This window comes from Taudactylus pleione, unplaced genomic scaffold (genome assembly GCF_031769625.1).
Source record: "Taudactylus pleione unplaced genomic scaffold, aTauple2 ptg000148l, whole genome shotgun sequence".
In the NCBI taxonomy this organism is placed as follows: Eukaryota; Metazoa; Chordata; class Amphibia; order Anura; family Myobatrachidae; genus Taudactylus; species Taudactylus pleione.
The window spans coordinates 2,772,055-2,909,180 of NW_028284550.1; the positions used below are offsets into that span (position 1 = coordinate 2,772,055).

At 46.6% G+C, this 137,126-nt stretch overlaps 1 protein-coding gene across 1 annotated transcript; it reads left to right on the plus strand.

Annotated features, from left to right (window-relative positions):
- Positions 1–43,631: 43,631 nt before the first annotated feature.
- LOC148522295 (CD48 antigen-like) lies at positions 43,632–112,162 on the plus strand. Its single transcript, XM_088474204.1, has 6 exons — positions 43,632–43,791; positions 81,024–81,347; positions 91,871–92,149; positions 94,233–94,349; positions 97,204–97,286; positions 111,590–112,162. The coding sequence occupies exons 1-6, from the start codon at positions 43,728–43,730 to the stop codon at positions 111,683–111,685; spliced, it is 963 nt and encodes a 320-aa protein (XP_088330330.1). The 5' UTR covers positions 43,632–43,727; the 3' UTR covers positions 111,686–112,162.
- The last annotated feature ends 24,964 nt before the right edge of the window (positions 112,163–137,126 follow it).

Sequence of the window (137,126 nt, forward strand, 5' to 3'; positions counted from 1 at the left end):
GTATCCAATTAGTAGCACTGCAATCCAATTAGCTGATGTGTCCCAAAATAATCTACGTCCCTATCACGGGTCCTGTGTGTTTTGGGGAGAAATATCCTATTATTTCGACAGACATAATAGGATAGGGTGAAAAAAAATAATTGTAGAAAAACGGGGATAATCGGTGAACAATGTTCGGGGCTAATTGGATACCCCCCTTAGGTGCGCTAACTGGCATTCTCTGACTTAAGTGTCTTTAGTCAGACTTATCAGCGGGCTGAATTGAATCGCTCCTATGGAGAGAGATACAATGGGGAAAGTAACCAATCAGCATGTAACTGTCATTAATCTAGCGCAGCCATTGAAATAACAGTTTGTAGCTGATTGGTTGCTTTCGCTAACTTCTCCACTTTTTTTTCTCTCTCCAAGGCTTGATACATCTCCCCATATTATATAGATGGAGACCTCAAATGTTTTTCCTCCAAGCACAACTGGAAATATTTTGATATAGTTATCTATAGAAAAGGCTGCTAGCTGTAATGGTAACAGAGAGCCCCTGTCAGTTATATATGATTTGTGTTTATCAAACATATAAAATATATATAAAAGATCTATATAGAAGAGAAATGGAGATAGAATCACAGCCAAAAGCACTATGGGCTGCGAGAGCTCATCAGGCTATAACATGGGGAAGGAGAACACAGGGAATCTGCAGAGCTCCACTACGTATAGATACCAGATCATCGATAGTGGTGCCCGATGTTAAGAAACTGTTGCTGGTGCCGATCCGATTAGTGAGGTCTGCACCTGTGCAGCACTCAGCCATCAATGGTGAACCATCAGCGATTCCTAATGATAGTTTAAAACTATCAACCATCAATGCTACAACCTTCGATGACCATTACTAGCTGAATGTAGATTTACTGTGAAGTCACCTAATATATTACCCATAATCCCCCTCTCATATTAGAAAACAATCTGAGCGTTTCCTGATCAGTAACTGAGTAACAGCATGGGAGATGCCCCCAGTAACACAGTACTCTGACCTAACACCTCCATCATCATTCCTCCCACTTCCTAATACAGCTGCTAAAGACTGAGAAATGTCTCTTACATCTCATTTACTGAGCTAACATTATACTTACCCTCATTTCCAATGAGCTGGGCCAACTCCCTCCGGCTCATGGCAGCTGGTGATGATGGTCAAAGTCAGGTAAGAGGTAGAAGCTCCAATAATAGCACAGATGGGATAGTGCGCTCGGCTCCGGTCAGTGGTAACTTGCTGGTAGTATACAATAGTGTACAAACCAGTTGTCGCTTTTGAGGCCTTTCTCTAGTGCCAGCAACTGTCAACTGAAGAAATGCCAGTGATATGGCCGTGCGCTGGGGCTTTATACCCGGCTCATGCAGTGGGCACCTGATCATGGAGAATGCTGTGTACATATGAATGTGGCATGCGGGCGGCAGTTGGTGATGGCCGTGCGGCACATCAGCTCTCTGCCCTATACCCCACATCATCATCTTCCCACTGATATTACACAGTGACACATGTGGGGAATCAGTGGGAAATGACAGGATAGTGCTGAGGAGTCATCACACCCCAGAACAGGGTAGCTTAGGGAATCTACTGTCACCATATTAGTTATATTGCTTGGCCCAGTGACCTTAGCTGTCATTGCTGCTGCCATCTCTGCTCCTCCTTTGGTGATCTCTGTGGTGGCATACCTCCCAACATGACCCCCTCCAGGAGGGACACATTGCTCTGGTCCTGGACTTCCCTGGCAAGAGATGAGGCTGCAGCGCAGTTCAAAATTCAAATAGGGGAGTCACACCAACTGTCATTTCACACTCTGCCAAACATCACTGGCCGGGACTCACTGGCAGTTGGTGTGACTCCCCTATTTGAATTTTGGACTGTGCTGCTGCAGCCCCACCTCTGGAGCCGCCACCAATCATAAATTACCAGGGAAGTCCAGGACCAGAGCATTGTGTCCCTCCCGGAGAGGGTCATGTTGGGAGGTATGTGGTGGCAGCTGGCTCTGTTTATAGCCATGAGCCTGATGTTATAGATGTATAAAGCACCCAGCACACATTTATTCCAAGCTGGAGGACTACCACAAGCATAGCCGCACTAAGGGCCTCATTCAGAGCCGGACGCTATTTGCGGTCGTTCGTTCAGAAAATAGGGGTGGCTATTCAAATGAACCGTTCGCTCTTTGCGGTCTGTTCACGCCTCTATGTCTGAACGAGCGAACAAAACTTGCAGTCGTTTTTTGAATAACTACGCCCCCTGGCTGCTCGCATCCTACGTCATGTCCGCTATTTATTAGATTAATCGAGTACATCGACCAGCGTATGAACTGCTCGCTATTCTTGTGGTTGTTTTTTCCTACCACAATCTTGCGAGCAGTTCTGGCAATAAAATAACCCAGTCACGTGGTCAATGACGCTGCTGTATTAATTATGCACACCCATAAAACGCCCGTTTTGACCTTTAAGCACGCTTGCGTTCGGATCTCCACTCCCCGTTTTCAAGCACCTTCCCCTGTTACCACCCACATACGCCTCCTCCTGTCACTCAAAATAGCAGGCATTCGCTATTTAGCGAACAAACGATTTTCGGCCGCACTGACTGGTTCGCGCATGCGTATTACGATCCGTACGCATGCGCAGTTGGGCAAACATCGCTCAGAACGAACGAGCGGCCGCTTACGAGCGGCTCTGATTCAGCACAGAATAGCAAAGTCGCACACAAGCAGCTTTGCAATTCCGTCCTCGCAAATATGTAAGTGCAGCAGGAGGTGCCTCACACCCCCTGCTGCATTTGCGATCCCAGCGCTGTGACTGAGATGGTTGGCGCTGGCCAGCTGAGTAAGGCTGAGCTTATGCAGGCTGGCCAACTTGTAAGGCCAGGAAACTGCATCTGTGGACACAGATCCCGGAAAACGCCCCCGTTTCTGGGAACCCCAGCCGTTCCCGACACCGTACTACCCAGTAATTGTCTCTGCTTGTCAATCAGGCAGAGGCATAGCAGGGGCTGCATGCGATCACGCAGGAACCCTCTGATAGAGGCAGTAGATAACTATACACAGAACTACAAAGATGGGAGACAGATAGGTACAAAATGCCAAGGCCTGGCATACATGCAAAGCCATGCCCCCAATATGACCATGGTCTGGTTTCATGTTTCAGTGTTCTTCAGGGCCTCCACAACACCCACCCAGGGGGGCAGAGATACAGCAGCAGGACCAGAGCTGTCATTAACTTGATGCAGCACAGTGCGTCCTGCTCTGCACACTGTCACATCGGACGGGCTGGTACATGCGCATGTAAGTGAGGCAGATCTCCGGGATCTTTACTACACACATGGTAAGTGCCTATTACCCAGCGCTTATACTATGTAATTACTTATTTACCTACACACATGGTAAGTGCCTATTACCCAGCGCTTATACTATGTAATTCCTTATTTACCTACACACATGGTAAGTGCCTATTACCCAGGGCTTATACTATGTAATTACTTATTTACCTACACACATGGTAAGTGCCTATTACCCAGCGCTTATACTATGTAATTACTTATTTACCTACACACATGGTAAGTGCCTATTACCCAGCGCTTATATTATGTAATTACTTATTTACCTACACACATGGTAAGTGCCTATTACCCAGCGCTTATACTATGTAATTACTTATTTACCTACACACATGGTAAGTGCCTATTACCCAGCGCTTATACTATGTAATTACTTATTTACCTACACACATGGTAAGTGCCTATTACCCAGCGCTTATACTATGTAATTACTTATTTACCTACACACATGGTAAGTGCCTATTACCCAGCGCTTATACTATGTAATTCCTTATTTACCTACACACATGGTAAGTGCCTATTACCCAGGGCTTATACTATGTAATTACTTATTTACCTACACACATGGTAAGTGCCTATTACCCAGCGCTTATACTATGTAATTACTTATTTACCTACACACATGGTAAGTGCCTATTACCCAGCGCTTATATTATGTAATTACTTATTTACCTACACACATGGTAAGTGCCTATTACCCAGCGCTTATACTATGTAATTACTTATTTACCTACACACATGGTAAGTGCCTATTACTCAGCGCTTATACTATGTAATTACTTATTTACCTACACACATGGTAAGTGCCTATTACCCAGCGCTTATACTATGTAATTACTTATTTACCTACACACATGGTAAGTGCCTATTACCCAGCGCTTAGAATATGTAATTACTTATTTACCTACACACATGGTAAGTGCCTATTACCCAGCGCTTATACTATGTAATTACTTATTTACCTACACACATGGTAAGTGCCTATTACCCAGCGCTTATATTATGTAATTACTTATTTACCTACACACATGGTAAGTGCCTATTACCCAGCTCTTATACTATGTAATTACTTATTTACCTACACACATGGTAAGTGCCTATTACCCAGCGCATATAATATGTAATTACTTATTTACTTACACACATGGTAAGTGTCCATTACCCAGCGCTTATACTATGTAATTACTTATTTACCTACACACATGGTAAGTGCCTATTACCCAGCGCTTAGAATATGTAATTACTTATTTACCTACACACATGGTAAGTGCCTATTACCCAGCGCTTAGAATATGTAATTACTTATTTACCTACACACATGGTAAGTGCCTATTACCCAGCGCTTAGAATATGTAATTACTTATTTACCTACACACATGGTAAGTGCCTATTACCCAGGGCTTATACTATGTAATTACTTATTTACCTACACACATGGTAAGTGCCTATTACCCAGCGCTTATACTATGTAATTACTTATTTACCTACACACATGGTAAGTGCCTATTACCCAGCGCTTATATTATGTAATTACTTATTTACCTACACACATGGTAAGTGCCTATTACCCAGCGCTTATACTATGTAATTACTTATTTACCTACACACATGGTAAGTGCCTATTACCCAGCGCTTATACTATGTAATTACTTATTTACCTACACACATGGTAAGTGCCTATTACCCAGCGCTTATACTATGTAATTACTTATTTACCTACACACATGGTAAGTGCCTATTACCCAGCGCTTATACTATGTAATTCCTTATTTACCTACACACATGGTAAGTGCCTATTACCCAGGGCTTATACTATGTAATTACTTATTTACCTACACACATGGTAAGTGCCTATTACCCAGCGCTTATACTATGTAATTACCTATTTACCTACACACATGGTAAGTGCCTATTACCCAGCGCTTATATTATGTAATTACTTATTTACCTACACACATGGTAAGTGCCTATTACCCAGCGCTTATACTATGTAATTACTTATTTACCTACACACATGGTAAGTGCCTATTACCCAGCGCTTATACTATGTAATTACTTATTTACCTACACACATGGTAAGTGCCTATTACCCAGCGCTTATACTATGTAATTACTTATTTACCTACACACATGGTAAGTGCCTATTACCCAGCGCTTAGAATATGTAATTACTTATTTACCTACACACATGGTAAGTGCCTATTACCCAGCGCTTATACTATGTAATTACTTATTTACCTACACACATGGTAAGTGCCTATTACCCAGCGCTTATATTATGTAATTACTTATTTACCTACACACATGGTAAGTGCCTATTACCCAGCTCTTATACTATGTAATTACTTATTTACCTACACACATGGTAAGTGCCTATTACCCAGCGCATATAATATGTAATTACTTATTTACTTACACACATGGTAAGTGTCCATTACCCAGCGCTTATACTATGTAATTACTTATTTACCTACACACATGGTAAGTGCCTATTACCCAGCGCTTAGAATATGTAATTACTTATTTACCTACACACATGGTAAGTGCCTATTACCCAGCGCTTAGAATATGTAATTACTTATTTACCTACACACATGGTAAGTGCCTATTACCCAGCGCTTAGAATATGTAATTACTTATTTACCTACACACATGGTAAGTGCCTATTACCCAGCGCTTATACTATGTAATTACTTATTTACCTACACACATGGTAAGTGCCTATTACCCAGCGCTTATACTATGTAATTACTTATTTACCTACACACATGGTAAGTGCCTATTACCCAGCGCTTATACTATGTAATTACTTATTTACCTACACACATGGTAAGTGCCTATTACCCAGCGCTTATACTATGTAATTACTTATTTACCTACACACATGGTAAGTGCCTATTACCCAGCGCTTATACTATGTAATTAATTATTTACCTACACACATGGTAAGTGCCTATTACCCAGCGCTTATAATATGTCATCACTTATTTACCTACACACATGGTAAGTGCCTATTACCCAGCGCTTATACTATGTAATTACTTATTTACCTACACACATGGTAAGTGCCTATTACCCAGCGCTTATACTATGTAATTACTTATTTACCTACACACATGGTAAGTGCCTATTACCCAGCGCTTAGAATATGTAATTACTTATTTACCTACACACATGGTAAGTGCCTATTACCCAGCGCTTATACTATGTCATTACTTATTTACCTACACACATGGTAAGTGCCTATTACCCAGCGCTTATACAATGTCATTACTTATTTACCTACACACATGGTAAGTGCCTATTACCCAGCGCTTATACTATGTAATTACTTATTTACTTACACACATGGTAAGTGCCTATTACCCAGCACTTATACTATGTCATTACTTATTTACCTACACACATGGTAAGTGCCTATTACCCAGCGCTTATACTATGTCATTACTTATTTACTTACACACATGGTAAGTGCCTATTACCCAGCGCTTATACTATGTCATTACTTATTTACCTACACACATGGTAAGTGCCTATTACCCAGCGCTTATACTATGTAATTACTTATTTACTTACACACATGGTAAGTGCCTATTATCCAGCGCTTATACTATGTCATTACTTATTTACGTACACACATGGTAAGTGCCTATTACCCAGCGCTTATACTATGTCATTACTTATTTACCTACACACATGGTAAGTGCCTATTACCCAGCGCTTATACTATGTCATTACTTATTTACTTACACACATGGTAAGTGCCTATTACACAGCGCTTATACTATGCAATTACTTATTTACCTACACACATGGTAAGTGCCTATTACCCAGCGCTTATACTATGTAATTACTTATTTACTTACACACATGGTAAGTGCCTACTACCCAGCACTTATACTATGTAATTACTTATTTACCTACACACATGGTAAGTGCCTATTACCCAGCACTTATACTATGTAATTACTTATTTACCTACACACATGGTAAGTGCCTATTACCCTGCGATTATACTATGTAATTATGTATTTACCTACACACATAGTAAGTGCCTATTAACCAGCGCTAATATGTAATTACTCGCTCCGGGTCTCGTACCAAAGGGGGCATGCTGTCGATGTTGAGTGATAGCATGCCCCCTTTGGTGGGCAGGCCGGGGGAGTGGCTGCCCAAACGGAGGCGTTCCCAGTGGGAGAGATTTCGGCTCTGTGAGAGCCAAAATCTCTCTGGGGCTTGCGGCAACGAGACCCTACCACAAGGGTCTTGTCGCAAGCCCGATGGTCAAGATGGTCATGACCATCGCGACCATCTTCCTACCCGCTCGCTATAGCGTCCGGCTCTGAATCAGGGCCAGAGATCCATCTGTTCTCTCCCAGATCTCTTGCACCAGGTGTAGGGTTGGTGAAAATGTGCCCGGATAATGGTGGTGACTGTTGGAATAGGGTATACAGATAAGGGCGGTGCGATCACATAGATGTGTATAACACGGCATATGGGCACATATATGTACAGTATTAGTACCATGCACATAGTGTCAGTGTAATTGTGGCCGTCTGGAGTGCAAATCTGAATAGGCCCCAACATGTTACCAACCTTACCTGTGTATATGATGCTGGTGATTAATCCCAACCTCTGTAACACATCTTATCCCTGCAGCTATAATCACCTGTACCTACCTCCATATAAGACCTGTGAGCAGATGAAGGCAAAGCTGCTTTATTCTCTACGGGAGACGGAAGGTTTTGGATTTGAATGAAGAGCATGGAAACACCTGGACCCTCCTGTAACATCTAGGGCCCTTGTAACACCTGGGACTCCCTAAAACACCAGGGGCCTCCTGTAACAACAACTTTCCAAGGCAATAACCCCAATAAAGCCTTAAATTAATAATTAACAAAGCAGCGTCATGGACCACGTCACTTGGTTGTCTTTTAGCCTGAACTGCTCGCAGTGATAGCCGTAGGAAAGTCCTACCACAAGCACTGCGAGCAGTTCAGACGCCTTTCGATGTACTCGATTAATCAAATAAATAGCGGAGATGACGTGTGATGCGATCGACCAAGGGGCGTCTTTACAAAAAAGCGAGCGCATGTTTCGGACGCTCACTCAGACATAGAGGCGTCAACAGACCGCAAAGAGCGAGTGCTCAATTTAAATAGCCAGCCCCTTTTTCAGAACGAGCGTCCGCAAATAGCGTCCGGCTCTGAATCAGGCCCTAAGCACGGACATCTCACCGTCTCACACTGACATTACACTTACTGTTTCCTGCATCCATTAGACTTTACGTACTAAGCAAACTCCTACACAGAAAGGGAACAGCGACCTCGGTTTGTGCATTGTCATGTTGAAAGGGTTTTCCCCAAACTGTTGCCCCAAACTTGGATGCCCACAATTCTCAAGAATAACATTGTATGTTGTAGGATTAAGATTTCCCATCACTGGAACTAAGGAGCCCAGGCCAAATCATGAAACACAGCCCTAGCCTATCATTACTCCACACACAGGGGCGTATCTATAATGGGTGCAGTGTGTGCGGCGCACACGGGCAACCGGGTCCAGGGGGGCCCCGCACCGCACACCCTGCACCCATATTAGTTTAAACTTACCTGTCCGTGGTCCCTAGCAGGTGTCAGTGCTGCTCAGAAGATGGGAAAATGGCAGCCGCGGCTATTTTTCTGGCGTTCCGCACATGCGCAGTAGACTCCGGGCACACTCTAGTGCCCGGAGTCTACTAATGCTCCAGTGGCTGGCCAGCTGCGTCAATCGGCTGCCGGCCACCGTGGAGAGAGGAGGGGGCCCTGTACGGGGAGTGCACACGGGCCCCCTCGTCTCTTAAGAAGCCCCTGACTCCACAGATCTGTTACACTCAGCAGTACGCACTATAGCAGGAAACATTCTCCAAACCTACATTTGTCAGTCAGACAGTGAAGCGCTGTATGTCACTCAGGAGAAGGTGACTTCGCTGCTCCAGAGCCGCGTGGCGGTGTGCTTTACGTCACTCCAGCTGATGATGTGTGTGGCTACTCAGCCATGGAAACCTGATCCATGTCACAGAACAGCTCTTGTGCTGACCCTGCTCCCAGGGGCGATTTGGAACTTTCTATTGAGTAGGAAAGAGGTAACAACCTGCCCTGTGTCAGCTAGCAAATATAATTATTACAATACTCTAATAGTGCCTCATAATTATCAAAATGATTGCGCTCCTTCGCTTCATAGTAACAGCACTAGCAGGGCATACATCGTATAGACATCCTATGCCATTCACTGAGCTCCTGAGTATGACACATAGGGATTGCATGGCTGTACGCACCAGTTAGCAATGAGAGTGGCTGACGTGGCCAAACACACTACTTAGAATAGGCGTTTACATACTTATGACCATATAGTGCAGCTATACAGTACTAGGGGCCGGTTTGTGTTGTGTTCCAACCCCATTTTCCAACAGGCCAAATATTGAAAGGAGCTTACCTTTAGGCCAATCACCAGGTGATACCGGGCCAATTGCCTGCTATCACTGTGACATCATAGCGGCTATGGCCAGTAATAAATGACCTATTCTCAAATGAATTTAAAAGCTTAAAGAGGTTGTGTACAGTTGGGTTATCCCTATCTTTAGTAATCCCCCATGCCACCATGTAGCCCTTTGGTAATAATAACACTGATATGCCAGCATTGCCTAAGTTTGACATCTGGTTGTAGAGAACTGATGGACTGAGCTCATCTAGGGGTTCAGGAAGTGTCCTCCACTACACATCTCTAGTCAAGGTGACTGTTCCACCCCGTCCTTTCCATGTGCTCAGGGCTGAGGACAGGACCATTTCTGCATGCAATAGCCACTGCCCAATCGACAAAAACGGTCCATCCAGTGGGTGTGTTATGGGAGTGTTGCGGGTGTATCGATGCAAGCGGCATACCGTCTGACCCAAATGCAACAGCACTTTAATGCGTACACTGTGGGCCTGATCCAGAGATGGATGCAGAGAAACCAGCGGGCACAAGTGTCCGATGTTTTCCCTCTGCGCCTGCGTCCGGGTCACGCTGCGCATGCCCCCCCTTCCCCAATCCATACAATTTTGTTGGGCATTTCTGCTTGGTAACTGAAAGAGGCGGGTGCATGATACCATTTGCAGCATGCTGCAGGCCTGTCGGTGTCAGAGACTGTACCGACACAAGCAGCCGTGGTCAGTTGGACATTCTGCGCCTGCCATAGTCAGGTGCAATGTCTGATGGGCCGGCCGATGGTGTGCCAATGACACATCTTTGTACACACTTCGGCAGAACTGCGTCCATCGGCGACAGTATTACTATAAAGACACAGTAGCTGCCGCATAAAAGAGAAACCGAATGATTACATAAGAAAAGAGGTGTTTTAAACCTCTAGGATGGGGGCCGGCATGTATGCAAATTACTTGTTGGAGTTAGCCTATGGCAATCAGGGGCGGGTTTGTAACAGGAATATTATATTAAGGGATGGAAGTGTGGGCCAAAGCCTCTTTGTTCCAGATTCCCCACCCTCCCTCCCCTATAAATTTTGGTATGTTTGTGGGTTTGTTTATTGTGTGGCGGGAAAGAACGGCAGGTCACCAGTCCGGGTGCAATTATGATTTAAGGGCGCTCCCTTCTGTTGACTGGTAGTTGGCTGTACCAACCTAACGGGGGGCAGTATCACCACCTAAACGGGTGGGAAGTCAAGATAGAGGCTGAGCGTTACCTTTTGTTGTTGATATGATTTACATGGTTATGTGTATGCACTCTGGGCGATCTACGCCTGCTATGCCTTTTGTTGTTTGTGTGTGGGCATAGCAGATCTGGCTGATTTCTGGCCGTCCTTTCTTTGCCACCATACATCCTTAAATAAATAATAAATTATTATTGCTCCAATAAATCGCCATCAAGTTATCTGCCAAATCCACGTCTCAGTGTCTTTATTTTATGTTAGTATGATAAGTGGTTTGCACACATGACAACACCTCATCCGATAGAAGGTTTAGATGCTGCCGCTAGTGCACCCACCTGTATCCGCCTCTGAGTCTTCCCCTCTGTGTAACGCATTTGCGCGCTGTGGTTTTTTTTTTAACACATGCGCAGTTGCAAATAATCAACTAGATGAACATCGGCATTGCGTGGACTGCGTGTGACTCAGAGTAACGCCCCTGACGGCACAGGCAACTGGAGGCACTGGAGCTGGTTCTCTGCTGCCTGGACACATACTGCAGTAAGGAATCTGCTCGCTGTTATATAGGGTGTTACCAGATGCTACTCACTATAGGAAACCAGTAACAGGACAATGAATGAATCTTGGTATGTTATTTATCTCAGTAATGTCAACTGTATAATGTATGTGCCTGACAACCATTGATGCTCACATTAGCTAATAATAACTATACACAGTACAATGGTTTGGTAACGGAGTCCCCAGCCTTTGTCTCTAACTAACAAACTGTCGCAGGTTCTTCTCACTCAGGTAGCACATAGTATTTACTGTATCTCCTGACAGTAATTTTGAGAAGCCTGTTAATAAGTTTTATAACCATTAAAATCAGTCTACATTTGACTACAGGTTAAATACAAATCTGAACAATCCTCCTGGCACCAGCCTAAATCAATAAGTTTATAGTTTAACACATCTGTCATTTCATATTGTAAGCCGCCATGGTACTGGTAATGTATAACAGACTTTTCCTGTTACCTGCCATGTGCTCGGGGCTTACAAGTCAGATGTAACTGTCAATATTTTTCCTCTCGGCAAAACATTTTATAAATTAAAAAAATGTATTTAATATCCCGGACATTGGGGCTAATATACTTTGGCTTGCCATATAACCCTATATATATATATATATATATATATATATATATATATATGAATTATATATGAATTACACAGATTCTATGGGACAATTGGGCGCAAAGTTTTGGCAACAAACATTCCATGGACCTCGCGTAAAATTTTGCGTAAAAAAAATGGTTGCAGGGTTTTTGCGGGCAAATTCCCATGGGAGGAAGGGGTGCAGGGTTGGAGTAGTGTAGTGTAGGCAGTGTGTGTGGGGTGGGGGTGCAGGGTTGGAGTAGTGTAGTGTAGGCAGTGTGTGTGGGGTGGGGGTGCAGGGTTGGAGTAGTGTAGTGTAGGCAGTGTGTGTGGGGTGGGGGTGCAGGGTTGGAGTAGTGTAGTGTAGGCAGTGTGTGTGGGGTGGGGGTGCAGGGTTAAGGCCAGTGTAGGGTAGGTTGTGTGTGCAGGCTGCAGGTAGAGCTGGGGCAGAGGAGGCTTCTTATACTTTTTTTTTTTTCTAAATACTTTCCTATGTTCACCCTGTCGATGCTGCTGCTGACTGGAAGCGTCTCCCCTCTAAACAGTTAACTGAAAAAGCACTTACAAGTACCAGCGGTGCACAGAGGGGAGACTCTTCCCGGCAGTCGCAGCATGCAGCTGCGGGCAGAACACACAGCCGGAGGACAGAGCGACGGAGGGAGCTGGACCTGCTCATGCTGTAAGCAGGTAAAGTATGTCCATTTCCTGCACAAGCTGCCGTGTAGATAACCATGCTTGACCACAGGTGACTTAATTAGTACCTCAGTCAATTTGATTTAACACCTTTGCTCAACCATTGATAACTCTAAAGCCTGAGCTGTTGGGTGCCTTGATGACCACCTTTGGGAACCTCTTGGTTAAGCTGTTTCATGTGTGGAGTAGCCGCTACCAGCACCTTCACCCATGCAGCTCTCACCATCAGTACTCCCAGGGCTCAGAGTACTGTTAAGAGTCCCACATCTGCTAATACTCTGATAATTGGTTCCAGACCCAGTGTCCTTATCCTGGTCATGCTGCTAATTATTTGCACTACTAAGTCATAATTTAACTTTGCTGGCACTGTGCCGCCGACATACTCCTGCCAATCCCCTGCATGTCGGCACAGTGACTGTTGGCTGAATGCATACCTTGCCCCATTCATTAAACAAAGTACATCACAATGGTGGCTTACCACTAAAGACACTTTAATAAACAGGATCTTCTATAAAACACTTTTTTTTCCATTATTACTATTTCTCTCCTTACTCCCCCAAAACTACCACGAAACAGTGGTTCCCAGATTGACGTGAGAGTCTGAGCATTACAATGTACATTTTCCTATAATAAATATGAGAAATTGTGGCTTCCTATTGGTCTGGCAGTAACATCAGATGACGTCATCTAGCTACAGTAGTTCTTCCCTGGAGACCTTAGGAGGCCTCATTTATAGACCGGGAAGCCAATGGTGGCCTCTCTATCAGGGGATCAGTCCCATTTACAGTAAACATGCCTATTGTCTCAGCGCTTCTCCACCTGGAGCCAAATACATGTAATGCTCTTGGGACCTATTGTGTATGTCTGTGTATTAAAGACGTTCTGTCACCTAATACTACTGAGAGGGTTTTTACACTGTAAAAGTTAAATTAAACACTGTTGAAACGCATAAAGGATTTATTTTATAAAAGGTAAAATAATATTTGTGTGAATAAATTGAATGTAAGACAGATGAAAGAACTGTAGCGGCTTCACCTTAATTCCCAGAAGAAGGTGTCTTACTGTATATTATTTGGCTTTCTTCCAAAATGTCTATGAGGAACAGACTATAAATACTCCCCTGGTTTTCAATGTACCTATTGATTATAATAGATCATTTGGTGAGAGGGGTTGTCTTTCACCTGAATTACCCACATCCTGGTGGAATCAGCTCCCTCCAAGGGAGCCTGGAGTAAAACCTGTGCATTAGCAGTGGAGGTGTGGATTTCCAGGGTTTCACATTTACACAGACCCAGCTGAAATAATCACTGGAGCACAGGAAGGGTTTAAAACTCTCACACACCTGATGCTTGTTGCCCTGATGCTGAGTAGCAGCCAGGAAGTAGGGACACAGGCCCTGATTCAGAGCCGGACGCTCTGACAGAGCGCTCGCCCTGAATCAGGGCCGTCCTTCTTAATTTTTAGAACGGCCTCCTGGCCGCTCTTATAGCTGTGGGTGACCACCCACAGCTATAGCGAGTGGCCAGGAAGATGGTCGCGATGGTCAAGACCATCGGGCTTGCGACGAGACCCTTGTGGTAGGGTCTTGTTGCCGCAAGCCCTGGAGTGCTTTCGGCTCTATCAGAGCCGAAAGGACTCCCACTGACATCACTTGTGATGTCAGTGGGGCCGACCCCAGACGGTAGGCGTTCCCATGGGAATGCCTCCGTCTGGGCAGGCACGCCCACCAAAGGGGTCGTGCTGTCACTAACCATCGACAGCACGCCCCCTTTGGTACAAGACCCGGAGCGACGGCTTGCCCGTCACTATCCGGGTCTCACGCATGCGCACAATGGAGACGGCTCCATCGTGCGCATGCACACTGGGACAACATCGACCCACTTGCGAGCGCTCAGCGCTCGCGAGCGGGTCTGAATCAGACCCACAGTGTTGTAGTGCCAGGGTCCAAGGGCTAAGCCAGGCGAGCATGGCCAAACTGTGGCTGCAAGTCACTGCTGACTGATTAGCACAAGGAGTGCTGAGACTTTTATATTTGTTTGTTTATTTTTATGTTATGTGCCTGTATGTGTGCAGGCCTATACTCACGTATGCTAAGGTGCAGTGTTTGCTGCTATTAAAAAGCCACCGCTTTACCAAAAATGCCGGCCTGTCTGGAATCCTCATTTCAAGTACACAATAAGTATATTTATTTTATAAGCTAAAGCTATCATGTACTGCACAGGAGCTTTACGGCGTGAAGAAAAGTACAAGACAGATAAAATGTAGTTAGAGATATCTGTATTTGGATTCTAAGTAAGATTGCTCTATGATGAATTAATCTACATAATTGGTTCCAGACCCAGTGTCCTCACCCTGGTCATGCCGCTAATTATTTGCACTACTATGTCATGGTTTAACTTTGCTGGCACAGTGCTGCCGACATACTCCTGCCAATCTCCTGCATGTCAGCACAATGACTGTTGGCTGAATGCATACCTTGCCCCATTCATTAAACAAAGTCAGTAGCAATGGTGGCTTACCGCTAAAGATACTTTAATAAACAGGATCTTCTATAAAAACACTTTTTTTCCGCTATTACTATTTCTATCCTTACTCACCCAAAACTACCACAGAACAGTGGTTCACTGGGGTGACAAATCACATTTCACCATTCAGCAGCCGTCTGAATGTATACTGCTATGGGTAAAGTTTGGTGGTGGAGCAGTAATGGTCTGGGTCTGCAGAAAAAATATGGCCAGGCACTCTTTCCAGTAGGCACCATATAATCAATATGTAATACAAGCAGACTAAATGCGCTGGAAGAGGACTTGTACCGGATCTTATAATTAGGCACTAGAAGGACTTACACTTAGTTGTCTGCTCCCCAGATTAGGTGCTGCTCCTCTCGTCTGTGGGTAGTCATCTATAAGTAAAGCAGAGATACATGTTAAAATTGTCTCAAAGATGTGGATACAAATCCATCAATATCTATAAAATAATGACAAAAGTTCGAACGCCCTATAAAGCAGACCAGGAGCCTAATGTCAGCCTGTCGAAATGCAAATAAATGCAAGTAGATTTCTGTCCTTTAATAGGGGCTGATGTGGGTAAGATATAAATAAAATTGCAGATATTGCACAAGTCACAACTCAAGTAGTAAAAGTTTCCTTCATATAGTGCGTTCCCGCACATAAAACCAATAATGTAGAAATTGCAGGGTAATCCAGATTATATCCAGCAAGCACAATGTGTATTACCAGCCTTGAAATTTGCTCCGTCCCAGTAATTAGCTAGGAGTCCTGCCTTTTACTTTGATGGTAGATGGAAAAAGGTATCGGTATGATATTCCGGCTGCTGCATGGCCGGGAGCTCGAATCCCAGCAGTGGCAGCCCGACAAACTAGCAGAGCCCGGCAGCGGAAGCCCGACAGCGCTGGAAATCCCGATCGTCCTAAGGTAAGTATCTACTAATGTAACCTAACCCCCCTAACCCTCCTTAGGGGTGCCTAACCCTATCCTCCCCCCTGTGCCTAACCCTAATCCCCCCTCTAAGTGCCTAACCCTAACCCCTCCTTTCCCGCTGCCTAAACCTATGTCCCCCGGGGGGGTGCCTAACCCTAACCCTCCCTCCCCCTAGCCTGACCCTAACCCTCCCGGGGGGGTGCCTAACCCTAAGTCCCCCCCGGTGCCCTAAACCTAACCCTCCCCCCCGCGGCTGTCCGCTCATGGCACCCGGCATCCCTTCGATCGGGATGCCGGGCGCCTGTCTCCTGGTGTCGGGGAAATGACAGGCGTCTAGATATAGACGCCCAGCATTTCACCCTCACCGGCTTCCCAATTGTATACCATGGAAAAAGCGGCGGAGTGGATGATAAGGATGCTGGTCCAGAACCTCCCGAATGCCTCCAGTGAATCGTGTCAATATCGGGGCGCTAAACGTGTTTCGTCGTGGTGGTCCCCCATGCTTCTGCATAGATGGTATAATCAAATAGACTGAGGTACTAATTAAGTCACCTGTGCTTAAGTATGTACATCCTGAAAACCTGGACTGTTAAGGTGCCTTGAGGGCCGAGTTTGGAAACCAGACGGTGTTTGGGAACACAGATGGTGTTAGCAGCAAAGGCCAAACTCTAGAATGCTTCGCACTCCGGAGCTTGGTAAATCTGACAGCTTCGTATCCCCCATGGGGGTTGTGGCTGCTGTTGGAAATGGAGCTATCTGCTGCAATCACTCCATAGCACATCTGGGAGATACTTAATATTTGCGGGCACTCCTGAAAGCGGCTGTTTTCAGGGTATATGCTGCACATATTTACTGATAATTAGGCCCCTACGGTATTGTATTGGGGCTGTATAGATGTGACTCCCGGCAGCCTTGTTCCTATTTATCAAGCGGTGAAAAGCAATGTGTACAGGCAAAGTGTAAAAGCTGGGTTACGTGTATGAGCAGACGCTGGTGCACCAGCGCATTTCGCCTTATCCAAGAGAAGAGCCCAGCAGGGGAGGAAGATATCGCTGAAGATTGATGAAATCCTGCAGAATGCGAGTTTTGTATCTGGCAGCGATACTAAAAGAAAGATACCGCTGGTTGCAGAGGAGCTTGATACATACAGCCCCCAGACGGCAAGCTCCACAGGTAGTGTAAATCATTAGACATTCTCTATAAAGTGGTGCATGCTATGCTGGTCCTCTATGATTAAAGATTATTATTATTATTATTATTATTAATAATAATAATAATAATATAACAGCATGTTATTTAGCACAGGGAAGCGTTTATTATGACAAGCTGATAAGTTAACGAGCACTATACTGTACTGTACTTCCCAATCTAAAGTCCTCTTTTCCTCCCTGTACTACGTCCATTTTTATACCCAGAGTGGTTTATATCATGTAATAATTATACAAAGAGTAATATAAATCCCCATCTGACATTGATAAGTTATTGGGCCTCTGCAGAATGCAGAACTAGCTGACTTACGGTCACACTGTGCTGCTATAGAGATAGATTGTAGTCAGAGCCAGGCTAACATAAGGATAATGGAGTCGCAGCCAGAAAACAACACGCATTTTTATTGAAGAGCCAGTTACCAAGGGCCCATGGTGCTGGAGGTGGGGTGGGAAGTGTGTGACTATTAGTCCCTGCAGGGCTACGGTACTGCGCGGCCATATTGTAGCCTTCAAAAGACGATGTTACCAAACGGTAGGCAAGTAGTGAAAGCTTGTCTGAGCTTGATACATTTGTCCATTTAGCAGCTCTCATAGACTTCAATGGGGACTGATGTGGCTATTAAAAATAGAAGGAGCGCAGCATATATAGGAGCTATCTGCTGAAGTGCCCTCTTACTAGGGGGTAACTTAATGTAGAAATTGGAGGATTTTCCGCAGAAAAGGGTACAATAAATATGCCACTAAGCCTCAGCTGTTCAGAACGGAATATAACAACAGCTACCTGCTAAGTATACTTGAGAAGCTACGCTGGAAGTACAGTAGGTGGCGCTGTCTCATACATTGTTACAGTGTACGGTCTTGTTTTAAAATACAAAGTTTTATTAATTTTCCATGTTACGTTAGGATGTTTCACATATATACTACACACATTGGGCCTGATTCAGCGGTGTGTACATTTTTGTGGATTCGCAGTGGCGGTAATATGCAAATGCTAGTATCAGCCTTTGCCTTGTATACTTGTGCGCCGGAGAGTGCAAGCCCGGAAACGCCCACTTTCAATGGACAGTGCAAATCTGCCGGTGGACTCAAACACTGCATCGGCGCTCCATGGCGATCACCACCGAAACTTACGATGCCCTATGGATGTAGTGTCTCCTTCTGAACTTATTCTACTCATGGCCTCTGTTGGATACGCCCGTGAAACTCCCATAACACGGCCATGAGACAACCTGTTTTGGCATTCACTTCATGCCGCCTCCCAGGAACGCCCTGGACTTTCCAACGCCAGCTCAAATGGGAGCAGTTCCGTACGCAACAGCCTGATCCAGAGACGGGCGCTAATGCTGCCGCCAGCGCTGCAAATGTGTACACAGCGGATGAGCGAAAATATGCAAATGGCGCAGACGCCGGAATTTGTATTGAGACTCCCGCCGGCGGCTTTGCAAATCCAAGCAACTGCATACAAAGAACGTAGATCAGTCGATTATCAGAATTCTATGGTCGTACAAAATGGGCGCCTAAACAGACACCTGAGACATTTTTACTGCGTATGGGATTGCAGATGCAGGCTGAGTCACGTCCCCCAAAAATGGTTGAGGCGGGTTTTTTTTTGCCACTCCCCGTTACCACCCCAAACGGTCCCTGATTGTCAATCACACTGCAATTAAAAAGTCACTGCGAGCGACAACGATAATGTACCTTGACGCTTGCGCAGTTTACCGATAATCACTGAACTGCTGAAATCTCAGCATTGTGAACATCTCTGTATCAGGTCCAATAACCATTTTGCTTTTAGAAACCCCCTATTTACATTTCCCCAAAAGGAAAGAAGGAACCGCATATTGCTGACAGCATCACACACGGTACAGTGCGGGAGCACCACCCCCTGTCTCATCTACAATACATCAATAACACAATTGAAGGCACAAGGCCACGGGCCAGGACCTTCAACAAAACAAAGGCTGGACTGACACAGGGGCAAGCTGGAAAATGAGGACCGACCACAAGATAGAGATGGTAAACAGAATAAAAGCTGAAATTTTTCTACAGCACAGGTTCTCAAACTCAGGGCCTCATTCAGACCCGGTCGCAAGCGCTGAGCGCTCACAACCAGGTCAATGGTGGCCCAGAGCACATGCACACGACGGAGCCGGCTCCGTCGTGCGCATGCACGAGACCCGGATAGCGACGGACAAACCGTCGCTCCGGGTCTCGTACCAAAGGGCGCGTGCTGTCGATGTTGAGTGACAGCATGCCCCCTTTGGTGGGCGGGCCGGGGGGGTGGCTGCCCAAACGGAGGCGGTCTCATGTGAACGCCTCCGTTTGGGGCCGGCCCCACTGACATCACGAGTGATGTCAGTGGGAGAGATTTCGGCTCTGTTAGAGCCGAAATCTCTCTGGGGCTTGCGGCCACGAGACCCTACCACAGGGGTCTCGATGCAAGCCTGATGGTCGCGATGGTCTTGACCATCGCGACCATCTTCCTGGCCGCTCGCTATAGCTGTGGGTGGTCACCCACAGCTATGCAAGCGGCCAGGAGGCAGTTCTAAAAAAAAAAGACCAGCCCTGATTCAGAGCGAGCGCTCTGTCAGTGTCCGGCTCTGAATCAGGGCCTCAGTCCTCAGGACCTCAAACAGTACATGTTTTCCAGGTCTCCTCACAGAATCACAAGTGAGATAATTAGCTCCACCTGTGGATGTCCTAAAATGTGTCAGTGAGTAATGACTACACCTGTGCACCTGCTGGGTGACCTGGAAAACATGACCTGTGTGTGGTCCTGAGGACTAAGTTGAGAACCACTGTCCTACAGCACCTGCTTGAATAGCCCCACAGCTAAGGGGCAGGCACTGAAGCAGTGGTCCTGGATCCATGTCCCAGAGAATAATGTTTGTGTATAAGATATAGTAAAAAACACCTTACTATGCACAGGTATACAGTACAGACCATAGGGATTAAGGCTGACTGTATGAATGGAGCAGCTCTAATGAAAAGCATGAATTAAGCACAAATGACATACAGAAATGAGTATAGGAGAATGCAACTTTCAGTGTATTTCTACCATCTATTGGGCTAAAAAATGTCCCTTTGCAGAGTCAGTTGAGGTATATTGCCATCTAGTGGTCAGACACCAAAACTGTTTTTGTGCTAAGCTTTCTTTCTGCTGTCTGCTGTGGTCCCTCCATGGTACATGATACTTAATATTTAATGGGTATTTTCGTGGGATATCCTGCAAATATAATTTTATAAACTGGCCCCTAAATGCTGTGCTGTTTATGTATTTATCCATAATGGACAAGTAGATACATCTAATAAGAACCAATGAACGTGTAATTAAATGTAAGTTGTGTCAATTGTTAATACCAATTCATTTTGCTAACATAGAGAGCCTGACTGTGAGTCTGATGCATCTCTTTGCACGGTCACAAATGGCAAATTTGTGCATTCGCAGAAGTGAATCTACGCATTTTTGTGTATGATCCTCCTATCATGGTTAAACAGAACTTGGCCAGATTTCTGAGCGACAACTGGGCGGTGACAATGCGGTCGAATGATACCACCCTGTCTTGTGGGAGGATCAGAGGAATGCCAGTGCAGAGTGTTGCGGCAGTCGTCATAAAATCTATGGGTGGCGCTGGTCTCCGCTTGCACATGCATGAACGCCCGGGGGTGTCACCTTACAGTCTGTGTCCCCGCTGGCCACCAGCGGCATCCCTGAGTCCTGTGGGCACTCCTCAGGAACCATGCAGTTCCTGCTGTTCTGCATCATGGGCGCCGCCATCTTGAACAGTATCACCTGATCTGATCAAAACAGTCTCCAGCAACTCCGGTCACATGATTCATCCAGCGGGATGCAATCGGGAAGCCGGCTGACATTTTACCGACAGCCGGCTTCCCGACTGTCATATCCCGGCGAGGGTGAAATGACTGGCGTCTAGATGTAGACGCCGCTCATTTCCCCGATGCCGGGAGACCGGCGCCCGGCATCCCAATCGAAGGGATCCCGGGCGCCGCGAGCGGACAGCCGCGGGTGGGAGGGGTAGGTTTAGGGCTCCCGGGGGGGACTTAGGGTTAGGCACCCCCCCGGGAGGTTAGGGTTAGGCTAGGGGGAGGGAGGGTTAGGCACCCCCGGGGGGAGGTTAGGGTTAGGCACCCCCCCGGGGGACTTAGGTTTAGGCAGCGGGGAAGGGGGGGTTAGGTTTAGGCACTTAGAGGGGGGATTAGGGATTCAGTTAAGTGCTATTCAGAAAATCTGTTTTATTATTGCTTCTCAGCCTTCTGTTCAGTACTATCCAGAAAACCTGTTCCAGCATTGGTCCTCAGCATTCCGTTCAGTGCTATCCAGAACATCTGTTCCAGTACTAGCCAGAAAACCTTTTCCAGTATTGATTCACAACATGGGGTCTGATTTTTTTTTATTTTTTATTTGTGTGTATGTGGAGGGATTGTCAGCTTTTATTAATTGGGAGGGGTACATTTGGGCATCCGATCTGGGGGTCTGATTTTATTAATTGGGGGATGGCATTTGGGCATCTGATCTGGGGTGATTTTATTAATTGGGGGGGCGGCATTTGGCTTCCGATCTGAGGTCTGATTTTATTAATTGGGGAATGGGGGCTCTGAGGTATGATTTTATAAACGAGGGGGGGTCGGGGTCAGTGGGTGTCCGATCTCTGGGGTCTGATCCCATTAATAGGCGGGAGAGGGCAGTGAGTGTCTGATCATAGGGGCCCCAGGGTATTGCTTTGCCCAGGGCCTACAATGTAGGTAAGACGGCCCTTGTTGCTCAGTATAAGAGGCATTTGTTCACCTTAGCAAGCAATGGAGCCAGCTGCCTCCTCTGATGCGGCAATGAGCACGTAGTGTCACAGACATGGCCCCCATCATCACGATGACTGTTTTTTACTTGTTGGGTATGATATATACCAAGGGAAATTAGGCTGACAGAAAAATAAATGCATCCCTCTGCCTATACGAAAATTGCCCCATGCTGAAAGCAAAAGGAGTCTTCATAAACATCTGCGAGACTTGGGTTATAAAACAGAAATTGTTGGATCCATATTTTTTGCTGGTGCACTAGAGGTACCAGGAAACTCTGTTAAGTTCAACCTATTTAGGTATGCTGGCATAGTACTACTGTACTTGGCCTATGCTGCACATAGTGGGGACACCTCCCAAACCCCCCACAAATTGGGAAGAACGTCCTGATCGCAGGCCAGCCTTTCATAAATGGTACTATCAACCAAAGGCGTTATGGCTGGGAGATGTGCTGAAGCACACAGACTAATGCAACCGTGCAGAGAGAGAGGCCCACCCAGATTTACAGCGCCTACTTCCGAGGTGGGCGCTAATTCCATCGTGGCTGTGTCTTTGTATGCAGCGGTAGTGAGAATTCATGCACATGCCGCAGCTGCAGGGATATGTACAGAGACCGGCTGCGTCTGTAATCTGCTGCTTATGTACAGAGGTAACATCGGTCTCACCATAGACCTCAGTAACCCTATGGTGGCTCAGAATGTACGTCAGAAGCAAGAGCCAATGAAACTGCATACAAAGACGTAGTCGCTAGCTGTAACACGCCCACAAAATGCTTGCAACATGCATACATCCTTCTAGCAGCCCCCCATTACCTCCCATAGCTGGGCACGGAATGTCAATCACTCTGCGTCCAAATACTCACTACGGCTGCCGCCGGTAAGCCATCACCGCAAAATTGGGTGGTGCTCCCTGCTGCCCAGAAAAGTGGGCAAGTCTCCCGGCCAGCTTCCCCTGGCAACCTCCCCCCTCCCCCTTCCACCGCACTCACCACATCCCGCAGCATTGTGTAGCAGGGCCGCGATGACGCGATTGTGTGGCCACGCCCCCGCTCCACTACCCAATGCTGCATCATGTCCCCATCACACCCCCTTATGCCATGCCACCCCCCCGCTGTGTTGGCCTGGCTACCAGAATATGAGCATGTACTATGTGGCCCACAGACCAAAACAGCCACACACAAAGCAAGAGCAGTGTGAGAGGGATGTGGTCAGGAAACCGACATTCTAAATGCCGACCGCCGACTCTCTAATCCCGGCAAGGTACTAATGACAGGCGTCGAAATCCTGACACCTGTCTTTAGACCTACGCCAGGAGCCTGAAGCTCGGCATACCGAACGAAGGTCAGCAGTGCGCCGTTCGCGGACAGCCGCTAGGGGGGGAGGGTTAGGGGCTCCCAGGGAGGATTTAGGGTTAGGCATCCCCCCCGGGAGGGTTAGGTTTAGGCTAGGGGAAGGGGGGGTTAGGATTAGGAAACCCTGGGGGGAGGTTAGGGTTAGGCACCCCCCTCCCGGGAGACTTAGGTTTAGGCTGCGGGGATGGGGGGGGGTTAGGTCTAGGCAGATAGAGGGGGGTTAGGGTTAGGCACTTGGGGAGAGGTTAGGGTTAGGCACCCACCCGGGAGGGTTAGGTTTAGGCTAGGGGAAGGGGAGGTTAGGGTTAGGCACTTGTGGGGATTTAGGGTTAGGCACCCCCCCGAAGACATAGGTTTAGGCAGCGGGGAAGAGGGGTTAGGTTTAGGCACTTAGAGGGGGGATTAGGGTTAGGCACTTGGGGGGAGGTTAGGGTTAGGCACCCCTAAGGGAGGGTTAGGTTTAGGCTAGGGGAAGGGGAGGTTAGGGTTAGGCACTTGGGGGGATTTAGGGTTAGGCAACCCCCGGGAGGGTTAGGCTTAGGTTGCGGGGAAGGGGAGGCTAGCTTTAGGCACTTAGAGGGAGGTTAGGGTTAGGCATTTGGGGGGATGTTAGGGTTATCCACCCCTAAGGGAGGGTTAGGGTATGGAAAAAGGTTAGCGATACTTACCCAAATTCACGATCAGGATCTTCACCCCTGCCGGGCTTCCGCTGTCGGGATTTAAACCGCCGGCCATGTGGTCGGCGGTATTCCCTACTACACCCGTGTGAGAGCCATGGACAGAATGGTGAGCACATTTATTGCCGGCAGTCTAGTGCAGCCATGCAGAGATGGGTACGGTACATTGAAGTAGACTTATTAATAGAGTGAGACACTGATAGACAGTCTGCAACACAAGAGGGGAAATGTATCAAGCCTTGGGGAGAAATAATATAGTGTAAAAGCAGACAATCCGCTTGTAACTGTCATTTATCTAGCACAGCCTATGAAATGACAGAAGCTGATTGGTTGCTATGGGCAACTTCTCCATTTTATCTCTCTCGATTAAGTTTTGATACATCTCCCCAAAAGCAGAGGCTCAGATGGTCTGGGCTGTATTATCAGTGCCAGCTGGCAGTCTGTCTTCACTGTGTAGAGGTAAAAGCATGAACTATCTGTGGTGGGTATATACAAACACTGTCTGTGTGGTGGGTATATACAAACACTGTCTGTGTGGTGGGAATATACAAACACTGTCTCTGGGTGTTGTAACATATGTGGTCAGGAGCCTGACAGACAGAGCTCATTTCTTTAAAACTAGGACATCCTGTGGAAATCCGGTCAGTGAGGCACCCCCCACAGCCCTATGCTAAACAAAAGTCTCATGTTATCGTGGTTATAATGGTGTTTTTTAAACTTCAATTTAATAATAAGCTGATTAATAGTAAAGATAGTTCTTAAACACTAGGAAGAGTTTTAGATCCAAAATGTCATACGCAGAATTTTTGACAGGGGACTATGGTAGGGCTTAGGGGAGGTGGCAGCCAGGCGGGTTGTGTAGGGGCCTGGTGCTAAGACCAAGAGGTCTATTTACTAAGCAGTGTTAGGAGACAGTGTGAAAAGTGATAAGAAAGTGATAAGGTGCCAGCCAATCAGCTCCCAACTGTCATCTCACAGGCTGTGTTTGAAAAATTACAGTTGGGAGCTGATTGGCTGGCACCTTATCACTTCCTTATCACTTTTCACTCTGTCTCCTAACACTGCTTAGTAACTAGACCCCTAAGTTTTTGTGGTCCCCATGCTATACAAAGCCTTGATTCCCAGCTTAGGAGTGGGGGGAAGGGACACAAAGAGGCGATTCAGTGGGCGTCAGTAGTGGATTCCAGGATGTTCAGTAAGAGTAGGTATGATAAACACAGGCAAGTCTCTATCACTGCTCATATCTATTTAACAAAGGGTCAGCACTGGAGAAATCAGAGATTTCTCAGACATTACCTTAGTTAACACCAACCCCATACACCTCTATGGGGACATCAAACTATCAGGGAAACTTAGGCGCCATCTTGTGGCTATCTAGAGAAGTGCTGCTCTTACTGTACAATGCATTTACGGCTCACAGGGTTGAGACCAGACTAAAGGTGCCCACACACATACCGATGTGCTCACGATACGATTTTATGGCCAATTACCTCATGAACTTTCACGGGAGCTCCCTTGCCGTCGTGATCACGATTTTGGAAAAAAGACACCCAATCTGTCTTACGATCTCACGATCTATCGGATCGTACGCATCGTGAGATTGGCCATAACAACTCATGAGTTGAAAAACAAAATAAAACAGGCTCTTGACTATTGGTGGGAAATTTAAATAGCCATAACAATGGGAGGGGCTATCTAGGGAGTATAAAAAGCAGGCACCCTTTAAACTCTGTGTACATTCTGCTCTGCTACTAGATGAGGCTAGGTGTATTCCTGCTGAATCCTGTACATTGCTACTGTGCTCTTTGTATTTGGCTTGCCTTATACAAAGTTTATTCTACCTGCAAGTGTGTGCTACCTACCTGCATTCTATCCTGTTCCTGAATTCTGTACTGATGCGTCCCTATCAGTATAGAGTGTTGGTCGCTGAAGCTGGGGTCCGGGAGATTAGGAAGAGGGCCCAGCGAAGAAGGACGAGAGCATGCTGGACCAAGGGATACCCGCTCTCACATGTCCCTGCTGATGGAGATCAAGGAGAACAACCTGGAGGACTATCGGAACTACCTGCGCATGGAAGACGCCAGCTTCCAAGAATTGCTGCATCTGGTGACCCCCCACATCAAGAGACAGGACACAAGGTGGCGGAGGGCAATCCCTGCTGAAGACAGACTGGGGGCTACCCTAAGGTACCTGGCTACAGGAAGGTCACTGGAAGACCTGAAGTTTGGGACACTCATCTCACCTCAGTCCTTGGGCGTCATCATTCCGGAGACCTGCAAAGCCATCGTAAAAGTGCTACAGTACCATTATTGCAAGGTAAGTTAAAAAAAAAACACGACACTTTGTTTTCTTGTGTAAAACAAAGAAAAAAATATCCTTCATTTAGTACAATGTGCACTGACCTGCAGGCAACTGAAAGTGTGCACTAAACTGTGTGCAAAATACTTTTTTTATTACAACTTTACAAAAGAACATTATCACCAAATTTTATGAATCCCAATAGGTAGCCGGCTGTATGTGATAGGGTGGGTCAGACGCCAGTTTGAACAGGCCAATACACATATGGCACAAGTACACATTGTGGCCCCGGCTTCCAGCAATGTGTACTTGTGCCATGTGCGTAGTGACCTTGTCCAAATGGCGTCATCACCACCCTATCCCATGCAGCAAGCACCTATTAGAATACATAAAATTTGGTGACATTAAAAGCAAGACAAAAAAACAACCAAATTAAATATCACCAAATTTTATGAATCCCAATAGGTAGCCAGCTGTATGTGATAGGGTGGGTCAGATGCCAGTTTGAACAGGCCAATACACACATGGCACAAGTACACATTGTGAATGTGCACTTGTGTCATGTGCGTAGTGACCTTGTCCAAATGGCGTCATCACCACCCTATCCCATGCAGCAAGCACTTATTAGAATTCATGAAATTTGGTGATATTAAAATCAAGAAAAAATTTACATCTGTGTATATTGGGGCGACCCATCTGCTGCATCCAGCAGAGCATTATACAAGGTGGCGCTGGTGCTTGGTGGGGGAGTAATATCCAACTGGGCAGAGGGGGGGGGGGGGGCGGACATACCTATTTGGGGCAGAGGAAAATAGCATTGGATCTGCAATGTATGTAGAATTTGAGATATTTTTGCTCATACAGCAGCTCAAGAGGTCGTAGTTTAACCTTAAAAAATTTCTTTGGATATCTGCATCCAGATTTCTCAATGTGCTGTTCACATGAGCTGTGAAATCATCTATTGCATCTGGGGGTTTCTGCAGCAGCCGTTCTGCGTTTTGTAAAAAATGATCCTCACGCTCTGTAAGATTCTCCTTTCTCCCTTGTTTTTTTTTCTTTTTTTGGGGTTGTTGAGAAGGTGAGGGTCCAGGTGGAAGTGGAGTTTCCACTTGTGTGCTATTCTCCGGATCACTGTCACCACCGAGCAGACTGAGGTCCGATGTTGATGTTAAATCAGGGTCTTGGGTGGGAGTCTATATAGGGAAAAAAGATATAAAAAATATTATAGTCATGTTTTAACATCTTTTTTACTATTTTTACAGTTTCCTAACACCGTGGAGGAGTGGACCAGCATCGCGGAAGATTTTGAACAACGTTGGAATTTCCCTAACTGCGGAGGAGCCATCGATGGGAAACACATCCGCATCAACCCACCTGCCAACACCGGATCATATTACTACAACTACAAAGGATTCTTCAGCATCGTTCTCATGGCAGTGGTGAATGCCAACTACGAATTTCTGTTTGTGGATGTCGGCAAGAATGGGCGTACTTCGGATGGTGGGTCCTTCAAAAAGACGGCTTTCTACCAGAGACTCGCCAACAAAACCCTCAACCTGCCCTCACTGGACGAGACAAAGCACGGCCTAAATTACGTTTTCGTTGCAGACGAGGCTTTTGCATTACGTGAACATGTGATGAAGCCATTTGCACACAGGGGCCTGACCAGAGAGAAAAGGATATACAACTACCGTCTATCCCGGGCGCAGCGCATTGTGGAAAATGCGTTTGGAATAATGAGCAACCGCTTTCGCATTTTCCACACCACCATCAATCTATATGTAGAGAAGATAGACTGGGTCGTGATGGCGTGCTGTGTAAAGCACAACTTTCTGCGAAGAAAATCTACTCAACGAGGACCAGTCCCAGCTAGACCAGAAGATGTAGGACCCCTGGAGGACATTGAACATTTGACATCTGTGTCTGCACCACCAACTACAACAACATCCGCCGCACGTGCCAAAGAAGTGAGGGAGGAGTACATGACCTATTTCAATGGACCAGGTGCTGTACCATGGCAGGAGGACTGTCTGTGAACTACTGACTAAATTGGACATTTGGGATTTAACAACAAAAACATTAAGGATTTTGGTTTAAACTGTGTCACTACTTACCAAGACTTCTGCAACCTCCTTATTCTCCTCACGCTCAGACATCAGGATGATTGATTCCCTTTGAGGCTCTTGTTCACTGATGAATGAAATCATTTGGTAGTACCACAGCGCAGGAGTATATATTTTATCTGTAGCCGCTCCTGATTTTTTGGAGTCATCCACCTTCTTTTTTTCTTTGATGTACACTGTCCTGAGATTTTGAATCTTTTGCCGTACAGTTTTCAGGTCTGCATCAGATATGTATTTTTTCGTATACACCAACAGTTCCTCGAGTGCGGCCAACTTCTGCGACTTATTGTGATACTTCCGAGAACTGATCTTCCACAGACACTCTTTCGAGTGCAGGATTTCAATGAATCCTGTAACTAATTCACGTTCAGAATCCATGGACATTATCTATGAATAAGAAAAAAACGGACATTTAAATATTTGTGTATATAGTTTTGTTAAATGTAATGTTGTTATAGTTCACATTTTTAATGTTTTAATATTTTCTTTTTTACAGGTTTTTAAAGGTTTGTTATGGTATTCTAATCACGTTTTCTTTTACAGGAATGTTATGTGTTTATTGCTTGGTAATATAATGTTTTTCTTTGTTTGACAGTATGGGTTTTCCACCTTTGGGCCTGTTGTTGTGGTAGAACCACAGATCCCAGGATGCCCTAAAAACAGTTTCAAAGGTGGGTGGTAGGTCATCCTGGGATCTGTAGTTCCACAACAGCTGGAGACCGAAAGGTAGAAGACCCCCAGCCTTAAATAATGTGTGTTTTTAAATGTAATGTACGGCGGGTGGTGGCTGGGTCATGCATTTATTACCTGGGGGCACACATTGGTGGGCAGTGGGAGCTTAATGCATAACCCAGCCACCGCCCGCCTCAATACAGCGGGCGGTGGCTGGGTCATACATTTATTACCTGAGAGCACACATTGGTGGGCAGTGGGGAGTACATATTGGTGGTCAGTGTGGTTGTATTTCAATTGTACCAATACTCACCAAAACTTGTCCAAAACAAGAATCCAGTGTGCAGGCTCCTCAATGTGCGACTGTCTTGCTTCATACACGATGCTGCACAAGATGGCGATGGGGCGTGTCCAGGCTTCTGTCAGTCAAATTCCACATTGTGTGATGAATCGTACGATTCATCGTGAGGAAAAAAACCCTCACGATCTGTCTCCATCGTGTTCATGGTTGGCTAATCTGCCCTACAGCACTGCAGATCAGAAGATGCGATATAAGACGAGCGGGGACATGCATCGGCATCGTGCTCGTGAGTATAAACTCACGATTTGTACTTTTTTTTACCCGATTCGTCGTCACGATTCGTCGAAATCGGCTAAATCGTGTAAAATGTCGCTATATGTGTGGGCACCTTAACACCTGAGATGATAGGGTCAATTAGGAAGATATAATCAAGAATGTCATAAATCAGGGACAGTACTGGTCATTAGTGGGAATTCAGTTTAACACAATGTGCTGCCTGCCATCGCTGCAAAATCCAGCTGCGCACATTTCAGCCATATACACCTGGGCTGACATCGCATGTTTTCTCTCACACCTCTATTGAGTGCAAGGAAAAACTTGCGATGCGGGTGTGATATGGCGTTTAATAACGGCACAACGCTTCCATCGTGCTGAATTGAATTCACCAATTGTGAGAATGAAATATAGAAAAAAGTCCCTGTCCTTTATCAAGTGCCCCTAATCTGCAGGCAGCAATGCAGGACCTGTACTGATTAAAATCACCTACGGGCAGATGGGAGTGGGACTAGATCCCCTTCGTCCACTCTTAGGTCATTTTAGTCAGTACAGGTCCTGCATTGTTGTCTACAGATTAGAGGCACTGTTATGGTAAGCCCTTGATAAACTTATATAATGTGTTAGTATTAGCAATTATAGGGACCCACCTAATGGGGTTCGCCGTGATTTGATAGATGGACACGCATACTTGGCCAAACATGCGCTAAAAATCTCATATACTACATATTAATTGTAGAATTTAGCATAATTATTTTGACTATCAGTATTCTTCGGGGTCATTCCAATTCCATGAGAAGGATGCGAGTTACCATTGCAACGGCATTAAAACACCAGTAAAGGCACCGCGCCTTGCACCATTCGCAGCCCTATGGTGCTGCGAGCATTTTAAGGTGAATCCAGGCTGCCGTCATCCACGGCCGTTGTCGCGATGACTTGCACCCGCGAGTACATCGTGTACAATAGGATTGACCCCTTAATGCTGAAGTTGGGTATACACTATGAGATCCATTAAATGATCTATCACCCCCGAAGCGTATCGTAACGATAGATCATACTGATCACATAGTGTTTATGCCCGATCCGCGCGCTCCCGTGGTTGCATGCGATGTCGGCCGTTGCGATGAATCTGTGTAAAAAATCCCAGGTGCGACCCAGCATTGTGATGTGAAAGAAGTATCAGGGATCACTAAGCCAAGAGCAAAATATTTTATTAACATTCAAGGCACAAACGTGTAAAATCCAGCAGACAAATCTGTTTGCTAAACACTACGGTTATCTATATAACCTGAAAGATGATAGACAAACTTCAGATCTCTGAAGACACAACCTACATGCTTCTTGAGGTGCGTACCCACTTGCCGACAGAGAAACGACAATACAATTACAACATTGTAATCGTACAGTCATTCCTCATCCTGTGCTGTGCATACTGTATGTCGTTCACTGCAGGCACCCTCCCTCGTCCCCGAACATGCACAACCTGTCGTTATCGGTAGATTGACCGGCATGTTCAGGAGATGATTGTTGTCAGAAACGACCAGCGGGAGCGCACATGGCTGGTCGCTTCTGACATTATCCTGCACAATTTAGGCACGATTAATGAGCGATTGAACAATTACAATGTCGTAATCGTTCAATCGCTCATTTATATCGGCAAGTGGATACGCACCTTTAGAGATTTAAAGCTCCCATCTCTTGGTCGAGAGTGTCTGGATGCACTTAATGCTCCATGGTCCTTGTTTCAACATATTCAGTGTTTTTGAAAACAAGAAACGTGAAACACATTAGATGCTGATTGAGCTCAATAACAGAACGTGGAACTGTACTTTACTGTTCTGGCTGCAACTTAGAAGTGGAGATGTTGCCCATAGAAACCATTCAGATTCTATCTATTATCTTCTAGAAGCTGCTAGATAAATGTTAAGTACAGTAGAATCTGATTGGTTGCTATGGGCAACATCTTCACTTCTAAAAACCTGCACTTCAGTAATTATACTCCTTAGAATCTAAATTTGAAGACTTTTAACCTAACTTGAAGCTATGGTATGGGCAACTGCTGTATTTAATATTGTTTTACATCTGTCTTATATACAGTATGCTACTTATTGTAATAACTCATGTTAGTGCAATATTTATTTTATATTGCTAAAAATGATAAGGTAATACCAGATCTGCCGCACTTGGGCATTAAACATCATTTGTGGGACTTTTATTTAATAAGACTTTTGGATATATAGAATGTATTTATATATTTAAATGCTTTTGGCATGTGATGTACATTTAGGTATTTCTGACATTATTACAATAACACATATTCATTGAAGTTACCACTCCTCCTTCCAGAGGCGTATTAATAGAGGAGGGGACCCATGTGCAGTCTCCATTCGGGGTCCCATCCTCTCTCTCCAGCGGCCGGCAGTGCACTTAGCGGAGCGCTGCATCAGTAGACTCTGGGCACAAATCAGAGTCTGCCGCGCCATTTTCCCGGTGATTTTCCTACTGTGCATGCGCAAAATGCTGGGAAAATGGTCGTGGCCGCCATATTCCAGGCAATTTTTACAGCGCTGATAGTGCCGATGTGGGACTCTGGAGAGGTAAGTATTAAAAATATGGGTGCAGGGCCGTGTGCCCCGCACACCCTGTACCTATTATAGATACGCCCCTGCCTCCTCCTAATCTCCAGCATCTGCAGTATCCTTCTCTGTTCCCCTCACTTTGGGCTCTATTTACTACTATCCGCATTGCTAATGCAGATTGTAGTGTGATATTACCGACTGAATTCGCATTGTGAATTCAGGCAATATCACAGGGATTTACTAAAAATCCGTTGCAAGGACAGAGCTTGTCCCTACGAATCCCCTCTACAGCCTTATCACGGTAATTTTGCAAAAAAAATACAGTGTCAAGTGCCTGCGCATGCGCCGACTGGCCGCCGCTGATACCCCCCGCCACTAAGCCCCGCCCCTGCTAAGCCCCACCCCCCACGATCACGACCCCCATCCTTAATTACACTTACCTGCAGTGATCGGGGCTCCGGTGATGTCCTCCATGGCTCTGGTCAGCTGACATCCCATGCTGCACTGGGATCCGGTCACCCGATCCCCGGGCCCCAGTGCAGCATGGGAGACCAGCTGACCGGAGGGAGGACATCACCCGGAGCCCCGATCACCGGTCCCTGGACTCAGGTAAGTTTTTTTTTTTTTTTTTACTTTTTCTTTTTTTTTACAGTGAATCAGCGTGTGGTCTGTTTAGACCACACAGCTGCTCACTGGGGCCGACTCCCAGCTCTGCTCTGCCCGTTAGAGCAGAGAAGGAATCTGGTAACCGGGGGATACCCTGGATTACACCACCTCCAGTTGGCGTTATTATCACAGGGCTTTCCCCGGTATTTTTTCACATTTTATTTTTAGTAACTTTGGCCAGATCACATTTCCCATTACAATTATGGGAAATGCGATCTGCTTACTAAAAATAAGTGATAATTAGGGATTGGAGTAGAATTTTACGAATTCTACTCCAATTGCCCTTTAGCAACTGTAGGTGATACTAAAATAATGTGAAAAGGGTGTGAAAACACAAAACCCCCCTTTTCACTTTATTTTAGTAAAAATAATGTTAATAAATAGAGCCCTTTGTCTCCAGGCCCCTTTAAGTTCTCGCAAGCAAGGCCCTCTCCGCCGCGGCCATTTTCTTGTTGTTTGCGCATGCGCAGTACAGGGAAAATCGCCACCGCAGCCATTTTCCCGGTGACTTGCGCATGTGCTATAGACTTCGGGCACACTCTAGTGCCCATAGTCTATAAGTGCGGCGCTGGCCGCGCACAGCTCAGTGCGCTGCCGGCCGCTGGAGGTAGAGGAAGGGGCCCATGTCGGAGACTGCACACAGGCCCCATCCTCTGTAGAAACGCCCCTGCATACTAGGTTTAATTTGTTATAATAATTCAACCAACCTACCAGTCTGTTTTAAGAATAAATTGGAGCACCAGGAGGAAACCCATGCAAGCATAGGGAGAGCATACGAACTACATACAGATAGGGCCTCGGTTTGAACAGAACTCAAGACCTCAGTGCTGTGAGGCAGTAAGCTATTGTCGGTCAGAATCCCAACAGTGCTAACATACCAGCACTTGGTGGTCGGTATGTTAACCCTCCCCCTCTCTCTACCCTAACCCTCCCTGGTGCCTATCCCTAACCTCCCCCCTAGTGCCTAAACCTAACCTTCCCTTCCCTGCACCCTAAACCTAACCCTCCCCCTAATGCCTAACCCTAACCCTCCCCCTAGTGCCTAACCCCTAAACCTAACCTCCCCCCCCCCCACCCCACTACTTACCTTTGGCATCCTGGCCAGTGGCAAACGCAGAATTTCTAGAGGGGGGTTTCCAAATGTTTTATTTTAGACTTAGTGTGGCCTGTCCATGAAGGGGGTATTGGCCCTGATTCAGACCCACTCGCGAGCGGCTGTCCGCTCACAAGTGGGTCGATGTTCTGCACTGAGCATGCGCACGACGGAGGGAGCTCCGTCGTGCGCATGCGCCAGACGCGACGAGCGAAGGACTTTCCTTCGCTCGTTGTGTCTGATCAAAGGGGGCGTGCTGTCGATGTTGATTGACAGCACGCCCCCTTTGGTGGGCGTGCCGGGGGCGTGCCTCCCTGACGGGGGCGTTCCTAAGGGAACGCCTACTGTCAGAAGCCGGCCCACTGACATCACTAGTGATGTCAGTGGGAGTGATTTTGGCTCTGATAGAGCCAAAATCACTCCGGGCCTTGCGGTTGAAAACCTCAACCGCAGGCTCCGGCTCGCAGTTTCGATGGTCGCGATGGTCAAGACCATCGCGGCCATCAAACTGCACGCTCGTATAGGCTGTGGGTGGTGACCCACAGCTATACGAGCGTCCTGGAGGACGCTCCATAGTTATGGAGGACGGCCCTCATTCAGAGCGTGCGCTCTGCTCAGAGCATACGGCTCTGAATGAGGGCCATAATTAGCACTTATCCAGCTTTAATATGTTACATACAAAGTATATTGTGTTGCATAATTCCAGAATATACAGGAACAGTGATCACAATAAGCCTTTAGATGTAGCAGTAGGTCCATCCTGCCTGAGCTGAATGTTGTTTTTCAGATGTGGGCACCATTCCAGAGCATTGGAGCAAGTTCTGGAGCCTGGGGGAGCAGCAGAAGAACCTAGCACTGCCCTGGACATATATGTACATATTTGTCTCCTTATGTGCTGTATAGTGTATTATTATACAGTATTAATAATTAACCCTATTGATGGTTTATAGCAGTGCACCCCTAACAGTGCATGTTTTCCACATCTCCTAGTTGGTGCACAGGTGTATTTATTACTGGCTGACACATTTTAAAATATCCACAGGTGTTGCTAATCATTTCATTTGTGATACTGAGAAGAACATGCAGCACTAGTAACATTGTATTATATTACTATTTCTATTGTGGTCATGGTGTGTGCTGGGAAGGGGGGTTTCCAGGCAGATGGAAACCCCCCCTGCGTTTGCCTATGCTGGTGCAGGGATTCTGACGGGCGTCAGTATTCTGGTGTCGGTAAGGTAAGTGTTTGCATCCAGACCGCCGGGATGCCGAAAGCATTAGCTCTGTGACTTTTCGATCATAGCACAGATGAAACTACTTGTTATATGACAACCAACACTTATGAAGCCATCATCAGTTTGCAAGGCCTTTAACAAGAAATGTGAAAATTAACTTGTCCCCTTTACCTGTGAGTGTGTGTTTCTAGTACAAGACATTTTAGGAAGTCAGGTGGAGATTTCCTGGGACAACCCTTGGACCTTCCCAGACACTACACCTATAAGCGTATGAATGACTCGGGGTGACATACTGTGCACCAAACTTAAATCAGGAAAAGGTGAGATGACCTTCATCAGGAGTTTTACCACCCTTTGGGGGAGATGTATGAACTGCCGAATCTGCCGGTATCAACAAATGTTATGTGCGCTGATACTGCTTCTCCCTCATGTATTGTTGGGGAGCTGGGCAGTATGTGACAGGGCCGCTATGTGCCCGTCATTATCGGCGCTGCTATCTGGGCAATGTATGAACGGTCTTGCCAGAGGGGGTGAGTTTTCACTCCCATGCTCCGGCCGATGAGAGGTTACTACATCTCATCTTTAGTGCTTCCTGCTTCGCCTCGGTAAAGAGGCAAAGCAGGAGGCATTATAGCAGCACAATATAATACATCTCCCCTTTTGTCCCTGCAGATGTAATTAGGAATCCAGAGGCGCTGTATGTCAGTTTTTAGTTTAGATCATCCAACCCCCTTAGTCCAGGAGAATTTAACATGCGACCCCTCCAGCTGTTGTGGAACTACACATCCCAGCATGCCTTGCCAGTTTTGTTATTAGGGCATGTTAACTTAAAACTGTTGCAGGGCATGCTGGAATGTGTAGTTCCACAACAGCTGCAGGGCCGCATGTTTAATACCCCAGCGCCTAGTCTGAGGGGATTATTTGCTTTAAATTCCCCACATACCTCCGGCGGCATACATGTATCTCTCACACGCTGTTCCAGAAATAACTATAATAACTGTAACAGCTGGTGGGGGGATGTGAAATGCCCACATGCTGCCAGAAAATAATGGAGGCCTCATGCGTCCCCTGGAGGTGAGGATCACATGACCAGTGACTGTCTATAGTAACGTGTATAATGTGATAGAAAAGTCACCGGACATTGGGTCTGATTTAGAGATGGACGCTTAATGCCCAGCAGCTGCTGTGCGAGACGATGTAAAAGCCGCAGGAGGTGTCTGTAGTTGAAAGACGCTCACTGCATGCTCTAGCAGCTGCATAACCATATGAGTGACCCTCCGGTTACTTGGTGTGGCTGGCGATCTCATGCTATGGGGCCAGTTAAGCTGTATCCAAAGGCGCAGCCACTGGCCTCAGCACGCTCCCAGAAAATGTGGTTGTCATGCCCAAGATTTTTGGGACACTAGCCGTCACCGCCCTTTCCCCCACCCTCAAATGGTGCATGCTGCAGCGGGTTGGGTATGAAATCCCGGCTGTCGGGATGCTGCTGGTCAGAATACCGACAGCTGCATCCTGACAGCCAGAATCCCGACGCCCATAGGAAAAGGTAAGTGTTTTCCTAACCCCTACCCTAACCCACCCTCCCTGGTGTCTAAACCTAACCTTCCCCTAGTGCCTAAACCTAACCTCTCCCTCCCTGGTGCCTAACCCTAACCTTCCCCCTAGTGCCTAACCCTAACCTCTCCCTCCCCACACCCTAATCCTCCCTCCCTGGTGCCTAACCCTAACCTTCCCCCTAGTGCCTAGACCTAACCTCTCCCTCCCCACACCCTAATCCTCCCTGCTCGGTGCCTAACCCTAACCTTCCCCCTAGTGCCTAGACCTAACCTCTCCCTCCCCACATCCTAACCCTCCCTCCTCGGTGCCTAACCCTAACCCTCCCCCTAATGCAGGGCCGGCTCTTGGGGTGTTCGACCAGTGCAATCGAACAGGGGCGCCACCCCATAGAGGGCGCACCCCTCCCCAATGTCCCAATTTCAGCGGGACAGCACTGTCCCGCTGTTCCACCCGTGGCCTGAAGCGGCCCACGGGTGGTCTGGTCAGGAGGACGGGCACAGCTGTGCGGCGGGGCCGGACTCCAGAGTCTGAATGGATGCTGCGCGCATGCGCGCGTCATCCATTTAGTGTCGGGAGAAGGCTGGAGGAAGCCCAGCTAGTGACTAAGTGCCAGGCTCCCCCCAGCCTGACGTTACACGGGAGGTGTGCCATGCCACGCCAATAACGTCATTTAGGGGGCATGGCCTATGGTAATTAGGTCACACCCCATTTTCGGACGCGCACTACTAACAGGGGCGACCATCACCCGGGCGGCACAGGGAGCGGCTACCCCTGGAGCCAGCCCTGCCCTAATGCCTAACCCTTACCTCCCCCTAACACCCCGATACTTACCTTCGGGATGCCGGCGATCGGGATACTGGTGCCGGGATCCCGACTACATCCCGCTGCAGCTTGTCGTCGCAGAGATCTGCACAGTACAGATCCTGCGCATGCACAGATCAATAAACATTGGAGATGTACGTAAACTATCGGGTTTGTGTACAACTCTGAATCAGGCCCAATGTCTATTGATGTATATTATATTTGGAAAATGACTCCAGAATTTCCCTTTTTGTGTGGAACAAGTTGTTGCTCTGGGGGATGTAATCCAACAACAGAGGATTCGATGTTCCCATCTGCTGATTTAATGGGGTCACATAATTCCAGTTATTCCCGCTCATCAACACAATAAAACAATTCATAGTGAATAGCTATAGCCTGAAGATATTTCTGCTAATAATTAATGTACAGTCATGGCCAAAAGTTTTGAGAATGACACAACTGGATTGGTTTTCACAAAGTTTACTGCTTCTCTGTTTTTAGACCTTTTTGTCAGATGTTACTATGGTATACTGAAGTAACATTACAAGCATTTCATAAGTGTCAAAGGCTTTTATTGACAATTACATTAAGTTTATGCAAAGAGACAATATTTGCTGTGTTGACCCTTCTTTTTCAAGACCTCTGCAATTCGCCCTGGCATGCTGTCAATCAAATTCTGGGCCACATACTGACTGATGGCCGCCCATTCTTGCCTAACCAATGCTTGGAGTTTGTCAGAATTTGTGGGTTTTTGTTTGTCCATCCGCCTCTTGAGGATTGTCCACAAATTCTCAAAGGGATTAAGGTCTGGGGAATTTTCTGGCCATGGACCCAAAATGTTTTGTTCCTCGAGCCACTTGGGTATCACTTTTGCCTTATGGCAAGGTGCTCCATCATGCTGGAAAAGGCATTGTTCATCACAAAACTGTTCTTGGATGGTTGGGAGACATTGGTCTTGGAGGATGTGCTGGTACCATTCTTTATTCATGGCTGTGTTCATAGGCAAAATTGTGAGTGAGCCCATTGCCTTGACTGAGAAGCAACCCCACACATGAATGGTCTCAGGATGCTTTACTGTTGGCATGACACAGGATGAAGACTTTTAGAGGATGGCCTAATGTCAAGAAGGGCAGCAAAGAAGCCACTTCTCTCCAGGAAAAATATCAGGGACAGACTGATATTCTGCAAAAGGTACAGGGATTGGACTGCTGAGGACTGGGGTAAAGTTATTTTCTCTGATGAATCCCAGATTGTTTAGGGGCATCTGGAAAAACGCTTGTCCTGAGAAGGAAAGGTGAGCGCTACCATCAGTCCTGTGTCATGCCAACAGTAAAGCATCCTGAGGCAATTCATATGTGGGGTTGCTTCTCAGCCATATACGAGTGTGCCATAAAAATAATGTTGGAGTGTGTCCATGTACGGTAAGGGAAACTCGTGACTGACACTTCAAATAATGAGTGCATTATGATACAGATTAGGAAACCAATGTGACTATTATATATAGAATGTGATTGCGGTGATGTCCCGAGTCCCTGTCGGCATCTACCGTCGTGGTCCCTATCGGTGTATACCGTCGCCGAAGTGGTCATGATCGCGCTTTCGGTTTGGCGTGTATCGGGTTTCCCACCATCCAACGGGTTTGATGCGGTAATGCACTTTGCCAAGGTGAAGTGTGAGCGTGGCCACTTCCGGCAGACGGAAGATGCCGACAGGGACTCAGGACATCACCGCATCGCTGCAAGGAGGAAGAGGTGACCGCTGCCAGGAGACAAAGGTAGGATTAGGGTCAGCTAGTTAGAACCTGTCAGTGACTCCAAAACATCGAGCAAGTGACACCGCCCTCAAAGCCCGCTACATCTACAACCCCCACGGCCCGGCTCCACACAAAATCCCGCTAAAAAGCTATAAACATATAATGGTGAATACCACTATATCATGTCCTGATAATCTGCCATAGATGAGGTGGACAATGCGGAGCCGCCTGCCTGAACGCTTTCCATTGGCACCACGACAACACATCCGCTATTTTGTTATCCATGCCCAGGGCGTGCTTGGCCTTAAAGTTAATATTGTGCCGGAGACAGCCTAGGACCAGCTGCATGGTCAGGTTGATCACTTTTGGGGAAGCTGCGCTCTGCCTGTTGACTGCCTGCACAACTCTGAGATTGTCACACCAGAATGTGATCTCCCTGTTTGCTAGCCTGCCACCCCACAACTCCACCGCTATGATTGGGAACAACTCCAGCAACAGCATGTTCTTTGTCAGCCCACTGTTGCGCCGGCTCGCTGGCCATGGGGAAACACACCATTCTCCCTCCCAACAATGTCCCAAAACCTATGGACCCTGCTGCGTCCATGTACAACTGAAGCTTTTTGCTAGATATTGGTGGTGCTGGCCAGATGCGAATACCATTGAAAAGCTGCAGGAATTGACCCCACATTCCGAGGTCCTCTCTTAGGTCGGCTGACAATGTAATCATGTGATGCTGCTTCCGCACCCCTGCTGTGGCCCTCTCAGGCCTCCTGCAGAAGATTCTTCCCATATGGATAACTCTGCAAGCACAGTTCAGCAGCCCTAGCAATGACTGGAGCTGCTTCAGGGTCATTTTTTTTGCTTTTGAGAATGTGCTAAGCTGCTCTCCCAGTTTGGACACCTTGTCCTCTGGTAGCCTGCATAACTTGTTCTCGGTGTCTAACTCGATACCAAGGTACGAGAGCCTAGTGGTTGGCCCCTCGGTTTTGTCAGCTGCGATGGGTACGTGTGGAAGAGTGCCTTAGTGGTCTTTATTAGTTCCTCGCATTTTGTTGTTCGCCGGCCCTACCACCAAGAAGTCATCTAAGTAATGCGCTATTGTCTTGCTGCCTGTCCCTACTTCTAAACACCAGTGTAGTAATGTGCTAATTTTCTCGAAGGCACATGAAATGGCACAGCCCATAGGCAAACAACAATCGATAAAGTAACTGCCCCCCAGCTTCACGCCCATGAATCTGAACCTTCGGGGGTGCACAGGAAGGAGCCTTAAAGCCGATTCGATATCAATTTTACCCATCAGGGCCCCTTCCCAGCATCCTCTCACTATGCTGAGCGCGTCCTCAAAAGACTGATAGACCACGCTGCGTTGTTGTTTGTCTATTGCGTCATTAACAGATCTTCCTTCTGGGTATGGCATTTGTTGAATGAGTCTGAATTTTCCTGCTGTCTTTAGGTACCACGCCCAGGGGTGACACTACCAGTTGCCGAAGTGGGGGTTCAGGGAAGGGGCCTGCAATGCGCCCCAATTCTACTTCCTTGCGCACTTTCTCCCTCACGATGTGAGGAAACTCCGTGGCTGAGTTCAGGTTACAGGGTGCAGTGCTCCCGTCACTTCGCCTGATACTGGTAGCTTGAACCCTTCTCGGAAACCCATTCGCCAAGAATTCTGCATCTCCCCTGTTGTGGTACCATCCTAGCCATTTCTGCATCTGGTCTAACTTCACCGGGGTCACTGCCTTACATATGACCCTGTGTCCCCGAACCTCTGTCGCCCGGTTTTTGCACACCCCCTGTTCCCCCTGCTCTTTTGAAACATTCCCTAGCTGGGTGCCCGGCCCCACACTTGGTACATGCGCGCTTGAACCTGCACTGATTACCCCTAAGGCATTGTTTGCTGTTGAATGCGAACCATTTTCCTCCTCTTTGCCCCTGCGAGCTAGGCCTCCCTGATGCGTATGCGAGCTTGGCGGACTGACCGTCCCCCTTCCGCTGTGTGACCTCTAGCCATACCTCTATGTCCTTCTTACCAAAATCCAGTGTCCTTCGCCCGTTGTGTTTCTGGCGAAAGGCCTCGTCATACTCTCTCACACATCTTTCCTTTCCCGCTTGCGAACATACCATGTATCATGTTCATATACCTTAACATGTTCATGTGCTCCTCTGGCCTGGTCTTTAGGTAGCATGCTGCAAACATATAAATCCCGTTCAACCATTTGGTATAAGCTTTGTGGCCCATCTCTCCTCCCTTACCGCTGTTGGCTGCGCGGTCCTTCTAGGCCTCATTTGTCATCGCCCTTCACTTTCCCTTCCTTGTTGTGGTTGCACAGGCGTGCTTGCCCTCTGGGCCTAGCCCTTTGTCATTACCCTTAACTCCCAACGTCTTCGGCCGCCCCTGGCCTGCACCCTGTTTACCCTTCCTAAACTGCTTTTTAAACAATCTAAAGAGCCTAGTTAGTCCTGAGTCTGATGCGCCCTGAATCGCTGCCGCTACCATCGGAATCCGATGACCCTGTGTCTGATACCACCACCCCTTTGTTTGTATTGTTCTCACCTCCTTCCTCGCCCTCGGCTGTCTGTGTATTGTCTCCTGGCCGGTGTGAGCCGCCTGGTTCGCCCCCTTGGCCTGGTAACCTCGGGAGGCTGTGCATAAACCCCCCTCCCTTGCTGGACCCCCAGCCCTGTGTCATTGCTTGCTGCTGTGCTCCTGGCTCAGGCCGTGACACCTGGCCCAGGTTACCAGGTGGCTGACTGCTCTGTAGCCCGCAAGGCCCTAGGAGGTTGAGCTGGTTGGACCGCTGCTGGGGGTATAGGGTCAGCCTGTGATGGGCCACAGGCTGCCGGGAAGTGGCGGCTGGGGACTGCCATGCATACGGCCCCCGTTGCCCGGGAGGGGCCTGCAGCTGGGGGGGGGAGTGGGCCCCAGCTGTGGTGAGGAGGCTGACCCTGGCTGTGGGTAGGGTAGTTGGCCTTGCAGGCGGGGACCTGCTGGGGGTAGGGGGCAGGGACCTGCTGGGGGTAGGGGGTGGGGACCTGCTGGGGGTAGGGGGCCTGCTGTGGGTAGAGGGCTGGCGCCTGCTGGGAGTAGGGGGCTGGGAGCAGCTGGGCCGATGGCTGTTGTGGGTGGGGTTGGGGGTGTCCCTGCTGTTGCTCATTTGCTGGAGGCCACCATGGAGGGCGGCAATCGCCTGGTAGTAAGGATTAGGCACAGCCGGTGGCTGGGCAAAGGAAACGGTGATCGCCCCAGTCTGCAGCCCGAACAGGGGAACCGGAAGTGAGTGGCGGCCCTTGGTAGCAGATGTTGGGGGCGGGGTGGCTGAGGGGAAGAGTAAAGGGGAGTGGGAAGCCGCCGTTACCTGCTCTGAGGCTGATGTCCCGGACCACGAAGCCTCGTCCGCGATGGTCAGCCGCCCTTGCTCCGCTCCCGCTTCGAACTCACGCTCGGGTCCCTCTGTTGCTGGCCACCCCTGGCTGTGTTCCTGATGATTTCCTGCTGCTCCCCCGGTCCTGGTCACTGCGGAATCACCGTCCTCTTTGCGTGTTGGTGTTCCTTCCCTGCTGCTGGCCATCGGACCTCACCAGTCTTCCCTTCCCCCGCGGCTCGCAGGAGGTGTCGCAGTTGTGCGATGGAGGCTCCCTGGATCGCTTTGGTCGCTCCATTTCCTTGCGAGTCGTGTATCCGTAGAATGAGGTAAGTCAGATGATCAGCAGCCGAACTATCCTGAACGAAAGTGGTCACCGTGTGTCTTGCTCTGCCCTGCTCCCTCCTTAAATAGCCAGCCTTCTGCGGGGAGGGGTAGCTCCCACTTCCCTCCCCCTATCCTCTCAGGTGTCCCACCCCTTCCCTCCCCCCCCCTTTTACACTGCTATGATCCCAGAGGGGCCATCCATCCCCCCTCACGACTATGCATCGCTTGGTCTCCTGTCTAATAGATTTGCCTCCTCCCATATCAAAGAGCTCGGTGTAGGAAGTAACAGAGCACATAGTGCAGTATCTCGCTCTCTCTTTTCATGAGGGATACGACATGCAGCTACACGTTACAATTACCCTCAGTGTCCTTTTCTCAGCTCTGATCGTCTCTGTCCCAGGTAATGAAACATTATTTGCATATTATTGTCTGTTTAAGTGTCTGTAGGGTGCACTGCACACAGTAAGATATGAACTATTGGTGCTGTTTCTGTTTCCTCATGATAAAGACTGGAGAATTATCTTCTCCCCATTGTATAACTGCTCTATGTAATGTTGTGATTAGTATTCCAAACGTGAACAGTGTTGAGTTTTAGAAGTCAGATTGTTTTTTTTTACATTGAATTTTCTGATGATTGCCGAGTTTCAGGTGGGTTATACTATTTGTGAGTGAGTTATACAGTTTCAGCGCTGGTCACTGTTGTTACGGTGCCCATCCACTAAAAGACCTCAAAACGGCTGCACGATTACGACATTGTAATCGTGCGGTCGTTTGTCAGTCTGTGATGAGCCTGCACTGGACGAGCAGTCATTCAGTGTAGGCGCAATCAATCATCGGCAAACATGCTGAACCTGACGTTATCGTCAGGTTGTCCAGCATGTTTGCCTGATGATAGATGTGTAAATGACCAGTGAGAGGGCATTGCTGGTCGTTTTAGACTTTTTTCCAAACGATTGAACGATAACGATATCGTTCAATCGCTAAATTTAATCGTCTAGTGGATGGGCACCTTTAGGACAGTCCTGTGGTCAAATGATTTTGTTCCCCTCTCTGTTTAAGCAATTTTCTAACCACTGTGTATCCCTCAGACAGCATGTAACAGGGATAGACAGATATGAGGATGGGTTATTTCTACATCTTCTCCTTGGTCTGACTCTGTCGTCTCCGAGCATGATTAACAAAATGCAAATATTCAAATGTGCAGAAACCCATAGCAACCAGGATGGACTAACCAGCCAGTGTCTGGTAGCCATGGGGGTATCAAGGCATTATGGGCCTGATTCGTTACCGATCGCAACAGCGATTATGCACGCAATCGGCCGAGTGTTGCGTTCAGCTCATTCGTATTCGTGTCGCTGTCGACCTATTGACGGTCTACTTTTTTTTTTTACGGTAGACCTATCAATCTACACCCAAAATCGATATGCCGAATGTCGATATTGTGCATGTTGATCATGTCGACAAAAGATACTGAACCCCTTATGAGGTCTCCACTGAGGTCTTAAGTGGTACAGCTGCAATCAATTGTTGATTATAAAGTATCCTGGGTGCAGTGATGGAGATATGGCACCATGTATGGAGATCTCGATGCCTGTAACGCTGTAGTCACAGACCCCGTCGGTGGTGTATATAGACGGGAGAGTGAAGATCCAGGCACCATTTCAGACTCCTGGAACATTATTGCCGTACAGTTGGGATTATCCTGCTAATATGTTACATAATATGTAAGCCTGCTTATTGCAAATTGGATAAGATCTCTGTAGCGGGACATTTGTTAGTGAAGTGGATTTATAATCAATGAACACTCATCGATAATTATATACAGTAGTCAGGACCCATATACGGGGTTAAATTACTGTATTTGTCATTGTATCAAAGTAAGTTATACATTTTTATACTTTATTTGAAGTGAATGTTGTTTAAATATAAGGACATATGTATACAAATGTGTAGAAACCCTAGAAGCGCACAATGGACCTCATTCAGAGTCTCTCGCAAGCGGCCGCTCGCTCGTATATGGCCGATGTTAACAGACCACGCATGCGTGCACTTCGTTGTGCGCATGTGCGTACGAGTCGCTTGTACGGCTTGCGAGCAGGAATTGACTCCCGATAGTTGAGTGACAGATAGCGCCGTTTCTGGGTGGTAACATGGGAAGGTGCTTGTGAACGGGGGAGTGATTGTGCGAGCGCAGGTGTGTCAGGCTACCAAAACGCCGTTTAAAGGGCGTGCATAATTTACAAAGTAGCGTCATGGTACACGTCACCTGAATGTATTTCAGCCAGCACTGATTGCAGTGCTTGCGGCAGGCTAAGGCAACCCCAAGGGCTGCGAGCAGCTCCGATGACTCTCGATGGTCCCGATTAATCCTTCATTTCCCAGAGATGACGTCTGTTGCGAGTGGCAAGGGGGGCGTCTTTAGACACTTGCGAGCGCACTTTGCCGTAGCTCGCTAAAACATAGTGGGCGTCCATACGAGACGCAGTGCGCGCACTTCATTACAATGTCCGGCCCCTTTTTGCCAGCGAGCGATCGCATCTTGCGAGAGACTCTGAATGAGGTCCAATATGTCTTAGAGTCTGCCTTAGAGGTCAAACACAAAAGAGAGGACCTCATTCAGAGGCGGTCATTAGGTGCAAGCGGTCGCTCTGAATCAGGGCGGCCACTTGCATCCTGAACGACCGCCTCCTTGTTGATCGCTAAGCTGTGGATTAACACCCACAGGTCTAGCGACCGACATGGGTGATGGTCGCGATGGTCAAGACCATCGGGGCTTACGATCAGACCCTGAGGTTGGGTCTGGGCACTCATAAGCCCCAGGGAGCTTCCTGCTCTGATCGAGCACGAAGCTCCCCACTGACATCAGCAATAATGTCAGTGGGGCCGCCCCCAAACGGCAAGCGTTCCAGTGGGAACGCCTCCGTTTGGGCAGGCACGTCCCCTGCCCGCCTCCCAAACGGGGTGAGCTGTCGCTCGCCATCGACAGCTCGCCCCGTCTGCTGCGAGACCCCTAGCGATGGAGCATCCGTCGCTAGCCGGGTCTTGCGCATGCACACGACGGAGCCGGCTCCGTCGTGCGCATGCCCAGTGGGGCAACATCGAGTCGGTTGCGAGCGCTCTGCGCTTGCGACCAACTCTGAATGACCCCCAGAGTCCCTAAACTCCCCAACATATAAATAGCAATAAAACAGTAGTGATGATACCTATTATCCAGCACTTTATACTGCTACACAGTACTTGGACTATATGCACCTTTATTTGTTCTTTATGTCTTTTTATGAATTATGGCCCTGAATCAGAGCCGGACGCTCTGACCAGAGCGCTCGCTCTGAATCAGGGCCCACCTCCATTAAAATGGAGCGTCCTCCTGGACGCTCGTATAGCTGTGGGTCACCACCCACAGCATATACGAGCGTCCAACATGATGGTCGCGATGGTCTTGACCATCGCGACCATCGGACTTGCGAGTGAAACCCTGTGGTCGGGTTTCTCAACCGCAAGCCCTGGAGTGATTTTGGCTCTATCAGAGCCAAAATCACTCCCACTGACAGCACTAGTGATGTCAGTGGGGCCGGCTTCAGACGGTAGGCATTCCCATAGGAACGCCTCCGTCTGGCAGGCACGCCCCCGGCACGCCCACCAAAGGGGGCGTGCTGTCAATCAACATCGACAGCACGCCCCCTTTGGTGCGAGACTCCGAGCGAAGGAAAGTCCTTCGCTCGCCGGGTCTCGCGCATGCGCACGACGAAGCTCCCTCCGTCGTGCGCATGCGCAGTGGGGAACATCGACCCACTTGCGAGCGTACTGCCGCTCGCGAGTGGGTCTAAATGACCCCCTATGTTTTTATATACAATAAAATGCTTTTAATCAGCATTTTTTTAAGTGAATACATTTTATTATATTTTTCTATGCTATTCTTTGTTTTAGCAAAACATATCATTGCTCTGTGCGCCAAGAAGTCATCACTACTGTTTTATAAATGTTAGGACAATTTTTCTCATTATTCTCATTGTTTTCTTTCTGCTGTCCCAGATAGGACTAAGATTTACGATTTGTTTAAGCACAGATCCCTCAATGTAAACGTTTTTTGCTCCTTGGTTTATTTAGTTTGGGTAATGCACAAACCAAAATTCTTTGGTAAATGTACTAAAGTGAGAGTTTTTAGAAGTGAGTTTTAAAAGTGATGTTGCCCATAGCAACCACTCAGTTTCTACTTAACATTTAACTAGCACTTTCTAGAATAGCTAGAATCTGATTGGTTGCTATGGGCAAAATCACTTTTAAAACTCACTTCTAAAAACTCTCAGTTTAGTAAATTTATCCCTAGGGGGCTGTCTCTGAACCGGATGCTTCCGCGGCCGCTAGTCTGGCTGCGGCTGCCTGCTCACTACATTCCATGTGGCCGTATGTGGAAGCCTGTCCCGCCCACTGTTCTTACATCCGCAGGCGTCCTCATTAATATCGGGGCTTACACCAGCCCCATGCTGGGTGCAAGTGATCTGCCTGTCACAGACGTCCCATCTCATTCACGCAGCCGACAAGACCACAACACTCCCATGACACCCTCACAAGGTCGTTAAGATCTGTGCAATCACATTTTTGCCAGCCCATTACCGCCAGAAACGCCAATTTTACTGATAGTTTGGTCAAAGGGTAGATCAATCTGTACGCACTAGTGAACTCCATCTGCTTGCTAACGTCTGAATTTGAGCATGTGCAGTCGCAAATGATTTTTCTTTGGCGCATGCGCGGTGTGCTGACATCCGCGAGAACCGACTGCTTTGCCTCTTGCTTCCGCATCAGAATCAGTAGATGTTTTATATCTTTTCAAACTATTAGCGTCTGTATTGCTGTTAATCTAACACTGTTATGAACTCGGGTTTAATGCCCATCAGGCCTTCAGCACTTGGCTTCTGTTATCTCATATCCCTCAAGAGACAGATCTATAGGGCTTTAGGAAGGGACAGAAGATGATCTACAGAAACATCTTTTAAAAGGTGACTAACAATAGGAAGGTGAATAACCTGCTGCTCATATTGTATTCTAACTAAGCTACTTGTATCTGGGGTGACACCAAACCTCTATGCGTGTCTTCTGTGAGCAGCGGTAACCACATGCTAGAGTATATACGATATGTATGTTCCAGTGGCCAGATGAGGTTACTTTATGACTCATATGCACACGAGAGTCCACAGTTGCTGTTCCTTTGGTACATTAGTGCTCTCAGCTCTATCTGCTCTCAGGCAAGAAGCCTCAAAATATCAATGACACCAATACATTTCCTGTGTTCCATTTCCAGCAATGAGGCTAGGAAAATATATGTACAGTAGTTTCAGCACAACTATGGCGGGCGCGTGCACATCACACCTAACCTGCGCAGGGCGGACATGCCGCTGTTCTTTAACAGGATAAAAAACCCTCATACACTCTGCCCAACACCCCTGACATATGCCAGACATGAACCGCCCGCTGCTACAATACGCATTGTCTCCCATGTTTGATCCACAGTGCACACGCATGTCACTGGGAATATATATATATATATATATAGTGATAGAAGCAATGGTGAAGTGGTCAATGGCAGGTATGGTTGTCCTAGATTTTTGCCCAATGTGTTCTAAAAACCCCAAGGAGAAGTCTGTTTTGTAAACAGACCAGAGTATCGGCTTTTGGAAAAGCTGGTTTGGGTCCTGGGGTGAGGATGTGAGGAGAGGGAGGGCTCCATCCACAGGCCACTCCAGGTTTTGGGCCTTTCAGCCTGGTAGCAGGCTCATTTTAACACCTGGAACTGGCTGATTTAAGCTGTGTTCAATTGTAGGTGAGTGTCTCATACCTGGGAGAGCAGGCCGCAGGTTAGCTTGCTCTGAGACACTGTTGGCTGTAAACCAGAAGGTACTGTGGACGGGGATTTTGTTTAGTGTTCTGTTAGATAGGGAACTTGCTGTCTATTTAGTGCCCAGCTGGGCTGGGGTTTATTTTATGTTTTGTTTGATTGTTGAAATTGCGCAATAAAAAGTGGCACCGTCCAGCTTGCACGAAAATCCATGACTGGAGTGCTGTTTCCTGGCTGCTGTGTGTAAGGTGGTGTCCATCTACCCCAGGAGAGGGACCCGCTACCCCGACCTTATCACTATATATATATATATAATTATATATATATATAAAACCATTGCATGCTCACACACAAGAAACCTTTCAATTGTCCCGATCGAGGGGACTGTCTCACTGTCATGAATAACAGGACATTGGCCTGATTTGGGGACAGTTGGAAGATATTTCCCTCTGTATGATGCCTTTACTGATGAGCATACGAGCTGGTCCAATGCTAGGCATACCCCCAGTCAGTGGCATAGCCAAGGGAAAGAGAGTGAGGGATGGGTTTGCAAGAGGAGCTAAAATGCCATCTGTGCAGTGTCAAACTGAGGGAAGGATTAATAGTGGGGTGTCCGGAGCTAGTTTAACCACTTGCCTGATATGGACGCATCATTTGTGACCACAGCAGGCAGTGCGTTAACTGACATAGTCGCAAATCTGGGGAAATCAAAGTTGCGATGGTCGCAATGTTCCAAACATCGACTGGTCCGATATATTTATGACTGATATCTAAAATTTAAAAAAATCAATGTTAATGATATGTTTCATTTTTTATTTAATTTTTATTTAATAAAATCATGTTGGCTACAATTAAAAATAGATGTTCTTGACCCAATTAAATAATAAAAAATAATAATTTCTGAGCGTTTTTGGGGAAAAAAATTGCCAGTTAAGTGATTAAAAAATAATTAAATATTGAATGCAGTCAATTGTGGCCAAGGTAGGGATCCCTATCTCTATCATTTGTATACTATGCCTTAGGGAAATGGTGGTAGCTTTAAATTAAGGACACATAGATTCCTGGAGGAGATCAGGGTAACTGCTCCTCCACTACATTTTATTTTTAATGGTTTTATTTTATATTTCAAAATCGTTAAAATTATCATTTTTCCTTTGAGTTCAAAGCATGTCCAGAGTTGGGCATGCTGGCACTTGTAGTACTGTGAGCTCCAGCCAACCCATGGCTGCCAGATCCATGATCCTTATTCTATCTAGTTCCTCTAGCACTGTACTAAACAAAACATCAGTCTTGCTGCCTACAAACAGTACAAAATAAAAATGTTGAATAGAACAAAAGAATAAAAAAACTACAATTGCTTTTATTTACATGTTGATATTTAAATTTTGAAAGACCTGGGCATGGGGTGCCTATTCTTCCATCTTTGCTGCCCTTCTGTCAGTGCCCCTAAAGTGACATGGCACACCCCCATGTACCGCGACCGCTCCCCTTCCTCATTCGCATCCTGCCGCTCACCTAGTCCTAAGCATGCAATCACAAATGTGAATGGACGTAGGTGTGTAAAGCGTAACAGAATATGCTACCGCTACATAAGTGACTGTTAATAAATAATAATCCATACATTCAAGAACCCATAAAATCATTGACGACTATATTTTATCCACAAGGTTAATCTACAAGGTTGTTTATAAATCTAATTATTTGGGTCCTGCTGATGACGCACATCTTCATTATACTGTCATTAATGTGTTATTCCTTTAGTAAACAGAACGCCGGGACAGACTTCCTGACTCCGAGCGTGAGATTAACACATTGAGAACATAACAGTGATTTTAAATTCAGAAAATAGTCCTTGCAGATTTATGATCCAGCCTGGTACAAGTGATATGCAGGAGTATAGAATGAAGATGATACATAGAAACATAGAATTTGACGGCAGATAAGAACCACTTGGCCCATCTAGTCTGCCCTTTTTGGTAACCTCAACCCTATGTGATCCTCAGTTCATTGTAAGTTGTCATCCTCACATCCCAGTGTCTCCTAAACATTTTGGGGCCTATTCATTAATAAATACAAAAACTCCTTGCAAATTATAGATCTGACTTGTCGCAATTTACAGTGGCAGATCCAACTCTACCTCCGAAAAGCAGCTGTTCCTTGTTCGCTAACATTCACACTTTCGCCTCTAAGTAGTAGTGGCAAAAGTTTACACTGCCAGGCGGAACCCGGTTCCCCCTGGCAGTGTTACTGGGCATGCATGTGAGGGCTGGAGGAGGCGGAGGGTTCCGAAAGGATCTCTTTTTGTAATCCGGATCTTCTTCCAATAGGTAAGTATCCTGAGTCAATCTCTGAAAACAAATTGATGAATAGTCGGAAAAGATGGGGTGTTCACTGTGCTTGATCCAAATACCTGACCAGCAGTGTGAGCAATATGCCGCTGGATCAAGGATGGCTGACGGCAAGGCAGTGCCACGAGCCGCTGGAGGTAGAGGAGCAGCCGGCACTAGAGTATCTGAATGGCTGTTTGTCTATGCCAACTGAGTGTCAGGTTTAGGGAGGCTGCCAGCAGTGTAGATAATGTGCCGTTATCTGGGATGGCTTCCGGCAAGGTGGTTCCACACGCTGTCAAATAGAGAGAAGCAGCCAGCAGTAGTGTAACCTGGGTGGCCTTCCATCTGGTGTAGTGGGTTCCACTTCAACAGAGATCTTATAGGTGAATGTGCCTGAACTGCTAGGAGCTGGTCCATGTAGTATGTGGCCATCGATGCGTTTCATTCCCTAGCAACAGGAACTTTCTTAAGAGCTTGAAGGCCATTCAGATACTCCAGTGCCCCGCCTCTTCTCTCCCTCCAGCGGCACTTGGCATTGCCTAGCCAACAGCCATCCTTGGTCCAGTGGCATATTGCTTTCACTGCAGGCTACCTTCACCTACCTGACAGCCAACATCACGATATCCAGTGCCATCCCACTGCTCCACATCGTACTCTGCCCACCTTGGCACCCTGGTGCCAGTGGATCTTTATTAAGAAGCATCATATTCCAACAAAGACCTAGGGAGGCCCTTCAACAAAGGCAAAGAATCTTTTTGGGACTTGTTTATCCATTTGGAGGTCATCTTTTTTACTACTAGTTTCATTACTAAGTGTCTACTAATTGGCTATTATACTACATTAACAAATTAACAACAAATAATAACCTGACTAACCGTCTGCAAGTGACACCTGTCTGGACAGAGTCTTGCTTCCCCCTAAATACCATTTTCTTGCTGACAGCTTACCTACTTTCAGTTTCATTAAATATGTGTATTGTTCTATTTTTTTAGTAGTTTGTGATGTTTTAGTTGTGCGATTATATGTGTTATATATCTTTTCTAGTAATAGTTTGCGGTTATTTTCCAGTGTATGTATATTTACTTTTACAGAACCATAAGTCTTGTTCCTCATATCAAAAAGCAGTCAAGTATTTTGATAGACTTCAAGCGCCGTTGAACGCCCGATCTTTGCCTTCTAGTTAGAGGCCCCCGCAAAGCCTTCCTTCTACTAGCAGCTATTCATGGGTGCCTTCTCTAGTGCTAGAGCAGGCCGGTACTGCACCCTGTGCTGGCCCCGCCCATGAACATGTGACACATTGTCACATCAAGGGTGCGGGGCACTGCCTCAAGACGCTGCCGATGGCTGTACGAGCTGCAGGGTGTGTATACGGAGCATCAGCGATACTGGCTGCAGGGCGCCATTCCGGGCACACTTCAAGCCAAATACAGGGGCCGTGGGACAGCGACCTAGAGCGCCGGCTGCGCTTGCACACCCCTAGTTATGGCCCTGACTTTCCTTAATGAAGGTCGTAAGTGTTTTCCATTTGAATATTTAAAAAAAAAATTAGCACCTACAGTCCCCCCAGTTTTTGTGAATAACCGTCTCAAAATATCTTTTGATAAGTAGTTGTTCCCATACTTCTCCTTTTTACTTCTGTTTAATTTGTTTTCTATAAAAGAAAGCTTTAATAACACAAATGTTTTGTAAGTTCTCCAATCTGAATATATGATAACATTGTCATCATAGGGAAGGCATCGGTCATCCTGGTTCAGCATAATTAACCTAAAATCAATGCTAGAAGGAAAACTGTGATTTAATTGTAGTGACACATATAATTGTGTAGGTAGATTTGGGATTTATGGGCTCCCCTCTTTCAAATATTTACATTTACAATTTCCCTATTGATTATTCTGTGATTGTGTATAAAACATTGTGAAAACTTGTAATTTAGAAATTCTGGGGCTTTCCAGACCACTGATCTCCCTCTACATGCTGCCGTAATTCACTTCTCTTCTGGGATGTCCGGGAGAATCCCAAATGTGGTGACGAAGGAGGAGGGGGGGGAATATTGGTGTGTTGGGGTACTCCCGGGCTTCAGTGAAGTAGGGGGTCCGGAACCGTAATTACATGATTTGGGTATTGTGTTATTACAGGGGGAAGCTCCTGCACCACCGATCCCGACCTCCCCAGATCTCTCAGAGGTCACATTTAAAAAATGCTGTTATGTATTCAGATTGCATATTTGCCTTCTGTCTAACAGCTTATTTGACATTTGTTTAGACCGGTGGTTCTCAAACTCGGTCCTCAAGACCCCACACAGTTCATATTTTCCAGGTCACCCAGCAGGTGCACAGGTGTAGTCATTACTCACTGACACATTTCCCAGGTCACCCAGCAGGTGCACAGGTCTAGTCATTACTCACTGTCACATTTCCCAGGTCACCCAGCAGGTGCACAGGTCTAGTCATTACTCACTGTCACATATCCCAGGTCACCCAGCAGGTGCACAGGTGTAGTCATTACTCACTGACACATTTCCCAGGTCACCCAGCAGGTGCACAGGTGTAGTCATTGCTCACTGACACATTTCCCAGGTCACCCAGCAGGTGCACAGGTGTAGTCAATACTCACTGACACATTTCCCAGGTCACCCAGCAGGTGCACAGGTGTAGTCATTACTCACTGACACATTTCCCAGGTCACCCAGCAGGTGCACAGGTGTAGTCATTACTCACTGACACATTTCCCAGGTCACTCAGCAGGTGCACAGGTGTAGTCATTACTCACTGACACACTTTAAAGGATCCACAGGTGGAGCTAATTATTTCACTTGTGATTCTGTGAGGAGACCTGGAAAACATGCTGTTTGGGGTCCTGAGGACCAAGTTTGAGAACCTATGGTTTAGACCCACATTGTCGGGGGAAGAATATATAGAATAGATTACCACTGGTAACTTTGAGTGAAATGTGTCATTTTATTACTTGATGTACATATGGAAATGCTGTTCTCCACCGAAGTCCAACGTGCTGATGCCTATCAGCTCCCAGTAAAAGTAGAGGATGAGGCCTGATCGCAAGCTGCTCTGAGGTGGCGCAAAATACAGTGGGAATCAGTGGCAAATGCAGGATTTCCAGAGGGGGGTTTCCAAAGTCTTAATTTTAGAGTGAGTGTGGCCTGTCAATGAAGAGGGCAGAATTAGTACTTAACCAGCTTTAATAAGCGTTATACAAAGTGTATTGTGTGTATTAATTCCAGCATATACAGGACCAGAGATCACAGTAACCCATTAGATGCGGCAGTAGGGCCATCCTCCCTAGCATTTATATTAGATGTGGGCACCATTCCAGACCATTGGAGAAAGTCTGGGAGCCTGAGGAAGCAGCAGAAGGACCTAGCACTGCCCTGGACATATATGTACATATTGGGCTCTATAGCAGCACATCCCTAACATTGAATGTTTTCCAGATCTCCTAGTTGGTGCACAGGTTATTTATTACTGGCTGATACATGTTAAAAGATCCACAGGTGGTGCTAATTATTTCATTTGTGATACTGAGAAGAACATGCAGCACTAGTAACATTCTATTATATTACTATTTCTATTGTGGTCATGGTGTGGGCTGGGGAGGGGGGTTTCCAGGCAGACGGAAAACCCCCTGCGTTTGCCTATGGGAATGGGCACACACAGCAAGGAATAACCCCCCAATCACTCCTTCCATCTGCATCTGCAGACTTTCTCCCCTGCAAATGCAGCCATCCTGATCTGTATATGTACACGCCGCCAAACATTGGAGGTGAGCTGACCCGGACAGAAGGTGTGGCCATGCCATGGAAATGGCATGGTCAGGCTTAGCACTGCCTTTAAATCATCTCCCCTGCCATTCTTTCACTGCCACAAGCACCAGTGGCAGGAGTGTGTGGCACCCGTTCCCTGAGCAGCGATGAGCAGACATAACTCCCAAATCATGAGAGCAGGACAGAGCAATTGAATAGGGACTGTCCTGCGGCAATCGGGGAGGTAGAGAGGTATCCTACTGTATGAGCGTTTGAGAGTGTGTGTATGCAGCCACTTACATCGACATGCCGGCGACACTCCTATAACGCACCCACAAGACGGACCATCTCCCTGCGTGCGCTCAGACCCCTCCCTGTCACCGCCCACTACATTTACATACACATCTCCCTGCGTGCGCTCAGACCCCTCCTTGTCACCGCCCACTACATTTACAATACACATCTCCCTGCGTGCACTCAGACCCCTTCCTGTCACCGCCCACTACATTTACAATACACATCTCCCTGCGTGCGCTCAGACCGCTCCCTGTCACCGCCCACTACATTTACAATACACATCTCCCTGCGTGCACTCAGACCCCTCCCTGTCACCGCCCACTACATTTACAATACACATCTCCCTGCGTGCGCTCAGACCCCTCCCTGTCACCACCCACTACATTTACAATACACATCTCCCTGCGTGCGCTCAGACCCCTCCCTGTCACCGCCCACTACATTTACATACACATCTCCCTGCGTGCGCTCAGACCTCTCCTTGTCACCGCCCACTACATTTACAATACACATCTCCCTGCGTGCGCTCAGATCCCTCCCTGTCACCGCCCACTACATTTACATACACATCTCCCTGCGTGCGCTCAGATCCCTCCCTGTCACCGCCCACTACATTTACAATACACATCTCCCTGCGTGCGCTCAGATCCCTCCCTGTCACCGCCCACTACATTTACATACACATCTCCCTGCGTGCGCTCAGACTCCTCCCTGTCACCGCCCACTACATTTACAATACACATCTCCCTGCGTGCGCTCAGATCTCTCCTTGTCACCGCCCACTACATTTACAAAACACATCTCCCTGCGTGCGCTCAGATCCCTCCCTGTCACCGCCCACTACACTTACATACACATCTCCCTGCGTGCGCTCAGACTCCTCCCTGTCACCGCCCACTACATTTACATACACATCTCCCTGCGTGCGCTCAGACCCCTCCCTGTCACCGCCTACTACATTTACAATACACATCTCCCTGCGTGCGCTCAGACCCCTCCCTGTCACTGCCCACTACATTTACAATACACATCTCCCTGCGTGCTCTCAGACCCCACCTAATCACCGCTCACTACATTTACATACACATCTCCCTGCGTGCGCTCAGACCCCTCCCTGTCACCACCCACTACATTTACAATACACATCTCCCTGCGTGCGCTCAGACCCCTCCCTGTCACCGCCCACTACATTTACATACACATCTCCCTGCGTGCGCTCAGACCCCTCCCTGTCACTGCCCACTACATTTACAATACACATCTCCCTGCGTGCGCTCAGATCCCTCCCTGTCACCGCCAACTACATTTACATACACATCTCCCTGCGTGCGCTCAGACCCCTCCCTGTCACCGCCCACTACATTTACATACACATCTCCCTGCGTGCGCTCAGACCTCTCCTTGTCACCGCCCACTACATTTACATACACATCTCCCTGCGTGCGCTCAGATCCCTCCCTGTCACTGCCCACTACATTTACATACACATCTCCCTGCGTGCGCTCAGACCCCTCCCTGTCACCACCCACTACATTTACAATACACATCTCCCTGCGTGCACTCAGACCCCTCCCTGTCACCGCCCACTACATTTACATACACATCTCCCTGCGTGCGCTCAGATCCCTCCCTGTCACCGCCCACTACATTTACAATACACATCTCCCTGCGTGCGCTCAGACCCCTCCTGTCACCGCCCACTACATTTACATACACATCTCCCTGCGTGCGCTCAGACCCCTCCCTGTCACCGCCCACTACACTTACATACACATCTCCCTGCGTGCGCTCAGACCCCTCCCTGTCACCGCCCACTACACTTACATACACATCTCCCTGCGAGCGCTCAGATCCCTCCCTGTCACCACCCAGTACATTTACAATACACATCTCCCTGCGTGCACTCAGACCCCTCCCTGTCACCGCCCACTACATTTACATACACATCTCCCTGCGTGCGCTCAGACCCCTCCCTGTCACCGCCCACTACATTTACATACACATCTCCCTGCGTGCGCTCAGACCTCTCCTTGTCACCGCCCACTACATTTACATACACATCTCCCTGCGTGCGCTCAGATCCCTCCCTGTCACTGCCCACTACATTTACATACACATCTCCCTGCGTGCGCTCAGACCCCTCCCTGTCACCACCCACTACATTTACAATACACATCTCCCTGCGTGCACTCAGACCCCTCCCTGTCACCGCCCACTACATTTACATACACATCTCCCTGCGTGCGCTCAGATCCCTCCCTGTCACCGCCCACTACATTTACAATACACATCTCCCTGCGTGCGCTCAGACCCCTCCTGTCACCGCCCACTACATTTACATACACATCTCCCTGCGTGCGCTCAGACCCCTCCCTGTCACCGCCCACTACACTTACATACACATCTCCCTGCGTGCGCTCAGACCCCTCCCTGTCACCGCCCACTACATTTACATACACATCTCCCTGCGTGCGCTCAGACCTCTCCTTGTCACCGCTCACTACATTTACATACACATCTCCCTGCGTGCGCTCAGATCCCTCCCTGTCACTGCCCACTACATTTACATACACATCTCCCTGCGTGCGCTCAGACCCCTCCCTGTCACCACCCACTACATTTACAATACACATCTCCCTGCGTGCACTCAGACCCCTCCCTGTCACCGCCCACTACATTTACATACACATCTCCCTGCGTGCGGTCAGATCCCTCCCTGTCACCGCCCACTACATTTACAATACACATCTCCCTGCGTGCGCTCAGACCCCTCCTGTCACCGCCCACTACATTTACATACACATCTCCCTGCGTGCGCTCAGACCCCTCCCTGTCACCGCCCACTACACTTACATACACATCTCCCTGCGTGCGCTCAGACCCCTCCCTGTCACCGCCCACTACACTTACATACACATCTCCCTGCGAGCGCTCAGATCCCTCCCTGTCACCACCCACTACATTTACAATACACATCTCCCTGCGTGCACTCAGACCCCTCCCTGTCACCGCCCACTACATTTACATATACATCTCCCTGCGTGCGCTCAGATCCCTCCCTGTCACCGCCCACTACATTTACAATACACATCTCCCTGCGTACGCTCAGACCCCTCCCTGTCACCGCCCACTACACTTACATACACATCTCCCTGCGTGCGCTCAGATCCCTCCCTGTCACCGCCCACTACATTTACATACACATCTCCCTGCGTGCGCTCAGACCCCTCCCTGTCACCCGCCCACTACACTTACATACACATCTCCCTGCATGCGCCTGAAGTTACAACTGCGACTCTGTACGGACACAATCGGTACGTACTTTTGAATCTTTCCCTCCGTGACCAATTAGGAAGCCTCCACTGAGAGTAAACTGCACCAAACTGTTATTCTAAATATGTTTTAAATATATACAGAGCAAGGCAGCTGCCCGGCATCACACAGACAGTCCATCACACAAACACAGATGGTTTGTGAGTTTGTAGATGTTATGAAGAAGAAAAAAAAAACCTTCTCATCTGTGATCTTCATCTCCCCAGGCATTTCCCACTACATCCACCCCAAGCCACTTTCCCGAAAGTTATTTCTATATTCACCACTTGGCTGACCTTATTACCTCCTCTCATTGGTGGTCAGTGGTTCCCTCCAGGCTATAGTCCCTTTGGCTGATGGAAAGCCAATAAGGATCTCATTCAGACCTGATTGCAAGTTGCGGCCGCTCGCTGGCAAAAAGGGGCCGGAAATTTAAATGAAGCGCTCGCACTGCGTCGTGTAAGGACTCCCTCTATGTCTTTGCGAGCTATGGCAAAGTGCGCTTGCAAGTGTATAAAGACGGCCCCTTGCCACTCGCAACATACGTCATCTCCGGGAAATGAAGGATTAATCGGGAACATCGAGAGCAATCGGAGCTGCTCGCAGTGCTTGAGGTTGCCTTAACCCGCCGCAAGCACAGCGATCAGTGCGGGCAGAAATACATGCAGGTGACATGTACAATGACGCTACTTTGCTAATTATGCACGCCCTTTAAACAGCGTTTTGACATCCTGACACGCCTGCGTCCGCAACAACACTCCCCCGTTTACAAGCACCTTCCCCTGTTACCACCCACACACGGCACTATCTGTCACTCCAAGCAGCGACCTGAAGAGGCTTACGAGCAACCGAAAACAGATTGCAAAGACTGGCTTGCGCACGCGCACGTGCGAATTATACGCATGCGCAGACGGGCGGAAACTTAGCGACCGAGTCTGAATCAGGTCCTAAATTCAATTACTGTATGTCACAAGGTTTGCTTTCAAAGAAATCACAGGTGGTCTCAGACAATTACGAGGTCTATTGAACAAGCAGTGTTAGGCCAAAGGCATCTACGACGGATTGCTGTATTTATGAAGATCTAAACACCAGAGGTATCACGGATATCGCAGATGTAAACTTGCATTGTAGCATGGTTTGTTCCATGTGCAAAGTTTTTGCATAACGGTGGGTTTCGTTCTGAACGAAATGAAATAGTTACACACGTGACCATTTCAGTGAGTACAAATGAACACACTTTATTTACAAGTAACAAAAAAACAATTAACATACAAAGTATACAGTATACTCAACTTTTGTCTATATATTCAGATGACACCAGTAGTTCATCATCTTCAACATAAGATGTACTTCATGTTCATCTTCATCTGGGGAGCCCTTGTTTCAACATCGCCCAGGTAGTTCAATTTAAATTGCAGGCACCCTACTGCAGTCTAAGGGCCTGATTCAGAGCCGGACGCAATTAGCGCTCGCTCGTCCTGAAAATAGGGATGGCTATTCAAATCAAACGTTCACTCTTTGCAGTCTGTTCACGCCTCTAGGTCTGAACGACGCGAACAAAACTTGCAGACTTTTTTTGGAAAAATACGCCCCCTGGCCGCTCGCATCCTACGTCATGTCCGCTATTTATTAGATTAATCGAGTACATCGAACAGCGTATGAACTGCTCGCTATTCTTGGGGTTGGTTGCGAGCAGTTCTGGCTATAAAATAACCCAGTGACGTGGTCAATGACGCTGCTGTTTTAATTATGCACACCCATAAAACGCCCGTTTTGACCTTTAAGCACACCTGCGTTCGGATCTCCACTCCCCGTTTTCAAGCACCTTCCCCTGTTACCACCCACATACGCCTCCTCCTGTCACTCAAATTATCAGGCATTTGCTATTTAGCGAGCACATGAATTTCGACCGCACTGACTGGTTCGCGCATGCGTATAACGATCCGTACGCATGCGCAGTTGGGCAAACATCGCTTGGAACGAACGAGCGGCCCGCTTACGAGCGGCTCTGAATCAGGCCCTAAGGTCCATGCACGAGCCAAAGAGCCTTTGCCTAGGCCTTGATTTATATACCATAGTATGGGTGTTGGCTTTCCGGATATTAAGCCCATATTAGTTACAAACAGGGTACCAAGCACTGATTAGTACAACATAGTATGGACCATTCTTACATCTTGCACATGCTCTGTAAGCATTAACATATACTACCAGACAAAGAAATACAGTAATGACGTGTCCTGATATCTGGAGATAAACTCTCAAAGCCCCCTTGTGTAGAATCTCAGTAACCCATAGTCCTTAGGGGGTCATTCAGACCCGTTCGCGAGCAAAGGACGCTCACAAACGGGTCAATGTTGCCCCACTGCGCATGCGCACGACGGAGGGAGCTCCGTCGTGCGCATGCGCGAGACCCGGAGAGCGACGGGCTCTCCATCGCTCGGGGTCTCGCACCAAAGGGGGCGTGCTGTAGATGGTGAGTGACAGCATGCCCCCTTTGGTGGGCGTTCCGGGGGCGTGGCTGCCAGACGGAGGCGTTCCCATGGGAACGCCTACCGTCTGAGTCCGGCCCCACTGACATCACTAGTGATGTCAGTGGGAGTGATTTTGGCTCTGATAGAGCCAAAATCACTCCTGGGCTTGCGGCAGCGAGACCCTACCGCAGGGTCTCATCGCAAGCCCGATGGTCGCGATGATCTTGACCATCGCAACCATCATCATGGACGCTCGCATAAGCTGTGGGTGGTAACCTACAGCTATGCGAGCGTCCATGAGGACGCTCCGAAAACAGGTAGGAGGGCCCTGATTCAGAGCGAGCGCTCTGGTCAGAGCGTTCAGCTCTGAATCAGGCCTTTAGTATCTTACAATGGTCATTCTATTGGAATGTGGCTCACTGACTACTGATAACACCATATAAGTTATGGATGGCTCATTATACATCTCTGATAGTGACAGGTACAAGTTGGCCCCTCAATTTATGTCTTGTTTGACCCCAAAAGGTTATCTGACCAGTCTGTGCATAGACTGCATGAATACAATATCCTTTTCAAACCTCAATGGGGCCCAGCACAGGTTGTGTGTTACAACTTATATTCCTATGTAGACATTAATTATTTAACCTACTGGTTACAGTTTTAATATTTTTTGTTATTTGCTATCAACTGAATGGAATCATACTGTAACTTGTTACACATGTCATAACAACTGTTTCTACATGCTTAGCGGACTCACTCACGTTGGCCCCTAAGTGACTAAAAGTTTCTCTATAAATGTCCTTATCTACATAACTCCCCCTCCTCCCTCACAGTATAGGAGCAGACATGTGCAGGACTCCACTTGACGATCCAGTGATAGAAAATAGCTAAGCGGAAAATCATTGTAACTTGTTATATTTGCGCGGTTTTGCTTATACAATGACTGTATATTTATTTAACCACAAGAAAGCCCTATTTGTCATCTGTAAGCAGAGCCAAATGTATAGGGGGAACATAGGCCCTCATTCAGAGCCGGACGCTCTGAGCAGAGCGCTCGCTCTGAATGAGGGCCGTCCACCATAAAAATGGAGCGTCCTCCTGGACGTTCGTATAGCTGTGGGTCCCCACCCACAGCTCATACGAGCGTGGAGGATGATGGTCGCGATGGTCTTGACCATCGCGACCATCGACAGTGTGACCAGAAGCCTGTGGTCGGGGTTTTCGACCACAAGCCCTGGAGTGATTTTGGCTCTATCAGAGCCAAAATCACTCCCACTGACATCACTAGTGATGTCAGTGGGGCCGGCTTCTGACGGTAGGCATTCCCTTGGGAACGCCTCCGTCTGGGAGGCACGCCCCCGGCACGCCCACCAAAGGGGGCGTGCTGTCAATCAACATCGACAGCACGCCCCCTTTGATCAGACACAACGAGCGAAGGAAAGTCCTTCGCTCGTCGCGTCTGGCGCATGCGCACGACGGAGCTCCCTCCGTCGTGCACATGCGCAGTGCACACCATCGACCCACTTGCGAGCGGACAGCCGCTTGCAAGTGGGTCTGAATGAGGCCCATAGTCTAGTAACTCACAGTGAAGTCATACAGTATGAAATTTCCCAAAGTAAATGGATGTCCTCAGTTGCAAAAACTGGGGAAAGCACAATACACTGAAACCCCCTAGTACTTTTATTTAAAGCATAAATTAACAAATAATTGAAAATAAAATTAATGCTGAAGCCTTCCCCCCCCCCCACACTCCTTTTCCTCCCCTCCTCTCATTCTCCTTTCCTGTCCTCCAGCCTGTCCCTCTTTCTCATTTACTAAAATGAGAGTTTTTAGAAGTGGAGATGCTGCCCATAGCAACTAATCAGATTCTAGCTATTATTTTCTATAAAGTGTTAGATGAAAGTTAAGTACAATCTGATTGGTTGCTTTGGGCAACATCTCTACGTCTTAAAACCTGCACTTTAGCAAATATACCCCTCACTCTCTCTTCTTCGCCCTCTTTTATTCTTCTTCTGATCTTTTATCTGAGTACAGCTCCTGTGTTCGAGTCTTTGAAATGCCTTGTGCTGCCTTAAACTCTCTTTGATATTAGTTCCCGTCGACTGGAGACTCGCCCTCCCGCTGCGCATAGCTGACTCTGTACTTTTTTGTTCTGTATACAATTTGACGCTGTACCTGTTACTTTACTACAAAGACAAACCCAATAAATTAAGGAAAAAAGAGAAGATTGAAGTGTACAAACACAAAAACACAACCATTTGAAATATAAAGACAACAATTATTTAGGTTACACTAGTGCTTACCAATTTTGTAATAAACTTTAATACCAACAATGGTATAGAAAAAAAAAATAATGTAGCTGTCCACGTCATTGGACCCCACATGCTGGAGAAAGGTGGTGCTGGGGCAGCAACCAGGCTGACCCCCTTTATCCATACTTCCCAACATGACCCATTCCAGGAGGGTCACAATGATCTGCGCCTGGACTTCCCTCTTCAAAAAAATCATGGGCCCCGCACAAAAATACTATAAATGAAGTGTTTAAATCTGCACTCAGGAGCTCATTCCGAGCCGCTCGCTAGTTGCGTTCGCTCGCTCCCTGCGTATGCAAAACCAGCGCACGCCCAGCAAGGCAGGCGATCGCACGCCTAGGCATTAGCACGCCCACTATGTCTTGGCGTGCGATCACTTAGTGTATGCAGATGCCCACCAGCCATTCTTAAGACGCCCACTTGCGCACGTCATCTCCTGGAAGTGCATGAAAACATTGGTACATCGAGCACCATCGGATGCGATCGCAGCGCTTAAGGTTGACTATACCCTGCCGCAAGCACTGCGATCACTTCAGAGTGAAATCCCACCAAGTGACGTGTACTATGACACTACCTATTAAATATGCACGTTTCTGAAACGGCGTTGAGAGACTCAGGTACGCATGCGTTCGCACCTCCACTCCCCGTTTCCAGTGGTCAGCCCCTGTCACCACCCGCAAACGGCCTCTCCTCTTGCTCACTCTACTGGGAAGTCTACACGCAGCGAGCGAACGCATCCCGATCGATAATGTGATCAGCGCTATCGTCATCCTAATTTTTGCACCTGGAACATGTACGTCACTGAGGGAACAAAAATGGCCGTTTTGCGCTCAACTCTGCCCTTAGATCGCTAATGACACTTGTAACAAATTGTGAAGAAAGTGAAATCATAATGCATACACCAGTGCAGATAAGGGTTAATGAGAAAGCATCGGAACCATATGTTTTGATTAATTACAATCTGATGGAAATAAGGGAAGTAAAGGTGTGATGCTAGGGGAAATAGGCACAATGAGAACATAACAGGCACATCATCTGGACTTTGTCATGAATGATGATGTTAAACAAAACTTAAGCAAATAAAGGCAGCTGCACTATTCAGGCATCTATGTACCAAACACTGTGGGTGCTCGCTAACTGCACGCAATGCCCATATTCACACCACACATCCCAATGGCTACTGACCGGAGATGGAGAGGGAATTTGGACGCAGAGAGAGGCAATATCAGTCAGAGCTGGATTAACCGGGTGGCCCCGGCTGTTGCCCAGGGCCCCCCCACACATAGCTACATCACCAGCATGGGGGCACTGTGGGATATGTGAACTTGGGTTTTGTGTTGCACAATGTGAACCGGGGCACTACAGTGTGTTCAACAAATTTGTGGTGCTGGCATTACTTACACATTATACTTATGTAACAACAGCGCCAGCAAAACGTATTGACAAGTGTATGGGTAGGTGCCCCCGGGGGCCCCCACAAACCTTATTCTGGCCCTGATTTTGGTGGGCGTTTCTGGGTGGTAACAAGGGGCTGGCTCGCCAGGAGTGTGATCGTTGCGGTCAGCGGCTGTGTCTAAAGTAGGGGTGTGCACCGGCCACTTTTCGTGTTTTGTGTTTTGGATCTGGATCTTTCTTCCTGTTTTGGATCTGGATTGGTTTTGCCAAAACCACCCTTCCGTGTTTTTTGGGTTCTGGGTTTTGTGTTTTGGATCTGTATTTTTTTGAAAAAAAGCATAAAAACAGCTAAAATCACAGAATTTGTAGGTTTTTCTGCTCCTATGCTATTATTAACCTCAATAACCTTAATTACCACTCATTTCCAGTCTATTCTGAACACCTCACACCTCACAATAGTGTTTTTATGTCCAAAAGGTTGCACCGAGGTAGCTGGATGACTATGCTAAGCGACACGAGTGGGCGGCACAAACACGTGACCCATCTAGGCGTGATACTGCAGTGGCAGACAGGAAGGCAGTTTGAAAAACTAGGCCCCAAACAGAACATAATGCAAAGAAAAAAAAGAGGTGCAAGATGGAATTGTCCTTGGGCCCTCCCACCCACCCTTATGTTGTATAAACAGGACATGCACACTTTAACAAACCAATCATTTCAGCGCCAGGGTCTGCCACACAACTGTGGCTGAAATGATTGGCTCGTTTGGGCCCCCACAAAACAAGCTGGCAATTAATCTGTCCCTGCACAAACTGGCTCTACGGAGGCAAGATGTCGTCCTCATCCTCCTCATCCACCGATTCCTCACCCTCTTCAGTGTTGTGTACATCCTCATCCTCACAGAGTATTAATTCGTCCCTGCTGGAATCCACAACCACAGGTCCCTCTGTACGATCTGGAGGCTGGTCTCCCTGGAAGAGTTGATAATTCATTTTATGAACATCATCTTCTCCACATTTTGTGGAAGCAACCTCCTACGCCTTTCGCTGACAAGGTTCCCGGCTGCACTAAACACTCTTTCGGAGTACACACTGGAGGGGGGGCAACTCAGATAAAATAGAGCCAGTTTGTACAGGGACCTCCAAATTGCTTCTTTTTCCTGCCAGTACAGGTACGGACTGTCTGACATGCCTACTTGGATGCTGTCACCGATGTAATCCTTTAACAGACAGACGCACGCTTGTCGCTGCTGCTTTAAGGATGCACGTGCGGCTACATCGCACACAAGTCACAAACACATAAAAAAAATAGTTTTTTATTTTTTGGAGCACTTTGAGGGTTACACCACCCTTTAACAGACAGACGCACGCTTGTCGCTGCTGCTTTGAGGATGCAAGTGCGGCTACAGCCCACACAATTCACAAAGACAGAAAAAAAAAGAAGAATATTTTTATTGTTCGTGGAGCACACTTTGAGGGTTACACCACCCTTTAACAGACATACGCACGCTTGTCGCTGCTGCTTTGAGGACAGTATCATATGCAGTGACAGTAGACTTGTCAAAAATTGTTGGCACGTCCTTCAGTCCGGACCAGATATCCAAACCAGCCCTTGACTTATGACACAGGCGCACGCTTGGCGCTGCTACTGTGTTGATGCACGTGCGGCTACATCGCACACAAGTCACAAACACATAAAAAAAATAGTTTTTTATTTTTTGGAGCACTTTGAGGGTTACACCACCCTTTAACAGACAGACGCACGCTTGTCGCTGCTGCTTTGAGGATGTAAGTGCGGCTACAGCCCACACATTTCACAAAGACAGAAAAAAAAATAAGATTTTTTTTATTGATTGTGGAGCGCACTTTGAGGGTTACACCACCCTTTAACAGACAGACGCACGCTTGTCGCTGCTGCTTTGAGGATGCAGGTGGAATCTAGACGGGATTTGGAACCGAGGACACACTACCTCCATCGATTGTTTAAATCCCACTGCACTAATGGCGGATACCGGACGCACGTCTAACACCAACATAGCAGTCAAGGCCTCAGTTATACGTTTTGCTTCAGGATGACTGCTGTCGTACTTCATCCTCATCGCTAGGGACTGTTGGAGGGTCAATTGTTTAGTAAAAGTAGTGGTGTTCCTACTTACTCTCTGGGATGATGAACAACTCCCAGCAGCAGCAACAGCACTAGGAGGAAGTGGTTCTTGATCTTTCCCTATTTTATTTTTATCAGAGAAAGTTTGGTCCTCCATTTATGTTATATTGATATATACGTGCGGCTAAAGCGCACACAAACACAGAAAATATTTTTTTATTTTTGCTGGAGAGTAGTGCACTTTGTAGGTAACACCACCCTTTAAGAAATGAGCCAGCCGGCTCTTTACTTATGGGACACAGGCGCACGCTTGGCGCTGCTCCTTTGTTGATGCACGTGCAGCCACAGTGCACACAATTCACAAACACAGAAAATATTTTTTTATTTGGTTTGGAGTGTACTTTGGGGGTTACAGCACCCTTTAACGGTCAAGCCAGCCGGCCCTTTACTTATGACACAGGCGCACGCTTGGCACTACTTTGTTGATGCACGTGCGGGTACTGCGTACACAATTCACAAACACAGAAAATATTTTTTTTTTTGGTTTGGACTGGAGTGTACTTTGGGGGTTACAGCACCCTTTAACGGTCAAGCCAGCCGGCCCTTTACTTATGACACAGGCGCACGCTTGGCACTACTTTGTTGATGCACGTGCGGCTACTGCGTACACAATTCACAAACACAGAAAATATATATTTTTTTGGTTTGGACTGGAGTGTACTTTGGGGGTTACAGCACCCTTTAACGGTCAAGACAGACGGCCCTTTACTTATGACACAGGCGCACGCTTGGCACTACTTTGTTGATGCACGTGCGGCTACTGCGCACACAATTCACAAACACAGAAAAAATATTTTGTTATTTGGTTTGGAGTGTACTTTGGGGGTTACAGCACCCTTTAATGGTCAAGCCAGCCGGCCCTTTACTTATGACACAGGTGCACGCTTGGCACTACTTTGTTGATGCACGTGCGGCTACTGCGCACACAATTCACAAACACAGAAAAATGTTTTTTTTTTTGGTTTGGACTAGAGTGTACTTTGGGGGTTACAGCACCCTTTAACGGTCAAGTCAGCAGGCCCTTTACTTATGACACAGGCGCACGCTTGGCACTACTTTGTTGATGCACGTGCGGCTACTGCGCACACAATTCACAAACACAGAAAAAATATTATTTTTTTAGCACTTGGGGGAAGCACCCCTGATGGACAGAGCACCCCCTGGACAACACTACAGCACCCCTTTAGGACTGGGACACTGCACAGGACTTTGGAGTGGACACAGCCCCTATGGAGAACTGACTGCACAACACAGTCCAGCCAGCCCCTATGGACTTTGAAGTAGTGGACACAGCCCCTATTAACAACAGCAGCACAGCACAACACAGCCAGCCCCTATGGACTTTGAAGTAGTGGACACAGCCCCTATGGACAACAGCAGCACAGCGCAGCACAACACTACTCTGCACTACAGTACACTACACAGCCCAGCCAGCCCTAACTCCCACCCTCCCTCTTCACTGTCCACAGCCGAGTGAGAAAATGGCGCTGACGCGGGTACCTTATATAGGATCCAAAACCCGCGAGACCCGGAAGGCGGGATGATGACGTTTTGCCTCGATTTCAGATCCGAGTCAGGCGGGAAAAGTCGAGCCTGACTCGGATCTGCCTCGGATCGGGGGGCTCGGGGGGGTTCGGATTTCTGAAATCCGAACCCGCTCACCCCTAGTCTAAAGACGCAGTTGCACTGACGAAGTCAGACATGTTCAGATGGAGAAATGGCGCCCCTTTATGGCTGGTGCAATCTCCAATGGTGCAACCGACGGTACGTTTCTAATACATACAGCGGCAGATTAGTGCTGCAGACTACGGGCGTCTCAGTAGGAAGTCCATCGGCCACGACATTTGAATAAAGACGCAGGCGCGTAGCATAAAAAGACGTGGGGAAAGTCAGAGGCCACCGGTAGTCGCAGCTCACGGCACAAGTTACAGTCCCTCAATATAACTCAGCAAGGACGAGTGTCCAGTAGGGTGTGAGCTCTGTTTAGAAAGTTATTGAGGTGACTTTGTTGATCCTGCTGATTGGCTGATGTACATGCCCTGTGTCTGGCCTGAGTCTGCAGTGGGCTAAACTATTTGGCAAATTCTGATAAAATCTGGATTCTGGTTTGTGATTTAGTTGGAGAAGTGCTGAAATTCATTTGAAATTCAGAATTTTTTGAATCGCTTCTTCAGTCTGTAGTCACAGTCAGGGATTACCCTAACGTCTGCTGCCTGAGGACCCAACGGTAGTGTCAGCTAAAACACATAAAATATGTATAAAATACAAATATCACCACCTGGCTGCTCACTGTGCCAGCAAACAAGACAGTACTAAATATTTATCTCACAATCTGCTTGTAGTGTTTAGCACTGCTGACTCTGATCACCAGGGCACTTAATCCTTACACAGAAACATTAGTTATGTTGGCAGGACAGTAGCTACAGCGCCATCCAGTCTGTCCTTTCTGTGTGTCTGTTCTTATTTTGCCTCACTCAGAACAGGACGCAACGCCAATGTTTGCGGAGTTGAGCGATTATCTGGGCAATGCACGTGCGCCGGGACTGATTACTGGGGGGCAGGAGCAGTGAGGATTTGAATGCAGGGTTATTGTAAGTCAGTGAGCATTTGTAAGAGGTAAGCAGGGGTGTGTGTCTCAGCCTGTGACTGCGTCTGTCTATGCAGTTAAACTAGCTCCAGCAGGTGACTTCTGACAGACATTCCGAGCAACCATAGGGTTATGTAACGTTTTATAGTTGTCGAAGGATAATCTTAATGTATAGTTGTATCATACATACCAACGGGATGTAGTCAGGAAGCCGACGGTCTAAATGCCGACCGCCGGCTTCCCGACTCTCTAATCCCGGCAAGGTACTAATGACAGGGGTCGAAAACTCGACGCCTGTTATCAGACCTACGCCGGGAGACCGACGCCCGGCATACCGAACAAAGGTAAGCTGGGCGCGGACAGCCGCGGACGGGAGGGTTAGGTTTTAGGGCTCCCGGGGGGACTTAGGGTTAGGCACCCCCCTGGGAGGGTTAGGGTTAGGCTAGGGGAAGGGGTGGTTAGAGTTAGACACCCCCCGGGAGACTTAGGTTTAGGCTGCAGGGAAGGGGGGGTTAGGTTTAGGCACTTAGAGGTGGGTTAGGCACTTGGGGGGAGGTTAGGGTTAGGCACCCCTTAGGGAGGGTTAGGGGGGAAAATAGGGTTAGCAATAATTACCTTTTTAATGATCAGGATCTTCACCCTAGCCGGGCTGCCGCTGTTGGAAATTGAACCTTCGGCCATTCGGTAATACCTACTGCACCCGTACCAACATATATATTCACCTCTCAGGGAGAGGACTTTCAAGTGGGCAGTGATGGGGGCGGGGCTGGAGTATTTGCGTCATTAGGCACTGCCCCCTCGTGGTGAAATCCCACAAATCGCGCCAAATGACCCGATTATAATAGAATTGCGTCATTAGGCCCATTCCCCTGTGTGTGGACCACGGATTGCCGGGAAGATTCTCCCCATACCTGTCCGCTTCACTAGGAAGTGGGCAGGCTGCAGGAGACGTGCCTACTCCGGGGTGCGGGGTGGCTAGCCGAAAAATCTGAAGCCTTCGGCAGGTTCCGGGAGAGTAGGTGTGTATGAGTTGTACCTACGCTCAGTCTCAGTATATATTAACTGTCAAGCTTTAGTTTTGCTTACAAAAGGCGATGCTACAAATCTGTTCTAGCTGGTGTCTGGTGTAACAATATCTAAACTGTTTAGTTAGCCATATAAACGGGATACAGTCAATATCCCGGCGCAGGGGATGCTAGCGCTTAGAAAACCGGCGCCGGAATCCCGACACCTGTCAGGATTCTGACCGCCGGGATCCTGAGCGCCAGCATCCCGTGACAAAGCCATATAAACACACATCTTTATTTTTATGGTAACACAATTCATTTACGCCAACAAATACTCAGAAGCACTGATGTAACTACCGTAGGTGCAAGGGGTGGGGCTGCTATGGGGCTCTGGCCGCCTCTGGGCCCGGCCCTCCCCCTGCATCTACGGTGCTAGGCCAGCCGTGGTCGTGTCCTCCTTCAGCAGCTGTGTGCTGGGATGCGCAGGGCAGGCACATCTGCCCTCCCGGCTGGCTCCGCCTCTCCTCACTGACTGATACTGGGAGGAGGTGTGGCCATGATTCGGAGACGTCCCTGCAGGCTCAGCATGGCTCCTCCCAGCATCAGTCAGTGAGGAGAGATGGAGCCGACCGGGAGAGGAGATGTGCCTGCCCTGCGCAGCACACTGCAGAAAGAGGACGTGACCACGGAGCAGAGGTAAGTAGTGGAGGGGGAGGGGGAGTTCGGGGAAGGGGGGAAGTACGGTGGAGGGGGTGGTGACCTACAGGGGCCCATGAAATTGTTGCTATGGGGCCCCTCTAGGTCTAGTTACGCCCCTGCTCAGAAGATGCCTCCTGAGTTACTTTTTGAAAGTACAGTAGAGCGGCTGCTTGAGGTGGTTGCACTGTGTAGGGGGGGTGTGGTATGATATGTTGACATTCATTATCAAGACACTGCTGAAAAGTTGACATAATAGAATAGTTAATGGTTTTGACACAGGCAGAGTCCCATTTCCAGAATTTCCCTGTATGAAAAATATGGTCTGAGGACCATTTATGTAGAGGCCACTGGTTGACCTCCAGGTAACTTCAACAGCCAATCGGAACAGGCAAGTGATTGGTTACTGGAGAGTTATGTGTCATTTATTAGCGCACTCTCAGAATCTCCATGACGACCTTGTTCTCAAATCTATATCCCACGTACAATACAAATATAAGGACAGACTGTAATTTTAAATAATCGATTACTGAAACTTATTATAAAAGTGCATATTACAGTATATGTATTTTAATGAATTTGTAGCTCATGGCCACCCGCTGTATACCTGATACAATCGCCGGATCCTTGCAAGTTTCCTGTCCAGTCTTCCTCCCCTTCCTGTTCAACACGAAGAAATTCCTACTGGAAAATAGAATATTGACTTTTTTCCCCTCATCGTAAAGGAAAACAGGAATATGTTTGCTTTTTTATTATTATTAAATTATTATTTTATTTTTTTTAGTGTGAGACTTCTATGATTGAATTATTTGTCCAGTCCATACCCTACGGTTCATTTCTGGTACAGTGCAGGGACTCTGAACACTTATAAATGTGCAATTTTAATACAGTATATAGAAGTGAGCTATCAATCAGCAGAGCATATCTTCCCAGCTATCCCTTTTATAGGACAGAATACTACTAATATGAAATGTTCCTCTGTGGCCGTTAGCTGAGGTATGCTGAGGTTTGCCATCCCAGGGGGAACTGGTAGGACGTTCCATTTGTCAAAATCAACGTTTTTTGTCATGTTTTGCCATGGGACTAAAAGTGGGGATTTTGGGCCTGATTCAGACCCGCTCACGAGCGCTATGCGCACGCAAGCGGGTCGATGGTGGCCCAGTGCGCATGCGCATGACTGAGCCGGCTCCGTCGTGCGCATGCATGAGACCCGGATAGCGACAGACAAACCGTCGCTCCGGGTCTCGTACTAAAGGGGGCGTGCTGTCGATGTTGAGTGACAGCACGCCCCCTTTGGTGGGCTGGCTGGGGGAGTGGCTGCCCAAACAGAGGCGTTCCCATGTGAACGCCTCCGTTTGGGGGAGGCCCCACTGACATCACGAGTGATGTCAGTGGGAGAGATATCGGCTCTGTTAGAGCCGAAATCTCTCTGGGGCTTGCAGCCACGAGACCCTACCACAAGGGTCTCGTCGCAAGCCCGATGGTTGCGATGGTCTTGACCATCGCGACCATCTTCCTGGCCGCTCGCTATAGCTGTGGGTGGTCACCCACAGCTATGCGACCGGCCAGGAGGCCGCTCTAAAAAAAACAAAAGCTCGGCCCTGATCCAGAGCGAGCGCTCTGTCAGAGCGTCCGGCTCTGAATCAGGGCCTTTATTCAAGGTAAAACTTGGTATTTTGGATTGGAAAAATAAATATTTGGGCAAATTGCATTTCATTATACTGTATTTGTAGCCTAGTGGCCTCAGGTGTCCTTAACAAGAGTTTACTCTGGGTAAAAGTTTTTTTGTGTGTTCTAATGAACATGGGGAAGGGGGTAGGAGGTGTTCCTGCTGTTTCCCGTTAAATACTTTGAAGTTTTCTGAGTATTCTGTTTTGCCATGAGGGTGGTGCTAGAGCAGTAATGTCCTCAGAGTACAAGGGTCCCCCTCTATGTGCAGATGACCTTGCAGTGATTACTAAGCGATGGGTTTTCTTGTCTGATGTAAGACAGGGTAATACTGTCCACGAATCACAGTGGGTGATACAGTACAGGGCATGGATTGATAAGAAGAGCTGAAGGCAGGATATGCATGAAGTGGCTTAAACCACAAGGCTAGGGATGGACCCTGGTGTTGCCCCACATTCCTTCTTGCTTTGTGTACAGTAGCACTTCTCAGTTTACCATGTGTAGCAGCACTTATTGTAGTAACTGTAGAAGGAATGCCTTAGCAATCATGTCTGTGTCAATTGGATTCGCTTCCTCATTACTTTGTTTTTCGAAGACCTCCGGTATTAGCCACATTGGGCCTGATTCATAGTATCACGGTAAGCAGCAGCAGTTGCAATGGCTGTGGAAGCCGTTACTGCTAAATTATGCGAATGCCTGCAGAAGGAGTCTGAAGGAAAAAGACGCCTCCTATCGGCATCACAGATCCGATACCTGCATCCAAAGACGCAGCATCGGATCACCATCACATCACATCGGATCACCTCGCTTACGCTTACTCAGAATGGGCGATGGAACTCCTCAGCTGAGGCCAGAAAGTCTGCATCAGAAGACACAGGACTGGCCTGGCCACGCCTACAAAACGAGGGCAACACGCCTCCGTTTTGTAGAACGCTCCGCCTCCCCAGACAGCTTCAGCATGTTAAATCACTGCGAGCAAGATCGCAGATAAGGATCTGCACATGCCCAGTGTCACCTCTGCGCATGCGCAGATCAAAAAATATTGTAGTATTGGATACTCTGAATCAGGCCCATTGTAAAGGGAATCGGTATGACATACCGCCGGCCGCATGGTTGGATTCACGGCAGCGCCTGGCTGACAACAGCAGAGTTCCCGGCAGCGGAAGCCCGACAGCGCTGGAAATCCCGATCTTCGCTAAGGTAAGTATAAACTAACCTAACCCCCTAACCCTCCTTAGGGGTGCCTAACCCTAACCTCCCCCTCAAGTGCCTAACCCTAATCCCCCCTCTAAGTGCCTAACTCTAACCCACCCTTCCCCGCTGCCTAAACCTAAGTCCCCCGGGGGGTGCCTAGCCCTAAGTCCCCCCCGGGGTTGCCTAACCCTCCCTCCCCCTAGCCTAACCCTCCCGGGGGGGTGCCTAGCCCTAAGTCCCCCCCGGGGGTGCCTAACCCTAACCCTCCCTCCCCCTAGCCTAACCCTAACCCTCCCGGGGGGGTGCCTAACCCTAAGTCCCCCCTGGGTGCCCTAAACCTAACCCCCCCCCCCCCGCGGCTGTCCGCTCGCGGCGCCCGGCATCCCTTCGATCGGGATGCCGGGCGCCTGTCTCCCGGCGTCGGGGAAATGACAGGCGTTTAGATATAGACAACCGGCATTTCACCCTCGCCGGGATATGACAGTCGGGAAGCCGGCTGTCGGTATTAAGGCAGCCGGTTTCCCGATTGTATACCTTGTAAAGAACCAACCAATATATAGATCCCCTAATCTTAGCCATACTGAGACTCCCATGCATAGAATGTGGTCCCCATTTTCTTAAGGCAGGCTCTAAAAAATGGTGCACGCTATCAAACTGCAGTAAACCCCCCTTAATGCAGTTTGTTATAATTAGGGGTTCGGATTTCTGAAATCCGAACCCCCCCGAGCCCCCCCGATCCGAGTCCGATCCGAATCAGGCTCGACTTTTCCCGCCTGACTCGGATCTGAAATCGAGGCAAAACGTCATCATCCCGCCTTCCGAGTCTCGCGGGTTTTGGATCCTATATAAGGTACCCACGTCGGCGCCATTTTCTCACTCGGCTGTGGACAGTGAAGAGGGAGGGTGGGAGTTAGGGCTGTGTAGTGTAGTGTAGTGCTGCTGTTGTCCACTACTTCAAAGTCCATAGGGGCTGGCTGTGTTGTGCTGTGCTGCTGTTGTTAATAGGGGCTGTGTCCACTACTTCAAAGTCCATAGGGGCTGGCTGGACTGTGTTGTGCAGTCAGTTCTCCATAGGGGCTGTGTCCACTCCAAAGTCCTGTGCAGTGTCCCAGTCCTAAAGAGGTGCTGTAGTGTTGTCCAGGGGGTGCTCTGTCCATCAGGGGTGCTCCCCCCAAGTGCTAAAAAAATAATATATTTTCTGTGTTTGTGAATTGTGTGCGCAGTAGCCGCACGTGCATCAACAAAGTAGTGCCAAGCGTGCGCCTGTGTCATAAGTAAAGGGCCGGCTGGCTTGACCGTTAAAGGGTGCTGTAACCCCCGAAAGTACACTCAAGTCCAAACCAAAAAAAAATTATTTTCTGTGTTTGTGAATTGTGTGCGCAGTAGCCGCACGTGCATCAACAAAGTAGTGCCAAGCGTGCGCCTGTGTCATAAGTAAAGGGCCGGCTGGCTTGACCGTTAAGGGTGCTGTAACCCCCGAAAGTACACTCCAGTCCAAACCAAAAAAAAAATTATTTTCTGTGTTTGTGAATTGTGTGCGCAGTAGCCGCACGTGCATCAACAAAGTAGTGCCAAGCGTGCGCCTGTGTCATAAGTAAAGGGCCGGCTGGCTTGACCGTTAAGGGTGCTGTAACCCCCGAAAGTACACTCCAGTCCAAACCAAAAAAAAAATTATTTTCTGTGTTTGTGAATTGTGTGCGCAGTAGCCGCACGTGCATCAACAAAGTAGTGCCAAGCGTGCGCCTGTGTCATAAGTAAAGGGCCGGCTGGCTTGACCGTTAAAGGGTGCTGTAACCCCCGAAAGTACACTCCAGTCCAAACCAAAAAAAAAATTATTTTCTGTGTTTGTGAATTGTGTGCGCAGTAGCCGCACGTGCATCAACAAAGTAGTGCCAAGCGTGCGCCTGTGTCATAAGTAAAGGGCCGGCTGGCTTGACCGTTAAAGGGTGCTGTAACCCCCAAAGTACACTCCAGTCCAAACCGAAAAAAAATTATTTTCTGTGTTTGTGAATTGTGTGCGCAGTAGCCGCACGTGCATCAACAAAGTAGTGCCAAGTGTGCGCCTGTGTCATAAGTAAAGGGCCGGCTGGCTTGACCGTTAAAGGGTGCTGTAACCCCCGAAAGTACACTCCAGTCCAAACCAAAAAAAAAATTATTTTCTGTGTTTGTGAATTGTGTGCGCAGTAGCCGCACGTGCATCAACAAAGTAGTGCCAAGCGTGCGCCTGTGTCATAAGTAAAGGGCCGGCTGGCTTGACCGTTAAAGGGTTCTGTAACCCCCAAAGTACACTCCAAACCAAAAAAATATATATTTTCTGTGTTTGTGACTTGTGTGCACTTTGGCTGCACGTGCATCAACAAAGGAGCAGCGCCAAGCGTGCGCCTGTGTCCCATAAGTAAAGAGCCGGCTGGCTCATTTCTTAAAGGGTGGTGTAACCCACAAAGTGCACTACTCTCCAGCAAAAATAAAAAAATATTTTCTGTGTTTGTGTGCGCTTTAGCCACACGTATATATATCAATATAATATAAATGGAGGACCAAACTTTCTCTGATAAAAATAAAATAGGGAAAGATCAAGAACCACTTCCTACTAGTGCTGTTGCTGCTGCTGGGAGTTGTTCATCATCCCAGAGAGGAAGTAGGAACATCACTACTTTTACTAAACAATTGACCCTCCAACAGTCCCTAGCGATGAGGATGAAGTACGACAGCAGTCATCCTGAAGCAAAACGTATAACTGAGGCCTTGACTGCTATGTTGGTGTTAGACGTGCGTCCGGTATCCAACATTAGTGCAGTGGGATTTAGACAATTGATGGAGGTAGTGTGTCCTCGGTTCCAAATCCCGTCTAGATTCCACCTGCATCCTCAAAGCAGCAGCGACAAGCGTGCGTCTGTCTGTTAAAGGGTGGTGACACCCTCAAAGTGTGCTACACAAACAATTAAAATATTGTTCTTTTTTTTTCGGTCTTTGTGAAATGTGTGGGCTGTAGCCGCACCTGCATCCTTAAAGCAGCAGCGACAAGCGTGCGTCTGTCTGTTAAAGGGTGGTGACACCCTCAAAGTGTGCTACACAAAGAATAAAAATATTCTTCTTCTTTTTTCTGTCTTTGTGAATTGTGTGGGCTGTAGCCGCACTTGCATCCTCAAAGCAGCAGCGACAAGCGTGCGTCTGTCTGTTAGAGGGTGGTGTAACCCTCAAAGTGTGCTCCACAAACAATAAAAATATTCTTTTTTTTTTTCTGTCTTTGTGAATTGTGTGGGCTGTAGCCGCACTTGAATCCTCAAAGCAGCAGCGACAAGCGTGCGTCTGTCTGTTAAAGGATTACATCGGTGACAGCATCCAAGTAGGCATGTCAGACAGTCCGTACCTGTACTGGCAGGAAAAAGAAGCAATTTGGAGGTCCCTGTACAAACTGGCTCTATTTTACCTGAGTTGCCCCCCCTCCAGTGTGTACTCCGAAAGAGTGTTTAGTGCAGCCGGGAACCTTGTTAGCGAAAGGCGTAGGAGGTTGCTTCCACAAAATGTGGAGAAGATGATGTTCATAAAATGAATGATCAACTCTTCCAGGGAGACCAGCCTCCAGAACGTACAGAGGGACCTGTGGTTCCAGCAGGGACGAATTAATACTCTGTGAGGATGAGGATGTACATAACACTGAAGAGGGTGAGGAATCTGTGGATGAGGAGGATGAGGACGACTTCTTGCCTCCGTAGAGCCAGTTTGTGCAGGGACAGATTAATTGCCAGCTTGTTTTGTGGGGGCCCAAACGAACCAATCATTTCAGCCACAGTTGTGTGGCAGACCCTGGCGCTGAAATGATTGGTTTGTTAAAGTGTGCATGTCCTGTTTATACAACATAAGGGTGGGTGGGAGGGCCCAAGGACAATTCCATCTTGCACCTCTTTTTTTTTCTTTGCATTATGTAGTTTGGGGCCTAGTTTTTCAATGCCATCCTGTCTGCCACTGCAGTTTCACGCCTAGATGGGTCACGTGTTTGTGCCGCCCACTCGTGTCGCTTAGCATAGTCATCCAGCTACCTCGGTGCAACCTTTTGGACATAAAAACACTATTGTGAGGTGTGAGGTATTCAGAATAGACTGGAAATGAGTGGAAATTAAGGTTATTGAGGTTAATAATAGCATAGGAGCAGAAAAACCTACAAATTCTGTGATTTTAGCTGTTTTTATGCTTTTTTTCAAAAAAATACAGATCCAAAACACAAAACCCAGAACCCAAAACACGGAAGGGTGGTTTTGGCAAAACCAATCCAGATCCAAAACACGAAGAAAGATCCAGATCCAAAACCAAAACACAAAACACGAAAAGTGGCCGGTGCACACCCCTAGTTATAATACAATCTCTGCAGTGAGGAGACTGGTTGCAGGAGATGAAGCAGAGGAGACATTTGCATGTCTAGCTCCTCCCACTCAGTGTAAGGTTATTGCAGCCACTGATGTTAGTACAGATACGGATCTCGACTATTATACCTTCATCTGAAAAAATTATATTGAAATTTCATTACTGGCAACTGTTTAGTTCTCTAATTTGCTTTAAATAATGAATCAATCATTCCATTGTACAGCATTTGTGCCTCACCTAACTGCACATGATTAACCAATTATATGTCTCTATACTGAGCTGTACAGGTTTTCAATCTGTTTTAAGATTGCCAAATGTAGTAAAAACCAGCAAATGAGACCCACTCATTGGGCTGGTAATTTTAGCTAAAATAAATGCACAAATTATATGTTAGGGATATTGCTAACAGATGCGCTGCTGACAGGAGGTGGGGCCGGCATCCTCTCCATCTGGGACTATGGCGCTACGCTGTGACATCACAGTGACAGTGCCCCTAAGCCGCAGCATGTCCAACTGGGAGTCACACAAGTGAGCTAATTAGGCATCTCCAGACGCAGCAGTGGGTCACAGAAGCCGACGGGTAGAGTCTATGTACACAAGACGCCTCCTGCGGCTTTTGAATATTGTAGCCGCCGCATACATGAACGCAACGGCTGTAACTATACATCTCTGAATCAGGCCCTTAGATTGGTGGTTTCACACCACACCGCTATGGCAAGCCAAACCACAATTTGGTACTAGCTAACACTAAACGTCCTACACTAATTAGTGCTGAGCTTGTTGTACTGGGGTCTGGATTATAAATGCCTAAACCGTTACAGATATATCACAACGATGGATTTTATAGTTATACCATTTAGAGATTGATGCCCACTTCCTAGCTTAGCCCAATGGTAGTGCTGCTGCCCTGATTGCTTGTACTTTGCCCCCTACCATACTGTTGGTCCTAACTTGCACACAACTCTTATAAGGGTGTGGTATGCAATCCCTGGAAACACACAACACTCTAACCCCCAGAGTCCATGGCATCACACTGCTCACCAAATTTTAGCACCACTTTTCTCAGTCCCCATAGTAACTATATTGCACAGGTCTGGGCTAGATGATTCCAAATCGGTTTTGCTTTATAAATAAATAAATAAATTGTGCTTTAAATCTTGTGGCTAAATCGCCCATATCTCTGCACTTGCCGCAACTCGTAGGCTACTACATTTGGCCCTCAGGGGCCTATTCATCAACACTAATATAATGTTTTAAGGACATTTTCCTTAATTAACGTTATTTTAGTATTCATGATGACACTTAGCACAGGAGATAACACTGATATCTCCTTGCTAAGTCCCCCTGCGTTAATTTCCACACTCCCCATACATTAGTACATTAGTATGGGGATATGGAAATTATGGTATTCATCAAATTCCGAAAATTATGTATTTTCGGAATTTGATGTAGTTACTATTCGCCACTGTGAGGTGGTGAATAGCAGGTGAAACTTACCTGCTTACAGCTGGACAGGTCCCCCGGCGTCTCCCTCCGGCGCACTGGTGCGTCCTCTGGCTCTGTCTGCTATGCGGTCATGTGTTCTACCAGCAGAACACAATAAAGTTTAGAAAAAAAAAAAAATATATTTTTTTTTCTAAACAGTACTGTGCTCTGCTGGGAGACCACATGACAGCATAGCAGACGGAGCCGGAGGCTGCTGCACTAGCAGGTAAGTGCTGAGCGGGAGGGGGGGGGGGCAGGTGAGCGGAGGGGGGGGGGACACAAACTTACCGCATGTAGGCAGTGCTGCGTATGTGCTGGTTTTACAGATGTAACACCGCATGCGCAGCACTGCTTCCAGCTGCGGTAAGTTAGAGTAGACAGGGATAACTATCTATTTCCTGAAAAGCTGTCATCGCAAAAATGACAGCTTTTCGGAATAGATAGTTATAGGGAGGAGGAATGATGAATTCCTCCGGTAATTAGATAGAACTCCATTCGAGTTCTAAACCTAATTACCTCCTGGGAAACTTTAGTTGTGATGAATAGGCCCCTTAGTCACTTATTTACCAGTGGTAAAGAAAGCATCTATCTCTTTCCCGTGTTGAACATCCTAGACGGGGATAGTTTTTACAGCCAGTTTGCTGATACTAATAAAGGCCATGGCTTCAGCCTATTTGTGTCACTGTTATTATTCAGGACTATAACATCAAAATATTATCATGTATCAGACACAGACAATAAATAACATATTGTTTTCTACCTATAGGCAGTCAAGCTCGTCTTCCTGTCCAGGTGAATGGGCTGCTGCACGGAGCTGTCACTATGTCTAACCCATGGAATAATACGCGTAATTTAAGTTTGATTAGCTGGAAGTTCAGCAAGAATGGAAACTCAAAAGCATTCCTGGACACTAGCAAACAGCCTCATAAACTGTATGACACTCAGTTCTCTGGTCGTCTGGAAGTGGCTGACAGCTTAATGACAGTAACTGTTAAGAATGTGAGAAAGGAGGACAGCGGAACGTTCATCTCAGATATTACGTATGAAGATGGAACTTCTGATAGGTTTTCATATAACGTCACAATCTATGGTATGTATTATTATTATCACAGAGATACCAGACTACACAAACACTATCAGTGATGATCAGTAACAGTAGGAGTTTGCAAAGCTGATGAAATGGTGATTGTTCATGTGTTTGTCACGAATCATCTGCAGTTATCTTACTATCAGCAATGTTATAAAACTTCTATTCCAGGATTGTCCCTTTAGGCGGAATGGGATTGAAATGCCGGCGGGGGTAGGTAACTATACTAACCTCCCCTGTCCCCCACTAACCCTCCCTTAGTGGTGCCTAACCCTAAGCCCTCCCCTTAGTGCCTAACCCTAACTCCCCCCCCCCCCCCCCCCAGGAATGCCTAAACCTAACACACCCTTCCCGCTCCCAACCCTCCCGGGGGATGGGGGGGGTGTGCGTAAGCCCAACCTCCCCCCAGTGGTGCCTGACCATAACCTTCCCTCCTAGAGATGCCTAACCCTAATCTCTTATCTTCGTTTGGGTTGGCGTCCTCGGCTTTCCGGCGTTGGGAGTAACATAGCCGTCGATATTTCTACGCCTATGTTACATCCCTTGCCGGGCTTCTGCTGTCGGCATTAAGACCACTACATCCCCTTAAGGCAACCTGGAGCTACAGCTATTGTGGAACAAATGGAGGCGTTTGTAACTGAAAGCTGTATTATTAATTATTAATGTACTGCGTCTGCTACTAGAAAAATTCCAGGAGGCAGCCGATAAATAGAAAGGACATGATTGGTGCATAATTGTAGTACATGTTCTGTTACCAATAGCAACCAATCAGATTCTATATTTCATGTTTAGAATGAAATAGTTTGGTTGTCATTGGTTTCAGTAGTTGAGACAAGAATTTTAGTGCTGCAGGGAGACTCTTGCTCAGTATGAACAATTATAGTGAGGGTGGCGGAGAGTCGCTCTGTGATGTAAAATGCGCCAATTCCGGAAAAGCTGCATCAGACTAATGAAGCATATTGCGCTATGGTGGACGGCCCTAAGAACCACATAAGGCAGGACAGCCAGAAAATAATGTCTCTCCCAGATCGGAATGATGTGCTCATGGATTTTACCAGCTGCGTCGCCGTTAGCTCCGCCCCTTAAACCAATAGTTCAAATAGTTGTTTCACAAAAGGTATTATAATGTCACCAGCAATAAATTATTTGTGTATCACTAAATTACTGAGCAAGTTTCCTCATTTATAATATGCACACCATTGTTCAATCTACAGTATATGTCCTGGGAATCGGTATGATTTACCACCGGACGTCGATCGGGATGCCGGGCGTCGGTCTCCTGGCGTATGTCTAATGACAGGCGTCAGCATATCGACGCCTGTCTTTAGACCCTTGCCGGGATATGACATTCGGGAAGCTGTCTGTCGTTAATAGGTCCCGACTGCATACCATGTCCTGGGATCTCATAAACTCTGTGTTAGAAATCCAGGAGTGTTACTGAGCAGTCCAGAGACGTTCTCTTCAGATATAGTTTCTCTTGCACAAGTGAAAGAGCGCTTAAGTATTAAATCATAGAGTGTTTAAGTACTTAATCCTGCGTGTTACTTCTTGCTCAGCTTTTATTTTATCTCTATATTTATAACCACAGATAGAGAGACAGAATATGCAAAGAGATGCACACAGTATGGTAGAAAATACCAGACCTCCCAGGCGGCATAGCAAATCACAATAATATTTTGGCAGAAAACTGCACAGACTGCACATACTGTATACACAGGAATCTGTTGGTCTTTTATATTTTGTTATAAACAGGGAGTATAACATAGGAGGGGGGCGTGAGTCAGAGAAAGGAGAGAAAAGAGAGGAAACAAAGTTGAGGAACGGTGAGAGACCCTGGATGTGAAAGCCAAAAATCGCTTGATGAGAAGTGTATAGGTATATATATATATATAATACCAGTGGACCCGGCACTCGCAACACAAGTGGGTATGGCTCCAGTGCCCTTTCCAAATGCAATCAGCACAGATATTATAGGAGTAACGGAAGGCGCTCTGGGAGACTTAACAGCTCCAAAAAACTGACAGCAAAACTGTAGCTAGATGTCAACGTTTCAGTGACATACACTTGTGTCTTGATAAAAGTGTATGTCACTGAAACGTTGACATCTAGCTACAGTTTTGCCGTCAGTTTTTTGGAGCTGTTAAGTCTCCCAGAGCGCCTTCCGTTATTCCTTTGATATATATATATATATATATATATTAAGGTCTGTGGGGGCCCCTGAGCAACAAACTTGTGGGGGCCCCTATATACCACAGTTTCTCGTCACCCTAGGAACATTTTTTTTCCTTTTTATTCACCTCAGTAGTAATGCCCCTCTTGCAATGCCCACTGCATAGTTGCCTACCTTTAATACTCTCTTCCCTGGAGAAGCCCGGGTAAGAGAAGCAGCAGGGGGCCGACAGGGGCGGGGCTTGACGATTTGTGTCATTAAGCCCCGCCCCCTCGCTGTAAAATTGCCGCGATTGGGTACAATTTATATAGGGGGCGTGGCCAATTGCTGTGATTCATGCAGAATCACGGCTTAAGCCCCACCCCCTTCACGGAGACCTGCGATCGGCGCGGGTATTCTCATTCAGCCCACTTCACTAGGAAGTGGGCAGAATGCGGGAGAAATGCCTACCCTTCCAGGGGTGCGGGGGGTTACCCGAAAAATCGGGAGCCTTCCGCGAAAACCGGGAGAGTAGGCATGTATGGCCCACTGTAGTAGTGCCCCTAATGCAATGTCCCTAGTAGCAGTGCCCCTTATGCAGTGCCCCCAGTAATGGTCCACCCTATGCAGTGCCCACTGTAGTAGTCCCCCCTATGCAGTGCCACCTGTAGTAATGCCCCTTATGCAGTGCCCTCAGTAATGGTCCCCCATATGCAGTGCCCACTGTAGTAGTCCCCCCTATGCAGTGCCATCTGCAGTAATGCTCCTTATGTAGTGCCCCCAGTAGTGGTCCCCCTATGCAGTGCCCCTTATATAATGCCCCCAGTAGTAGTCCCACCCCTATGCATTGGCCCCAGTAGTAGTCCCCCTATACAGTGCCCCCAGCAGTAGTCCCCCTATGCACTGACCCTAGTAACGCCCCTCAGTGCCCCCATGAAGCGCTCCCCCTATGCAGTGCCCCCTGTAGCGGCCCCCCCTATACAGTGCCCTCTGTAGCGCCCCCCCCCCTATGCAGTGCTCCTTACACGCACACACAAAAAAAAAATCACAACTTACCTGAATCCCCGCTCCTGACGCGACAGCCGCAGTCAGCTCCGGGTCACGGCTCTTCTCCTTCACTATGGGAGAGACGTCAGCATCATGACAACTCTCCCATCACACGCTGCGGGGGGAGCCGGAAGGCGGAGCTCATGAGTGAGCTCCAGCCGGCTCCCTCCGTTGTGCAGCAGCCAATGAGAGTCTGTGTGACTCTCATCGGCTGCTGTAACAAACACACAGGTACCGCCGGCGGCTGTGTGTATGTCACTGTGTAGTGTGGCCGCGCTCCCTGCTAGTGGGGACCCCTCCGTGTGTGGGGGGGCAACCTTGAACCTGGGGGAGAGCTAATGTGATATTGATACCAGGGATCCCAAATCTGTGTCAATTTTGTCATGCCGTGGAATGTATTTCATAGAGTCCACATGGGGCACTCTCTTTACCAATCAGAAGTAATTTCAAGTTTAGCGTCTTGGAGGATGTGTCCCAGAAGTTTATCAGAGTTTCTAGGGAAGGTTTTGATTGGTTGTCAGAAGGGGCAGAAAATGGATTCTTTGGAATCGCAACACCTAGAAGCTGGGTGCAAAGACCAAAGATCGAGTCCTATAATTGTAAGATAAGAATGCAGTCCCACCAAATATGGGAGTCTGTAGCTCTCATTCCCCAGCCCCTCCAGTACAGTTTGATAGTTGCCAGATAGATATTGTGCAAGTTATCGGGAACTAACTAGCAACGCGTATAGATTTCATAAGAGTTTTTCCCTGATGGCCAAGTTAATGGAGAATTCTTCATGCTCAACTTTTTGAACACAGCACTGGCCACTGAGACAGTAGGATCTCACGGTAACTTTGCCTAGTCACGGTGCTGCTTACATTCTTTTTTGTGTCATGAGCACTTACTGATAAATCTGCTATATTTTTTCTTGGTCTGCCATAATCTAATGGGAAAATTGTAATGCATGAATGAAAAACAAAACAAAATAACATTTTGGGTTTGACCGAACAGTGTAACTGTTCTCATTGTCAACATTTTAACTGTTGGAATGCGGAATCACATTCCAATCCCGATCACACTGGGCATGCTCCAGGAATAATGGCCCTCATTCAGAGCCGTTCGCTATTTGTGGTCGCTCGTTTAAAAACAAGGGCTGGCTATTCAAATGATCCGTACGCACATTGCAGTCTGTTCACACCTCTAAGTCTGAACGAGCGAGCAAAACATATGCTCGTTTATTTGTTAAAAACGCCCCCTGGCCGCTCGCACCCTACGTCATGTCCGCTATTTATTAGATTAATCGAGTACATCGACCAGCGTATGAACTGCTCGCTATTCTTGTGGTTGGTGTTTGCTACCACAAATTTGCGAGCAGTTCTGGCTCTAAAATAACCCAGTGACGTGGTCATTGACGCTGCTGTTTTAAATATACACACCCATAAAACGCCCGTTTTGACCTTTAAGCACGCCTGCGTTCGGATCTCCACTCCCCATTTTCAAGCACCATCCCCTGTTACCACCCACATACGCCTCCTCCTGTCACTCAAAATAGCAGGCCCTCGCTATATTGCGTACCAACGATTTTCGGCCGCACTGACTGGTTCGCGCATGCGTACTAAAAACCGTACGCATGCGCAGATGTGCGAACATCGCTCGGAACGAGCGTACTGCCGCTAACGAGCGGCTCTGAATGAGGGCCATAGAACAGTGAAGCTTAACTTCATTACTTTCTTTTTCTTACGGCACAATCTTGACCTGCATTGACAAAATAGGCCTAGGTCCTACAGTGTCTCTTTCAAAAGCCATGGCCGCCTATGATAACAGAAGAATTTTTATAATCCTATGGGGAATTTCAATTGTGCGAGATGACCAGTCAGATGAAGACATTTTGCGGCCCAGTGACATCTCTAGTTTTCTCTTACACCCCACAGAGGCATTCAGAAAAATGAGCAAGGTTTGGCCAATGTAATCCACAGGCGGCACCTCAAACTGAATTCCCCCAGAGGGCTATTTCAGACACCGTGGTTTTGTCCGGATGGAAAAAAACTGTCCGATTTTTTTTTTTGTGGATCAGTCACTTTCACAAGCAACAGTTTGTAATGTTAATGTCATGTGTTTTCACTCTTTAAACTGAAGACATGGACGGTTAGAAGGTCAACGTACAACTAATTACCGTGGTGTGTGAAAGCATGCATAAAATCATGTACTTCACCATGTTACGGTGACTGCATGGCGCGGCAGCCGTCCTAGTCAGTGGTCATTCACGGCTGTAATACGGCGACCGTGCCATATTCGTGTCGTCTAAAAGAATACATTAATTTCTCCATTTGACTACAAACACTTCCGTCCAGACAAAACCGTTGTGTCTAAAATAGCCGTAAGAGTGCTATCTCTTCTTAATGATTCAAGGTAATTTAACCTATTGTAATTAGGGGTGAGCGGGTTCGGATTTCTGAAATCCGAACCCCCCCGAGCCCCCCCGATCCGAGGCCGATCCGAGTCAGGCTCGACTTTTCCCGCCTGACTCTGATCTGAAATCGAGGCAAAACGTCATCATCCCGCCTTCCAGGTCTCGCGGGTTTTGGATCCTATATAAGGTACCCGCATCGGCGCCATTTTCTCACTCGGCTGTGGACAGTGAAGAGAGAGGGTGGGAGTTAGGGCTGGCTGGGCTGTGTAGTGTAGTGCAGAGTAGTGTTGTAGTGTAGTGTAGTGCAGTGTTGTGTTGTGCTGCGCTGTGCTGCTGTTGTCCATAGGGGCTGTGTCCACTACTTCAAAGTCCATAGGGGCTGGCTGGACTGTGTTGTGCAGTCAGTTGTCCATAGGGGCTGTGTCCACTCCAAGGTCCTGTGCAGTGTCCCAGTCCTAAAGGGGTGCTGTAGTGTTGTCCAGGGGGTGCTCTGTCCATCCCCCAAGTGCAAAAAAAAAAATATTTTTTCGGTGTTTGTGAATTGTGTGCACTGTGGCTCACGTGCATCAACAACGGAGCAGCGCCAAGCGTGCGCCTGTGTCCCATAAGTAAAAGGCCGGCTGGCTTGTCCATTAAAGTGTGCTGTAACCCCCAAAGGGCACTCCAAACAAAATAAAAAAATATATTTTTTTGTGTTTGTGAATTGTGTGCGCAGTAGCCGCATGTGCATCAACAAAGTAGTGGCAAGCGTGCGCCTGTGTCCCATAAGTAAAAGGCCGGCTGGCTTGTCCATTAAAGTGTGCTGTAACCCCCAAAGGGCACTCCAAACAAAATAAAAAAATATATTTTTTTGTGTTTGTGAATTGTGTGCGCAGTAGCCGCATGTGCATCAACAAAGTAGTGGCAAGCGTGCGCCTGTGTCCCATAAATAAAGGGCCGGCTGGATTGACCACTAAAGGGTGCAGTAACCCCCAAAGGGCACTCCAAACAAAATAAAAAAAAATATATTTTTTGTGTTTGTGAATTGTGTGTGCAGTAGCCGCACGTGCATCAACAAAGTAGTGCCAAGCGTGCGCCTGTGTCCCATAAATAAAGGGCCGGCTGGATTGACCTCTAAAGGGTGCTGTAACCCCCAAAGGGCACTCTAAACAAAATAAAAAAAAATAAAAATTTGTGTTTGTGAATTGTGTGCGCAGTAGCCGCACGTGCATCAACAAAGTAGTGCCAAGCGTGCGCCTGTGTCCCATAAATAAAGGGCCGGCTGCATTGACCTCTAAAGGGTGCTGTAACCCCCAAAGGGCACTCCAAACAAAATAAAAAAATATATTTTTTTGTATTTGTGAATTGTGTGCGCATTAGCTGCACGTGCATCAACAAAGTAGTGCCAAGCGTGCGCCTGTGTCCCATAAATAAAGGGTCGGCTGGCTCATTTCTTAAAGGGTGGTGTAACCCACAAAGTGCACTACTCTCCAGCAAAAAGAAAAAAATATTTTCTGTGTTTGTGTGCGCCTTAGCCGCACGTATATATCAATATAACATAAATGGAGGACCAAACTTTCTCCGATAAAAATAAAATAGGGAAAGATCAAGAACCACTTCCTCCTAGTGCTGTTGCTGCTGCTGGGAGTTGTTCATCATCCCAGAGAGGAAGTAGGAACACCACTACTTTTACTAAACAATTGACCCTCCAACAGTCCCTAGTGAGGAGGATGAAGTACGACAGCAGTCATCCTGAAGCAAAACGTATAACTGAGGCCTTGACTGCTATGTTGGTGTTAGACGTGCATCCGGTATCCGCCATTAGTGCAGTGGGATTTAGACAATTGATGGAGGTAGTGTGTCCCCGGTTCCAAATCCCGTCTAGATTCCACCTGCATCCTCAAAGCAGCAGCAACAAGCGTGCGTCTGTCTGTTAAAGGGTGGTGTAACCCTCAAAGTGCGCTCCACAAACAATAAAAAAATTATTCTTTTTTTTTCTGTCTTTGTGAAATGTGTGGGCTGTAGCCGCACCTGCATCCTTAAAGCAGCAGCGACAAGCGTGCGTCTGTCTGTTAAAGGGTGGTGTAACCCTCAAAGTGCGCTCCACAAACAATACAAAAATTCTTCTTTTTTTTCTGTCTTTGTGAATTGTGTGGGCTGTAGCCGCACCTGCATCCTCAAAGCAGCAGCGACAAGCGTGCGTCTGTCTGTTAAAGGGTGGTGTAACCCTCAAAGTGCGCTCTACAAACAATAAAAAAATTCTTTTTTTTTTCCTGTCTTTGTGAAATGTGTGGGCTGTAGCCGCACCTGCATCCTTAAAGCAGCAGCGACAAGCGTGCGTCTGTCTGTTAAAGGGTGGTGTAACCCTCAAAGTGCACTCCACAAACAATAAAAAAATTCTTCTTTTTTTTCTGTCTTTGTGAATTGTGTGGGCTGTAGCCGCACCTTCATCCTCAAAGCAGCAGCAACAAGCGTGCGTCTGTCTGTTAAAGGATTACATCGGTGACAGCATCCAAGTAGGCATGTCAGACAGTCCGTACATGTACTGGCAGGAAAAAGAGGCAATTTGGAGGCCCCTGTACAAACTGGCTCTATTTTACCTGAGTTGATCCCCCTCCAGTGTGCACTCCGAAAGAGTGTTTAGTGCAGCCGGGAACCTTGTCAGGTAAAGGCGTAGGAGGTTGCTTCCACAAAATGTGGAGAAGATGATGTTCATAAAAATGAATTATCAACTCTTCCAGGGAGACCAGCCTCCAGAACGTACAGAGGGACCTGTGGTGGTGGATTCCAGCGGGGACGAGTTAATGCTCTGCGAGGATGAGGATGTACACAACACTGAAGAGGGTGAGGACGACATCTTGCCTCCGTAGAGCCAGTTTGTGCAGGGACAGATTAATTGCCAGCTTGTTTTGTGGGGGCCCAAACGAACCAATCATTTCAACCACAGTCGTGTGGCAGACCCTGGCGCTGAAATGATTGGTTTGTTAAAGTGTGCATGTCCTGTTTATACAACATAAGGGTGGGTGGGAGGGCCCAAGGACAATTCCATCTTGCACCTCTTTTTTTTCTTTGCATTATGTTCTGTTTGGGGCCTAGTTTTTCAAACTGCCATCCTGTCTGCCACTGCAGTGTCACTCCTAGATGGGCCACGTGTTTGTGCCGCCCACTCGTATCGCTTAGCATAGTCATCCAGCTACCTTGGTGCAACCTTTAGGACATAAAAACACTATTGTGAGGTGTTCAGAATAGACTGGAAATGAGTGGAAATTAAGGTTATTGAGGTTAATAATAGCATAGGAGCAGAAAAACCCACAAATTCTGTGATTTTAGCTGTTTTTATGCTTTTTTTAAAAAAAATACAGATCCAAAACACAAAACCCAGAACCCAAAACACGGAAGGGTGGTTTTGGCAAAACCAATCCAGATCCAAAACACGAAGAAAGATCCAGATCCAAAACCAAACACAAAAAGTGGCCGGTGCACACCCCTAATTGTAATGTGATTTTTATTATTTAATAGGCATTTGCCTATAGTCCTGCAGGTGTCGCTACAAATCAGATAAGGCTTAAATGACAAATTATCATCATCATGAATGTATAGATAAGGCAGTACCGTGCAGATTTACAGATCAAACATGGGACGAGCAAATACAGGGTTATACATTGCAGTGAAGATATGAGACAGTAGGTTAAGCAGACTCAGGGCCTGATTCAGAGCCACTCGCAAAAAGCGAGCGCTCGCTCTGAATCAGGGCGGCCGCTTGTTTATTTAGTTGCGGCCTCCTGGCCGCTTGTATAGCTGTGGGTTACCACCCACAGCTTATGCGAGCGGCCAGGTGATGGTCGAGATGGTCAAGACCATCGCGACCATCGGGCTTGCGATGAGACCCTTGGGGTAGGGTCTCGTTGCCGCAAGCCCCAGTGGACTTCCTGCTCTAATAGAGCAGGAAGTCCACCTACTGACATCACGAGTGATGTCAGTAGGGCCGCCCACAAACGGCAGGTGTTCCTGCAGGAACGCCTCCGTTTGCCCAGCCACCCCCCCCTCCCCGCCTACAAAACGGGACGAGCTGTCAATCAACATCGACAGCGGCCCCGTTTGTTTTGCGAGCACCGGAGCGAGTGCTTTTTGCGTGCGCACTGGCCCACAAACGACCCACTTGCGAGCAGGTCTGAATCAGGCCCTCAACCCACAAGAGTTTACAGTCCTGTATATGATAAGAAATGAGGGACAATGGCTAAATGCCACAGTAGATACAGGTGCCCAGGTCATCCTTGTATAGCCTGGCTTAAGCTAGGTACACACTATACATGGAGCGTATACACTATGCTATCTAACGACAGCACGATATATCATGTCAGGGGATTGTATCCAATTAATCGTGTCTCCTGTACACTATGTGCAGTTGTGTTGTGCGTACACACTACACCATGTGTACCACAACGAACACTACATCGTCCCAGCTGCCATGTAGCACATACTGGAACATGGTTTCTGTTTAAATGAAAGTAATATCAAAATAATGTTGAGGCTAGTAAATGGAGTCAACTGTTTTATTTCAATGTGATCGTTATAAAGGCAGGACAGACAGAACTGCGCAAACGGCACTGAAAGGCGTCCAGTATACTCATCAGCAGTGGTTGGAATCGGGACCCTGTTAGAACTGTTGTGCACGCTGGGTGCAAGGAAGAACTTGCAAAGTTAATGGCCTCCATGCGCCATTCAGAAACGTGGCCAGCACATACAAATAAACCAGCCCCATAAAGTAAAAGTGATTGCACCATGTTTTCCTGAACAGTTGCTGAAATGTGGCTCTTGGATGCCACTGTCTAGCCCGGGAGGCAGTGATCCTATTAACCAGCTACATTACAATGAACATTATATTCTTACATATAGATGTTTGAGAGGAGATCATTTGAATTATTTCTGATTAGTTTCATGTTTTTAATCTGATTACAGAACCTGTTACTCAGCCAGCTATAAGGATTGAATGGGAGAATAGAACCAGTGACTGGTGTAATATGACTCTTCATTGTTCTGTCCCAACAAACACATCAGCGTTGTCCTATACCTGGATGTACAGACACAGAGACTCTGAGTACCAGCTGTATAATAATGGTGACACCATCCAGGTGTCACTGCCGCCAACGTTCTGGGACATGGAGCTCCTGTGTGTAGTACATAACCCAGCCGATCAGAAGAACGTCTCTCGCTGTGTACAGGAGGGATGTAGATCAGGTGAGAATAATGGAAATATAGATCTTCCATATTATCAGCTTCGAAGTAGAGATTGCAGCTTCTCCCTTTCCCCAAAATATCCCTAATCAATATAATTTCTAGTGATGTCACCCTGGCTAAACACGAAAGACGGTTCCCCGGACCATGAAAAATATATCTATTGGTGCAGTAACTAACCTACTCCACTTAGATTTTTAGATCCACGTATCCTAATAATCTTGATCTGCAAACAGCGAAAGCCTGATGCTTATTGGAAAGTCAGCACCGTTCCTCTTTATGCAGCTTTTTTGGATGCTGGCATATACGTATAGAGGAGGGGATGTAGTTATGGGACCGATTCCATAGTGGAGACCTATTAGATTCCACTGTGACTCTTCACGGTTTCATCCTGTTTACTAAAAAGTGCAAATAAATATGTTACAAATACGATGGTGGGGGTGTAGCAGGGGGCTAGGTCTGATGTTTGCACCAGATAACCTGGGCTTCTAATTCTGCCGCAGGAACCAGCACGGCACTGCCACAACTTTCATGTACTCTTAGGGCCATATTCAATTAGGAGCGAAAAGTCCGCTATCGGCGACAATTTTTCACCGATGACGTCATTTTCGCTATTTTCACTTATCCCCATATTCAATTTCAAAGACTTTTTGCAGGTGCGAAAAGTCTTTGTAAAAAAAGGGGGATAAGTTTTCACCAATGCAGAGGTGGCGAAAAAAAGTGCAGAATTGGGGTTTTGGTGTGCAGAATTTAAAAAAAAGAAGCCTGCAGCCTTTGGAATATCCCCTTAAAGTAATCTGTGTCAAAAAAACATTTGAAAAAATAAGCATAGGACACCCCAAAAAAAGTGGTTTCATTTTGGGTGCGAAAAAAAAAAAAAGTTGGGGGACAAACTTAAACGGGTGGTTGCGGCAGGTATATTTTTGAACAATTTTTAAAAAACACTTTAGGGACTTAAAAATATGCTTGCACCCATTTTCATGTACCCCAAATTTGATGGGACTACTTATTTTTCCCCAAAAAATAAGCTAAGTGCTATTCTTCACCACTTCTTCAAAGCCGCATTTATGCACCTGCCGCCGCTGTTTAAAAACCCCAATTACCTTCAGCAGGCCAAATCGGGGGTACCCATAGTGATCCCCCATGTCAGACCATCTTTTAGGGGGTGACAGGCTGATTTCCCCAAAAGTGTCAGGACTTTTCGATACTTACCTTTCCGCCAGGTCCCGTTTTCGCTGATTCCTAATTGAATACGGATATAAGCGGGCACGCGCCCGATACTTTATCCCTGGAAACAGCGATAATGATCGGACTTTTCGCCTCAAATTGAATATGGCCCTTAATGTCTCTTAATGTCACAATGTCTAAGCTCATCGCTCTGTGAAAAGAATCTAATGGTACTAGGGGAGTGCACTCCGCGCTTTCTCTCCCTCTAATGCTGGGACTCTGTACCGGAGACGGAGGTGCGCTGAGATCACAGCACAACCTCCGACCTAAGTGCGCTACAGTGCATGCACGGTGTCTCCGCGCGTCTACTCTCTCTGTCCTCCACTATAAGAGGATGTGCCCCTGAGTGTCTTACATATGGAGACTGTGTTGCGGAGTGAAGACACTGAAAACACCACTGTGTCACCACCACTTACAGTAGAAGCGCCCCTACCACCACTGATGTGTGTGCTACGCCATCTACGCACACCACCTGCATTAACCCCAGAAGCTCCTGGCTGGATCTGTTTCTAACTGTGGTATGTGCATACCTGCATTACCCCTGTGTTACCCTGCATCCTCTTATCTGCCGGTAAATAAGCCTGGTTAAGTTACTGTATCTGCCGTGTGGGCTGACCACCATCGCGCACCGCTGACACTTCACAGATTCAGCCAATATAACTAATGTTTGGCAATGAGCTTTTTAAATCCATATCATAATTTGCAGACACCCCCAAAAAGAGCGTGGCCTACCCTAAAGTAGGCATGGGCCGCCCACAGCAGCGAGTAGTGATGGGAGGAGCCTCCTATCAGATTAGTGCAGGACATTTGTGGTGCCAAATTCAACGTCCAGCTCATACGTCACATCTTCTCGTTACAGCTACGGGGGACAATCGCAACCATCATGTTATTCTGATCATCGTTTCTTGCATTTTGCTTGTCCTTGTAATATCGGTAGTAATGAAGATTTGTATATCAAGAAGGAAAAGAGCAAAAGGTAGGAATGGTCACAGTAAGAAAGCCTGTCACACATTAACGGACTGGACATTGGTGAAACTATTTCAAAGAACTGATAGCTTGTAACATCCTACATGAAGATGCCACTGTCTGTGAGAGTGACAAGCGCAGCTATCGAGCGATAAGAACCCAGATCACTGATAGTCTATATAAAATTCTTACGGACCAGGAGCTCTTAATAATTTTCTACTGGGAAATAAATGTAGGGTTGTTAATAATGATTTCTAATAGTACTATTATTTATATATATATATATATATATATATGTGTGTGTGTATGTATATATATATATATATATATATTTATAGATTTATTTATTTATTTACAATATATATATATATATATATATATATATATATACTTACTGTGTGTGTGTGTGTATATATATATATATATATATATATATATATATATATTTAGAACAGGTTAGCAGAATAGCTTGGGAACATCCATGCATGCATTAGGGAGTCATATGCTGGGGAAACAGGAGTGTCCTAAAGTATTCTGGAACCTCTGGAGTATCCTGGACTTTCTGGAAGAGTAAACAAGTTGGACTGTTGCAGGGCTAAAATACACCCTCTGCGGGCCCTGTCCCCTGAACAGGTGATATTATAATGTCACATTGAGGGGGCTTCCTAAGGGAAACTCTGGGCAACACTACAAGCTGTAAGGTGAGTGCCTGGAACGTCCCATGGCTCTACAGGCTGCCATTCCTGGCTTCCTACAAGCTAAATGCAGTTGCCATGGGGCAGTGATGCCACCCCCTGCCCTGAGCAGCGGATCTGCTTGCACACCCCTAGTTACTGCTCTATAGTTAAGTATGCTAGTAATTCCCTAGAAGCTAGTTACTGTACATCCCTGAGACACATGGAGAAAATATGAGACTGGGGGTATAATGGAGACATGAGGAATAATGGGGGGAATGTTATAGTGTACGAGTTTGTAAAAGTGACAAACAAGCAGGGGCGTAACTAGGGGTGTGTGAGCGGTACCGCCGCGCAGGACTCTGTAGGCGGCACTGTCCCGCCCCACGGCCCTTGCTTCTGGCTAGCAGGATACCTGGAATTGCACCTTGCCGGCAGGATTGCTGCTGCAGCGTCCTGTGGATGCTCCGGTCAGCGCTGCACTTTCCAATGCTGCTGTCCCAGCCCCCTCTACGCATTGGAGCCCTGTGACAGCGCTGAGACAAACAGCAAAACTGCGTACGCTCTTCTTAGATGATGACTTTCATATCAAAGCATGAGAATACACTTAATAGTGCATCATGTAGCGATATAACCAAAGCAATGCAAATATGTTCCTAAACAAACCGTGCTGCAATGCAAATGCATTTTTTCTCTTCTTGTTTTGGCCTGCAGAGGAAATCCTGGCTGCTTTGCATGTAGCACATAAAATACTGGCTGCTTTATTTTTCCACTGTGAATTATAGCTGAGCTAGGACACACCCTTCCAAACTCTGGGGCTCATGCAAGGTTGGACATAATTTACACCAAAAAGGCAGCCTGAAAATAAAAATAGAAAAAGATGAAATTCTGTGTGTGTCCTGAGCCAAAAGCATCTCAAGATGCATCCACGCTTGCAACTGCAGCATATACTGTAGGTCACGTTGGTGCCAGCAGAAATCAGTAATATATACTGTACACCAGGTTGATGGCAGGAGAAATCAGTATAGGAACTTGAGGATGGTCCCCCACTGCGCATGCGCATGCCGGAGCCGGCGTGCGCATGCGCCAGCCCCAGCGAGCGACGGCAGCTCCGTCGCTCCTGGGCTCACTACAAGACGGGGCGGCTGTCAATATTGATTGACAGCTCGCCCCGTTTTGTAGGAGGGGAGGGGGGTGGCTGTGCAAACGGAGGCGTTCCCGAAGGAACGCCTGCCGTTTGGGGGCGGCCCCACTGACAACACGAGTGATGTCAGTTGTGAGCTTCCGGCTCTAGTAGAGCCGGAAGCTCACTGGGGCTTGCGGCAGACAAGACCCTACCACAAGGGTCTCGTCGCAAGCCCGATGGTCGAGACCATCGCGACCATCACCTGGCCACTCGTAAAAGCTGTGGGTGGTCAGAAGGCCGGCTCCAATTAACCAAGAAAAAAAAACTCCCTGATTCAGAGCGAGCGCTCCGAAAGAGCGTCCGGCTCTGAATCAGGGCCTTGGTTGTGCCAGGGGATATGGCATGACAGTGCTAGTAGTAAATGCTAATGAAGTGTCCATACAGTGTTACTAATAAATGCAAAAGTCTAATTTACCATGTAATATAAAATATAAATACAGACACAAATAAAAAAACAAAAGTATAAATGAAACTCAAATAAAAAATTGTTTTCCCCTTTAATAATCAATGAACTGCTGAGGTCCCAATGAATATATCAGTAAGTAGCGCAAATAGATATCCACATCTTCATATGATATACAGTAAGAGCCGGAGCAAACATTTATACACAGTAGGCGGGGTCCAGACCCAATCAACCAATCAGAAGTTGCTGCTGATTGTCATCTTAATTAGTGTGTACATACTGTCCTCTTGCTGTACGCGGCCTGTGCTTTTACACCCTATCTCTCTATTCTACCACTCTAAGCCTAAGGAGATGTAAGCCCAAGTTGCAACTGAATATTGCGCTTGGATTCAAGTGTGAGGATTTTTTGGACATGCATACTTTAAAAGGACGAACTCTCATACAACGATCTCTAAAGCTATCCATACATTTTATATACACCCCTCCCCCCACACACACATACACTCTCTTCCCATTTGTTCTGTTTTGTTCCTACGCCTAAATGAGGCCAGCTGTGGTCATAACTGGTTTATATGTGCATTGTGTTCTTTTATTTTACCAGAATGCCTAAACCCCTCTGATAACAGAAATGGTGAATCAGAGTACATAGAAGTGACAAGTACTAGAGAGGATCTGGACAATCAGGTGAGACACAACCTACAGGGAACTGTCAGGATTTAGCGGGAGAGTCCAGAATCGCCGACCAGGAAAAGGGGAGAATTAGATGATGCTTCATAAAAACTGGGTGTAGTGGGTGGATTATCTTGCCTAAGTCTAAATGATGGGTGGTATGGTGTTATGGAGATGGTGTGGCAATTTGCAGAGTTAAGTTGTTTAAAGTGATAATGGTGTTGCAAGTGGGATTTACAAGTCCTGGGCCTGCAATTATATGAGTAGTATTTGGGTATCTACTGTCAAGATATAGATGTGTCCCCATTTAACTATCCTTCCAGCTGGCCAATGCTGTGCGTGATATGTTAAACATCTAAAGATAAGGTGTCACAACTAATAGTTCTATAGAATACAGTACTAACCTGTGACACCTTTACACTAGTTATGAGTATTATGAGTTTTTTTTTTTTCATTAGCAAATCACTCAAAGCAGCTTCGTCTGACAGCCCGATTCAGAGGAGCTGTACGTTATTCTGATATTTAAACACTTGAGCAATTATCTGTTGACTGCGCATGTGTTATGGGCGCACTGCCCATGTGCCAAGGTACTGTGCCACTCACAGTGAGGATTACTTTGCAAAGTGGTTGACAGTCAGGGACCATGTTGGGAAGGTACACAGATAAAGTGGTTCCGACGTCTCGGTTCAGACGGCAGGTTCTGCGTGACCATTGGGCTTCTCAGATGGGCGACTATCGAATGATTTGCTACGGCGGCTGCGTATTTGTACGCACTTGCTTGGATCTGTGAAGCCTTCGGTGAGCGTCTCAGTATATTTCCAGCCGGCAACAGCATTATCCTATTTTCGCACGGTTGCTACATACGGGATTGCGGCAGCGAATGCATTAGCGTACATCTCTGAATGGAGCCATAGACACGATAGCAGTGATAGTATAAGAATGCACAGTCCCGCTGGCTCCACCTTTATTCTCAGTGAATGATCCCCTCATCACCCTGTCACATTCCCTTGCACTGCTGAGGCTTTATGCCATGGGAAAAGTACACCAGCACAGCGTTAACCAGGCTTAGGCCCTCATTGGGGGCGCAGTGCCGAAGTTTACATAGCTGAGTGACTATCGGTGGTCTGTGCATGCCTATCAGTTGCCCTGCGCATGCGTCGAGTCACATTACCGTCGGTGGTTGCAGCGACCATTTTCCCGCTGTGTGATTGACAAGTCAGGGAGTGTTTGGGGGAGGTCATGGGAGAGTGGCGGCAAAAACGCAGGCGCGTCACTACCGTTTTCGAGGCGTGTCTGAGACTGTGATTTTGATCCCATACGCAGAAAACATGGCTCCAGGGTCTCCGTTCCTGCCGCCATTCTGCACGGCCATAGGGTTACTCAGGAGGCCGATTATTGAAGGATGTGTGACGCTTGGATCTGTAACGCCATATCAAATTTCCACATGCAGCGTCCATCTCTGAATCAGGCCGTCAGTCTGCAGAATCGGTCATTCAATCTCCTTAATTGCCCATAGCAATAATGCCGTGCTCTGTTTCCACTCAGCCTCCCCTTCTGGTAACGTAATCAGCCGTTATCTGCTCTGAGAAGCAGGATCCTTTCCCAGAAACCTTTCCTTTCCCGGATAATAGCATTATAGTGCTCTGTGTACTGTCAGAGCTCTGGAAGAGATTAGTCTGTGTTAGGCCTTGTGCGCAAATCTGTTAATAATAAGTGGTCTGTTTATGAGGTTGGGAAAGGCCCTTTCGTCAGTATTTTCGTCAGACGCCTTCTCTTCATTTATTAGCAGGGTTACCAGGTTAAGTTCGCAATTATTACCTCCATCCCCCTACTCCTCTGTGGGGACAGAGACCTACCACATATTAGTAAGGAACATAATGCTTTTTTTTTTTAATTTGGGGGGGGGGTGACTTGTGATGCCAGAGAGACTTTGCAAAATCCACAAAACACATAGCAGCAGCTGGGCTTTCCCCGGGCTACGGAATCATCAGCCCTGAATTGCTGCACAACTAAAATCTGAATACAGTATCGTAACTGCGGTAAGCGGCAATGCAGTGTTTTAGTTAGCGCAAGTTTTCCGCACCTACACCCTTGAATGTCCTACTGAATGCGGTGTGATGCCAATAGTTAGCAAATGGACCTGTGCACACACAGGTTTTTTTGGCAAGCGTTGAATTTGGTTTACTCGATGGCAAGTCTAATGTGGAATGTTGTGTCCAAAATACAATATTCTATGGGCGTTCATATTATCTACATCATATATTATTATTTATATATTGGTATAGTGCGGCCATATTACGAAACACTTCCCAGAAAGGATTGAATCATTCACAGCGGTCCCTGTCCAAACTGAATTTACAATCTGGGGCAGTTGTTCTCAATTACATTCCTCAACAGGTCATGTTTTCAGGATTTTTATCTGCAGAAACAGGTGATATAATTACTGACCTAGCAAAATAAACTATGCATTAGAGAAATCCAGAAAACATGACCTGTTGGGGGTACTTGGGGACTGGAGTTGAGAACCACTGGTCTAGGGCATACTGACCTACTCTCAGGGAGAGTAGATCAATCTCCCACATGCTGGTCACCGGTACCCACTTCACTCAGGTGGCTTAATGATGCCATTTGCGTCGGTACGCCCATTCCACCCCGTGCTTTACAGTGCTGGGAATTGTGGGGGAAGGGCCACAAAACTGCGACCACGGCACCTCTCAACCTCGCACCTCCCACCTGGCTTCCCCACTAAATGTCGGCACGTATGCTCTAGGGTCCATTTCCGTTAGCAACCAATTAACTTACTAGTATGTTTTTAAGGATAAGAAGAGAGTGCTGATTGCACAAATAGACCCCCTGTTGCTGCTCTGGGCCTGATTCAGAGCCGCTCGTAAGCGGCCGCTCGTTCGTTCCGAGCGATGTTCGCACATCTGCGCATGCGTATGGGTTGTAATACGCATGCACGAACCAGTCAGTGCGGTCAGAAATCGTGTGCTCGCAAAATAGCGAATGCCTGCTAATTTGAGTGACAGAATGAGGCGTTTGTGGGTGGTAACAGGGGAAGGTGCTTGAAAACGGGGAGTGGAGATCCGAACGCAGGCGTGCCAAATGGTCAAAACAGGCGTTTTAAGGGTGTGCATAATTAACAAAGCAGCGTCATCGACCACGTCACTTGGTTGTTTTTTAGTCTGAACTGCTCGCATGATTGCGGTAGGAAAAAGCTACCACAAGAATAGCGAGCAGTTCATACGCCGTTCGATGTACTCGATTAATCTAATAAATAGTGGAGATGACGTATGATGCGAGCGGCCAGGGGGCGTTTTTTTCAAAATAGCGAGCGCATGTTTTGTTCGCTCGTTCAGACATAGAGGCGTCAACAGACCGCAAAGAGCGAGCGCTTGATTTAAATATCCGGCCCCTTTTTCAGAACGACCATCCGCAAATAGCGTCCGGCTCTGAATCAGACCCTCTGTTCCGACCACCCCACCCTTCATACCTATCCCGGTGACCGGTCCTCCTCTCCTGTGGCTGTCTCCCTGGCAGTGGTAGACATTGGGGCTCGCACATTGAGGAAACGGGGCAGCCTTACACAATTGTTATGTAGATGTGATGGATGAGTTGTAGAAATCTATTGTAATTCACATAACTATTACCAAAGTGACACAATCCCCTGAGGTTCAATCTGATCACATAATATTGTTCACAAGGAAACTGAAAATCAGTATAGCAAGTGGCAATTATCTCCATGCTCCACTAAAGTCAATCATCAATTACAGCTGGGACCTGTTGCTGAGGTGCACGCACAGCGTCTGTAAGCGTGGAAGGCTGCTGCAGCCAGATATACTGCGAATGTGAGCATCTATACGGCTTCAAGCGCAAAGCTGCTCCGCCCACTGTTTATCCATCCACAGCGTCACCTGTAATCATCAGTATCAGCGCTTGCCCTACGCTGAGTGCCAGAGATCCGTCAGACAAAGGCCCCCTGTCCCCGTACGCACGGCTCTCTGGCGACACTCTCATGACGTGCCTGCGAGACGGACCTATTGCGTGCGACCACAGTGTTGCCGGCCAAAAACCATCTTATAGACAGAGAGACCTGGCCAGGTTCCGTCTGACTCAGAATCGCCTAGAAACGCACACATGCATCATTCGCTACTGGGCATATGGCGTTTGCTGAAATTCACTATTTGCGGCTGTATGCGGAGCTGCGTGCCCCTCAGAATCAGACTCGTATTACAAAGTGATTCATAATATGCAGATGACAGCAGTCATCAATAGAACTATAGCCCCAGTGCTATAGCAATGCTAACCACCGTTCCACAGCGTCCCTCTAACAATAGAGAACATGCCCTTACATTCTGTTAAAGCCCTTGATTTATCTAGCATTGTTTTCCATGTGTATGTGATCTAACACTTCATTCATATCTCCGTCTACCCACAGAGTCTCCTTCTCACATATATATATCAGTATTTCCCAGTATGAAGTATGGAGATAGTGGTTTGTGGGGGCTGCTCTCTGTCTATATCAGTGAGGTGATAAATTATTGTCGGTACAGACTTCCTGCACAAGAGCAGTCATTCAATGGAACATTGCAGAAGAGTTTCCCATTGTGAAACACAGGTTAGGTCCTATGGGCTTGATTCATAGTTGTACGGTACAGCTCAGCCGCTGCCCTTTGTACGCAGCAGCTGCGACCGTGTAATACCGTACAGCTAATAAGGCGCCTGAAGAAAAAAAGACGCCTTCCGTCAGCATTGCAGATCCGAGTGCTGCATCTGAAGACGCAGCATCAGATCACCACGGCGACCATCTGTCACGATGGTCACAGCCATTGGTCGCCTGAGTAAGCCTTTGCTTACTCAGACTGGCTGCTGGAAGTCCTCTGCCCGGGGGCAGGAAATCTGTGTCAGGAGACGCAGCCCCTGGCCTCTGCACACCTACAAAACATTTTGTAAGACAGAGACATCGTTGGCCGCCCCCGCCCAGCTCCCAAACGACGCACATGCGCAGGACAGGTCATGTTCCCTCACCTTAGTCTGAATCATGCCCAATGTTGTTGAATAGTTTGATTCCCGTATGTGAGAGGTACACTTAGGGCACTGGCAGCAGCCTCTGTTGGCGGTCGTCCGTCTGCGAGTTTATGCAAATGGCCTACAAACTCCTTCCCTTGGGTACATCTGTGTGTCTGAATGTGCAAGGACTGATTGGTGCGTCCCTATACACCATTGCTTGAGCCATCGGAACGGGCAGAGTGAGCACTACGCCAAGTAGTGTATCCTGCATACAGTATATTCGCACAGCGCATACCCAGGACAGCACTAGCCTGCTCCTGGACGAATGGAGCGGTGCGGAATGCTGGAGTTCTAACGAGTGTGAGTGTGTGTCACGAGTGTGATTCGTCAGTGTTAGTGCCCTCGTTCACACACGCACAGGAAGCCCCGACGTCCGGCGATGGGAACCGAAAGGGATCTCTCTTCGCAATCCAGGGATCAAGAATCGGCTTCATCAGGAGATGCGTCCGTTTCAGATGCGTCCGACTTAGAACCCCTAATGTGTACAGTACATATTCAATTTGAAGACTTCTATTTGATTAGGAACTGCTTTCAATATACTGTACCTTCACTTTGCATCAATGGTACATATGATTCCATTTTATTGCACTCATATAGTTCACTCTTCTTTAAACAACTGATCTATTGTTTGCGTGCTACATCTCAGATAACGATGGTAGTGATAACAAAACATATATCTATAAAATAACACCAGCTTGTGACTCCCATGTGACAGCTGTGTGTGTGATTACAGATGGCCATATTTCCTCTTTTGCTCTGATATGATCCAGATACAGCATGTATAGCGTTCTGCTGTGTAACATCTGATTATAAAACCTCAGGGTCTGGCTAGTATACCGCTGCAATACTTGCTAAATGCAAAGGAAATTTTTTTTAAAAAGCCCCGTCTTTTTGCCCTTTGACACACCTGCCCATTAGCGCAGAAAGATTCTTTCTGTTGGTCTATAATTTGTGGCTTGGAGGTTTATTTATCAAAGGCAATTAATGGAACGATATCACAGGACTTAGGGGCTGATTCAAACCTGCTCGCAAGCGGGTCGATGGTCCCCCTCTGCGCATGCGCCGCCTCCGGCGTGCGCATGCGCGAGACCCGTCACTACGGATCTCGCTACAAGACGTGGTGGCTGTCGATGTTGATTGACAGCTCGCCCGTTTTGTAGATGGGGAGGGGGGGTGGCTGCACAAACGCAGGCGTTCCCTTAGGAACATCACTCGTGATGTCAGTAGTGGACTCTCCCTGCTCTCTTCGCAAGCCCGATGGCCACGATAATCACGATTGGCTCTAGGCCGCTCGCAAAAAGCTGTGGGTGGTCACCCACATCTTAGCGAGCGGCCTTGTAAAAAAAAAAAAAAATAATCCCCGCCCTGATTCAGAGCGAGCGCTCACCAGCAGCGAGCGGCTCTGAATCAGGCCCTTAGAGCTTTTGTCCAAAGCCCGCATAAAGTTGTTCAGCTGTTCTCCGGTCACGAAGTCCATCTCAGGATGAGGCACAAATGCTTTATTATTAAAATGAAGCATTATGGGGATTTGTATCAAATCTTGGAGAGATACAATAAAGAAGTTGCTAATAGCAACCAAGCAACTTCTAACTGGCATTTTACTAGAACAGCCTGTAACATGACAGAAGCTGATTGGTTGGTACTTACATTTTCGCTGATGCATTGTATGTGGATGTGACAATAAATTGATATGATTTTGATTTATCTCTCTCAAAGATTTGATAAATCTCCCCCTTATTCATTTTTTAATATATTTTTTTATATATATTTTTTTACTTTTCATTATTTAAAAAAATAAATAAAAAAATAAATTAACAAACTTTTATCCATCTCGCATATGCCCTCAACCCGACTGGCCTGGCAAGCGGTAAGACTACGCCCAGTTGCCCCAGTGCTATTCTGTTTTGATGATGGGCACTGATAGAAAATCTGCCTTTTCATGCCCATTTGAAACATAGGGCCGTTTTCAATGAGATTCGCCTCCGTGAAAAAGTTTCGCCTGCCCGACTTTCCGCCTACGTCGCGTGTTTTGGACGCGGAAACTTATCGTGCGCGTCCCCGCTATTCGCCCTATTCAATTGCAAACCAGGCGAAAACGGCAAGAGGCGAAAAGTGCTGTCAGAACTGGGGAAATCAGCCTGAACCCCCCAAAAAGATGCACAAACATTGGGGATCAATGCAGATGTGTCCGAATAGCCGTAATAAAGCTATTTGGGGTACTTAAGATGCTTCATTAGCTTCTTATTAGCGTCTTTGCACAAGTGGTGAAGAATAGCATTAAGCTGTATTTTTGGGTGAAAATAAGTAGTCCTGTCAAATTTGGGGTACTTGAAAATGGGTGCTAGCATATTTTAAAGTCGATAAAGTGAAGTTTAAAAAAACGTGAAAACGCACTTGTTGCCTGCACCTGCAATCCCAAAAACACCTGGCCCCTCCTTGCAGACCCCCAATAAGTCTATTTTGGTAGTTTTTATGCTTGTCCCTCCACTTTGTACTTTTTCGCCCCCAAATTGAAAGTACCTTTTTGGGGTGTTATGTTTTTTTCTGGGATCTTTTGACACAGTTATCCTTTGGAGGGGCTGTCCCAAGGGTTCTGAGTGGTTTGCACCCTTTGCACCCCAAAATAAAAAATTTGCACTTTTCACCTGATATTCAGAGGGAAATCTTTTTTGCCTATTACAGTACATTGTGTTGACTTTCCACGTAGGAGAAAACCGTCTGCAATTGAATACGTCGATAAGTTCCGACCACGCGAAAAACCGTCATCGGCGAAACTTTTTCGCAGAGAAAGGCTTTTCGTATCTAATTGAATACGGCCCATATTGTTAGAGATCCTATATTCATATAGTGCAGCTGCTATCTTACAGATAACTATATAACACAGCACCACATTCAGATGACCTGTTTTTCTAGTACAATGTTCCGTTAATGGCATGCTCATGGGCAGGAAGCTGACTTATTATCTCACCATTCCTCTGACATAAGATAGCAGCCTCCACAAAACACTATCTGTACAGATCACTTGCTGGGTATTTCCAAAGAAACGCTGATGTGTAAGTGTGAATGAGCCTCTGCGGGTAGATGTAGATATGGATCAAAATGAAACGTACATTAGCTATAAAAAGTTTAAAAGTCTGTATTGTATAAGAGTATTAGGGGTAAATTTACTAAAGTGAGAGTATTTAGAAGTGAGTTTTAAAAGTGATGTTGCCCATAGTAGCCAATCAGATTCTAGCTATTATCTTCCAGAAGGTGCTAGTTACATGTTAAGTAGAATCTGATTGGTTGCTATGGGCAACATCACTTTTAAAACTCACTTCTAAAAACTCTCACTTTAGTAAATTTACCCCTTAGAGTCAGGTTCTCTATTGCGAGAGGGGCATGATGGCACAGTGGTTAGCAATGCCATCTCGCAGCACTGGGGTAACAGTACTTTCGATAATTAATATTATTCAAGTACCGATGCCTGTGAATAAGCCCTGAAATGTGTTAATCTGCAGGTGTACTCATTTTTACACTCTCACATTTTGCTGACTGTGGCTTACCACAGTGCCATGTGTGAGACATCACTCCACACAGGACGCCCAGAAGACTCTGCGATGAGAGGCCTCTGTCATGTCTCTTTCCGGTGTCATCTGCTTTGATGAACAATGAACTCTTGATATTCTTGTACAAGAGATGTTTCAATGACGATGGCTGTTTTGATCTCCTAAGATGATGTCAGACTGGGCTGTGGAACTACAACAACGACGAGCAGGGAGGTGCGTGGGATCTCCGCTCGCCATGAACTGTCCTGACACAAGGCGCTCAGTTGTGCTCAAAAATAGGGACTGTGCTGCTGATTCTGATTAAAGACCTGGCTCCAAGAACATGGGGCGCACAGGGGTTGTATTTTAAAATGGAGAACTCCTTTGTGGAACTGTAACGCAATAATTTAGAAGATATCAAGAATCTAAATATTCAGCATTCTGAGAATTTTGGCATTTCACGTCAACATTACATTACATGATGAGTGCATTCTCTTACAATTAAGGGGCAGAATGAATTAGTCGCGGGACATACAACACCCAAGTTTAATGCTCAGAGCAATTCAATTACTTGACAATTTCCATGCGCGGTAAGCCCGCTGCTAACGCATGTTAACTCATAGCTCCCGGGTTAAGTGCGTGGAGCTGTGGAGTTACCCCGCCCTGTAAGCCCCGGAGGGTGCACTGAACTCTGATTTGTCCTTGTCGCTTCTGAGGCTGCGAATAGTGTTAAGTTAGGCACCACTAATGGAGGGTTAGTGTTAGGGGGGGAGAGGGGATGAGTAGGGTACTTACCTGCTCCTGTCTGGATGTTCACTCATCTTCAGGCGTGGGTATTTGAACGGGCGGCTATTCAGCTGCTCCTTCCACAGAGAATAGAGCAATCAGGATTAGTGACTGAATTAATGACTTAAACCATATGGGTCTGCTCGTTGGGGTAAGGGGGGGTGCTGGCTAAAAATTCCACTTAATGTGAATTTATCCTTTAGGCTTCTAACTGTTAAAAATCCATAATGTACCACTTGAAATAAACACAAGTTCCAAGGCACATGCAGTGATTACAAGAACAAAATTAATGCTGACAGGCTTCCTCTTAGAAGTTTAGCTTATGTTTAGTTGTGTAACCTGATCATAGGCGCGTCATCACAGCGCCAAGACATCTTGGATTCGTTTGGGCCTTTGAAGTGATATTTATACATCTAGAGCATCTGTGACACAATTGGAACCGGTTGTTTGAAGCTGGGAGATGAAAATAATCCTTTCATGGTCAGAGGCAAAACCCAGACAATGGTGTTCATTTCAAGAACATGTCATTAGTGTCTGGAGTACATACCTGATGCTAAAGGCTATATATGGTTCCACAACTGTGTTATAGTGCAACACTGTAACTGAATACAGCCATTAATATTATCTGCATTATCTAATCATATGACATTCTACTGCTGTTTCAGATAGACAACATATATATATATATATATATATATATATATATATATAGTAGCACAAAAGGCGGCACTCAGAGGACCTCATTCAGAGTCGGTCGTAAGCGGCCGCTCGGTCATACCCAGCGATGTTCGCTAAACTGCGCATGCGTAAGATTCGCAATGCGCGTGCGCAAACTAGCTGTTGCGATCGGAAAATTTCTCTCTCCTTGAACACAGCCAGGTCGTTAGTTTGAGTGACAGGATGAGGCGTTTGTGGGTGGTAACAGGGGAAGGTGCTTGTGAACGGAGGCGTGGTGGTCCGAACGCAGGCGTGCCTGACTATGCTAATGGCGTTTTATGGGAGTGCATAATTAACAAAGTAGTGTCATGGCACATGTGACATGGGAGGTTTTTACACTGACTAGATCGTAGTGCTTAAGAGAGGGTCTGGTCAGCCTTAAGCTCTGCGATCAGCTCCGATGGGTCCCGATGGTCTTGATTTATCCTTATATCCCCGGAGATGACGTGTGTTGCGATCGAGAAGGGGGCGTGATTTTAGTCTTGTGGCCGCTTCTTACCCTCCCTCGCTCAGCTAACGATCTCATCTTAAGACCGCAACTTGTGATCGCTTCATTTGCATATCCGGCCCCTTTCCCCTACGACCGAGCGGCCGCTTAAGACCGGCTCTGAATGAGGGCCAGAGTCCTTTCAATGTGGTTAAAGCAGTGCTGTGGTTTAATAGGTAATCATCTATCTGATTACCTATTAAACCACAGCACTGCTTTAACCACATCGAAAGGACTTTGAGTGCCGCCTTTTGTGCTACTACATAGTGAGGACGCTGTTCCCTGTAAGGAAGGCACCGGAGCAGGTATTGTGATATATTACCCAGTGGGTGCCGGATCATTGTTGGATATACTGTTCTGTACATTATAATGATGTATTCTGTCTCACAAGCAGCCCCCCACCCTGTTCTCTACGTTTGTTTATTGAGGCGTGTTTGCACCTGATTTTACCCAGCTGTCATCCTGTGCTTATCTTACATGTCCGCAGGTATTTAGCTTATCTGCTCCCGATGTGTCCTTTGTGTAACTTTGCTAAGCGCCACACATAGTCAGTAGAGTGGCACGAAATGCTGTGCTCCGTTGTGGATACCAACTTACTCTATCATTGTGTAGTTTACATTCGCAAAGCGGTTTCAATTTCGAAAATGCGCAAAAATAGTAAAAACAATTGCTACCTTTTTTGCTAATATCCTGCTACTCTTTTGACAAGTTTGTGATACTCGCAGATTACAAGCTGTTCGCAGCTTGGAGAACGACCGATGGCATGGCGCCACTGTATAAATCACAGGGACGCGAAGTAGAGGGGTCTATGGTGCCATATCAGCAAGGCTAAATAAGGTCACATCTGTAAATGGAATGTTTTGAGCATAACCAATCAGGTCATCGGCATCTTCACAGCGACACAGAGTATTTCAGGAGACGAGAGTCCTGATCCTGGGGAGGTTGTGGGCAGGTGTGATAATGGGGTCTAGGTACTAAAATACCAATCAATCAGCTCCTGTCATTTTTCAAACACAGAATGTAAAGTTAGGAGCTGACTGGTTGGTACTTTACCTCTGTCCACTTTATCTCTTTCCAAGGCTTAGTACAGCTGATGCAATAGGCAGAGTAAGTTACTGTATTAGACGGGAAACGATGTCACTTGTAATAGAGGGACGTGGCCGTTCCCCATGAGGAACACTGCAGAAGCTGCACACTGGTGCAAAGGAGGCGTGTTCACAACATCATGGGGGTGTGGTCAACGCCATAAAGGTTGACTTGTCGCTGTAATATTGATCTTATCAACAGGGTTACCGTGCTACATTCCTGTAGCTATTACTGGGCAACGTGTTTGGAAACGGATTGCAGTGCAGTTGCATTTTTGTGTGATTAGTTTTAAATGGTTACGCTGGCAAATCTAACTGCGGATGACAATAGTTTTGTCAATTAGGTTGGCCATATTGAGAAAAGACCTTAGCTAATTACAGTTACTGTGCACTAATGAGCGAAGAAACAGAGGGCCTGAGTCAGACCCGCTCGCAAGTGCATAGCGCTCGCAAGCGGGTCGATTGTTGGCCAGTGTGCACACGAGGCGTGCGCACTGCGCGTGCGCGTGCCAAGGAGCGAGCACAAAAAGCATTCGCTCCGGCGCTCGCATCCAAAAGTGGCGGCTGGCGATGTTGATCGACAGCTCGCCCCGTTTGGAAGGCGGGGAGAGGAGGTGGCTGGGCAAAACGCCTGCCGTTTGTGGACGGCCCTACTGACATCACTCGTGATGTCAGTAGGTGGACTTCCTGCTCTTTTAGAGTCCACTGGGGCTTGCGGCCACGAGACCCTACCGCAAGGGTCTCGACGCAAGCCCGATTGTTGTGATGGTCTTGACCATCGCGACCATCACCTGGCCGCTCAGCGCACATCACCCACAGCTATGCGAGTAGCCAGGGGGCCGCAACGAGAAAAAAAAAAGCGCCCGCCCTGATTCAGAGGGTCTCATTCAGACCCGCTCGCGAGCGCAGGACGCTCGCAAGCGGGTCGATGGTACCCAAATGCGCATGCGCACGACGGAGGGAGCTCCGTCGTGCGCATGCGCGAGACTCGGCGAGCGACGTGGGTAGCCGTCGCTCGGGGTCTCGCACCAAAGGGGGCATGCTGTCGATGGTGAGTGACAGCACGCCCGGGGGCGTGGCTGCCAGACGGAGGCGTTCCCATGAGAACGCCTACCGTCTGAGTCCGGCCCCACTGACATCACTAGTGATGTCAGTGGGAGTGATTTTGGCTCTGATAGAGCCCAAATCACTCCAGGGCTTGGGGCAGCGAAACCCTACCGCAGGGTCTCGTCGCAAGCCCGATGGTCGCAATGGTCTTGACCATCGCGGCCATCATCATGGACGCTCGCATAAGCTGTGGGTGGTAACCCACAGCTATGCGAGCATCCAAGAGGCCGCTCCAAGTTTAGGTAGGAGGGCCCTGATTCAGAGCGAGCGCTCTGGTCAGAGCATCTGGCTCTGAATCAGGCCCAGAGTTCAAAGTTTGATTCCACTTTTGTAGACATCCCAGTCCTATATCAAAATTTTGCTGGTTGCATACAATCTGTACTAGAGTGTACCTAACGTACGGGGTTCTAAGGATAGCCATACTTGAGCACTTGTGTCTTTATTAGTACCTTAGTTATTTTGATTTATCCATCTGTGCTCAAGCATGGATATCACTAAAACCTGGACTGTTAGTGTGCCTTGAGGACCGAGGTTGGGAAACACTGGACTACAGAGTAAAGCTATTTGGGCCTGGGCAGTCCTGCTGGGCCTGATTAAGAGTTGCAAGGTTGAGTGACTTATTGTTACTGTGCGTGCCATCCCTATAAAGGTGTACGGTATATGCGTTACACAGTGTCTACGCACAAAGGCGCTTCTGCCATTGAGAGTCACGGGAGTAAATTTATTAAAGTGAGAGTTTTTAGAAGTGGAGATGTTTCCCATAGCAACCAATCAGGTTCTAGCTATTATCTTCTTGAAGGTGATAGTTAAATGATAAGTAGAATCTGATTTGGTTGCTATGGGCAACATCTCCACTTCTAAAAACTCTCACTTTAGTAAATAATAGACCCACGGTATCAGAGATATCTAAGGGCGTGCTGCTTAAGTGTTTACACACACAGACGCTCAGTCGCTCACTTTGGAGGCCATTCTTAGCCAGGAAGTCTGCATCTGCCATACGGCTGGCTCCAGTTTCCACGGTGCCACCGATAATGCTGTATGATGTCACACCAGGCGGTATTTACAGCGTATACGGATGCTGACAGTTGGCGTCTCAGTCCTGGCACATTCATACGCACAGATGTACACCAGGGAAGGGCTTTTTGGGGGCATTTGCATAAAGTCCCAGATGGATGACCGCCAATTGACGCACCATGGCCTTCTCTGTGTCCACCTCACGATCAGGAGCAAGGGGTTGCTTTCTACCAGGCAAGTAAGAGGTCTAAACAGCATAGAGTCCACAATCCCTAAATCCCACTGTATGTTCCCATATCGGCACACCTCTGATTACTCCCAAGTTGATTACTGACCGCTGTCATATATCTGGGAAAGTCCATCTCTCACTTTTAGTCGCTGACTTGGAATTATAACTCAATGTATGCTGTGGCGACTTGTTGTGTACTTCATTACCCCTACACATATCATATTATTTAGCTCGGCATGGGGCTAGTTTGAATGAACTAATGTAAGATACCCATTCACCATGTTTCTTTATTGCAGATACCGCCTGTGTTATTATATGACGTAGCCACTGCCCCGCAGACAACAAAAGCACAGACTATCTACACTACTCTGCAACATCCAAAACCGAAATGAGCGTGGCCGATGTGATCCACGTGAGAGATTTCTACGTGGCTAGGTGTCCTGACTCCTTGGTGCGGAGTGAAGAGAATCACGCAGCGAATCACCGTCATTACAGGGCGAACCTCCCAGAGGCACTGAACCGTCTTGGTGCCATATACGCTTCGCTAACATCCCTCAGATATATGGAACTATAAAAATGTGCATGAGTTCTACGTGCAACATAAATGTTTACATGTGGCGAGGTCTATGAAGACAGAGAATAGTAATATTGTGACCTGCAGTGGATGGTGTGAAATGCTATAGCACAGCACACCTGGCCAGTGCCTGTCGGTGAAACTATTACACACATTAAGGCATAATAGACTTCCTATAGAAAGGGCACTTTTAGGTTCCTGGGTATATTGGTCATCATGTAAGTAGCCGGCGCTCCGCGTGGCACTGGACATGTGACATTTTGTTACTCATTAAGGGGTCTATTTACTAAGCAGTGTTAAGAGACAGAGTGAAAGTGATAAGGTGCCAGCCAATCAGCTCCCAACTGTCATTTTTCAAACACAGCCTGTGAGATGACAGTTGGGAGCTGATTGGCTGGCACCTTATCACTTTTCACTCTGTCCCCTAACACTGCTTAGTAAATAGACCCCTAAGTGTCTTAGGTGCACTGGGTTATCCCTATGGTAGCCCAGGGTGTGTGCCAAGAACAAATTGCTTTACTTATTAAATGTACAGTATTTGACATGTAGCAGCCACGAGGAAATGCTATTTCCTCAGGCATTCGATAGAAACATATACGGTATATATACCTTATTACAGCTATAATGAATTCAATATTGCTATCACCTACACATACTGTACTGTATTATACCCTTTTCAGACAGAAAATGGCAATAAACCCGGAATTTTCCCGACTTTTGCGTACCGGGTTGTTTTGCCATCCTCTGTACCCCGCTTCAGACAGAAGAGCAATTTCAACCCGGTTATTTGATTTATACGGGTATTTCTACTGTCTGAAAGGGTCAACACGGGTCTAAATTCCCATGTCTCCGACCCTGGTAAATTCCTGGGTCGAAGTCCCGGGAATTTAGACCCGGGATGACCCTTTCAGACAGAAAAAGGTCCCGTGTAAATCACCAAATTACCGGGTTGAAATGTTTAACCCTGGTAATTTGGAGTTCTGTCTGAAAGGGGTATTAGACATGCTTACCTACTCTCCCGGAAGGTGCAGGAGACTGCAGATTTTTTTTAGGTTCGTCCCCCACTTTCCCGAAATATTGTGTGGATCTTTTGCATCCTGCCCACTTCCTAGTAAAGTGGGCAGGATGGGGCGATAATACCGGGAATTGCGGATGAGTATGAAGGGCCGGGGCTAAAATGATGCAGAGACGGGGCCTAATGAGGTGGGGAGCCTACCCCCGAAGTGGTCGGCTGCATCTCTTCTTTGGGTTTCTCCTGGAGAAAGATAAAGTCGGCAAGTATTATATTAGAGCTATGGTTCTCAAACTTGGTCCTCAGGACCCCGAAAAGTTCAAATTTTCCAGGTCACTTGTGGATCTTTAAAATGTGACAGTTGGTAATGCACCTATGCCAGCCCCACTTTTCATGCACTGTACCACCGTCCCACACACAGGCTGCAGTGTCCCGCAGGGAGGTGTGTGTGTGGTGAATGGATGCCATGCGTATGCTCACCAGTCGGGGTGAGCCTGGGGGCAGCTCAGGGAGCTTTGGACACGCCCCCAAGAGTGATGTAAACGTGGGCTTGCCGCAATGCCACTTCCCTTTACCGTGAGGCCACACCCCTTTTTAGGGGCGTTCATAGGGCGCAATAATGTCCCAGCTTCCTTCTCCCAGATGTTGGGAGGTGTGCTGTGCACCTGCTAGGTTACATGCAGTGGTGGTTCTAGGGAAGGACAAGCAGGGCTATTGCCCAGGGCACCGCGGCCTGAGGGCGCGGCCCCGGCGGCGCCAGCCTGCTCTTGCCCTCCATGGAGAAACTGTCTGAGCCATCAATACGGTGATGCCATGATGACCACCGCCTCCCTCCCGCTGTCTCCCAGAATGTCTATGCGGCACACCGCGTGACATTGTCCCGGCTGCGCCTGCCTTTCTGGGACGCAGGGGAGAGAACTGAAGACCGGGACATGGAGGAGCAGCCTTAGCCTGGAGAGACACACAGAAGGAGGTGAGGGAAGGGGGGTAGGGGGAGGGATTAGGAAGAAGTTAGTCGATGGGGGGAGGGATTAGGAGGGGAGAGCATTACAGTGTGCCATAATAGTGTAACGGGCAATATAGTGTGGCATAATAGTGTAAAGGGCAATACAGTGTGGCATAACGTGTAAGGGGCATTACAGTGTGGCATAATGTGTAAAGGGCATTACATTGTGTGTGTGGGGGGGCACCAATGGGAACTCTCGCCCTGAGCTCCACAAGGTCTAGAACCAGCCCTGGTGACATGGAAAGCCTGAACTGTTAGGGTCATGAAGACTGAGTTTGAGAACCACTGCTCTAGACTGTAAGCTCCCATGATGAAAGCCCACTCTGCCCTAGGATTTGTTTTTAAAATGATATTTTTGTTTACAACTAAGCTTTGTGCTGCCTTATAAACAGTGATGTGAATGATTATGATGAATCTTGGTGACCGAATGATGGAGAATGATCGGTTAATGATGAATGGAATCGTTTTCTCCTTTAGAAATAAATATATAAGTTCCTAGGGGTCTATTCATCATCCTACACTTTTTTTTAACTTGATTTCCTTAATTTTGGGAATTCAGTTAATTGATAAAATAACACAACTGAAGAAGCACTTACTGTACAAGTGCCACCGGGGAACAGACAGAGGGGAGACGCTTCCAGAATGCAGTATGCAGCGGCAGGGAGAACATATTATATGAAAAGTGTATAACTATAATATACACTTAACGCAGCTGTAATCAGTTCTGCGCTGTGCACGGATCACCGCTGCGTTAATTAAAAGCAGAAAGGTAAAATGATCTCTATACCGAAAAGCTGTCTCTGCAAAAATGACAGGTCCTCGGAAGAGATACTTATGTAGAGGAGGCATCATTAATTAAGTAGAAGTCAATGCAAGATCTAAACTTAATTAACTCATCACAATTTTTAGTTAAGATGAATAGACCCCTAATGAGTTGCACACTCTTATTGAATAAGCAATGGGGCCATGGGTGACACTCTTAATATATGTATTATCTGTATTGCATAAATTATTACTAATATTAAGAATAATGTTTTATTTAACTTCTTTTTTTACCATGTGCCAGTCAATAAATGTCACTATTTATTTAATACCATGTTAGTCCATTTCTACAATAATTGTTCTTATTTTGTACACAGAAACTAATATGTGCTTTGAATTGCAATGAACTCCATAGCACAGCAATCTACAAATGTGCATACAGTACAGCTCAGATGTACAGTATGTGTGACGCACAGTTGCCTGATTAAGAGGTGCAAGCAGTGGCCATGCCGGACGCATGCGGGCGATGTTTTCAATGTACTAATGCATTCGTGTCGCTCTGCGCTTACATCCCCATGGTTACTGCTCTGAGATGCAGAACGAAATTGCACGGAGAGGAGAGATTGATTTTCAGTGGGCGTTTTGGGGAGGTAATGGGGGTGGCGAGCTAGACCCGGGCATGTCGCAGACAGTGACTGTGTATTAAGACGCCGGTAGCGCTACCACGGGAGGGCGTGGCCAGTCAGTGAAATTGCACATGCCATAAGGCTGATGCAATCTTGGATGTTGCGACCGATGGTGCAATGACTGTAGAGCCGCGCAACAAGATGCTGTGCAATTCCGTCCACCTAAAATGCTAATGCATCAGGGGGTGTCTGTAGGAAACAGGCACGTCCTTGCTGTATCTGCGATCCCAGCGCTGCGACCGAGGTTGCAGCCTGGGATCACCATCTCAGCCATCGCGTAGGTCCCTTCAGAGCACAAATATGCTGGTCTCTGCATGTGCAGAGATTAGCTCTATCGGGGGGGGTCTGATTATCAGTCCTCCTGCCCCAAGTTCCGCTGAGCTCTGTAATAAGATGAGGGGTGGGGCTATGCCACAGGGGGGATAGGGGAAGTGGGTTATGCCCAGGGTTGGCTGGTTTAAACCACCTCGGTTTGGTTTAAACCAAATGTTTTTTGTTTTTTTTAAAACACTCTGTTTTTTTTTATTATGCTGTGACTACAGGCACAATGCCGTGACTGGATTTTTTTTAAAACACTCTGTTTTTTTTTATTATGCTGTGACTACAGGCACAATGCCGTGACTGGATCATTCCACATTCTAGTTGCTTGTGGTTTTCATCTGAGTAAGCTGAACCTACGCAGTAAATCACACACACTACAAAGATACAGGGAGGATGAACCAGATAAGAGAGGTGCTAAATCTGCCTTGAATCAAGCTAAGACTTCTCCCCCATCAATCCCATAGGGCAGGAAAAACAACCAACACATAAAACAGGCAATACACAGATAAACACCTCATGGTTTAATCTCCATGTTTACCGTTGTATTTCAATTCAAAACCTTGAGTCCTATTGAGATGAGTGCTAAAAAGAAATACTGTGGCCCGTATTCAATTTGAGGCAAAAAGTCCGGATCCGCGATACTTTTTCGCCGATGGCGTAATTTAAGTTTCGCCTATGAATAGCAGGCGGAAAAAAGTGCAGAATTGGGGTTTTGGGGTGCAACGTTGCGGGAACCCCCCTGCAGCCTTCAGACAGTCCCCCAAAGGTAATCTGTGTCAAAACAGTTTTAAAAAACACTTAAGGACACCCCAAATTATTACTTTGAAAAAGTGGGCGAAAAAAAAAAAAGTTGGGGTACAAAGTTAAAAAGTAGCAAACTTGACTCTGGGGGGGGGTCCCCGAATATGCCCCAAGTGTTTTTTTGATTGCAGGTGTTTGCGGCAGGTGGATTTTTCACGATTTTTTCAACTTCACTTTAGCAACTTTTGAATATGCTGACCCCCATTTTCAAGTACCCCAAATTTGCTGGGATAACTTATTTTCAGGAAAAAATACTCCAGAATACTATTCTGCACCACGTATAGAAAAACGCTATTTAGCAGCTATTGAGCCGTTTAAAAACACCAAATACCTTCAGCAAGCCAAATCGGGGGGTACCATAGCTAACCCCCATGTCAGAGAATCTTTTAGGGGGTGTCAGGCTGATTTCCCCATTTCTGACAGTACTTTTCGCCTGTTTAAGTTAAGCGGGCACGCGCGCAATACTTTTCCACCTGCAAAACAGGCGAAGTAGCGAAAAGTCCGGGAGGCGAAAAAGTATCCCGGGTCTGCTCAAATTGAATACGGCTTATAGGGGCCCATTTATCAAAGGGAATTTGAGGTAAATTCCCCGAAAACACCTGTTTTCGGGGGTTTACCTCAAATACTATGTATCCTCCGAATGTATGAAGGAGGGACCGCAGCAGGTATCTCCGATACTTGCTGCGATCCCTCCATTGCCGCCGGCAGCCGCCTCCCCCATAGATTTCTATGGGAGATGCGATGCTGCAAAATGTATCAATATCGGGAATGCAAAGCATTCCCGATATTGGCCCCAGCAGCTAACGCTATCTAAAGATAGCGTTAGCCGCTGTAGCCTATGGGGACTTACCGCATATCAGCCGGCGGAGGGATCTGCTAGATCCCTCCGCCGGCAATGGGCGCCGCTCATGTGCAGTCCGCGGGACTGCGCATGCGCAGAAGCCCTGACTGCCCTCCGGAGACATCGCAGGGACGGGTTCCTTTCGGAGCCCGTCTCCCTGCATGTCCCGGATAATACATCCGGCAGATAGGATCGCATTTTGCAATGCGATCAGGGGCGATACTGCATGCCCTGATCGCATTGCAAAATGCGATCATTAATAAATGGGCCCCATAGTCTCTGTGGTGTCACAAGTATCATCTTATGAATGGTTGACGGGCAAAAATAAGAGCAATTGGAAAAAAGTTAACCCTAATGTATTTCCCATTATTAAACAACTTCTGACTGCTCAAGCATCTTCATCTAGTGTAGAAAGAATTTTTTCTTCTTGCGGTTTAGTTCATTCGAAGCAGAAACAGACGGGGAACCGAAAAGGCCTCTAAACTAGTGGTTTTATTCAAAATGTTTAATGCCAGTGACATTTCCAGTTCTAATGCTTAACTCCTTTTTTTGTGTTTGTGTGTTTCTCTGAAAAGTGCTTTTACATGCTTTAATTATGTTTAGGCTAAAATTGGTTTTATTGAGAGATGTCAAATCATATCAAACCCTAATAACTTTGGTCGGTGATGGGATGACAGTCTGTGCCCATCTTTTCTTCTTTTCACCTGGTGTAGAAATTCTTCCCAAAATTCTTGAATACTCTCTCTTGTACTCAATGATAAAATGATGTGGGACACACCTGCTTATTGTTCTTTTAGTCATCGGCTAAAGATTGATCCTGAATATGTCTACATACCGGAAAGAGCTAAACAGGTTTCTACTCTCTTTTCTCCAGTGACACCAACGAATATTACAATAGCCTAGTACCAATTCCCAAATGTTCCACCTAAATTTGAGTTTGTGACCATGCCCTCACTGCCAGTCATGGCAGCCATGCCCCTGCTGGACTCTCCCCAGACAAAGACATCTCCCTTGCGGCTATTCTGCACCATTACTGCCATCCATTCTGAAGGCCAGAGTAGGGATAGACATCAGAAACTGATGGTTAGCAACCATCAATGTTTCTGATCCGATGGAAGTACTTTTCCCATCAAATTGCGGGTTTTTCAATGGTTGCCAGCCATCGGATGCAGCTTTCCAATAGCTAATAGACATCTATGCAGCTGCGGACACCCGGATGCTCAGCTTATGTGTGCTTGCGTGAAGCTCTGATGTTTTCTGCGCAGGTCCACATAGTAATAATCAATGGTAATACCATTGAATGGATTTCATGCGAAGGCTCGTCGCCATAGCATCACTTGATTTGATTGGCTTCCGATGTCCATTCCTAGGCCAGAGGCAAATTGCTTTATGGCACCAAGAGCAGCCACACCGCCATCTCCAGACTGTCCAAACACAACGCTGTTCCCTTATGCACGACCCATCCTCCTGGCTTTGCCCCTCACCCAGATCTCTTCTGGCTCGCCTCCTGTTAGATCTATGAGGACTTGTGCTTTCCTGTGACTGATTATAGGATTTATTCCAGGCTGCCTTCTTGCCGAAGGCTTGCTGTGGACCCACAGGTGTTCCCATAAAGGGCATAGAAATGTGGCACAGGGTTAGCGAGGGGATTTAAGAACTAAGGGCCTATTTCATCAATGATCCAAACTGCGATTACGCACACAATCGGCAGCTTGTTTTTGCGTTCTGCGCATGCATCACAGTGAGCATGCACAACACTGCGATCACAGTCCCGATGCAGACCCATCGCAGAGTGATTGGACAGGAAGTACCATTTGGGGGTGGTTACAGTGGGGTGGTCGGCGTAATGCAGGCGTGCCAGTGCGTTTGAACGCCGTTACAGGGGAGTGCATAAATTAGCCACTGCGATGGCATATACGCCGCCTGAGGTCTCACTGTGTACCGGAAGGTTATCAATTCCTGAGTAAGGTCTGACTTGTGCAAGTGTGCGTGAGACTCCGATTGTACTCAATGTTTTCACAAGCTTGCTGCGTATTACGGATGGTAGTAAGGTAAGGTGGGCGTCCTTATGTTGTGCAGCGGCATAGCGATCGTAGTGGATTTACATATTATCGCAGTGAGACAGCGTGCGTAATCGCAGCATCGATCGCGGTTGTGACCTGTACTGAATCAGGCCCTAAGAGCACACAATTGAATGTGGATACATCCAGCGATTTTTTTTTTTTAACCAACTGTGCATGTGTGGCTTAGGCTACATACGCTGCATCTTGCCGTTACAATTCATTTGGAATGCAGCTGCGAGGCTGATCTTCCTCTCCAAACGTTCATTGTCTGCTGATCCACTCTGTCAGTCCCTCCATTTGTTACTGGTCTTCTACCGTATTCAATATAAAATACTTACACTCATACATAAAGCTATTAGCAAAACCACACCAACATACATCTCTTCACTTATCTCAAAATATCTTCCAACCCGACATCTCCCCTCTGCACAAGATCTGCATCTCTCACTCATCCATACGCATTACTTGTTCCTATACACGGTTACCAGACTTTTTTCGGGCTGCACCCACTCTGTGGAATGCCCTCCTACGCACAATGACTTTCCACAAGTCTTCAAACATTCAAGTGTTCCCTGAAAACTCACCTCTTCAGACAAGCTTATCAGATTCCAGGACCGCCCACCTAACTTTCATAGCATCACTATCTATCTCCCTTCTTATAGTATACGCATAACATCACATATTTTCTCTTTCTTCAATTTCAAACCCTCCTAACCCTAGGCCAACTTTCCTGTGTGACTGGATCTTACAGCTCACCAATAACCTCTGCAATCTGGCTGGATATATAGCACTAATCCTTGTGTATCAACATCTATTTCCCTATAGAGTGTACGCTTGCGAGCTGGGCCCTCTTACCTTTATGTCTGTGTGTTACTACCCAGTTTTGTTCTATTAATGCTGTTTGCAATTGGAAAGCACAACGGTATATGCTGCGCTATATAAGAAACTGTTAATAAATAAAAAATCAACATCTTTAAGAAATTACTGTGCAACCCTCCTTTACCTCTCACAGAGGAGGGATTGATTAAAGTGCCTACACCCAAGTATCATCTTAATATTTGTATATATATTTACGGTATGTATTTTGGGCCGGCTTGCCCAACAATATGTCTCACAACTCAGGGTGTTTAGTGCAGTTACCTATTTTACACTTTTATAGTATAAACTTATACACACATATCGGAGGCGTTACAAGGGCGGGCAAGCGGGGCACGTGCCCTGGGAGCCATGGCAGTCAAGCAAAGCAGGGGGGGGCGGTCCCTACAGCCGCTGGGCCCGGTAGTCCCTACAGTGGGAGACTCCTGATTCACTGTAGAGTCTCCCACTGCCTTGTAAAGTTAAGTAAAACCCTCGGGTCCCCTGCCTGCCCTGTCAAGTATATGGACTGCGCATGCGCAAGTGCGGACGTGACAGGGACGGAGTCTGGACGCGTGCATCGGTTTACTTAACAGGCTGGCCTGCGGGGTTAGCGGTGGCCACCTTATGAAACAGAGTCTCACCAGACAAGAGTCTGAGTTCTTTGCATCTTGTAGCAGCAGCAGTGTGGCCTCTTCTCCCCCTGAACCCAAGGTGGGCTATGCTACAAGTGAAAATAGTAAGTAGTAGGGCCCGGGACTCAGAAGCACTTGTTGTTTATTCAGTCTGTTTCATGGGGGAGACAGTGCGACTATAATCCCTGCTCACTCTGCTGCTGCTTACCCTGAGGTAACTGTCCAAATGCTTCGGGCTCAATCAGGTCCCACAAGACCGGATTAAGCAAGGCACAACTAGAAAACTTTTTCTCCTTCTAGCACAAATCCTAACAAAACTGTCCTTATTATAAATAACCCATATTAATTATTGGACTCACAAATTAAATCTATTTACTATCGCTGTCATTCTTTCCGTCACCCACTGCTGTCATCCTCTCCCTATCACCCGCTGCTGTCACCCTCTCCCTATCACCCACTGCTGTCACCCTCTCCCTATCACCCACTGCTGTCACCCTCTCCCTATCACCCGCTGCTGTCATCCTCTGACTGTCGTCACCCTCTCTCTGTCACCCATGCTGACTTACTGTCCCTGTCATCCATTCCTGCAATGAGGACACGCCCCCTCCCCGGCCAGCCACACACCCTTTTAGAGCACGATTCTGCGGCGCGCCCAGGGGAGCCCTACCCATGTCTCCAGTCTCCTGTGAACATTTATTTCTCAAAATTTAGCCGTGGGCGCCAAAAACCCTAGTTACACCAGTGGCACATATACTTAACCTGGGTACACACTGACAGATACATTGGCTGATCAACTGATCGGCCAGTGTATCTGCCGCTCTCCGGGACCCGAGGGCACAAGCAGATGATGGCCGTTCAGTGTGTATGAATGACCATCATCTGCAGATATATCTGTCAGGTGTGTACCCACCTTTAGGACCTCATTCAGAGGCGGTCGTTGCAGCCACGCGGTCGTAAGGGTCTGGATATGCAAATGAAGCTCTCGCAAGTAGCGTCGTTAAGATGGGATCGTTAGCTGGACGAGCGAGGGGAGGATGCGGCCATAAGACTAAATCACGCCCCCTTCTCGTTCAAAATACACGTCATCTCCGGGCATATAAGGATTAATCGAGACCATCGGGAACCATCGGAGCAGGTCGTAGAGCTTAAGGTTGACCATACCCTCTCTTAAGCACTACGATCAGGTCAGTGTAAAAACCTCCCATGTCACATGTGCTATGACACTACTTTGTTAATTATGCACTCCCATTAAACGCCGTTCGCATAGTCAGGCACGCCTGCGTTCGGATCTCCACTCCCCCGTTTTCAAGCACCTTCCCCTGTTACCACCCACAAATGGTTCATTCTGTCACTCAAACTACCGACCTGGCTGTGTTCAAGGAGAGAGAAATTTCTGATCGTAGCAGCTAGTTTGCGCACACACACTGCGAATTTTACGCATGCGCAGTTTAGCAAACATCGTCTGCGTACGACCGTGTGGCCGCAACGACCGACTCTGAATGAGGTCCTTAGTCTTTGTGTTACTTTAATTTATTTCAGTACCTCATGTAATGAGCAATTCACAAGAACCGGTAAGTAAGCATTCTTATATATAAACTCTGTCTATCTATAAGAACTTTACCCTCCCAAACAACATTATCTTAGCAAAACCCTTTGTGAACATTTAATGGGAACATTAGTGCAGTTCAATGGATGGGAATACATTTGCATAGATAACAGTAAAATACATATTTGTAAACTGCATGCAATAGAAAAAAAATATACTATGTACCTCACTGAACTGCTTTTTATCTCACTGTTGATTGATCGTTGCTTTGTATTAATGCTCTGGTGACTGAGTGAAATGTCTGCTATGTTTGTATACATTTGGATATCTTAATAAAAACGGAATATAAAAAAACTATATATATATAGCCTAGGTTCCTATGAACTCTCTACAGCACAGAGCAGCTGCCCAGGAGCACAGAGCAGGAGCTCGGCGATCAGCTGACCTGAGTCCCAGGGGAGCTCGGCAGATCACCGGTACCTAAGTGCAGCAGGGATGTGCAGTCAGGGTAGGCAAAGCCTCAGCTGTTATACACCTGAGATTTGATATAAAAATTATTAGAATAAAAGAAGATATTTACAAATTCTAAACATCTTCTATGTTTATTGTAATCATTTTTATAGTTAACACTAAACAGCTTTGTGGAACTCCCTGGGACTACAGGGAGATGAGAGATGAGGCAGCAACAGCTCAGCCTCACTTCTGTATAGTCAAACACTGCTCGCATAGCTGGGTGTGGGGCCACGCCATGGGCATTAAGCTGCACATAAAGAGAGCAGCGGCATGCCTCTGACAATGTGGGCGTGCCTTGAGCACTGATTGACACCAACGATGTGTCATGTGACCAGGGAGTGCACTGCAGTGTTTAGAGATCGGAGCACAGTCAGCAGCAGCAAGAGAAGACACAGTGATGCAGGTAGAATCAATGGATACTGAAGCTTAATGTACCAAGGGGAGAGTTACAGTGAGTATGGGTTGCGACAGGCTCCCAGCACTCAGACCCATCTCCATGTGTGCCTCCCCAGTCACTTACCTCACCGCATGTCACTAAAGTGTAGATAAGTGTTAGCTTAGTGGGGGGCGTGGAATGCCTGGGGAGGTAGCAGGTGGCGCACGCACGGCCACACTCTCAGGGTATTTTTTGCAATAGATACCCTGAGAAGTGCAGGGGAGAGGTTTGCAGGGACAGCTCTGTCCCTGCATGCGATATTTGATACACCCTAGAGATGTAGTAAAATTTCCCATTGCAATATTGGGCAAATTTATCACATCCCATCAGCACCTTAGATGCGGATTTGTATGAATATGTCAGTTTGTGCTATACGCTGGCTTTAATGTCTCTTATAGTTCAAATCGCAGGTGCTAGTTATGTTACCTAGTGTGATCTCCTCTTAAGTTTTACTGTAGCAATGTGGCATTACTTAATAGCATTTACCACAGGTATCAATGGATGGTTTCACTTCTCAGTTTCCCGTGGTGAGAACAATCCTATACCACAAGGTTTCTAAGTTAACTTGGATATTGCTACAGTGTATTACTGCGTCATTGGCTTTTAACTGCTGTGTTGGAACTTGGTAGTGAATGGGATATACTGCTTTAGCCAATCATGTCCCCGCAGATGGTACCAGTTTTATGCTTCAGAACTGAGATAGCTGCAGTATAAGACTCAGTACTCCTCCTGCAGCTGCAGCTCGATGTTCTCTGTGTAAGTGTACAGTTCTGCTCCTCCTGTCAAGATAGCTATGCTGCAGTATATTCCTCAGTGGCTGTCTCTGCTGGCGTAGTGTGATGCAGCACCAGCCTACTTAATAGCTTAATAATTGTACGGCTGCTGTGAGTCTCTCTGTGGCTACAGCAGATTACACGCTACTAGCTGATACTGCTCTGCTGTACTGTGCATGGGGGGGGGTGCGGAGCAGTGTAATAATAATACATCACCACAGTACTACACACCTGTCTCAGCTATCCTCAGCTTCCAGCTCCGCTCTGTGTTCTCCAGCCACTCCCCCATCTCCTCCCTCTGGCTGCTATTGGTGGTGCGCAGATAAGGGCTCCCTTCCCTCTGCCAATGACCGGCCCTTCTGACGGCGCGGAGCGGCGCGCTCCCTGCCTCCTTCACTGTGACTGACTCCGCTCCGCCACCTCTCCTGCTGACGGAAGAAGCGCCCACACTGGCTCTGCCTCTGCTACTCTCCGCGGCCGGTGCTTCCCAGCCGCCCGTACTACAGCTCCAATGCATCTGCGGCACAGGTAAGAGCAGGGGCGGGAACTCCGTAGGGCGGGAACAACAGCTGCGGCACAGGTAAGAGCAGGGGCGGGAACTCCGTAGGGCGGGAACAGTAGACTGACCGGCCCGCTGTGCCTCACACTCGGCTTCCGGTGCTTTCTGTGCCCGTGAGGCCGCTGCTCCCTCTGAATGTCCCCCTGTGATTGTTACCGTATAAGTTCTGTATACAGTAGCTGCAGTATATATCAACACCTGCTGACACCTAAACATACCACACACACTCACCCAAGGCTCTCTATTGTACATACATTACCTATATCCTACAGCTATACTGTATATATTATTTCATTTGTATAGTCCTCAGGTCATCTGTACATAAACATCTAACCTAAATAATGGAATTCACACTATATATATATATATATATATTTATTTATTTACATATTTTATAATAATTTATTGCCTGTATCCTTTCATCTAATTAGGCTACAACTGTATGAGCCATTCTGAGTGGTCATTACTGGGTGGCAGCTGGGCGGCAGCAGGGTGTGTGCACGTAACAGAAGCGTTCTGTGACTGTGCCGCTGGCTTATGGTCAGAGTTACTATGTGGTTTTGGATTGTGCGTATGCACAGTGGACGCCAAATTCAGTCCCATCTCCTGCACCTATTAGGTGTAAGTGCCGATGGCAGTGATGGCGTGCATGGATGCGACTGAGAACATGGCCGTACAGGTGCATTAGCGTTCTGCTCGCTGCAAACGACCACATTTGCAATGACATTATTTGTCCTACATCAGTTCTGTAACGTCCACAAAGTCTACTGAGCCTCAGCGCAAGTTTGTCAAGACATGACCGACACCGTAACACCGGATATGTTATTATGCCAGATCCCGCTGGCCCCACCCACCTTCTCCTGTACTTCCAGGGCTGGGTGTGCGCGACATTGTGATGACATCATCACAGTCCTCCCCCACCATGGAGGAAACGCTGGGGCGAAGAATGAGGGGGATGTGTACTACAAGAAAATGGCCACCGCTCTTCAGCACGAGTTGATATGTGACGAATTACAGGGGATTCCGTTTTGCCCCAATGTGGCCTGTGAAAGTGTTGGGCAGCATGCTGCAGTAACATATCTTATTCACAAAACACAGGCAGCAATAAACATAAATGTCAGTGTTTCATTTGCGCTTCATGCTTGAAGGGATTTGGTGACGTGCAAATATCATTTTAGCATTTCAGGCGGCCTGTACAGTAAATTTCCTGATCATTATAGTTGTTATCATCAGCTGTTTCCGTTCAGACGCCAAGCCCTCCGGGATAGCCTAATTGTCTCTCTGCTCTTCAAAGGATCATCTCAGCGCTGATCTCAGTGATGTTTGTTCCATTTCTAGATTTCTGGAGATACTGCATAATCTATGAGCAGACATTGGAGAGCTTATGTTGCTGGGAAACGCTCACTACATAATGGGTTTCATTGACGTATTTTCTCATTTACTTCTGAGTGATCACTGGACATTTGTTTCCCAGAGCCACAGCCAACAAAACATAATGGAGCATGGAGTATAAATAATTGATTATTGCGGGGGGTTTTCCATCAATTATTTATTAGTTATCTTGTACATTAGTACGCTTTCATGACTGATCTACTAATAAAGTTTCTGTATTATAACTTTTATTATTATGTGTTTTATAACATTCTTACATATATGTGTATAATGAAATCAACATGTTCTTACATTAGAATGGGCCAATTATATGTCTTACATTGCCAGCTTCTCCAATCAGCACTGACAGGCAGCTTAATCTAATGATCATGTGACACTGCTCCTCCACAAAACGGCCCGTTGTCCACCAATGCTCAGTGGCGTCACTAGGGGGGGTACAGAACTCACCGGGCGCACCTTCCGATGGGGTTGACACAAAAATGATGGAATGCCGGGAGCATCCGCTGCACAATAAAGTCACAGTGCTGCTCCCGGTCACTGAGGAGGAGCCAGCAGTGTGGGGAGTCTCTGGGAGCAGCTCAGCATCCCAGACACGCCCCTTTTTGGGGGTCCATTTACCGCACTGGGTGGCACCAACCCTAATGACTCCACTGCCAATGCTTACTGAAGTGACAAGGATGTGAGTGTACTATAGTGCATAGTGCCCATGTCAAAGATTGGCGAAGTACCCGGAAATGCGCCTCTAGCCTCTCAAGCCCCTGCCCTTTCATAAGGATTCTGCTCTTGTGACCATACACTGGCTGGCCACGTGTGGTGAAATCCCAAATGTGACATCACTGACTGTGTCCTGTACCAGCAGATGCTCAGAAGAGGTACAAAAAATATCACCACAACAGTCTGCGCTCCCGGACTGCAGCCCTAGTCCACTCTGAGGCGCACTACACCTTTGGCAAACATACACAATACAAATGAATGGTCCAATGGGCGCTGTCTTTATCTCTAGGTTCCAGATGTAATACGGAATCTTCCTCTCAATAAAAAGAAGAAAAACAAGAACAACATCTGTGTTTACATCCAATGGATTATAGGTGTAACCAGGAAAAACTCGTGAATAACTCACATATTATAGGTGAGATGCATTCATCAAAAGGTATCTTTTAATGATTCTTCCTTAATCTTACTTTAAGGATGTAACATACAGATATCCCCCCTAGGGAAACAAGCTCACCTGAATTCAGGTTTGAATATTCCACAAAAGGTTTCTTTATATGTCCCAATATAGTTGTCTCAAAGGGTTTATCCCTCCAGCAGTCCAATCATCAATACCATGCAAAGGTATTCAGGTAAAGCATCTGAATCTTCACTTATAGCAGTGCTTCATAAAATGCAGGTGTTCAGATTTTTGGTTTAAAAATATATTTTAATCCTCCAAACACAACAACATCAAAAACAGCATAACAAAACAGCATAAAAAAAATAGTTCAATCCATACAGTAAGGCCTTCCAAAAGGTGTGATTACATAAGAAATGGTCTATATGCAGATAAACCTATGGCCCACTGGATGAAGAATCCCTTACCACCAACGCGTTTCGAACCCCTCAGGTTCTTCCTCAAGGTGTTTAGGAATCATTCATGTGTGAGCTTTTATACCTACCCTAACTATGTTCATTAAATATTGGGAGGGGCCTATCCAACATTATTTTAAAAACCCGGATAAGACCAATCACTCCTATTCGTATATACCGCAAAGTAAATATACCAAACATGTCTTTTCTGATCCCTCAACTGAAAGAATCCCCATAATGAACATGCGTCCCAATACTAGAATACAATTTAATAAAATAAGATTCTGTATACTGAAAGTCCATATTCAATTCTGTCCCGCATTTCAATATCAGCCGGAGCGGAATGCCATAGTGACATCATCGGCGGGACACACATTCCCGCGTGTCCAATCGGAAGTGGCTTGTGGTACATCTACAATGTTTCCCCAACCGGAAGTTCACAGTCACTCGATAGTCAGGTGCGGCAGTCACCTCGCTCCCGGAAGTGGCCACACGGACATCCCCGATACCCGGCGGCCGGATATGACGGACTCTGGACTTCTGGAGTTGTTTACATATATCAGGAGACCAGGACTCCGATTATAGTTACGGTGGCCATTTTGTGTAGGACCAAATTCTGGACTTAGTAATTTTTCACAAGTTGCGAATTCCGTACAGCAATCCCTTTCTCCATATAGTATGCAGTAGAGTATACATGCGGAAGAAATAGGATATATCAGTAACAGAAGTAATAAAAAATACAAAAATACCATATATAACATTAAAATCAAAAACAAAGATAATAAAAAAACCGAAACAATCTACATCATCCATATAACTTACAAAAACCATTTGGTCTCAAAATCTACATTTAATCCTGCAGGTGCTAACGATTTAAGAGAATAGATCATTTCCATCTCAGTTTGCGCTAATCTGGTCTCTCTATCATTGACCCTCCAATTAGCTTTAATGGTTTTAATCCCACAAAAAGAAACTAGATGGTTTATGTCACATTGATGGATCTGTTTAAAATGGGCAGAGACATTATGTGTGAGAAGACCTTTTTTAATATTCCTCGCATGTTCAGCAAGTCGCTCTTTTAACATACGTGTGGTCTTCCCAACATACTGGTAGCCACAGGAACACTCTAACACATAAATACAATATTTGCTACCACACGTTATAAATTGATCAATTTTAAAAATTCTTCCTGTGCGAGATTTAAAATGGGTAAATTTACTTTCTTTGCTTTTACACAGTTTACATAAACTACAGCTCCCGCACCTAAAGAACCCTTTAGACAGTATGTTACCCCCTGTGACTGGGGTATTGGTAACACTCCTAACTATACTGTTTTTAAGGTTACGTGCTCTGCGGTAAACAAATTCAGGATAAATATCTATATGTCCCTGTAATAATGGATCATGAGTGAGTACTCCCCAATGCTTCTTAATAACTTTCTCAAGTAGTTTAAAATCACTACTAAACTGTGTAACAAATGGGATCTTCCTTTTCCTTTCTAAACTTTTTCCCTCATTTGTTTTGGATAGTGCTTTTGATCTATCCATCTTAGCTCCCCTCTCTTTTGCTTCTTCTACCAATTCCATATCATATCCCTTTTGTTGAAGTTGATTTTTCAAGAGTGTAGCTTCTTCCTCATATACATTATCTTCAGTACAGTTACGTCTAATTCTTTGAAATTGACTGTTGGGGTTGCTCTTAAGCCAATTAAAATGGTGTTTACTGTTGTATTCAATAAAGGAATTGCAATCGGTTACCTTAATAAACTTGTCTCATTATTTAGATTCATTACTGCAACCTTTAGTTCAGGAGACTACATCCTATCTTAAAGACACCATTTCAATTATTAAAATATTATCAGAAGTTGAATGGAAGGAAGGTTATCAGTTAGTAACTGCAGACGTTACGTCCCTATATACAATCATTAATCATCAGGATTGGAAGCAGTGAAGTTTTTTTTGGATAGAAAGGATGTATCTAAGAATTATAAGGAATTTATTTTAGAAGGAATTATGATGATTTTAAAAAATTATTTCTTCTGGTTTGAGGATTCATTTTATTTGCAAATGACAGGTACAGCTATGGGCACCAGACTGCCTCCGAGTTATGCCAATTTATTTATGGCATGGTGGGAGGAAAATTTTGTTTGGAGAGGCCACCAATTCGGATCCAGACTGGTGCTCTGGCGTCGTTACATTGACGACATTATTTTTATTTGGAGTGGAGATCAAACCTCATTGGATTCCTTTTGTCAGTACTTGAACTGTAATTTGCACAATATAGTTTTGACTTTTAAAAATAGTTTTAATACAGTGGATTTTTTTAGATTTAACTATCTGTGTAGAGGAATGTAGCATTAAGACAAGAAATTTTATTAAGGTAACCGATTGCAATTCCTTTATTGAATACAACAGTAAACACCATTTTAATTGGCTTAAGAGCATCCCCAACAGTCAATTTCAAAGAATTAGACGTAACTGTACTGAAGATAATGTATATGAGGAAGAAGCTACACTCTTGAAAAATCAACTTCAACAAAAGGGATATGATATGGAGTTGGTAGAAGAAGCAAAAGAGAGGGGAGCTAAGATGGATAGATCAAAAGCACTATCCAAAACAAATGAGGGAAAAAGTTTAGAAAGGAAAAGGAAGATCCCATTTGTTACACAGTTTAGTAGTGATTTTAAACTACTTGAGAAAGTTATTAAGAAGCATTGGGGAGTACTCACTCATGATCCATTATTACAGGGACATATAGATATTTATCCTGAATTTGTTTACCGCAGAGCACGTAACCTTTAAAACAGTATAGTTAGGAGTGTTACCAATACGCCAGTCACAGGGGGTAACGTACTGTCTAAAGGGTTCTTTAGGTGCGGGAGCTATAGTTTATGTAAACTGTGTAAAAGCAAAGAAAGTAAATTTACCCATTTTAAATCTCGCACAGGAAGAATTTTTAAAATTGATCAATTTATAACGTGTGGTAGCAAATATTGTATTTATGTGTTAGAGTGTTCCTGTGGCTACCAGTATGTTGGGAAGACCACACGTATGTTAAAAGAGCGACTTGCTGAACATGCGAGGAATATTAAAAAAGGTCTTCTCACACATAATGTCTCTGCCCATTTTAAACAGATCCATCAATGTGACATAAACCATCTAGTTTCTTTTTGTGGGATTAAAACCATTAAAGCTAATTGGAGGGTCAATGATAGAGACCAGACTAGCGCAAACTGAGATGGAAATGATCTATTCTCTTAAATCGTTAGCATCTGCAGGATTAAATGTAGATTTTGAGACCAAATGGTTTTTGTAAGTTATATGGATGATGTAGATTGCTTCGGTTTTTTTATTATCTTTGTTTTTGATTTTAATGTTATATATGGTATTTTTGTATTTTTTATTACTTCTGTTACTGATATATCCTATTTCTTCCGCATGTATACTCTACTGCATATTATATGGAGAAAGGGATTGCTGTACGGAATTCGCAACTTGTGAAAAATTACTAAGTCTAGAATTTGGTCCTACACAAAATGGCCACCGTAACTATAATCGGAGTCCTGGTCTCCTGATACATGTAAACACCTCCAGAAGTCCAGAGTCCGTCATATCCGGTCGCCGGGTATCGGGGATGTCCGTGTGGCCACTTCCGGGAGCGAGGTGACTGCCGCACCTGACTATCGAGTGACTGTGAGCTTCCGGTTGGGGAAACATTGTAGATGTACCACAAGCCACTTCCGATTGGACACGCGGGAATGTGTGTCCCGCCGATGACGTCACTGGCATTCCGCTCCGGCTGATATTGAAATGCGGGACAGAATTGAATATGGACTTTCAGTATACAGAATCTTATTTTATTAAATTGTATTCTAGTATTGGGACGCATGTTCATTATGGGGATTCTTTCAGTTGAGGGATCAGAAAAGACATGTTTGGTATATTTACTTTGCGGTATATACGAATAGGAGTGATTGGTCTTATCCGGGTTTTTAAAATAATGTTGGATAGGCCCCTCCCAATATTTAATGAACATAGTTAGGGTAGGTATAAAAGCTCACACATGAATGATTCCTACACACCTTGAGGAAGAACCTGAGGGGTTCGAAACGCGTTGGTGGTAAGGGATTCTTCATCCAGTGGGCCATAGGTTTATCTGCATATAGACCATTTCTTATGTAACCACACCTTTTGGAAGGCCTTACTGTATGGATTGAACTATTTTTTTTATGCTGTTTTGTTATGCTGTTTTTGATGTTGTTGTGTTTGGAGGATTAAAATATATTTTTAAACCAAAAATCTGAACACCTGCATTTTATGAAGCACTGCTATAAGTGAAGATTCAGATGCTTTACCTGAATACCTTTGCATGGTATTGATGATTGGACTGCTGGAGGGATAAACCCTTTGAGACAACTATATTGGGACATATAAAGAAACCTTTTGTGGAATATTCAAACCTGAATTCAGGTGAGCTTGTTTCCCTAGGGGGGATATCTGTATGTTACATCCTTAAAGTAAGATTAAGGAAGAATCATTAAAAGATACCTTTTGATGAATGCATCTCACCTATAATATGTGAGTTATTCACGAGTTTTTCCTGGTTACACCTATAATCCATTGGATGTAAACACAGATGTTGTTCTTGTTTTTCTTCTTTTTATTGAGAGGAAGATTCCGTATTACATCTGGAACCTAGAGATAAAGACAGCGCCCATTGGACCATTCATTTGTATTGTGGATGCTCAGAAGAGGCCACTGTTCTGCTATTCCCAACATTGTCTATCACCTCTCACTTCCAGGTCCTGTGGCAGCTGCATACATGCTGGAGTTCCACCACTGGGCCTAAGAAATAGTTGTTACATACAGGGTCGCATAGAGGGGGTGGAGGTGTTAGAGATCCCCTAACTGTGCTCACTGTTGGAAATGATGTGTGTGGAGGTGTTGATACTGCAGTGTTATATAGACACACACCAGCGGATGACTCAAACTATGAACAGCCTAGTGGTATTGGTTTATTGAGAGATAGCAGGTACAGCCGTACTCACTGTTACATGCACACTGGTGATGGTCAGTGCTTGAGCGAAGTGGGGTTCTATACAGCTCAACAGCCAATGAGTGTATGCTGCTAGCAGGTAGTGGTGCAGGATGCTGGAACAGCTTTAAAGCAGGTATTATCCAGGTTCTCTTTAGGAACTAAGTAGGAGAAGTCTGTCACTCAAACGCAGTACTAAATTAACTGCAGTCATATGTGCAGGAACACATCAGGTTGGAGGACGGACCTCCCTGCAGACTCTGGGTCCTAGTTCCCTGCATGTATGCAGGGAAGAGACACAGGAGTGCAGGAACACACTCATTTCTCACACAGCATATACAAAAGTCAATGCTGCACATCCAGCCTGGGAAGAGTATGACAATGTGTCCAGTCTTTAATGAGATGGGAATCATGAATTGGCGAATCTGCTCCCACCATAATCTGTCCCAAGGAAGGCACACATACAGTAATTTTTACCCAATCCACCCACGTCTCAGCACAACAGCTTACATACAGTCTAAAGAAGATGACTTAGGGGCAAAGGTTGACATGAAATTAATAACAATGGATTATTCATAGATACATTGTGTGCGCATATGTTTCCTAGGTTTTGAAATAATAAACTATTTATTGATTCATTTTCCTGAATAAATAATGCACATTAGTAATTGATGTTGCAGAATATGCTTCTCTGTTCAAGCATCAGGGAAACTTTACTTTGACCAGAACAGGTAAATTTCATAATATTATGTAACATCGAGAACTAACAGGCAAGACTCTCGGATGTGTGTACACTATTACAACAGAGAGAGACTATAGGGTGACAAATTAATGCATAGTGCCACCTACTGTCCCACCAGTGCAGCTTCAGATGTCATACGAGCGCAGTGGTTTTCAGCCACTGACAGGTCCCTGGAGTGCTGCTGACAGGTTCCGGTAGGTCCCAGTGGTGGGCTTCCACTGAGGGCTGTCCAGTTATAATCAATCAAATATGTCTGCAGTCCTGACAAATTGTAGCTGACATTTGGGATTCTAGTGTCAAGGCTCTGTTACCGTGGCGCAGATTCACAGTCAAGTCACAGATTCACAGCAAGGCTGCATGTCTGCTCGGCCAGTGCCTGTCCTGAGTTTCTGGCTGGTGTTTGTCTCCCATTTCTGGACAGGCGCCCTGGGCAGCCGAATCACCTCCCTCCAGGTGCACCAAAACAGTGGTCTTTCATCAGACCCCCGCTAACTGGTCCACGCTGTCAATCCTGTGATCAGACACCACACTGCACAAAAATTAAGAAGTAAAGGGATGGTGAACATCTCTCCCTTTCTAGCTTCAATAAACTCAAAAAAGGATGACCTGACCACTTAGTAGATCACCAGGCAAAGGGGCCCGATTAAGAGATAAATATGCAAATGTCACAAATGCCGAGGATTGTATTGAGACGCCCACTTGCAGCTTCGCAAATTCCAAATTATCTGCATGCAAAGATGCAGCATCGGTTGTAGATCATTCGATTATTGGTCTGCTGAGTCTTCTGAATGGCTGCGGGAACTGAGACGCTGGAGCAATTTTTGTAATAAGAGCTTTATTACAGGTTGAGTCTCCCATATCCAAATAGTCTGAAATACATCATTTATTGAGCGTGACTGAGATAGTGACACTTTTGCTTTTTGATGGGTCAGTGCAAATAAACTTTGTTTAATGCACATTCCCAGTATGGAGATAAGGCAAAAAGGTTGATGAGTATGCACCAGGCCTTTAGGTCCGTGCATGCACATTAATTCAAGACTGATGTTGATTTCATCAGAAGGGGGTCGTCTTTTTCTAAACCATCTCAGATGTGGTTGAATTAATATATACTCTAAACTCTTGCAATCGCACAATCTAAAAACATCAGGCCATAGGTTAACATCATCAACAGTATCTTACTTCATGGAACAATTTTTATTCAGAACACAGAAAATAAAAATTGGGATGATGACTTGCGGAGAAACATGTTTAAAAATCATGTTTAGATTTTTTTTGTGTTTTTTTTTATCTCCGTTAATTCAGTCTATATTACATTTGGGAATTTGTAACTTGGCAGAAAAAAAAAACACAATAAAATTAAATTTTTTGTATATCACAGACACATTTCCTACAGATTTGCTGTCAAGCCTGTATTATACTCCATGGCCCTGATTCAGAGCCGCTCGTAAGCGGCCGCTCGTTCGTTCTGAACGATGTTCGCACATCTGTGCATGCGTACGGATTTTAATACGCATGCGCGAACCAGTCAGTGCGGACGAAAATCGTTTGTTCGCTATATAGCGAATGCCTGCTATTTTGAGTGACAGAAGGAGGCGTATGTGGGTGGTAACAGGGGAAGGTACTTGAAAACGGGGAGTGGAGATCAGAACACAGGCGTGCCAAAAGGTCAAAACGGGAGTTTTAAGGGAGTGCATAATTAATATAGCAGCGTCATTGACCACGTCACTTGGTTTTTTTTTACTCAGAACTACTCGCAAAATAGCGGTTGAAAAAAACAGCCACAAGAATAGCGAGCAGTTCATACGCTGTTCGATGTACTCGATTAATCTATTAAATAGCGGACATGACGTATGGTGCGAGCGGCAAGGGGGCGTATTTTTCAAAATTACAACCGCAAGTTTTGCTCGCTCGTTCAGACTTAGAGGCGTGAACAGACCGCAATGAGCAAACGGTTCATTTGAATAGCCACCCCTTGTTTTAGAACGAAAGACTGCAAATAGCGAGCGGCTCTGAATGAGGGCCCATGTACCTTGCTGACCTTGACAAAGTATGTAAAAGATGCATGTTCTGGGCCTGATTCAGAGCCACTCGTAAGCGGCAGCTCGTTCGCTCCGAGCGATGTTTGGCCAACTGCGCATGCGTACGGATCGTTTTACGCATGCGTGAACCAGTCAGTGCGGTCGAAATTCATGTTCTCGCAAAATAGCGAATGCCTGATAATTTGAGTGACAGAATGAGGCGTATGTGGGTGGTAACAGGGGAAGGTGCTTGAAAGTGGAGATCCGATCGCAGGCGTGCTTAAAGGTCAAAACGGGCGTTTTATGGGTGTGCATAATTAAAACAGCAGCGTCATTGACCACGTCACTGGGTTTTTTTTAAGCCAGAACTGCTTGCAAAATTGTGGTAGCAAAAACCAACCACAAGAATAGCGAGCAGTTCATACGCTGGTCGATGTACTCGATTAATCTAATAAATAGCGGACATGACGTAGGATGCGAGCGGCCAGGGGGCGTAGATTCCCAAAAAACGACCGCAAGTTTTGTTCGCTCGTTCAGACCTAGAGGCGTGAACAGACCGCAAACAGCGAACGGTTCATTTGAATAGCCATCCCTATTTTCAGGCTGAGCGAGCGCAAATAGCGTCCGGCTCTGAATGAGACCCTCTGTGTGTTTTCAAGTCACTTCATGTTCTGACAAGTAGCAAACAGTCTCATTGGAGCCATTATCTACATTTATGGTTCCAGGTGGTTGAAAGATTCTCATATATCCTTATTTGTACAGTCAAATTTAAATCTAAAGAAAAGGAAACTATTATATCCGCTTCTAAAATTTACCAATAAAATGTGCTTTACAACTTTATTGCTGTTTTTATTATGGCCTATTTCCATGTTCGTTACCTGCAAACTAGAATATGTATATGATAAGATTACAGGATTAAATAGCAGCTGTAAGCAAATCCTATTTCAACTGTAAAACCTGAAGAAGCCTTTTGTTCTTGTTCTTTTCTTCTTTTGAATTTATGTTTTTTAAATATTCTTCATGAGCCTGTCAGACAGATACTGGGGGGGTATTTAGTAAAGGTCGATTTGGTGTTTTTCTGCGATATCCCCGTAAATTCCAAATCTACGGCAAACTCAGGTGAATCACTACTTAAGACTCCAATAGACGGCAATACACAATCGGACCAAACATCGTATTCATTACATGGGCACAAATACAAATCACGGATTTACTAAGAATCATCTGTTGTCAAATCGATAAAAATCGCACTGAAATCGCAGCATGTTGCACGAAATCAATAGACCTATCTGTGAGCAGCGGGTTTGTCCAAAGCACTGCCCAGTGGGCCTGAAACCGATTAATATCACCAACAAACCAAAATAGACAATCCAACACGCTGCCTAGTAACTTTGTGATTTTGAGTCTAAAACGTTCCAGCGATTTCCAGCAATTTTGTTTAGAAGTCAAACACGGATCTTGGCAAATTTCCCTTAAAGATACAATCTGCCTCTCTGGCCTTTTACCTCTCTAGGAAGTACACGGGAGCATGACGCTGATCAGACAAGACCTCTCAGATCTCAGGCAAGAGCTGTTTCTCACCATCACTGCCTTTACTGAGAATCCCACCTCTTCAATTAATACCAGAAGAAAGGCTGATACCAGCATTAGCACAGATGCGACTAAAGCAAGATCCTAACACTGTCGCAGCAACATCC

Excerpts from the sequence above, each read along its gene's own strand:
- LOC148522295 (XM_088474204.1), top strand. The coding sequence starts at position 43,728 with ATGCAGCTACACGTTACAATTACCCTCAGTGTCCTTTTCTCAGCTCTG. Across the intron at positions 92,150-94,232 it reads ACAGGAGGGATGTAGATCAG|CTACGGGGGACAATCGCAAC; the intron begins GTGAGAATAATG and ends TTCTCGTTACAG. Across the intron at positions 94,350-97,203 it reads AAGAAGGAAAAGAGCAAAAG|AATGCCTAAACCCCTCTGAT; the intron begins GTAGGAATGGTC and ends TTATTTTACCAG.